General features: G+C 39.9%; 1 protein-coding gene and 1 pseudogene across 1 annotated transcript; one reads left to right on the top strand and one right to left on the bottom strand.

The window, feature by feature from the left end:
• Positions 1–38,358: 38,358 nt before the first annotated feature.
• Positions 38,359–136,241, bottom strand: LOC137292854 (B-cell receptor CD22-like). The gene is made up of 17 exons (XM_067823867.1): positions 136,100–136,241; positions 134,419–134,501; positions 131,098–131,433; positions 128,932–129,213; positions 125,657–125,920; positions 90,020–90,289; positions 83,770–84,048; positions 75,950–76,219; positions 69,066–69,344; positions 49,533–49,814; positions 48,676–48,981; positions 42,254–42,562; positions 41,446–41,578; positions 41,024–41,067; positions 40,592–40,690; positions 39,799–39,894; positions 38,359–38,989 (listed from the first exon to the last, which is right to left on the bottom strand). Exons 1-17 carry the CDS (start codon positions 136,129–136,131, stop codon positions 38,967–38,969), a joined length of 3,387 nt encoding a protein of 1,128 aa, XP_067679968.1. The 5' UTR covers positions 136,132–136,241; the 3' UTR covers positions 38,359–38,966.
• On the top strand, positions 69,529–73,421 carry LOC137258000 (uncharacterized; annotated as a pseudogene).
• Positions 136,242–144,179: the final 7,938 nt, after the last annotated feature.

The following is a 144,179-nucleotide window of genomic DNA, read 5'->3' as shown; positions in this document are numbered from 1 at the left end:
GCAGAAGATGTTTATGTTAAAGAGGAGCGGGTATTGGCGAGAGCCAGTGGACAACTGTGACATGATTATGAATATGTGTTAAAAGACAGATACGAGCATATTAAATCACAACTTTTTGTAATATGTTGTAAAGGATAAAAAAAACGAAAAATGCATTCGCACGCGCCACTGTATTCTAAAAAGCATAAATCCAACAAAAAGCCTATAGCCTCCGAGTATGCAAACGCTTAAATTTATAAGTACACATGACAGACAAAATGCAATAATATCTACCTAAATAACACTTAACAGAGCATTAACGTTTCCTCAAAGCGCAGCATTCTTTTTCTATACAGTCTCAACATACACACTGTATCACAAGCGTTCGGTCCGGCTTTGCGTGCAAGTTCCGTCAGAAGCATCTTTCATCTCTCAAATGGATCTTGAAGTGTATTTAAATCCATAGATTGGTGTCATATCTACCTGATTGAGACTATGTAGAGAATGGAGAGCGAAAATGGCTTCACTTTTAGGCACCAGGTTTCTTTACATGTTGCACTTGATAACATTATGAAGTTGCATTTAGGTGGATATGATACCACCCTAAGGATTTAAATACATTTCTACATATATGAGTTAGGTTGAAGTTGCTTTGGAGAGCTCGGACCAAGCCGAACCGAAAGCTTGTGATAGTGTGCCTTTATTGAGAATGTCAAGAAAATAGGGTTGACTTCAAGCAACGTGCCTGCTTCAAATACTACGTTTTGAGACTCAACAAAGAGGTATTTAGGTAGATAGAATAGTCATCTGTCATTGTAAGCACAAAACACTACACGTGTGTTAGGTTTAAGCTGTGTTTGAGAGGTCGGGCCAAGTCGGGCCGAACAGAGACTTAACACTTTGGATTGAGGCTATGTTGAGAATGGAGAGCGAAAAGGGCTTCACTTTAAGGGGCCAGTTTTCTTTACATGTTGCACTTGATAACATTATGAAGTTGTATTTAGGTGGATTTGAAGCCGGTCTATGGATTTAATTACAGCTGAAGATGCATGTTCTAGGTTTAAGCTGGTTTTGAGAGCTCTGACCAAGCCGGGCCGAACTATTGTGGTTAAGATGATGTTTAGAGTGTGCGGAAGAGTTCATATCTTGCATGCTTTAAATACTATGAATAGTGAATTTATGGGATGGTATTAATTGGATGTAGACGTAGAAAACATTCTCGTGCCGATAGAAACCTGTGTCCGAATGAAGTCAAGTATTAATGCGTTTTAAATCATGTTTCGTTTATCGATTCCACTTTTAGACGTAACCTCGGTCATCCAGCTCGCAGGAAACTCGTCTTCATGAGTTTTAGCCGATTTATTCGTAGTAAACTGTATATGGCACGCGTTTGTGGCTTAAAATTCATTATTATTGTCAAGGATGTATGTTGCATTAATCATTTGTAGACATGGTGCTCATTAATGGGTTCACTATATATATATATTTATGCCATCCCATGCAATACTGACTCGAGTGATAGCTGATAATGAGGTGGAGACTAAGATTTTAGGGGCTAATGTTAGCCAAATTTGGTATTATGGCTATGCTATAACATTTTCCTTTTTCGTGTGACACTTGCATAGTTTGTAAGGAGAATATGTTTTTCTTATACTATATGATATTTCCAGCCATTTCACAATCCAAAAATACTATCAGAATCAGTATGACAGAGTTCCGCTTATTCTGCCTGAGAGTTTCATAAGAGTGAGTGAGTGAGTTAGTATTTAACGTCACATCGGCAGTATTGCAGCCATATCGTGACGAGAACGATTAATTATAAAAATACAAATGAATTACTAGCACGGACATTGTAAAACCCTGTCAACGAAGGACAGTAAAACTGACTAGAATATCACAGAATAGAATATAAAACTAGTCAATAGACCTAAAACAATGTATCTATAGAGGACAGCACAATATAAAAATGAGCTATAGCTTGCCAACAACTGAAGGTAGATCACCATACTAAGGACCATGGGGACTTACAGTACATTTGCTTCCTGCATGGAACCTAGCAGGATTTACATCACCCCTTCACCTCTTAGCAATTTAGACAAATCTAGCCATAAAGTAAAAACACACTTATTCTACGATTAAAAAGCTGGAAAACTGAAATTTACGTCAAATGTTTTTGGACTTACGTACTCTCTCAGGAGGACAATTATTTTACGGTACTTCAACCCCCTTTGAGGGTACAGCCACTAACGATTTGAGTTACTAATTTAATCTTCCAATTTTAAAATGTTGATCTATTTACAGTTTGGTTAACAAATTTAATTCCTTTAAAAATGCAATAATTAAATTAGGACTAACACTGTTAAAAAGATCCTTCATAGTAAGTGAATTAAAATACTGATCCCTTGTGATGGAATACTCAACATCTTGCTTGACTGTGATTCTTTCATCACAAGGGATGCAGAACGGAGGATCCTCACCTTTCAAAAGGTGTTCATGTGTATATCGTGTATGACCAATACGACATCGCCGCATGATGACCTCTTCAAATCTGGACTGACAACCCAAGTAGGTGTAACCAATATAGGGTTTTATTGCATGTAATTTATTTATGCCCACTTGGGTGTCCCACTTCTTCTGCATCAGATCACGGATGTAAGTTCTAATGCTGGCTTTATAATCAGAGTATGGAATAAGAAGTGGTGTCACAGATTTGTTGAGTGCTGCCTTGGCAGCAAGATCGGCCATTGCGTTACCGGAAATACCTACGTGGCTGGGTAACCAACAAAAGACGATGTCGTATTGGCCAGTGGCAAGAGTATTATACAATTCAATAATTTCTATTAAAAGTGGATGTTTACAAGAGATATTTTTAATAGCCTGAAGGCAAGAAAGAGAGTCGGAATAGATTATATATTTTTTACGTTTAGGGTGTCTTTGAATATATTTGAGAGCTGTTAATATGGCGTTAACTTCTGCTGTAAAAATAGAACTATTATCGGGTAATCGAGAAGATATTGTTCTGGATCCAATGACAGTGGCACAAGCAACTACGCCACCGCCCTTGGACCCATCTGTAAATAAGGATTTATAATTGCTATATTTATGTTTCAGTTGATTATATTCTTGTTTATACTGTAATTCATTCGTTTCTGATTTTTTAAAAGTCGTCAATGTTAGGTCAACTTGTGGCCTAACCAACTGCCAAGGAGGAGAAGAAAGAATACGGGAAGGAGCTATGTTTTCCAGCTCAATGCTGGCAGCAGAAATAAGTGGTTTTATTCTTAAACCAAGAGGCGGAACAAGAGAAGATTTCTTTTTGTGTAAATCCTCATACAGGGGATTGAAAACACAGTTATACGCGGGGTTGGACTCATTTGAATATAGTTTTGTTACATACTGTAAAGCTAATTTTATACGTCGCTGCTCAAGAGATGGTTCGTCAGCCTCGACATACAGGCTGTCAACAGGTGAAGTTCTAAATGAGCCAAGACAAAGTCTTAACCTTGATGATGGACTGAATCTAATAGTTTTAAGTTGCTTTTGCAGGCTCCACCATAGACGATGGAGCCATAATCGAGTTTCGAACGCACGAGAGATCGATATAGATGGAGAAGGGTAGCTTGATCCCCTCCCCATTTTGAATTTGAAACCACTTTCAACAAGTCAAGTGCTTTCAGGCATTTAGTCTTAAGTGATTTAATATGCGGTAAAAACGTTAAGTGTGAGTCAAAAATGAGACCCAAGAACTTAGCTTCCTTCACAACTTTAATTGGTGTGCCATCTAGAGATAGTTCAGGGTCTTTATGTGGTTTATATTTACGACAAAAATGTATACAGTTAGTTTTCGATTTAGAAAATTTGAAGCCGTTTTCAAGACACCATTCATCAATTTTGTTTAAACACAACTGTAGTTCTCGTTCAATGGTATGCATATTTTTACCACGACAAGAAATATCAAAATCATCCACAAATAACGATCCATCAATTGAATCGTTTAAAACTTTTGATAAACTGTTTATCTTTATACTAAAAAGTGTGACAGACAAAATACTGCCTTGTGGAACACCCTGATCCTGATTGTAATGATCAGACAGGGTAGAACCCACTCGGACTTGAAATTGTCTGTTATTTAAAAATTTGCCTATGAATTCAGGCAAACGACCTCGCAAACCGAAATCATGTAAATCTCTCAGAATGCCATACTTCCAGGTTGTGTCATATGCCTTCTCAAGATCAAAAACGATAGACACAGCATGTTGTTTATTGATTAGTGCATTTTTCACAATTGATTCTAAACGCACTAAGTGATCGACAGTACTTCTGTTTTTGTAAACCACATTGTATATCAGTTATAAGGTTATTTGTTTCCAAGTACCAAACATGTCGATTATTTATCATGCGTTCCATGGTCTTGTAAACACAGCTAGTTAATGAAATCGGACGATAATTAGATGGATCCGTATGATCACGTCCAGATTTAGGTATGGGTACTACTATGGTATCACGCCATGAAGAAGGAAATTTCCCGGAAGTCCAAATATCATCAAATATTGATAAGAGCGTCTCTAAACAGGATTCTGGTAAGTGCTTCAGAAGCTGATAATGTATGTTATCAGCTCCTGTAGCAGTGTCATGAGCTTGATCAAGAGCAGTATGGAGTTCATGAATAGAAAACGTTTCATTATAATCTTCCCCGTTATCAGAATTGAAATTAATAGTTTTCTTTTCTTGTTGTTTTTGATACTGCTGGAATTTAGGTAAGTAATTAGAGGAGGAAGAGTGTTTAGCAAGGGTTTCGCCCAGTCTATTTGCAATATCTGATTTATCCGTAAGTAACTGATCTCCATGTTTAAGATGATGGACAGTAGATTTAGTACCTTTACCTTTAATTTTTTGGACCATGTTCCATACCTTGGACATGGGTGTCCGAGAATTTATTTTAGATACATAATTTTGCCAAGATTGGCGTTTGTTCTGTTTAAACGTACGCCGCGCTTTAGCATTTAAAATTTTAAATTTATTTAAATTATGCACCATTGGATGGCGACGGAAATAATGTTCTGCTTTTTTCCTTGCCTTCCTAGCTTGTTTGCAGTCATCGTTGAACCATGTTTTTCGAATATGTGGAACTGCAGAGGACTTTGGTATACACTCATCAGCTATGGAGTTCAATTCATCAGAAAAACATTTAATAGCATCGGGAACGTCAATAAACGTTCGGGTTTAAGTTTTTCAGAACACAGTGTTTCATATAAAGCCCAGGTAGCCTTTTTAAAATTCCGCCTTGATGATGGAGGAACATCAGATGGAGTAACAGCTTTTAATATAGTAGGAAAATGGTCACTTCCACAGAGGTCATCGTGGACTGACCATTCGAATTCATTAAGTAGTTCTGAATTTGTGAGTGACAAGTCGAGAGCAGAATAAGTCCCTGTTCCAGGGTGGAAATATGTGTTGGAACCATCATTATAAATACATAACTCATTGTCAGAACAAAAGTCCTCCAACAATTTACCTTTAGTGTTTGTATTTACACTACCCCAGAGTGGGTTGTGCCCATTTAAATCTCCCATTATAATACAGGGTTTCGGGAGTTGGTCATATAGAGCTTGAAGATCGGTTTTGGCAAACGCCGAAGACGGCGAAATATAAAGAGAGCAGAGCGTAAACGCTACATGTAAAGTAATTCTTACTGCAACAGCCTGCATATTAGTAACAAGCGAAACAGGGCTTTGAATAACATTTTGTCTGACAAGAATGGATGATCCGCCAGTGGCTCTATCACCCGGAGGCGAAAAACAATGATATGCATTAAAATGACGAAGGTCAAATTTATCTGTTTGTTTTAAATATGTCTCTTGGAGACATATCGCTGAAGGTGTAAAATCTTGGACTAATAGCTGTAATTCATGTAAATTTGTCCTCAATCCTCTGCAGTTCCACTGTACAATGTTTTTGGAATAAACTATCTTTTGGGAGGATTTATTGGGGATCTACCCCGCACTCGTTTGGAGGGCGACAAGCTATGTGCCCTAGAAACGTTTCAGAAACGTCCATGTCTTCAAGAGACCCGTATTTATTAAACAATTGAACTTTATTTTGTGACCCCTTGGGAGCTCTGCCACTTTGTTGTTTTGAAGCATCAGGCTTTGGCTTCGGTTTACTTTTCACCGTTTGTCGACTATCAGCTGTTGATTGAGACTTTGAATGTGACTGAGATGCTGATGATTTGTGATCAGAAGACGACTTTGAGGTACTAGGAAGTGATTCCTCAGTCTGTGATGATATAGCAGTGCACAAAGGCTGTGGAGAATCACAATTGACCCAAGTCAAGGTAGTTTGGCAGCCTGTGGTTGATGTTGTTTTAGAGCTAGAACCCGATGATGTTTTTGCTATTGTAGCATAACTTTCTGGAAGATCAGATCTTTTTACCAGTTTTTTGGCCTCAGAGAAAGATATATTTTGTGTAAATTTGATTTCATTTATCTCCATTTGTTCTTTCCAAATTGGACACTGTTTAGAAAATGAAGAATGGTCACCTGAGCAGTTGGTGCATTTGTTAAAGTCACTGTCACAATCTTCTGTTGTGTGTGTCCTCTCACCACAGTGAGCACACACAACAGACAATGTGCAAGTACTAACACCATGACCAAACTTCTGGCATTTAAAACACCTTAATGGATTGGGTATATAGGTGTCTACATTGATGTGATAATAGCCTGCCTTTACAGATCTGGGAGCTGTTGGAGAGGAAAATGAAAAGAGGTAGGTATTAGTCTGAATGGTCTCCTGGTTTTTACGTGTTGTAAAACGCTTAACGTATGTGACCCCTTGATCTTTCATTTCTGAAACAATATCAAATTCAGACATGTCGGCAAATAATCCATCTCTACCCCTGATGATTCCTTTGCTTGTGTTAAGTGTCCTATGTGGAGATACTGATACTGGAATGCCGACGAATGTGGTGGTAGACATCAGGTTAGTAGTTTGTTGTCTTCTGTTGCATTCAACGAGCAACGCACCTGAACGCAAGCGTCTGATATTTTTGACGTCACCAGCAATTCCTTGTATGCCTTTCTGTATCGCAAAAGGGTTCAACTTCAGTCTGCTGTTATCTTGAGTCTCAATCACGACAAAACGTGGCCAGTAATCAATGGAAGTGGACAGTCTTTGGTCGTTATCATCTGGATCATTGTCAAGTGGACGTTTTTTCTTTGTAATGGGGATTTGAGAAGCCATGGTTATGGTTGAATAGTTCATCATCCGAGCTCCTCACCCACCACGGAGTATCACAAGGACAATGCTAAAAACAAGCGGGTCTCCGGCTTGCGGCACCAAGGATACTCGGATGATATACTCCAGCAGAAAAATTAAAAGATTAATGATTCCACCAGATTGGCCCATGAGCCACCGCCTTCTGGGATACGACTCTAGGCAATAATAAACAGTAACGTTTTCAAATTCTGTTTCGATATTCGCCAAGGCTAGAAAATATAAACATACAATTCTCAAATTGTTGTGCAACACAACAGAGTTATGGCACAGGGCTTGGCGTGACCAGCCGATTGATAGAAACGGGCCGATTCTACCACCCGTCTAGGTGAAGTAAGGGCCAAAGTGGTGTGTTGGGCAATGGAACGCAGTTAAAAGCCCCAGTGTCCTCAACCACCAGGATCCCGTCCTCCACCGACACGGGACGCAACCCACGGCAAACGGGTTGGTGGACCAAATATCCCCCCGGGTCCACTACGGGGGTGTTGGCGAGCTCTTGGCGTTACCCAGCACCCACCACGAGGAGGTGGCTCGCCACGGGTGCCAGTTTCAAAAGAAAGGTCTAAATATATATGATATTTTAGACTCTGGTATACTGCCCAGGTAATATTACTTTGCCACCTGCATAGTAACCTATGTGGTCTCCGCGCACATGTATTAGTGGGACCGACATAGATTCCATAGATAGATACGTTGATTCCAGCTTCACAGTGTGAGTGTTTGACAATAAGTGACAGCTCTGAAGATGATGAAATTGTAAGCACGGCACTGGAAACTGCCGACTAAACGGATCTTCTTCAGCAACATTACAGCGATAAAGAGGGAAGTGGGAAGCATAGTGATCATGAAAGATTTTCTGTACCGTTGTCGTATTTTGAAATTGCACTTGAACTTAATTACTCTGTGTCGTTTTGTATGTGCCGTACGCAAAAGCGATGGATCTGAACATAATCCAAAAGCTCTCCGACAGTTAGTGCTGTTATTGAACATGCATTTGACGAAATGTGGTCGGGATTTGAAATTCTTGTCGGATAACATTTTTCTCGAACTGTGAAATATATTGGACAGTGTAATGAAAGAAGGATCGAAACGTGGTATTGGAATTCGTACCAAAAAGGCCAAGGTTATTTCCTATGAACAAGAGAAAACTATGTGAGATATGGGCATCTTGGGAGTTTCGTCACCACAGATTACTTTGGATAGAATGCTGTACCTCATTGGATTAAATTTTGCACTCAGAAGCGGCGATGAGCACACGAATCTTCCACTTGAAAAATTCGAAATTGACAATGATGACACTGGCGAATTTCATCTTTATTCTGACTAGTAAGTGCTACCAAAGAGTGTTCGTGCATACACAAGTGACGATAGTAACAAGTGCGTAGTTGAGATATTCAGAAAGTACTGTAGTCTGCGTCCTACCATCTCCCGTGTCATGTATTTGCGACTGCTGGTGAAGCCCAGAGATGATCAGTGGTACAGTCAGCAGGATGTTGGAAAACACACTCTGCAGCAGACAGTTGGCAAGATGTCTAAACAAGCAGGCTTTGAGGGTAAGTTTTACCTTTTTTAACTTTTCATTAAACTTTTGAATGTGGTGGTGTTTGGTTTGACAGTATGGCGTGACCATATTTCTGATTGAGGCTGTCCTTGTACTGTAGCGTAAACTGACAAGCCTGTATGACTGTTCAAAGAGGCGATATTGACAACAAAAAGCGTTGAACATATAGTCATATTCCTTACTTTTTAAGACTAGCAATAATGTAAATTGTCTTATTGCTGGTTTTTATAGCAATCACTCACTCAGAGTCACATGCGCCACTCTACTCTTTCAGTCAGGCATTGATGAACAACTAATCGCCAGACCAACGGAACATGGCACCCGTGGTGAGCCACCTCCTCGTGGTGGGTGCTGGGTAATGCCAAGAGCTCGCCGACACCCCCGTAGTGGACCCGGGGGGATATTTGGTCCACCAACCCGTTTGCCGTGGGTTGCGGCCCTGTGTCGGTGGAGGACGGGAGTCTGGGGGTTGAGAGCACTGGGGACCTGTGACCGCGTTCCCTTTGCTCAACACACCCCTTCGACCCTTACTTCACCTAGACGGGAGGTTGAATGGGCCCGGTTCAACCAATCGGCTGGTCATGCCAAGCCCTGTGTATGGACTGTTTACATGTCAATGCACAAATCGTATTTGGAATTGTTTGATTTCGGACTTGGACTCATTATTACAGTGCAATGATTTGGAATTGGAAAAATGTTAATATGTATTTAAACTTTGCCTAGAGTCTTATGCCTGAAGGCGGTGGCTCATGGGCCAATCTGGTGGATTAGTTATTTATAATTCTTCCGCTAGAGTATATCATCTGAGTATCCTTGGTGCTGCAAGTCGGAGGCCCACTTGTTTTTAGCATTGTCCTTGTGATACTCCATGGTGGGTGGGGAGCTCAGATGATGAACCATACTAAATTACCCATGGCTTACACAACCCCCCTAAAAAGAAACAAACGTCACCTTGACTATGATGATGATGATGAACCTCGACCGTCCAGCTCAATCGAATATTGGCCACGATTTCTCGTTATGGAAACTCTTGACAAATCACCTATTAAATTAAATCCTTTTGCAGTATCAAAAGGTATACATGGTATTGCGGGTGAGGTCAGAAATGTCAGGCGATTACGATCAGGCTCTCTCCTTATAGAGTGTAATCGGAAACAACAATCCACCAACCTGATGTCTACCGAGTTGTTCGCTGGAGTTCCTGTCTCAATTTCCCCTCACAGGACTCTGAATACGAGCAAAGGGATTGTCAGAGACAGAGATCGACTGTTTTCTGATATGTCAGAACTTGATATAGCGGCAGAAATGAAAGAGCAAGGAGTGATTTTTGTCAAAAGATTTACAACACGAATAAACTCTGAAACAAAACCTACTAATACTTATCTTTTCCATTTTTCTTCACCAACCATTCCGAAATCAGTTAGAGCAGGATATTGCAATCTCAGTGTTGATACCTATATTCCCAATCCACTGAGATGTTTCAAATGTCAAAAGTATGGACACGGTGTCACTACATGTACTAACTCGGTAACATGCGCTCATTGCAGTGAGAAAACTCATGTTACTGAGGATTGCAATAACAACATTAAAAAATGTGCAAACTGCTCTGGGATACATTCATCTTTCTCAAAACAATGTCCCATCTGGATTCAACAAATGGAAATAAACAAAATTAAGTTCACGCAAAATGTTAGTTTTGCTGATGCCAAGAAACTTGTTCTTTCCCCAACAGACCAGACCACTTCTTATGCCTCAGTTACGAGAATACCCTCTGCCGCCAGTCACAAAGCAACTGTATCCACTTCGTCAATGGAGTGCCAGACTGATCTGACATGGGTGGATACAGAGAAACCTGAAATATACACACCCAACCAGTCGACCCAGACCGCTAAATCACTTCCAAAAACACTTGCTCCATTTCAGTCACGGTCATCTTCTCAAGAACAATCGTCCTTATCATCACAGCCTATGCCTAAGCCTCAATCAAAAGATAATGGGAAAGTTATTACCAAAAATAAAATCAAAACCAAAAATGACATACAAAAATGTCAAAGTAGCAGAACCTCCAAAGGTTCAAATGACACCATCAAACTTTTTAATAAGTTTGGATCCTTAGAGGACATGGATGTGTCCGAAAACATCCAATGTAGGGCACATAGCTTATCGCCCTCAAGGAAATCAAGGGGTAGATCCCCAATAAATCCCCCCAAGAAATAGTTTCTTCATATATTATTCAGTGGAACTGCAGGGGCCTAATGACTAATCTTAATGAACTTCACCTATTAGTCCAAGACTTTACACCATCAGCATTCTGCTTGCAAGAAACGTATCTAAAGCAGACAAATACTTTTAACTTACGTCAATATAATGCATATCATCACTTTTCCCCACCTGGTGATAGAGCCACTGGAGGATCTTCAATCCTTGTAAGACATGATGTTATTCATAGTCCTGTAAAACTCAAAACTAATCTTCAAGCCGTTGCAGTGCGAATGACTTTGAACATTACGCTTACTTTATGTTCATTGTACATTCCGCCTTCATCAACTCTTATGCAGGCTGATCTACAAACTCTCTACGATCAATTACCCAAACCATGTATACTCATGGGTGATTTAAATGGGCACAACCCACTTTGGGGTGGTGTAATCACGAACACTAAAGGTCAGCTTCTGGAGGATTTCATTTCAAATAATAATTTATGTATACATAATGATGGTACCAATACATATTTACATCCTGGCACAGGAACATATACAGCTCTTGATTTGTCATTAACTGACTCCAACTTACTAAATGAATTCGAATGGTCAGTCCACAATGACCTCTGTGGAAGTGATCATTTTCCTACTATACTGAAATCTGTAACACCATCTGATGTTCCTCCATCATCAAGATGGAATTTTAAAAAGGCTGACTGGCCTTTATATGAAACGTTGTGTGCTGCCAGGCTTCAACCTGAATATTTTATTGATGTTCCTGACGCTATCAAAAGGTTTTCTGATGAACTAAAATCTATAGCTGATGAATGTATACCAAAGTCCTCTGCACTTCCACACATAAGAAAACCATGGTTCAACGATGAGTGCAAACAAGTTAGGAAGGCAAGGAAAAAGGCAGAACATTATTTCCGTCGCCATCCCATGGTGCATAATTTAAATAAATTTAAAATTTTAAATGCTAAAGCACGGCGTACTTTTAAACAAAATAGACGCCAATCTTGGCAAAATTATGTATCCAAAATAAATTCTCGGACACCCATGTCCAAGGTATGGAACATGATCCAGAAAATCAAAGGTAAAGGTACTAAATCTACTGTCCATCATCTTAAAGATGGAGATCAATTGCTTACTGATAAATCAGATATTGCTAATAAACTAGGTGAAACCCTTGCTAAACATTCTTCCTCTTCAAATTATGTACCAAAATTCCAGCAATATCAAAAACAACAAGAAAAGAAAACTATTAATTTCAATTCAGATAATGGGGAAGATTATAATGAAACGTTTTCTATTCATGAACTCCATACTGCTCTTGATCAAGCTCATGACACTGCTACAGGAGCTGATAACATACATTATCAACTCCTGAAGCACTTACCAGAATCCTGCCTAGAAACTCTTCTCAATATTTTTGATGATATTTGGACATCGGGTAACTTTCCTCCCTCATGGCGTGACGCCATAGTAGTACCAATACCTAAACCTGGACGTGATCATACCGATCCATCTAATTATCGTCCGATTTCGTTAACTAGCTGTGTTTGCAAGACCATGGAACGCATGATAAATAATCGCCTTGTTTGGTACTTGGAAACAAATAACCTTATAACTGATATACAGTGTGGTTTCCGTAAAAACAGAAGTACTGTTGATCACTTAGTGCGTTTAGAATCATTTGTTAAAAATGCTCTAATTAATAAAGAACATGCTGTGTCTATCTTTTTTGATCTCGAAAAAGCATATGACACAACCTGGAAATATGGTATTTTAAGAGACTTACATGACTTTGGCTTGCGAGGTCGTTTACCTCAATTTATAGCCAACTTTTTAAATGACAGACAGTTTCAAGTTCGAGTGGGTTCTACCCTGTCCGATCATTACAATCAGGATCAGGGTGTTCCACAAGGCAGTATTTTGTCTGTCACACTTTTTAGCATAAAGATAAATAGTTTATCAAAAGTTTTAAACGATTCAATTGATGGATCGTTATTTGTGGATGATTTTAATATTTCTTGTCGTGGTAAAAATATGCATACTATTGAACGGCAACTGCAGCTTTGTTTAAACAAAATAAATAAATGGTGTCTTGAAAACGGTTTTAAATTTTCTAAATCCAAAACTAACTGTATACATTTTTGCAGAAAATATAAACCACATAAGGACCCTGAACTATCTCTAGATGGCACTCCCATCAAAGTTGTAAAGGAGGCCAAGTTCTTGGGCCTAATCTTTGACTCCCATTTAACATTTCTGCCTCATATCAAGTCCGTTAAAACTAAATGCCTGAAAGCGCTTGACTTGTTGAAAGTCGTTTCCAACTCAAAGTGGGGAGGGGATCAAGCAACCCTCTTACACCTATATTGATCACTCGTACGTTCGAAACTTGATTATGGCTCCATCGTATATGGTGGAGCCTGCAAAAGCAACCTTAAACTTCTTGATTCTGTCCACCATCAAGGCTTAAGACTTTGTCTTGGGTCTTTCAGAACTTCACCTATTGATAGTCTCTACGTTGAGGCCGATGAACCATCTCTTACTCAACGTCGTATAAAATTGTCTTTACAATACATTACTAAATTATATTCTAATGAATCTAACCCTGCCTTTAACTGTGTGTTCAATCCCCTTTATGAGGATTTGTATAACAAAAAATCTTCTCTTGTTCCACCTCTTGGGCACAGAATTAAACCATGTATTTCTTCGGCCGGCATTGAGGTGGAAAGTATATCGCCTTTCCGTCTTCTTTCTTCTCCTCCTTGGCAATTGGTTAGGCCACAAGTTGACCTAACATTAACTACATTTAAAAAATCAGAAACAAATGACTTACAATATAAACAAGAATATCATCAATTAAAACATAAATATAGTAATTACAAAACCTTATTTACAGATGGATCCAAGGACGGTGGAGCAGTGGCTTGTGCCACTGTCATTGGATCCAGAACAATATCTTCTAGATTACCAGATAATAGTTCTATTTTTACAGCTGAAGCTAACGCCATATTAACAGCTCTCAAATATATTCAAAGACACCCTAAACGTAAACAATATATAATCTATTCAGATTCTCTTTCTTGCCTTCAGGCTATTAAAAACATTTCTTGCAAACATCCACTTTTAATTGAAATTATTGAATTGTATAATACTCTTGCTACTGGCCAATACGACATCGTCTTCTGTTGGTTACCCAGCCATGTAGGGATCTCTGGTAACACATTGGCTGACCTTGCTGCTAAGGCAGCACTCAACAAATCTGTGACACCACTTCTTATTCCCTACACTGATTATAAAGCTACCATTAGATCTTATATCCGTGATCTGATGCAGAAGAAGTGGGACACCCAAGTGGGTATCAATAAATTACATGAGATAAAACCTTACATTGGTTATACCCACTTGGGTTGTCAGTCCAGATTTGAAGAGGTTATTTTAAGACGATGTCGTATTGGCCACACACGATATACGCATGCATATTTGCTTAAAGGTGAAGATCCTCCGTTTTGTATCCCTTGTGATGAGAGAGTCACGGTCAAACATATTCTGCTTGACTGTGTTGAATTCTCCATCACAAGGGATAAATTTTTCAATGTCAAAACTGTCAAGGACCTTTTTAACACTGTTAGTTGTCATTTAATCATTGGTTTTTTAAAAGAAATTGATTTTTTGGTTGAATTTTGAAATTATGTTGTGTAAATAGATGTATTTTAATGATTGGTAGTTTGAATTAGTAACTTGAATTGTTGGTGGCTGTACCCTCAAAGGGGGTTGAAGTATTGTAAAATTATTGTCCTCCTGAGAGGGTACATAAGTCCACAAACATTCACAGTAAATTTAAGTCTACCAGGATTTTAATCGTAGTATTCACGTTCTTTTAATTTGGGCTAACTTTTCGTACAATCGCCAGCAGCTGAAGGAATGGTGTAAATCCAACTAGGGACCATGCAGGTAGCAAAGGTACTGTAAGTCCCCATGGTTCCTAGTGTGGTGATCTACCTTCTGTTGTTGGCGATCTATAGTCTGTTTTTATATTGTATTGTCTAAATAGTGCTATTAGTTTTAACTTTCCATGCTAGTTTTAATTGAATTTGTGATATTCTAGTTGTTTTACTGTCCTTCGTCGACAGGTTTTTACAATGTTGATATGTTCTTTTTCATTGTTGAATGTTCTCGTCACGATATGGCTGAGATATTGCCGATGTGACGCTAAATATTAACTCACTCACTCACCCAACGGAACATCGGAGTACGGCCGAGTACAAGAGAGTTAGTACAGCTCAGGAGAAAGAAGTGAGCAACGTGATCCAAGTTGGCGGTGAACTCCTTAAAAGACGACGAACTGTTGACGCCAATGTCGACGTAGCTACAATTACCACGCCCGCAGTCTCGCAAAGTGTGACGCAAAGTGTCGCGATTTCAGTGTCTGTTGCCATTAAAAAGTAATAAAAAGTAATTATAGTCGAAGCTGTCCTTTTCATTTGAAAAAGTAGTTCCGTCCGGGTTGTAACCGCCAAATCGGATGGTTATAGTATGGTCGAAGACAAAGGAAGCATTCTCTAAATGGATTTACGTCATGCCGCTGGACTGGTTAAGTATAATTTTTGGTACAAAAATGGCTGTTGTGTGAATTGTGTGCTTTGTATGATCAGGGATTCTCTACAGCAGGGATAGACCGGTCGCTTTCTTTCTCTACCATTTGCATTGATCAGGTTTGGCCACCGCACACACTTACTTGGTTCGTTCCCAGCGCAACTTCAGTTGTGTTTAACAGTACTTCAGGAAGTTTGTTTTCAGTTGGAGACAATCGGCAACTATCGGAATCATTCTCGGTAATTTCTCTCTCAATTTCTAAATGATCCTCTTAATTTAAAACTGAATGAAAGAAAGAAAGAAAGAAATGATACATCCCGGCCATCCGGCCACCCGTCCATAAAAGAACACAAAAGGTTTGCTAGTACACACGTGTTAGCATCAGCTCTCAGTTTATTTTAAAATCTACTTTGAGATGTTTTTTTAACATAAGTAATTTAGCCTTCGGGTATCATTCTCCGTGTGTGGAATTGCATGAACATTGACAGATGTTAACTGACACTGTCACACACACCTCAAATACAGACAGTTTAAGACTATTACAAAGCGTTGAAAGACTTTTCCAGTTTTGTCAAATGCTAAAGTCAACAAGAAAGAAAAATGTTTTAGGATTTTCCGACTCACGCATCACAGGTATCAATGGTGGATCAGAACAAATCAGCTTTTCACCTGATGGTATATTCCCCGCATATAAATCAATTAAAGACGTATGTGAAAGACTCATACGTCGCCCTGTAGTATGGCTTATCAGATCAGATCGGCGATATGTCATATTTTTCACAAACATCAAATACACTCTATAATTATTTTTTAAATGCTAAAGCTGTCACTATAACCTGCAAAGACCTTTGAGCTAAAGGTATATTTTCCGCCTGAAAATTAAGCGAATAGGAGAAAGACGTTTTTCAAAGATAGAATATAGTCTTAATTTGCTGTGTACTGAGAATGGAGGCCAGTGAGCTACAACATGCAACTTCAAACTACAACTCTCCAGTACTAATAGTGCCACATCAGCCATACGGGCAAATCTTGACCCTTGACCACACACACACACACACACACACACACACACGCCACACCATCCCACCACAGCCCCTCACCCGCACCCCCATCCCAGCACCCCGTCTTCTATTTTTACTGGTATGATAAGCAACAAACACCCTCTTTTTTATTTTGATAGTGAATCTTATAGTACAAGGATAAGGAACTTACACTGAGGCTCCATGTTGTACACCTGACTCCACTCTGACTCTAGACCCCGACTTTCTCTCGCTCTACATCTGTAGCTGTGACTGTCCCGAGAACTCATTGTGAAGGTGTAGGGGGAACCAGGGGAAGTAACTGTGATATCAGCGTTGTCACGCTGCCAAGTGTAGGTCAAAGTCAGCCCATGTTCAGCTGGGACAGTGGTAGAGGTGGCGCTACAGGTCAGTGTGACCTGTCTCCCAAACACAGGGGCAGATGGTCCATTAACAGTTGGTTTGGTGGGTTGACCTACAAACAGAAACATTATAGCTTTTTTGGTCTGACATGAGTGAAGATATTTCCTAGTATGATTATCACTTTACTACTCACTCATGTAGGTGGGCAAGTTAATTCTAAAAGGAAAGGAAGGAACTACTGGATGCGTTTGGTAGTGAAACGTCCGTGAACATTCACATATAGTTCTGTTCAATATTTAATCTAGCAACTGAAAGAAGAGAAGCAGGACAGACAAAAAATTAATATCAGTCTTGTAACATATGACGGAACAGTCAGAAAAACTAGTGTCACATACATGTAACACGTACATGTGCAAATCCATACGAACCGACATGTGTTATTCAAAACATTTTTGGTTGGTGTTAAACGTCGCTTTGAAGAGTCGCATCACTGTTTTAATAATAATTCCTGCACAGACCATCCTGCTTTGTAGAACACGTAAAGCGATCGCTAGAACTGAAACAGGTTTGTAAAAAGGATCACTTCCGAAAACAAAATATCGACAGTTTGTTTTCATAACAAATTAGATCCTTAAATAATGACTAATTCATGCAAGTTCTTATACAGATTATTGCATGCTCGTTTACATAGATCTGCAATCATGTCGTTTGGGTGAGTGAGTGAGTTAATATTTAACGTCACATCGGCAATATCTCAGCCATATCGTGACGAGAACGTTAAATACTGAAATGAAATATATGGATACTATAAAAACCTGTCAACGACGGACAGTAAAACAACGAGAATATCACAACTGGGATTAAAACTAGTGTGGAATGTTAAAACTAATATCACTATTCCGACAATACAACATAAAATCAGGCTATAGATTGCCAACAACTGAAGGTAGATCACCATACTAGGGGCCATGGGGACTTACAGTACCTTTGCTGCCTGCATGGACCCTAGTTGGATTTACATCATCCCCTCAGCTGTCAGCAATTTAGTCACATCTAGCCAAAAATTAAAAATACACATATACTACGATTAAGAACAGTGGAAAGTTTAAATTTACTGTGAATGCTTTTGGACTTACGTACCCTCTCAGGAGGACAATAATTTTACAATACTTCAACCCCCTTCGAGGGTACAGCCACCAACAATTCAAGTTACTAATCCAAACTTCCAGTAATTAAAATACATCTATTTACACAACATAACATTCAAAATTCAACCAAAAATTCAATCTCTTTTAAAAAACCAATAATTAAATATGAATTAACGCTAGTAAAAAGATCCTTCATTGTTTTAACTGTAAAATACTTCTCCCTTGTGATGGAGAATTCAACACAGTCAAGCAGGATATGCTTGACCGTGGTTCTCTCATCACAAGGGATGCAAAACGGAGGATCCTCACCTTTCAACAGGTATGAATGGGTATATCTAGTGTGGCCAATACGACATCGTCTTAAAATAACCTCTTCAAATCTGGACTGACAACCCAAGTGGGTATAACCAATGTAAGGTTTTATCTCATGTAATTTATTTATACCCAATTGGGTGTCCCACTTCTTCTGCATCAGATCACGGATATAAGATCTAATGTTAGCTTTATAATCAGTGTATGGAATAAGAAGTGGTGTCACAGATTTGTTGAGTGCCGCCTTGGCAGCAAGATCGGCCATTGCGTTACCAGAAATGCCCACGTGGCTGGGTAACCAACAGAAGACGATGTCGTATTGGCCAGTAGCAAGAGTATTATACAATTCAATAATTTCAATTAAAAGTGGATGTTTGCAAGAATTATTTTTAATAGCCTGAAGGCAAGAAAGAGAATCTGAATAGATTATATATTGTTTACGTTTAGGATGTCTTTGAACATATTTGAGAGCTGTTAATATGGCGTTAGCTTCTGCTGTAAAAATAGAACTATTCTCTGGTAATCTAGACGATATTGTTCTGGATCCAATGACAGTGGCACAAGCCACTGCTCCACCGTCCTTGGATCCATCTGTAAATAAGGATTTATAATTGCTATATTTATGTTTCAATTGATTATATTCTTGTTTATATTGTAAGTCATTAGTTTCTGATTTTTTAAATGTAGTTAATGTTAGGTCAACTTGTGGCCTAACCAATTGCCAAGGAGGAGAAGAAAGAAGACGGGAAGGTGATATACCTTCCAGCTCAATACCGGCCGAAGAAATAAATGGTTTAATTCTGTGCCCAAGAGGTGGAACAGGAGAACATTTTTTGTTATACAAATCCTCATAAAGGGGATTGAACACACAGTTAAAGGCAGGGTTAGATTCATTCGAATATAATTTAGTAATATATTGTAAAGACAGTTTTATACGACGTTGAGTAAGAGATGGTTCATCGGCCTCAACGTAGAGACTATCAATAGGTGAAGTTCTGAAAGACCCAAGACAAAGTCTTAAGCCTTGATGGTGGACGGAGTCAAGAAGTTTAAGATTGCTTTTGCAGGCTCCACCATATACGATGGAGCCATAATCAAGTTTCGAACGCACGAGTGATCGATATAGATGTAAGAGGGTTGCTTGATCCCCTCCCCACTTTGAGTTGGAAACAACTTTCAAAAGTCAAGAGCCTTCAGGCATTTAGTTTTAAGGGACTTAATATGAGGCAGAAATGTTAAGTGGGAGTCAAAGATTAGGCCCAAGAACTTGGCCTCTTTTACAACTTTGATGGGAGTGCCATCTAGAGATAGTTCAGGGTCTTTATGTGGCTTATATTTTCTGCAAAAATGTATACAATTAGTTTTGGATTTAGAAAATTTAAAGCCGTTTTCAAGACACCATTTATTTATTTTGTTTAAACACAACTGCAGTTGCCGTTCAATAGTATGCATGTTTTTCCCAAGACAAGAAATATTGAAATCATCCACAAATAACGATCCATCTATTGAATCGTTTAAAACTTTTGATAAACTATTTATCTTTATGCTAAAAAGTGTGACAGACAGAATACTGCCTTGTGGAACACCCTGATCCTGATTGTAATGATCAGACAGGGTAGAACCCACTCGAACTTGAAACTGTCTGTCATTTAAAAAGTTGGCTATAAATTGAGGTAAACGACCTCGCAAGCCAAAGTCATGTAAATCTCTTAAAATACCATATTTCCAGGTTGTGTCATATGCTTTTTCTAGATCAAAAAAGATAGACACAGCATGTTGTTTATTAATTAGAGCATTTTTAACAAATGATTCTAAACGCACTAAGTGATCAACAGTACTTCTGTTTTTCCGGAAACCACACTGTATATCAGTTATAAGGTTATTAGTTTCCAAGTACCAAACAAGTCGATTATTTATCAGGCGTTCCATGGTCTTGCAAACACAGCTTGTTAATTAAATCGGACGATAATTGGATGAATCGGTATGATCACGTCCAGGTTTAGGTATTGGTACTACTATGGCGTCACGCCATGAAGGAGGAAAGTTACCCGATGTCCAAATACCATCAAAAATATTTAGGAGAGTTTCCTGACAGGGTTCTGGTAAATGTTTCAGGAGTTGATAATGTATGTTATCAGCTCCTGTAGCAGTGTCATGAGCTTGATCAAGTGCAGTATGGAGTTCATGAATAGAAAACGTTTCATTATAATCTTCCCCATTATCGGAATTGAAATTAATAGTTTTCTTTTCTTGTTGTTTTTGATATTGCTGGAATTTTGGTACATAATTTGAAGAGGAAGAATGTTTAGCAAGGGTTTCACCCAGTTTATTAGCAATATCTGATTTATCAGTAAGCAATTGATCTCCATGTTTAAGATGATGGACTGTAGATTTAGTACCTTTACCTTTAATTTTCTGGACCATGTTCCACACCTTGGACATGGGTGTCCGAGAATTTATTTTAGATACATAATTTTGCCATGATTGGCGTTTGTTCTGTTTAAAAGTACGCCGTGCTTTAGCATTTAAGATTTTAAATTTATTTAAATTATGCACCATAGGATGGCGACGGAAATAATGTTCTGCCTTTTTCCTTGCCTTCCTAGCTTGTTTGCACTCATCGTTGAACCATGGTTTTCTTATGTGTGGAACTGCAGAGGAATTTGGTATACACTCATCAGCTATAGAGTTCAATTCATCAGAAAAGCATTTAATAGCATCAGGAACGTCAATAAAACGTTCGGGTTTAAGTTTTTCAGCACACAGTGTTTCATATAAAGCCCAGTTAGCCTTTTTAAAATTTCGTCTTGATGATGGAGGAACATCGGATGGAGTTATAGCTTTTAATATAGTAGGAAAATGGTCACTTCCACAGAGGTCATCGTGGACTGACCATTCGAATTCATTTAGTAGTTCAGAATTTGTCAATGACAAGTCGAGAGCAGAATAAGTCCCTGTACCAGGATGTAAATATGTGCTGGAACCATCATTATAAATACATAAATCATTGTCAGAACAAAAGTCCTCCAACAATTTCCCTTTAGTGTTTATATTTACACTACCCCAGAGTGGGTTGTGCCCATTTAAATCTCCCATTATAATACAGGGTTTTGGGAGTTGGTCATATAGAGCTTGCAGATCAGTTTTGGCAAACGTCGAAGACGGCGAAATATAGAGCGAGCATAGTGTAAACGCTACATGTAAAGTAATTCTCACAGCAGCAGCCTGCATATTAGTATTTAGTGAAACAGGGCTTTGAATAACGTTTTGTCTGACTAGAACGGATGACCCACCAGTGGCTCTATCACCCGGAGGTGAAAAAGAATGATATGCATTAAAATGACGAAGGTCAAATGTATCTGTTTGTTTTAAATATGTCTCTTGGAGACATATGGCTGAAGGTGTGAAATCTTGGACTAATAGCTGTAATTCATGTAAATTAGTCCTCAGTCCTCTGCAGTTCCACTGTACAATATTATTAGAATAAACTATCTTTTGGGGGGATTTATTGGGGATCTACCCCGCACTCTTTTGGAGGGCGACAAGCTATGTGCCCTAGAATGGACGTTTTCAGAAACGTCCATGTCTTCAAGAGACCCATATTTGTTGAACAATTGAATTCTATTTTGTGACCCTTTAGGAGCTCTGCCACTTTGTTGTTTTGAGGCATCAGACTTAGGCTTAGATTTACTTTTAACAGTTTGCTGATTGTCAGCTGTCGATTTAGACTTCGAGAGTGACTGAGATGATGATGGTTTGTGATCAGAAGACGACTTTGAGGTACTAGGAAGTGATTCCTCAGTCTGAGATGATATAGCAGGATACAAAAGCTGTGGAGAATCGCAATTCACCCATGTCAAGGTAGTTTGGCAGCCTGTGGATGATTTTGTTCTTTTTGAGCTTGACTCAGATGATGTTTTTGCTACTTTAGCATAACTTTCTGGAAGATCAGATCTCTTTACCAGTTTTTTTGCCTCGGAAAAGGAGATATTTTGAGTAAACTTTATTCTATTTATCTCCATTTGCTCTTTCCAAATTGGACACTGTTTAGAAAATGACGAATGATCGCCTGAGCAGTTGGTGCATTTTTTATAGTCACTGTCACAATCTTCTGTTGTGTGTGTTTTCTCACCACAGTGAGCACACACAACAGACAATGTGCAAGTATTTACACCGTGTCCATATTTCTGACACTTAAAACACCTAAGCGGGTTGGGGATGTAAGTGTCAACACTGATATTACAATATCCTGCTCTTACTGATTTTGGAATACTTGGAGAAGAGAAGTGGAAGAGATATGTGTTAGTAGGTTTTGTTTCTGAGTTTATCCGAGTTGTAAATCTTTTAACAAAAGTCACCCCTTGATCTTTCATTTCTGATACGATGTCAAACTCAGTCATATCTGCAAACAATTGATCTCGGTCTCTAACAATGCCTTTGCTCGTGTTCAGAGTCTTGTGTGGAGTAACTGAAACCGGGACTCCAACAAAGAGCTCAGTTGACAACAGGTTGGTTGATTGCTGTTTCCTGCTACATTCTACAAGTAGGGAACCTGAACGCAGTCGTCTGATATTTCGTACCTCACCTGCTATGCCATGTATACCTTTAGATACCGCAAATGGGTTTAATTTGAAAGGTGATTTGTCAAGAGTCTCGATCACTAGAAATCGTGGCCAGTATTCAACGGACGGAATAGACGGTCGTAGTTCATCATCATCATTGTCAAGTTGACGCTTGTTTCTTTTAATGGGGGTTGTGTAAGCCATAGTTACTTTAATATGGTTCATCATCTGAGCTCCCCACCCACCACGGAGTATCACAAGGACAATGCTAAAAACAAGTGGGCCTCCGACTTGCAGCACCAAGGATACTCAGATGATATACTCCAGCAGAAGAATTATAAATAATTGATCTACCAGATTGGCCCATGAGCCACCGCCTTCGGGCATAAGACTCTAGGCAAAATTCATATTATCATATTTCACAATCCAAAACGTTAGAGATCAATAGTAGTGCCAAGAAAATTCGAACAATTCAAAATAATATTTGTGCAATGACACATACACAGTCCATGCACAGGGCTTGGCATGACCAGCCGATTGGTCGAACCGGGCCCATTCGACCACCCGTCTAGGCGAAGTCAGGGCCAAAGTGGTATATTGAGCAAGAGGAACACGGTTACAGGTCCCTATTGCCCTCAACCACCAGGATCCCCTCCTCCGCCGACACAGGGCTGCAACCCACGGCAAACGGGTTGGTGGACCAAATATCCCCCCGGGTCCACAACGGGGGTGTCGGCGAGCTCTTGGCGTTACCCAGCACCCACCACGAGGAGGTGGCTCACCACGGGTGCCTCATGTCGTTTGGATTGCGTTACATTCACTATTATTCTGTAAAGAGTCATCAGCAGTGAATATTTGTAGAAGATATGGTTCGGAGCTCAGACCCCAGTGGAAGCGGTATATTGCGGAAACCATCCTAAACACCACAAAACTGACTTGCGTTTCTGCATTAATAGTGACTAAACTTGCTATTCCAATAAAGTATGATTCCATAATCAGAAACATGCATATATCAGTTCAAAAGGCAAGGACTTCCTGCCCCAAATCACCCATCGCAGCTATTTGAACTCTGGCACAGCGGGATTATTCATCTGTTGGGTTGAAGTAATGGTTCCTGAAAACTGATGAACTGGTCTTGAATTTGACCTACACAAGGAACTAAAACATCCTTGCTACAAATGAGAAAAGCATGGAATACTTACAAGGAACTAAACGTGTGTGAAGAAACTATTTAGGCATTGAAATGTACGAACTATTTGCGGTAATTGTCTCATGCTCTGATTGCGAATCTGGGTTTCCAAACCCACCAACAGTCTAAACCTACATGGGAGTCCAAAATGTGAGCTACCCATCATTTCCACCACCCTAAACACTACAAAACCGACTTGTGTTTCATGTGCACCCACAACTATACCCTTGTTTTTTGCCGTATGACATGTATGCACTGAGTATCTTTTGGACATTAGTTCTGTGATAAAGATCTGAATGTGAAACCAGTCCAACTGCACAAAGTGGGTGTTCCGATTGCGCCCATTTCTGATTTGAGTAAAGTGGCAAGATTGTTCGTTTATTGTTGCAGTCAGCAGTATTTCAACTAGATGACAGCAGTGTATAAATAGTTTAGTCTGGACCAGTCAAAAGAGTGATCAACAGCATGAACATTGATCTAGGCAACAGGAATACGATAGCATACATCAACAAAGTTCAGCGAGCTTGGCGACCCGTTAACCGCCTTTGACAATATAATGTTGCAAATCGTGACCAGGACCAGGGTGTAGTTGTATCACAAGTAAATATGACGTTGCCTTATTGCTTCGAAAGCAACATATTGAAACAAGCACAGTTCATACTCCATCAGTTATATTTCATGCTGAACAGATTCAGCCAGCTTCATCCTCATTACAAATGAAACAATTTTCTTATGATAAATAGAGGCGTTTGACTGAAATATCTTCTGATGATCTGAAAGTGTTCACTCATACATAGGAAAGGAATATTATTAATACCATGACAACAAGTAATAATTCAAATCGTAATTAATCGTTGGTGATTTGTGAATCTAACGACAGATTACAGATGTAGGACTGACAAAAAAATGACTCTTAAGTTTCAGTCAGGTGAGAAATATATTTGCTACGTGGCAAACAGAAATGGATATCTTTATCAGGAGCAAACTGAGTACTTCCAGGCAGTTCACAGGTAGTTTAACTAAACAATGTTGTGTATCATCTTTGTTTCAATGCTTCACTATGAAATGATTACCATTTGCAATTGCCAATATTTGTGACAGTTACTTACAAGAGCTATGTTCGGTCTGTTGCGTAGCTATTATTCTTGTACATTGTTTTTCTTACCTAAAATAACCAGCTTCTGTCCACACTGAGGTATGATGTCAGTTAGTCCATTCCTCCCACAGGTGTAGTTCCCAGCATCAGACCTGACAACACTGAGGAGGTCAAAGGCCATGACCATGGGATCAACACTCAGATTCCCGATGTAGGTGACACGAGCTGTGTAGTTCCCTGTTACCTGGTGGTTATTGACTGTGTTGGCCAGTAGTACTGTAGCTCCAGCTGGACTGATGACATACAGGGCAGCGAATCCCCCTGGTACAGCAGGTATCTGCCACCTGAAGCTGGCTATCTCAGACTCCCTCACTAACACAGGACTTGACAGCTGGCACTGTACACCTGTGAGAAACAATGTCTTATGTGATGTACATGTGTGTAAATTACTTATTAATGGTTTTCATCACCGTATCAATTATTTATCACGTGACGCGTCAAGAGCATATTTGAGACACAAAATTACAAGAGGCACTAGACCTTCACATTAAAATTTGCAGGACAGATAATGACCAGAGGGAAATATATTTAAATATCCTATCTTATTCCGTAATTTGCCGATTTTGGTAGTTAACAGTTTCGCATCACGGACAAGAATAGATAATGTATTGTACCAGCCACATGACATTGTTAGCTGTATCTCTCTGGTAATTTGCGACTTACTATTCAAATAAAATAGCAAATATTCAGTATAAAGGTGTCGCAAGTATTAATGTTTCATACCTTTAATGAGATAAATAGTTTAATAGTGTAACAGTGACATCTGCCTGACATACGCATTAGTCGTTGAACGCCAGGAGCCATACACCATGACCAAGGCGCCCTACTGCTGTCATTTCCATTACCACGACTTTATTGAAGACAATCCAGGGTTCGACAAAGCGTACATGTATGGCAACTTGGCTCAGTCACTTTCAAGTTCGCTGAGAGTGGCCGATAGTTATTCGTGATATAGGCGCTGTGCGTCTATAATGCTCGGCGTTATTATTGAAGGATCAAGGTATTGATAACACTGGATTTTTTACAAACTTAACTACAGTTTCAGTGGTAGGGAGATAGGAAACTTTAAAAAGGTCGAGGAGAGCTTAATGCAGGAAGGGTGGAGTAGTTGGTTGGGGTCGTGCTGGGGGATTGAGATACCAGATAAGATATGATCTTTAGGGCAGTTAAACTGGGAATGTACACATCATATCATAACAATTTACAAATAATATCCAGCCCTGATGATCTTTGGGTGGTGATGCCACATGCATATTTTGAGACATTTAATACGGGTATCAGGTATCATACTCTTTTACACATCACAGCATACACTTTATGAAAGAAAGACATATGAGGTATCAAACAATAGACAAGACATATTCAACACACACGAAAAAGCGCAAAATATCAGCAGGCAGTCGTCATACCTGGCTGAGCGACCTAATTCCCATCTATAGTCTGATCTATTGTTTTCAACAGTTATTCCCGATTTTACTAGTAAACATGCTGTTCTTGATATCCTCTTGCGCATCCAGTTAGTCCGAAGGGTTATTTCAACATATGCTATTTGTAGTTGTGTAAATTTTAGGGATAAGAGTAATAGCCTAAAAACTGTTTGTTTGTTTCTTGTTGTTTCTTGTAGTGAGTGAGTGAGTGAGTGAGTGAGTGAGTTGAGTTGAGATTTAGGTTGCACTCAGCAATATTTCAGCTATATGACTGCGGTCTGTAAATAATCGAGTCTGGACTAGACAATCCAGTGACCAACAGCACGAGCATCGATCTGCACAATTGTCAACCAAGTCAGCGAGCCTGATTGTAACAGGGTGCAAAATACTGTATTTTCATGTTGGGATTGTTTTGGGTGTTTGTTTTAAAATATTAATTTCAAAATGTTAGGAAGCTCAGAAGCACCCATGGGGAGCCTCGCCACCTGCGTAAGGGTAGGTCACAGTTCATACCTTGTATAGACTACACTGATTGGCTTAAAGTTGATGAAAAACTTCTCATTAACTGCAAGGTAATGCCAATGATTTCATGCAAGGCAAGTGGTTCAATATTTTCCTTTTGACTGACAACTCACGTCAGGAGACACATGGTCTTGAGGAAATGTAAGGTTAGTTTTATGTGTTGTAAAGTATTTTATTAAGAATAAACTTGACAAAAATATTTCAATTGGTTGATGGTATTTTAAAGTATTGTTAAAGGCTATGGAATGTTTGAGATAAAATACTTTCCCATTTGATGCTGTATTTCTGTAAACGAATTTGTATTGTATTTAAGATGTATTTTTAATACAGTTTGGCACAGCATTTATAATGATACTGTTGTGTTTAGATGTCCTGAGTAGGCGTCTGAGGAGCATCCGACAATTACTTCAGCCCATAGCTGGTAATAATGTGTATTTTAATTGTTATATCTGTAATGCTATTTTCCAGTAATTTTAATAGCTGTCACTGGCCATGTGTGTATTCATGCAATTTCCTATAATGTTCTTTAAATGGTTAATTGTATTAATTTCATGTAAGGTGTAAACATTAAGTTGTATTTAAATGTAATGTTACAGGATTCATAGCTCTCTCTCTTGTGTGCGAATTATTCAGCTGTGAAAATAAGGAAAGCTGGCCCTCCTGTCATGTGTGGGACTAGCCCGCTTACATGACCACCCAATCCCGTCCAAGAAGTCCAAGAAGCATTGTCGCCTTTTTTGCAAGCACAGGTTGGCGGAAGGCCTATTCTACTCCGGGACCTTCGCAAGTCGCTGGCAATGATAAGGTGGTTGTGTTCTCCTGTTGGGGTACTCAGTAATAATACGTTTTTTGTATAGTCATGAACTGACACACCCGTGAAGACCTGGCTTAAATTTGGTCTCGAAAAATCCATGCCTGTCGTTAGAGGCGACTAATGTGATTGGGTGGTCAAACTCGCTGACTTGGTTGACACAAGTAATGGCATCCTAACTGCGAAGAGCGATACTCATGCTGTTGATCACTGGATTGTCTGGTCTAGACTCGATTATTTCCACATAGTTGGAATACAGCTGAGTGCAGCGTAAAACAGCAAACCATACCAAAACAATCACCTACACGTTTCAAGTTCAATTTTGAATTTTACGTAAATGTTAACTGTAAATCATGAAAAAACGTTTGCACAAAATTTGGATGTATGCACTAAATTCATGAGAAGTTGTGATCATAATCATTTTGTAATACATATACAATTGCACTAGCTTGTCCCTAAATAATGTTGCCCATAAGTGGAGTAAGTTTGAGTCCTTAAAGCATATTTACAAACTTGACACAATAGAAGTGAATAAATTAAACAATGTACAAATTAAATGTCATCCAGGATTTACATAATCCGGCATAGGATTTCCTCGAACATTTCAAAACACAATACACCTACCGTGAATGACAATTCCGATAACATAAATCATCAAACTCGTCTGCAAGGTGTCCATGATATATCTGGTTGGGTTGGTCATGCCTCTGAAATGTAAATACTTTCTTGTTGAATGACTAACGATATATTACGTCTGGTCACACCTCGGTTATTTACAGACGGCTGTTATATAGTAAATGGACTCTATGATGGGCTATTAAAAGGTTTTTAGCCTTAAATACATCTGATATGTGCATTATAAAAAAAATATTGCATGATGTTGAAGAATGGTTTATATCTTTCTGCTAGTTTCCGGTCACGTGATATTTAATCACACGTGCCCCTATTGAAACGGCAGAAATGGGTAAGCTTGAGAACAGAGAAGTATTGCAGTTTCAGTCCTCGAGGGCCACCCGGCGAAACATATTGAGTGATTGACAGCAGCACCCTTGCTGCATTAGACTCTTAGACTCAGTACTCGTTCTTCTGTCAATATCATACAATATATATCATATACATATATATATATATATATATATATATATATATATATATATATATATACTTTTGTCATGCATCAATTAAATATTTGTTTTCATAACGTCTTGATAATTCCTTTTAACGGTAGTGTAAAACCTCCCGTTTTATTATCGCCTGGCTATGAACTTCAAAGTGCGAGTGAGATGGAATATATAGTCACTTCGGCAAAATTTCAGCCACACCGTCACTACAACCATAGGACCTGATAGTTCTTGTGTAACCTACATGGTCCTAGATAGATTTACGTCAGTCCTTGTTGGAGTTTCTGCTCACTAAGGAAAGTAAAGAAATGATATATCTGTTGCAACATAGAGTTTCATCAGAATATTCCAAATCGCATTGCCAATGCTAAAAGTGTGAAGAGTGGTCATTGTCAAGAAATCGGTTGCACTCGTTATACGTCTTTACTTGTTCTTTATGAAACAAACCTTAGTTTGGGTAAATAGTATATGTGCAGATGTTGGTTATAGCTACAGTGGCAACTGATTAGTGTGCGGAGTCCATCATGGCTCAGAGAACCTACAGACACATAGACATTATCCTTGTCACTAGCGTCTGGGCTCCGCACACTAATCAGTTGCCACTGTAAGTGTCTGCGTGATCTGTATCTGGTAAATATTACTTTGGGAATACAGTAGTATAGCACAATAATATAGTAGCACAGCACAATAATATGTATAGTACAACTTATCTTTAGGTCGGTCATCTTTCACTCAAACAAACACCATGTATAAGTAGTCAGTGGGCCGCTGTTTACGTTTGAAAGTGGTTGGGTTTTCACTGGCATTTTGCCAAATTTGTTACAGCACTGTTCCTTAAACATGGGGGAAATGCGGACGACTATATATGTATGTTTTTAAAACACAGAACAAGAAAGATAACACCTGCAACAACCCTTAATTTATCAGTGTATACGAAACATATCGAGCACACCATCCTGCATTGACTGTAAGGGTCACTGACTGTCCCTGTTCACGGCTCTGGTTGGACGGCGCCCGGGGGTACCTAGATAACAGGTTCATGAACACGAAGACATCACTGACCTAGTTCCAACTGGAATAGTCTCCACATACATCCCATATCCAAGACGAATCTATCCTGCGCTTGAGGGTAACAGTTTGACTTTAACACAGTGCACTAACACAAACACACATTACACTTCCTCATTGCGATATCAGGTAGGACAGGCTATGTTTAGACATATTTATGGAAGCCCAGTAGAGGCACATTTGCTTTATGCTGATAGGTCACATCTCTCGTGTTATGCATTGTGTCAACAAATGATAGTGCATCCATGAACTCTTCAGTTTAGACTTATAATCATAATTTCGTTATCATGACATCACACTAACACCATTCAACGCGTGTCAGGTGAAACGCTGATCAGATATCATTGTGGTTTTATGTATGCATTGCTTTATTCTAAGAAGGAATAAAAAATGTTGGTATGCTAGAATGTTTCTTCGATTATGGGCAGACAGATCCACCTTGACTTTTCAAGACTTTATGTTTATGAAATAAAGCACGAGGACACTTTCGTGGAACTCGTTACGGTTTGCAATAGCACATGTGTCCGGAAACGTCGTTTAATTCACAATAATGAAGTTGACATCATTAAATCAGGCTATTCTTATGCCATCGTTCATACGGATATCAAAGAGAGGCGGTGAGAAGAGCAGTGTCAGGTCAGTCCATTTTAATACCAAACTCAGCGGCTGGATCAAGTACAGTCGGCACCCTTCATCATTTGACATAGCATCGTTTTATGTGTCTCAAACTGTAATTGACACTGATGTCATATTAATCTGTGGAGAGCGAAATCTTTCGTAGGCATATTTACATCCTGGTATACGAGGATTATGTTTCCTTCAGAGCTGTATAAGTGAGTTAAATAATACTTTCGCCTGTATCGCTGCCTAGATTCTAGATACATGATTATCAGAACATAATCCAAATATGACTTGTTATGAAAAATAATATGTTTCACAGCTAAAGATTGAAATGCAACAGAGAGGGTTTGGGTGATCTTGGCACAGTCAGGATGATAAAGCTCATCATCAGGGTCCTTGCCCTTTCTACACACAGTGAATCGTACTTCTCCCAGGAAACACTGCGTGGTCGAACCCACCAAGAACTCTCCGGAGAACACTCTCACCTACATTTTTATCTTAATCTGTGAAACATAATAATAACATGTGCATTTATATTGCGCCAAACTCCACTGACGAGGTGAATGCTCATAGTGTCAAAAGCCAAAGGAGGCTTATTATTGCCCTTGATAACCCAGGCTGCCTGTTTGGCGCTGAAAGGTTTTAGTTTAACATACATGACTAATCCCAACGGGTAGCCATTTTCTGCTGAGTGAACAGAGGCAATTATGAACAAACACACTCCCCTAAGGTAACACCTCATTTGCCATATGCTTCGTTTTTGGGCAGGACTGAAGTCCTACAAACTCTCAGGAGTCAGGCTATCCGTCAACCATCACTTTATGAGGCTATATTTATATTGGATATCGAAATAACAAGTTGTGAAGTGTCTGCTACTTGGGTTGTCAACTCCGGGATAGTGTCTAGACCACTTTGTTTTGAATTTAGCAATACTTTCAAGCATTTTCATAGCATCCAGGTTCAATTATTTAGAGACATTTGCATTTAATTGTTGCTGTTTGCGACGTTAAATCACAAGCGAACAAATATTACGCTGGTGTCACAGGTGTATAAATTTCTCGTTTCATACATTATCCAATTCTTGTGTGTAGACATCCTGCAACAGACATGACATCTGCTCGTGTTAGTTAATGTGAGTATTTGTATAAATCATAAATACTCCTTCTCTGATCTTGTTGCTAAATGTGTGCCTGAAGGTATCTGATACTACAGGTGTAATAAGACGGAGTTAAATAGCACGGATGTCATTTATATCTGAGGTTTTACAGGGTGGATTCTGACACCGTTTAACACTGTTTACCTTTGTTTACAAATACATATAATTATGGAGAGTGTTCCTTTTTCGCATATATAAGGAATAAAAGGGGTAAAAATCATGATAAGCAAGCATGTGCCATTTACGATGTAGCAGGGAGCCTATATAGAGGGGGAGAAGAAACTCCGAGATAAGCCGCTGAACATATGTCTCGGGTCATTATGTAACCAGTGTAATCACAATGGTGGCAGTGTAGTATTTAAGATTGAGCCCGGTATATTTTCAACAGGTGATTAAGTTCGCTGAGTGTTGTAACAACTGAAAGCCTACATGTAGAAGATAGGTTAACTATTTTGTCACTTCAGTTTAAGTAAAAATATTGGTATTAGTATCCGTATTTGGACAGTAGATTTGCAGAAAGTTTCAAGTCGGTATGTTATAGCTCACTGGCTTCTATTCTCGATTCACCTCGAAGATAGACTAAATTGTACCGATAAAAACTTCTTTCACACATTCGTTTAATTTTTAGAAGGAAAACATACCTTTAGGTGAAAGGTATTTGCAAGTAATAGTGACAATTTTATGACTTGAAAAATTGTGTGTAATTAAGTTGTGTGAAAAATATGACATTTCGCCAATCCGTTCTGATCCGCCGTTGTTTGAGTATTCCTAGTTACTTCCTCAAAAACATCTTTCACTTACACCTTTAATTCATATGAGGGGAATACACTATCAGGTGGCATGTGTTTGCAAGTAACAGTGGTGGTTTCATAATCTAAAACAAAATGTTAGGGAGTGTGAAAAATAGGACACATTGTCGATCTGATCTGATTTGCCATTGATGCTTGAGGGTTATAGTTCCATAACTTCTTTCTTTCTTGTTGATCTTATTATTTGACGAAACTGGAAAGCTGTTTTAGAACGCTCTGTGACAGTTATACACTTTATTTTTGAGGGCAGTGTGACAGTGTCAGTAAACATTTTGTTAATGTCCATTCCATTCCACACATGCAATGAGATATCTGAATTAATTATTATTGTGAACAAAAATGTCTCAAGGTAGATTTCTTAAAAGGACAGCTGATGTTAACATTCTCGCGATACTTTTGCGTTCTTTAACATGTTTTGGGAGGGAAGGCCGCGGTGTATCATTTATTCCTTCATTCATTCACATATGCACTTCTTTCTTTCATTCTTTTCCTTTCCTTCCTTCCTTCATTCATTCTTTCATTCACATAATTCTTCCTGTTAATTCTTACTGTAATTCATTCATTCATTTATTTATTGTAAAATTCCGACTCATGCAATAAACTGGCTGAAGTTCTGAAGTTGCGCTGTGAATGAGCCAAGTCACTGTGTGCGTTGGAGCATGACGAGGCACACGTTAATTAGTACAAATGGTAAAGAAAACAAGCGAGTGACCTATCCTTGTTGTAGAGTATTCCTGATCAAACAGATCATCTTTCTGTACACATAATGAGCCTTCAGCGTATCAGCAAATGAACCAGCCAATCGGAAGCCGTCGTCACACTTGAGTGCACGCCAACCCGCAATGACTGGCTCACGAGGGCTTCGTTTCAAGGGAAGTAAGCCCAACGTACATAATATTGGATGTAGATTTTCTCATAGAATAAAGTGGAAAGTTTGAGAAACATCAATACATCAATATGTTATGATTTCTCAATCGATTCTATGTTATGGTGCCAATGTTATGTTGGTCTCCATAAACATAAAGAATTTGCCACAAATTGTTCACCCCAGGAGACGCTTTCTTCGCTATCCACTCCATCTCTTGTCATCACTATAGACACTACACTGATGGCCGCCTCTGACAGATAAGACTTTAGGGATTGCCTTGAAACTTGTGAGTGAATTAGCTGTGAACAGCATCATCTGAAACAATCGCACGCACGCACGTACGCTCACGGACATGCACTGAGCGACCCAATAACAACATTTTCTTCAAGTGCAGTAAACATGTAGCTTTATTCACCTCCCTGTGAATAAGCCGGGTTAGAATCAGTCTTCCGTAACCCATGCATGCCGTAAGAGGCAACAAACGGGATAAAAAGGTCAGACTGACTTGGTTAATACATATCGTCATGTCCCAATTGGTTACATCGTTGCTCATGTTGTTGAGCACTGTATTGCCTGGTCCACATTCGATTACTAACACTTCACCAGCATGTAGATCAGCCTGGTTCCCTGGGTCTGATGCGCCTGCGCTAACGCTCCGACACTGACCCAGGCAACCACTGCCGCATGGCGGCGTTCACTGCAAGGAGACGCGCCATACATTTACTATAGAAAAATCCGAGGACGGGTGGTTAGAAGTTTTTCACAGCATTTTCATCGATACTATGACAAGGTGTACGTCACCAGAACAACGACCATCTGTACTTTCAGTGTTGGAAAACGTTATTTAAGCAGTTTCGAGACACGAAAATCGTCGTTACATAGGCGATATGTAAACAATGACACACCTCCTACTTTCATCACCGACATGTGCTTTGATATTTCGTGTCAGCTCGCTATTACCACGAAATCGTACACCATATATATGGTCTCTGCGTACACATAAAACATAGATCTGAACGACCACACTGATTGGAAATAGTTAGCATCTTCATTTTGGGGGAATTTGATGGCGTGTAATTCGTTGATTTGGCCCTATTTTCTCCTGTTATGTGTTTTGGAAACATACTGAAATTCCAGTCATTGTAACTAGAAAATGGTTCTTACGTTACATTATTATAAGTAATAATAATTAGATCTAACACTTTTGAAACACATAAATGATTCACTCAACAATGTTTTTGCATTTATTATTTGTATCTGTATTTGTATTCATTTGGTATATTATTGGTATTCATTTGGTATATATCATTTCAATATAACACTGGGCTACATCATAGTTGCATTGATCTTCAAAAGGTTAACAGTACTCATGGTATGGCAATATCTGGGTGATTCTACTGGGAAGTTGATTAGATATTGGAGCATTATATATAAGGTTGAATAGACCCAATTCCCCAACCCATATATAGCTGCAGTTTTGTATACAATATGAAAACAGATACATCATGAAATATTCTTAACTGTGTGTGTATTAGATTGTTTTGAAAGAGCCCATTTATAAAAGGAAAGTGTGCTTGTCTAAAAGACACTGATACACAACACTCCAAGATAGGGCTCATGTTTGTTGAAGACATGTTAAAGAAACAGTCATTGATATTTCATAATGTGTCCATTTCCTATTACATAAAACACTGTAGCTATATCTGGGGTTGGAGAGGGGTGGGGAGAAGGATACATTCAATTCTAATACCTCTTGTTATTGAAATCACAATAAACAGTTTAATACAGACAATGCTGGATTGCATGACACAAGCATGTCAGTGAAGCAATCTATTACAATTCCTTTGGCTTTTTAACATAAATATAGACATGAGTTATATACAGCATCAGAGGTCTGTCTGTCAAAGTTTTCAGATAAAAGATGTTGGTTAGTTTGTTGTTTAAGGCTGCACTCAGCTCTAAAAAATGTTATAATGCAGGACTGTACATATCATTGTTTAAGATACATACAAAATTCTAATGGTTGAGTAGTGGTCACATACAAGCAATACATGCATATGAAACTCATATTCAACAAAATATCTTCCCCTTAATATACAAAATTTACAGTCATTAAGCGTTTGGGACATTTGTGTATCTTCCAAAATCGACTACACCTGAAAAGAACTGTGGGTGGTCTAAAGTGTATAGGGATAGGGAACGTAAGATTCTTTTCCACATTTAACAGTGATTTAAAATGCTGTTAATAGAGGAATCAGACAAACTATTGATAGAACTGCATCGTTGTTGTAGGTTTTAAAATGATCTTTGTTTCGAAAAGTGAATAATTATCTTCACACCTTGACAGAGAGACAGTTTGCGTTCATCCAGTTACAGTAGTCTCCACCAATACCTTATAGCCCTTGTGGTGTGCACAAGCTTTTTAACTTGAAGAGGGGTTCTGCCACATTCTCCTCAAACAATAGCATTGTTTGCAATTTTGAGAAACCTTTCACACATTGTTGCAGTACATCTTCAATAATTTTACAGCATCTGTACATCTTCAATAATTTTACAGCATGAGGTCCCCTATACTTCTGCACACTTACACACCATAGGAACAATCATAGCATTAAATATCATATGAATCTTGAGGTTATTTTATTTTCAACTTTCTTTTGACATGTGTACAATGCCATAATATCCTTTTCACTGTGTGCACCAAGAGTAGTTAGTGCTTTAGTACAAATAAGTTTAGGTTTTAACATACTACATACATACTACGTACATACTACATATCTACATCAAGACATAATTTCTAGATACACACTGTAAAATTAAGATGTAAAAAAATATAATCACAATAATGAACTGGTTAACAAGTACTGAGCAAATTACTCAAAATTCAAAAGCAAAACCACTGATGATGAGTTAATTTATGTATGCATGCACTGATGTAAAGTATAATAAAGTAAAGCAAAAAGTGAAGAGCAGGCTTTAACTTTTTTATTTTATTTATTAAATGATATCTGTCTCAATAATTGCTCATGTCAGATGATTTGTATCAGATGTACTCTGAGAACACCAGTGTTATCATGCTCAAAATAATCAAAGTACACTGATGCTGGCTTCAAGCCACAAAAAATACAGTTCTCATGATAGGTTTCATAGGTAAAAATCACCCTTAATTCAACAGTTCAGAAACATTGGAATGTTTATCTATCTTATAAGTTCTTCCCTTATATGTATGCCAATGTATTAGCATACTAATCATACCATTATTTTTGTGTATTCAGTTTAGGAATATAAAGTACCAAATTCATGTTTTGAGCTGTATATGTGTGTGTATTTTTGTAGATTGATAATTTGATTCACTATGTTTATTATAATCATAAACATTTCTCAATGATACTGGCATATACGTTAACTGTTTCATTTTCTTTTGTAGAGGCTAAATATCAGAATGCCAAACCCTACCTGTCATTAACCTCATTCATATCAATCTAAGCGCTTTACCTTGTAATTTCACAAGGCCGTCGAAAAATATATCCGCTAAACCTACCCTGACGCGATGGATGACACGGGACGTAAAAATGGGCGATATTTTCGTCATCAAACGTGCTAAAATGAAGATGCTAACTATTTCCAATCAGTGTGGTCGTTCAGATCTATGTTTTATGTGTACGCAGAGACCATATATATGGTCTCTGGTGTACGATTTCGTGGTAATAGCGAGCTGACACGAAATATCAAAGCACATGTCGGTGATGAAAGTAGGAGGTGTGTCATTGTTTACATATCGCCTATGTAACGACGATTTTCGTGTCTCGAAACTGCTTAAATAACGTTTTCCAACACTGAAAGTACAGATGGTCGTTGTTCTGGTGACGTACACCTTGCCATAGTATCGATGAAAATGCTATGAAAAACTTCTAACCACCCGTCCTCGGATTTTTCTATAGTAAATGTATGGCGTGTCTCCTTGCAGTGAACGCCGCCATGCGGCAGTGGTTGCCTGGGTCAGTGTCGGAGCGTTAGCGCAGGCGCATCAGACCCAGGGAACCAGGCTGCATGTAGATGTAATCTATCAGTTCTAAGCTGGATCTTCTCTGGTTCACACAGACCGAATAAAGATGGGTGCAGTGCCAAACAACAAAAACAAATACGCAGTCAGTACAGTCAAACTTTGATACCATGCAAGTGCAAACACAATCAATTGGTTGTGCACATGTCAAAATATCCATAGACTGGATCTCCATTTTACGAATATTCCAAAATGAGCAATGTCACACATCCACCACCATACGACCCGTGAAGGTCCCGGGGTAGAATAGGCTCATGTTGTTGGTCACTGGATTGTCTGGTCCAAACTCGACTGTTTACAGACCGCCGCCATATAGCTGGGATATTGCTGAGTGTGGCGTAAAACTAAACTCACTCACTCACTCCACCAACACACAGTGGGCGTTGTCCCTATGAACTATTCCTGAAATCCCACAGGGTTGTATAGTAATTGTGTCATGTATGATGTGCTAATGTATACTGGGTTTTGCCAAGGTTATGTGCCACATTACAATTAAAGTGAATAATTTAGAGTTAAAACAACTTTAGAAGAAGGAAAGAAAATCTTTAATATAAAAAAGCACCCGAATAACGCACCTGTTCAGCACTTAGGCACTCAGATATAACAATCAAATGAGCCATATGAGTATATTAGCTGTGCTCTGGAAATCTCACTTAGCATCGGAATCAATTGGTTGACTAAAAAATTAAAAGGAAATAAAATTATACAAAAAACTATAATGAATACATAATAAAAGTGACCAGCAAAACGTACTAGTATATAGTGTTCAGTGTTATGCAAGCATCTGATGCGTGTTGCATAATGAGTGAAGAATCGAATACTAAAGTAGTGATGTTACTGAAAAGTATCTCTCTTTTTACACCACCACCAACAACAACAACAAAATATGTCTTTTTTTTCAGATCAAACATTACACATAGCATGATTGTAGCAATAATTCTGTGAGCAATACCAGTGTTGACATAAGAATCAGTACAGAAAGGTGTGACTGAAAAAGAGGACATTCGATCATGTTTACAAATGATCACTGATAGGCAAGATCTCATGGTTCAGTTTGATCACAGAAAGCAAGATAAGACTATTAAAAATATCCATTCTTTGTCAAATACATGGAGTGCTATTGGGCCTGGTCATGTGTTCATGTAGGTAGCATCTGAAACGAAACAGAAACTGGTGATGAATCGTGTCTGAATATATTTAGCAGGTAACAATTATTCTTATCCATTAGATTTCACTGTAAAATTCAAATCATGATAAAGATGTAGCGTGAGGTAATCACAAGGCCACAAGAAATATATGATCCTCGCTTCTTCCAGCTTCTTTTCGTAAACTAAAACATATTTTAAAACTGTTCAAGACAGGACTGCCAGTTGATGTGATTTCAACTTCTCATTCATTCTTAAAGACTCGCACAACATCTGAATAAAGAGACTGCTGATTACGAATTCTGATTATATATACTGTTCTGGAATAATTGATAGTTACGCCAATGGTGGCAAATTTACCTGTGGGTCAGACTGATCTGCTTGAAGATGATTGTCTTCCTTATCAAATTCGAACTTACCTTTACATTCTAGACAGAAAATAACTTCATTTTTCATGCCAAAGGAATTAACCATGTCTCTGGCATTTTAATTTTTTCCCAACCGACCCTATGCTCACTTAAAAGTCCATATCTTGAAAACTATTTGACTGAGTTTAGTCAAATTTTGCAAGCATGTAGGTAGCAGTATATGCAATAGCGGTTTCATTTTTTAAATTGGGCCCTTTGGAAGGACTTCGTCCGAAAAACCGCTATTGTATATATTACTACACATGACAAGATTCAGCGCCATATTTTGCACAATGTCCGCTTCTGACTCGACTATGTACAGACCATCACCATGAAAGGAGTTTTTGTTAAAATTTAATCTCATCATCATCAGTATATCATATTGTGATCTTGATAATTAGAACATTTACCTTTGCCAGTATTTCCATACATGGCTAATTTGATAGCTTCATAGTGTTGTTGATCTTTCCTTTCAAGACCTTCATACTCATTCGTTGAATCTGTTCCTACAAGAAAATAGCTTAGTCAACACAGAGGCTGGTTTAGTTTGACTGCAGAAATGAGTGAGTTCCTATTCTATCTGACAAAACTATTGGTTTACTGTCCCTCGGCAAATTGAACCTACCTGAACCAATTTTTCTACTGGTCAACACATAATATTTTGTGCATCTTTTATTTCCCATGACCGAACACTTCACTGGAAACATTAAATAGTGAATCAACCAGACATTGAATTATTGGATCGTGCCTTGACACATCACAACATACATATTTTGGGCAGTTTCAATGTCAGGCATTGTTTGAGGATATGAGAAAGGTACATCAAAAGTGTAAAGACAGAAGCATCATACATTCAGCTGGGTTGTGTTTTGCTAGGGGGCAAAGAGCAGTGCCATTTTCTTATGAGTACTTCTAAAGTGAGGGCACAACAATTCTGAGTGTTTTTAAATCATCAATGATATATTCTACAAGCATTACATCACACATTTTGGGCATGACTAATTCAATTGATAACTCTCTACTAGCTGCAAAAGCAGTCCAGTGAAAACAGGCTTCAGCATGGAAACCAGGGGTATACATAGTCCACATTGATGTACATGTAATATATAATGACACAGGCAGGACTGTATCCCTGTAAATGTGTGATATATGTGACCAACATATATCAGGCTCGCTAATATTAGTCTTTGTCAGGAAGAATACCTGTTGAGGCAGCAACTCCAGCATTTTCATAAGTCTTCAAATAGGTGTAAGTCTGTTTGTCATTCTCCCTGTCTTGTAGGCCACTGTATAGGTTGACATCTTTGTGAAAAAACACAATGAAAAAGGAGTAACAACTGAGGTAAAATGATATATGATATATGATATGACATTTGAAGGATGAATATAAATCATAATGTAAAACTGATCAAGATGAAAGAGACTGACTGTTTTACCATGTAAATGTTCCCTCTGCCACATGAATGTTATTGTGACAATGCTTTACTTCAACAAAAACTTGATATCATGTTTTATAGCAATATATTATGGTGTTTATTATGAGACGTACTAGCGAGATTTGAAATATGTGTGATGATATCATCTACTTCTACATCATGATACCTGCTTTGAATCAATTGTTGGTACATTACTTACCTCCTGCTTCCACATGTTCCCTCTGAGTGGCATGGCCCTTAGGTCTATTAGAAAGATAAATGACGTTTGAATCATAAATATCTGGATGTACTGAACCCCAGTTGTTCTCTTATTATAATAAGCAGTAACGTTAAACTAAAGGTGAAACACTTACCTATTCTGTAAAACGTTTGAGCCTGTTGATGGAATGAAGATAACTTGTCAAGACAATACATATTGTATTATATATTGATATATCATAGAGATTTAGTTTGTTTAAAAAATGTAACATCAATTAATAGAAATAATCATACGGGACAATTATGGTGAGTTTTCTAATAGAATGCAATTGATTTCAGTTCCCCATTTGCGCAGAATTAACACCCATATACAAATAGAGACATAAAACAAATAGTTAACCAATTACAATAATAGAAGTGTACATGCCTGGTTTCAGGAGCACACATCTGAATCCTTTTCTATGCATGATGACAACAACAACAACAATAACTGCCAGAACAAGCAGCCCAAAAGTAACCCCTGCAATCAGTCCGCCTTGTGGAGAGGTTAAACCACCTGCAGGAAGATAATCATGGAGTAGTGTCACAACTTCCTATGTTAGTGTTGGCTTTACTATGGACCAGGCAAGCCTCAAGTAGTTTATGTAATAGATGAAACTAAATCAGGGACACCAGACACAGAGCTTCACACACTGACCCAAATCTTAAGCATGATGAGCCAATGCTTTAACCATTAGGCTACCCTACAGTTTATCTAATGTTTGAAAATTGCGACAGGTCATTTCCACCCCTCATTCAAATTAACAAGAGAAAGTGCATAGCTAACTTTAAAAACAGTATTTCGTGAGTGCATATGTATTTAGGTTGTAAATGACATCAAGGATTAGAAACTGATGTGAGTTTGATTATTTTACATTCATTCCTAAGAACTTTACATATATTTCCTAGAGAAAGGGTGAGGTCCCAGTTGCATTGTTCCAGTTACATTCCACTGTGTCACTTCACATTTTAGTTGCAGATTGAATTACAAATTTTGGTGTTATGAATGTGACAGCACAAGGAAGTCAGTATCAAATCAAGATCACATCTACATGTGACAAGTTGGTGTGCAAACACTGAAGCAACAGGTTCAACCAGTACTTTTCAAAATGATCTGCCTTTCATTTTTGACTGAGTGTTCCAGATCCATACTATTAACATTTCACAACAGTTGAGCCACAGCGACGCTTACCAGTAGCTTTCACCTCTTTTCCAGTCAGTCCTCGCACACTGTTTGTACCAAAACTTCTTCCATTGACGTTCTCTGCCGTCACTCTGACATAATAAACAGTCTGTGGCTGGAGACCTGTGATATTTGTCTGATGTTCCTCCAGTCCATTCTCTACATACTTTCCAGCTTCTTTCCAAGATGTATCATCTGTGCTGTATTCTACGATGAATGTTTGAGTATCACCACCATTGAAGCCTTTGATCCAAGACACTTGAAGGGAAGATGGACCAAGAGGAATGACTGTGACATTTGTTGGTGGACCTGGTGGACCTAAATGTTTATGATTTATTTCATTTGTATGTGGTTGTCCAATATTCAGTTGAAAAAAATATTGTTTTCAAACTGTTACAAAATATACAGCTGCATTTGTGAAATGGGTGAGATGAGGTAAGCTGAAATGGTGTTAAAAGTCGTGCTTAAGAATATTTCGCATGTGAGCGTATGTGTGGTTGCTTGTACTAACCCTGACTTAAGCTGGTTAAGTTAGGGCACTAATAGCCTACTCAGGCACATTATACTCACTCCGGGCCGAGCAAGCTTGTTGTGCCTATTAATGTTAAGCGCAAGAAAGGGAACAAAGAGTATGATATTTTATCATGTCTTTTAGTATGATGTGACGGGGTTCAAACCCACAATAAAAATGTGATTGCCAAATAGTCAGATCCTCCGACACTGCATCGTCCATTTTCCAAAACAACCATCCCAGAACAAGAAATGACAAAAACGATAAAAAGTAAAGAAAAAAGTGAAGAAGGGCGACCGTCAAACTTCTTCAACATCTATCTCCTACGAAGGAGATATCAAGACCTAGGTTCGACACATTATCTGCTGTGTAGGACTTCCCGTCTCCTATGTAGGACTCGGTATTTCCTATGTACCACTTCCTATCTCCTATGTAGGACTTATTATCTCCTACGCAGGACATTAAAAACTATAAAATAGAATAACTGTTTCTTCCTTCATTCATTATTATCTCCTACGTAGGAGATACTAAGTCCTACATAGGAAATATTAAGTCCTATGTGGGAGATATTAAGTACTACGTAGGAAAAACTACATCCTACGGTTGATATACCATGACCTGCATAGGAGACATTAAGTCCTATGTAGGCGATACTATGTCATTATACTATCTCCTCCTAGCTTCTGTACTATTCAGTTACACAGTTACATTACAAAATACAATATAGATTAACAGTTTCTTCTTTCATTCATATTTAAAGAACAGACAATTTATAAGCACAATCCAAATTCATCCAAACAGTAATCATGTCACCTGTTTACTTTGATATAGATTATCAAGAATTATAGGTCAATAAAAGTAAATAAGTATGGAAAGTCAATTAAAAGTAACTATTCAACGTTTAGAAGAGGTCATGTCAGAAAAAAACTTAAAACAGATCCTGTAGCAGAGCTACTGCCAAGGCATTCCTCGTCTATGGCTGTTTTGGGCATTTCCAAATACCTGAGTAGCCCTGATAGAGTAAAGTGTCAAAGGTTAGCGGTAAACTGTCACTAGACAATCGTGTCAATTTAAATAAAGTTACAGAACAAAATGTTCATGATGCAATGTGCGTTTTGTGCTTGGATGACTATTCAGCCAATATTACTACTGGAGCCGCTGGATCATCATGGCCAGTGTGTACAATCCGAGCAAAACATGATACCTTTTTGGAAATATGGTCATGTAGATTACACAGACATCCTTCACCACCCACCAAATGTTAAAAAGGTAAAGGAAGAGCATTTCTTTTGCTTAGGTATTACTACATAATACGTCTGTTCACTTTTAGTAGACACTGGGTGTACAGTTTTGATGTTATTGTGGTCATGTAGATTACATCCTGAAAAAGATTATTACAAATAAATTACAAATGGGTCACATTTCATGAGAACAGGTTTTTCACAACAACAATCTGTTCCATCCAGTCACATGAAATCACCCATACCTGTTGCACCTCTATCCTGACGGTTTGTCAAACCAGTTGCCAGATATGAATCAGTGTCAGGGCAATGTGATCCCCAGAAAGTGTCCATCACTTCATTCACCAGAGATACATGTATGTAGAAAGTATGAGGATCCAGGAGTGCAGACGTTGGTTTTCCGAGTTGCTTCATTACCTTAGGTACACTTTTCAGGCAATGTCGGGACTGAATATGCTGATCATGTATCAAAACTGTTACAGCCAGATTAAGGTGAGATATGCTATGAGTAATGCACTACTTAGTTATCAAAACATTAAGTGGTGATGTTCATGAAATGAGGTCATAACAGAAAAAAAGACAGTTCATAATAACAATGTCATAAACTCAAAGAAAATGCAATCATTCATGCTTGTTATGTAAACCTGAAATATTATCAAAACATGTTAGTGATAAAGGGCATGAAATAAGGTCATGAATTCATAAAGAAAATGTCACAAGGTTAAGATAAAATATGATCAAAACATAAATACTTTACAAATTCTTACACATGAGCATTTATCAAGCAACAGCTACATTTGTACAAACTATCGACTTCACCGTGAGTCAAAAAACATAAAATAACTCCCCAGAGATTTTAAGCTTTTGCTAAGAAACTGGCTTCATCTATGTGTCTTAAGGTAATGATGAGAAGATAACTAATTGTTTGTGGTAGATCATGTGGTGACATGTTGGTTAATTGGATAAACTCTTTAGACAAGCTCACTGTTTGGACAGTTAGGCGAGTCATCAATAAGTAACTAATTCAAGTCTGGAAAATGTGCCTAGTAAAGTGTCCAACTCCTATTACATGCTAAACTAGCGTCCAAAAGAAACGCCACCAAATATTTGTTTTCTGGTCTACAACAAAACTTAAGCTAAAAATGGTAACGCTAAATGTTTTATTGGAAAGTCAATCATTCAGCAAAAGTTTTTCATGGATAACCAGAAGAAAAATGACTCAACCCAGGATGTAAGGTCACATGAATGACACTAAGGTGCATTATTCAATATCCAACATTTGATCACCAATGCAGAACAGACTGGGAGCTCTTACAACTTTCTGGGCTGCACATATTGGTCAATGCAAGGTGTGCCCATCTCCAGCTCTGATGCAGGCCAAAATCTGGCATTGAACTGAGTAGCTCAGTAGCTCTTCTAAGGTCTTGATTAGGGATCTGACGTCATTCCTGTAGCAGAGCTACTGCCAAGGCATTCCTCGTCTATGGCTGTTTTGGGCATTTCCAAATACATTGTACTAGTTATTACCAAAGCTGCTCAATTGGGGACAGATATAACCAAAACATTTAGACTTAAAAAGTTTATAAAACATTGATAAATATGTAAGGAGAAATTGAAGTCAAGTTAGGTAGGGTCAATGTACTGGGAAAGTGCATTGACCAAGTAACCGAATTTTTATGGATTCACTTTTCTGTGGGGAAATGGTAATTTCTCTGAACTGACATAAACTAGGACCTTGTGATTCTACATGATTAGGCAGATGGACATTCGGATTTTAGTGGTCAGTTGTCAATAAAAGGGACACGCAGAGGATCGGAAATAATTTAAGTATCTTCTGGCGCCAGCCAGTCTGAAATATTATTTGATATTTTGTCAGATATGTCAATGTTTGGTTGATGAATGGCTAAAAGTTGATTAACGAATATATTTTATACTGGAAGAATTTGATGGTACCGATAAAGTCTCGGAAAGGGACTAATGAAAGTAACTAATTATTAAGATTGGGTATGAGTTATTTTTATATGACGTAGGACATTATTTCGGGGGGAGGAGCCTAAATTGTCACGACTTCTATTTTGTTAGTTGTCCGGTGAGTGGTGCACGATTCTGGGCCCCACCGTTGACTTGAGAAGTTCTCTCCGTATATTGCTCAGATGAACTTACAGTATCAGAAGTTGTGCAAGAAACCAACAAGTTCTTCCAGGATATTGTAAACTAATGTTGTGCTTAGACCAGAAACTAGGAAATATTTGAGGACCTTTGTTTGTGAAAAACTATTCCAAAAACAAAAGGACTTGAACGCCAAACTGGACTTATCCTTGAGTATACCATCTAGCTACATCATCCCCAATCAAAGAGTGGAGGAAATACAGATTGCCTAGGGAGAAGGGTATAACACCCCGACACCCTCAGGGAACACAGATCTTAAAGGGCTGGAACTTGCTTTTGTCACCAAAGTTCACTCTCTGCCAGTTTTGCTGCTGCAAGCATGGCACAGTCCTGGTACATCTCAATCTGGCACATCAGTGTTGCCTCGTCAGTGTCATGCCATTGAAAGGTTAATTGCCAAAGAGGCCATGAATACGGTCCAGTCATCTAGTCACACTGTCTGCTGACTGGATGAAGAATATTGTTGGCGGTTGACGGCATTACAGTGACTGATTGGTTCTTCAAGCACAACATCTGCAAGTACCAGTCGTCCTGTTGGGTAGACACCTTCAGTTTGTCACTCTTTGGCCTGTCTCCAGTACTGCCAGTCTGTCATAGGCATGTGACAAGTCTTTGCAGCACTTCATGGTCCTAGCCACATGCTCTTGTGTCTGTTCCATCTGTAGCATACTGATTGCTCTCTCCCTCTGCTCTGGTGTTAAACGAAGCATGTTCCTGGTTGCCAGTCAATCAAAATGATGTAAGAGAATAAACCTGGTGAAGGAATTGTGAGGCTTCAACGCTGTCCGTAACTTTCAAGGGAAGGACATGCCAAATTTGGAAACAGACATAATTGTAAATGTACTGGATTTAGGACATTGAATGAAAGACATACTAAAGTTTGGGCCAGTGATTTAGCATTTAATGGTTCACAGGGGTCCTTGATTATATATTATGGCCACATGATATGTTCTGTAGGTGCCCATATGTAAGTAACTTCGGTCAGTTTTCTGACCATGCTCCAATCTATGTTGAAATGTCAGCATGGTGTCCACAAAATGTTGAAATCAACAACTGTGGGCACCAGAGTAAAGATCAGACGGACACAAGAGCCATGTCTTCATGAAACACAGAATATCTACAGCAAAGCCATAAAATCACAGCAGTGAAGGGTCAACCAAATTAATTTACTCACTAATTAGATGACTAATATAATAGCACCGTACCTTAAAGTAAAAGGATCAATGAAAGAACCTGTAAACACTGGCACTTACATGCTGAAGGTAAGAACCTTGCTCAACGTAAAAGAAATATCCCTTAACAGTTTTATTCTAAATTTGTAATGTGGTCAATAATAGACATTCTATTGGATGCCTTCTGAGAACATTTATAAGGAGGTGACTTCTTCCGAGCAGGACAATATTTTTCAATCTACAGCCACTGACAGTGACATGATTTATGAGGAGCCGGACTCAGCTATACATATAACGGTTACTGTATCAAGAATCAAGAAATAACGCATCAAAAACTGAATCAAGAAAAACCCCATGGACCAGACTCTTGCTTCTACTGTATAAAGTTTGTGCTTGTGTACAAAAAGTGACTCAAACTATTGCAGAATCAGCCTTATGTGTGTGTGTGTCTTTTGGTTTTTGGGGGATTTGTTTTAATTTTGTTTGTTTGTTTGTTTGTTTTGTTTTCTGGTTTTGTTTTTAACTTTTGTCATGGTAAGTGAAAATAATATATTAACTGACACGCAGTTTGGTCTCTGTTCGGACCTAAGCACAGTTGACCGTCATTTGCTCCTAAGGTTTAAGAATCCGATCGGAGTATTTCAAAGTGAATTGTTATCACCTGTTGCCTTTTCTTTATACACCAATGATTTTGAAGTGTATTTTCAGGATATCCACCTACCACATGAATATAAGCAGCTGGGTCTATTTTCACCTGTGTATGCTGATTATCTTGTAAGATTTTCTGAAAGCAACGATGCACTTGAAATTTTGGTAAACTCTTGATCAGGTTATTCTTTAACAGAATGTTAAACAGTTGTGTAATCTTGGTAGACAGTTCTTTAATTCATGCAATATACAAATAAATTGTATCTAACATTGTGTGCATTCTCACACTACCATAATCATCAAATCCAGTCTTCTGAATCCACGTATTAATTTGTAGTATCATGAACGGCTTCCTAAACCCCTCAGTACACCTCTAAGCGCACATTACTCTAGGCGTTTGTGTTAACTTACAACAGGATCATTCTTTTACAGTTAGCATCAAGTGTGATGGAATACTCCACTATCTGGTATCTTACAACAGGACACTTCTCTGACCTTTAGGATCAAGAGTGATGGAATACTCCACTCTCTGATGACTTACAACAGGATAATTATCTGACCTTCAGGATCAAATGTGATGAAATACTCCACTATCTGATACCTTACAACAGGATAATTCTCTAACCTTTAGCATCAAGTGTGACGGAATACTCCACTGTCTGATAACTTACAACAGGATAATTCTCTGACCTTTAGGATCAAGTGTGATGGAATACTCCACTGGCTGCCCCACTCCATTGTTGACATACACCTGGTATTCTCCGAAGTCTTCCTGCTGCACGTTTGTCAGGGCCAGAGTGGACATCATTGTCAGGTCTGAGATGTGGGTCAAGCTGGTAGAGGAGGTGAGGTTCCTCTGGGAGGTGATGTTGGTGCTGCTCCAGGTGATTTTCGGACTGGGATATGACAGGATATGAACTGACAGACTAACGTCACTGTTGGTGGCTGAAGCATATCTGTCCTGTACAGGGTAGGATTCATCGTATCTTGGTGAACCTGTAATATAGTATAGCTCAGTAAGTGAATTGGATGAGTTTAGTTTTATGCATATTTATGCAATATTCCATTTGTATGCCAGTGGTCTGTAAATGATCAAGTCTGGACCAGACAATCCAGTGATCAACAGCACGAACAGCAACATTACTTAGCAAACAGACAGAGATGGATTAAACAATGCAATGAAAGCACAGCTGTTTGATATTTCTGGTGGTCGTACATGCTGTTAACTTGAAACAATGTACAGCAAATGTCAGTTGGCATGTTGAACAATGTATCTGCAGAATAGAAAGAACAATACTCCAACTTATATATACATTGCCACTGATGTCACTATATCAACATCAAGAGGTAGAACTATATTTTCGTATGTCTTTAATTAAGTTTTTGATGTTTCATTTTTATTTGTCTAACATTATATTGGGTTATGCTTTGAGTGTTGCCGAAGCTTCTCATTTTCATGTTCATCAACATCCTCATTGTGAGCTGCATCAATAAAATAAATGGAAGATACAAGACAGACTGAATGACTGACATTGTAAGATTCTTACAGCGAATAAGCAGTTCCACTACTCTCCTCCGTTCACCAGATCCAATGTTGTTGTCAGCTGTACAAGAGTAGTTCCCCCTTTGTCTACATTCTGCATGTGGCCATCCTTTCTGGTCTGACTCAGAGTTGTCTGCCCTTGATATCTCAACACTTCCATTATACAATACAATGGATGACCTTGGATTGCCACCGACCTGACAAGTTATGGTCACGGGGTCACGTTCATTGACTGTCACTCTGTTCTGTTTAGAGTTGATGGAGAAAGAGGTGATGTTGGCTGAGTCTGAAACAGTGGGACATTGAGTGTCAGCTGTTACTCTTTTCTGTTTAGTGTTAATGGAGAAAAGACGTCTTGTTGGCTGGACACTAAATGCCGGCTGTCACTCCAAACAAATGTATAAACCACAGCATTATTGTGGAAAAACATTCTTCAATAACAAAACAGTATGCATTATAATGGCATCATATCTTGTTTGGAGTGGACATATGTACAACAGAAGCTTATATGCCTCAAACTACTTTAATAAAGAAATGCTAAGGAAATTGAGTAAGTGAATTTACTTTTACGCTGCACTCAGCAATATTCCAACCATATGGTGGCAGTCTGTAAATAATCGAATCTGGACCAGACAATCCAGTGACCGACAACCTGAGCATAGATCTCCACACTTGGGAACCGATGACATGTATCAACCAAGTCAGTGAGCCTGACCGACCGATCATGTTAATTGGCTAAGGAAATTGACACTCAACGGTGAACTACCAGAAGATTAGTGTGAAACATAAATGTTTGGGAGATATGGTGGTATTTATTTGATAGCTTGTCCTTCTCATGCAGATTTATTTATTGATGTTTGTATACACATTTCATCCAAAGGTTTAGACAAATATATAACATTAGACACATGCTGCTGACAACACAGATATCATTATTGTGTGCAAAGAACAGATCTTCTGGCCTACATTGAATTATCCCAGGATCATGGAAACAAACAAACTATGTGGCTACCGAAGTTCTCTTCTCAGTGATTCAGTTAAAGTTTATGTTGCTCTAAACAGAACATCAGTTATATCCTGTGCATCTCCATCATTTGGGGAAACAGGCAGGTCTTTGATATTTAGTATATCAAATTCAAGGACCAGCATGTGATTTCTAACATTCCATAATAACTCAACCTGGTTGAGTGAAATGTATAATACTGAATCCATGGCTCTAAATGACATGAAGATATTTGTATAGAGACATCATCACAGTGACCTAGATCAGGTTTGCCATTATGGGCACATCAAACATATACTGACAAGCAAAAGAAAGTACACAAGTGTAATTTTTGCTGCAATCCCAAATATGCATCCTAACCAGTAAAATTATTGAAGAACACTGATTGTATAGAACGCAACCATCATGTGTCTTTTGTCAAAATGAGACCCAAAACATTTGAACATGTTTTGCACGAAGTTTTGCAAAATTGTGATTATTGTTCCATGCAAAAGCAATTTTTGTACAGAGGGCATAAAGACTCGTAAAGACTGAACAATCATTTGACAAAAATCTCATGAGAAAATTCCAATACTGACGTCGGCGCCACGAGAATGGACAACAGGAATGTCACAAATGGGCTGATAATTTAATTACTGACAAATCTCAGATTACAAATAAAATTGGTGAAACACTTGACAAAAATTCTTCATTGACAAATTATGTCCCTGAGTTATATACAGCTCTTGAGCAAGCTAATGACACTGCAGCAGGTGATATTCGTTATCAGCTGCTGAAACGTTTCCTGAACCATGTCTGGTCACACTTTTAGATATATTCGACAAAATATGGACGTCCTCCTTCTTGGCGTAATGCCATTGTAGTCCCAATACCAAAACCTGCCAGGGATCATACAGATCCGTAGAATTACAGACCGATATCTCTCACTAGCTGTGTCTGTAAAACCATGGAACGTATGGTGAATAACCAATTATCTTGAAACCAATAACCTTACCACAAATATTCAATGTGGTTTCAGGAAAAATCGTAGTACCATTGATCATTTGGTACGTTTAGAATCCTTCGTTAAAATGCAACAGTAAATACGCAACACATTGTATCAATTTTCTTTGATCTTGAGAAAGCTTATGATAGGACCTAGAAGCATTAGAGGATTTACATGACTTCGGATTGTTTGCCTCTTTTCATACCACAGTTTCTAAAAGACAGACAGTTTCAAGTCCAAGTGGGTTCGACCCTGTCATCATTACAATCAGGATCAGAGTGTCCCTCAAGGTAGTATCACTGTATATAGTATTAAGATCAACAGTTTATCCAACGTTTTAAATGATTCAATTGATGGATCATTACTTGTGGATGATTTTAATAGTCGTGGTAAAAATATGCACACTATTGAAAGACAACTACAGTTGTGTTTAAACAAAATAAATAAATACTGTGAAAACGGCATTACATTTTCTAAATCAAAAACTAAATGCATACATTTTTGGAGAAAATAAGCTGCATAAGGACCCTGAAGTATCTTTAAATGGCACTCCCATCAAAGTTGTAAAGGAGGCGAAGTTCTTGGGTTTACTTTTCGGTTCTAATTTAACCTTCCTACCACACATTAAATCCCTTAAAGCTAAATGCCTGAAGGCACTAGATCTGTTGAAAGTTGTTTCCAACTCAAAGTGGGGAGGGGATCAAGCTACCGTCCTTCACTTATACAGATCATTGGTACGATCTAACTTGATCATGCTCCACTGTATGTAATGGAGCCTGTAAAGCAACCTTAAACTTCTTGATTCTGTCCACCACCAAGGCCTAAGACTTGTCTTGGGTCCTTCAGAATCTCATCTGTTGCCAATCTCTGTGTTGAGGCTGATGAACCACAACGTTGCATAAATTGTCTTTACAATACACTACTAAATTATATGCTAATGAATCTAATCCTGCCTATAACTGTGTGTTCAATCCCATTCATGGGGATTTATGAAACAAGAAACCTTCTCTAGTTCCGCCACTCGGGCCCAGAAATAAACCATTTATTTCTCCTGTCAGCATTGAGCTGGAAAATATAGCTCATTTCGGTCTTCTCTCTTCTCCCTCTTGACAATTGGTTAGGCCACAAGCTGACCTAACATTAAATACTTTTAAAAAATCAGAAACGAATGAATCACAGTATAAACAAGTATAAACAAGTGGACCTAACATTAACCACATTTAAAAAATCAGAAACTCATGCAATACAATATAAACAAGGATATAAACAATCAAAACATAATTATAGCAATTATAAATCCTTATTTACAGATGGATCCAAGGACGGTGGCGCAGTTGCTTGTGCCACTGTCACTGGATCCAGAACAATATCTTCTAGATTACCAGATAATAGTTCTATTTTTAACAGCACTTAAATATACTGAACATCATTGAAAACGCACCACCTGTAAATTTTGAAATAAGGCAATAGAATCTTTTGGAAATGGAAAATTAATGGGGGGAATTTTGATAATAACACACTAGATCGTAAATAACGCTCTACAGTAAAAAACGGATCGTTCGAACACATCATTGAACAAATCACATGAAAACAACAAAATTCATGCACATCACACACGAAGGGCACAAATTGCATGCAGAAAGCATGCTGTTCAGGGGTATAAATGACCTTCGGCACAAAACCGTTCTCATTTTCGCAGTACTTTCGTAAGTAAAGTTTTTTCGCCATGCCAAGATTGTCACCAGAGGAACGAGAACAGGCCTTGGGTATGTTGCAGGTCGGCGCTTCAAGCAGAAACATTGCACGACGATTTGGATGTCATCATTCGACCATTCTGAGGCTTGCTAACAGATACCAACAAACAGGAACCAGCAGGGACCGGCAACGCCCAGGTCAGGCACGTGTTACCACCCCTCGTCAAGATCGAGACATTGTACGGCGCCATATTCGGGATCGAACCTTGCCCGCTGCCAGAACCGCCAACGCTGTCCAGGGTCGACGTGGTTTGATCAGCGCTTCCACCGTCCGACGCCGTCTCCGTGCGGCAGGGTTACCTTGTCGACGCCATTACGTTGGACCCATCCTGACTGACAGGCATCGCCGTGAACGCCGACAATGGGCTGAACAGCATCGTGTGTGGTTGTTACGACGTTGGCATGGTGTGGTGTTCTCTGACGAGTCGCGTTTTCACTTGCGAAATGCTGACGGGCGTCTACGGGTATGGCGTCGACGGGGTGAACGTTATCATCAGGATTGTGTTGTGCAAACCGATCGGTGGGGTGAAGGCAGCATTATGGTGTGGGAAGGGATAAGTTATCACCACAGAACCGCTCTGATTGTTTGTCGTGTCAGAGTGAATGCCGTTTACTACCGTGACAACATTCTTCAAAACAACGTCGTTCCCTTCTTTCACCAGCATCAAGATCTGCACACATTTCAACATGACAATGCACGAGCCCACACTGCACGTGTTTCGATACAGTATCTGGCTAACAACATTCCTCTACTTCATTGGCCTGCATTGTCACCAGATTTGTCACCCATCGAACACTTGTGGGATTACATCGGCCAACGCCTCGCACGTCGTCCGCAGATCAACAACCTTGGGGAACTCGACAATGCCTTGCAGCAAGAGTGGAATGCAGTGCCTCAGGACTTCAGAGACTTATCCGTTCAATGAGGAGACGTTGCACAGCTTGTGTTGCTGCTAACGGGGGTCATACACGCTACTGACTTTCCATTTTGACCCCATCTTTATTTCATTGTCAGCTGCATTAAATCTTCACTGTTTTGCTTGATTGTTTTTTGCTTCTTTTCTTTATCAAACATTGGTCTACACAAATATGTAAATTTTACACAGATTGCTCACTTCTGCTCTTAGAAATCCACAATTTTAGGGGTGGTGCGTTTTCAATGATGTTCAGTATATATTCAAAGACACCCTAAACATAAACAGTATATAATCTTTTCAGACTCTCTTGCCTTCAGGCTATAAAAAATATTTCTTGCAAACATCCAGTTCTAACTGAAATCACTGAATTGTATAATGATCTTGCTACTGGCCAATAACACATCGTCTTCTGTTGGTTACCAAGCCACATAGGCATTTCTGGGAACACAATGGCTGATCTTGCTGCCAAAGCAGCACTCAACAAATCAGCGACACCACTTCTTATTCCATACTTTGATTACAAAGCTAGCATTAGAACTTACAACCGTGATCTGATGCAGAAAAAGTGGGACACCCAAGTAGGTACAAATAAATTACATAAAATAAAACCGTATATTGGTTACACCTAATTGCGCTGTCAGTCCAGATTTGAGGAGCTCATTTTACGACGATGTTGTATTGGCCATACAAGATATTCTCGTACATTTCTGATAAAAGGATCCTCCGTTTTGTATCCCTTGTGATGAGAGAGTCACAGTTAATCATATTCTGCTTGACTGTGTTGAATTCTGCATCACAAGGGATAAATATTTCAATGTCATATCTGTTAAGGGTATTTTTACCACCGTTAGTTCTCATTTAATTATTGGTTTTTTAAAGAAATTGATTTCATAACTGAATTTTGATTATTATGTTCTGTAGATAGTTGCACTTTAATTATTGGTAGTTTAGAGTAGTAACTTGAATTGCTACTGGCTGTACCCTCAAAGGGTGTTGAAGTATTGTAAAATTGTCCTCCTACAGTCGCCAGCAGCTGAAGGGATGGTCTAAATCCAACTAGGGTCCATGCAGATAGCAAAGGTACTGTAAGTCTCCATGGTCCCTATTGTCGTGATCTACCGTCAATTGTTGGCGGTCTATAGCCTGTCTTATATTGTATTGTCTAAATAGCGATATTAGTTTTAACTTTCCATGCTAGTTTTAATTCAAATTGTGAAATTCTAGTTGATTTACTGTCCTTCATTGACAGATTTCTACAATATGCATATTTTTCATTTAAATGTTAAATGTGCTCGTCATGATATAGTCGAGATATTGCCGATGTGACGTTAGATATCAACTCACACACTCACAAATGGGTACTTCCAACAGCCATATTGCAAGGACATTGGGTTCCACATGACAAACCATAATTTTGCTGTCTCACTGTGTCAGTATGACAGGCCAGACATCCCAGAAGTGGATGTCCCAGAGTCACAACACCCCATTAGAGTCGCTATAAGCGGGTTATTCGCCTATGAAATCGGATGGTGATCGACGGTGATGTCATCCGCTTTGTGGAATGACCTTGACTTTCCTGAATTGTACATACCGTCTGCACTGGCCACCACTACGTCACTGTTTGTTACAATGTCATTTTGTTCACAAAACATGTGTATTGCAGTGTGTTTCAACATTAATTTTCCCTTTCTTCAACAGGTTTTGTTATTTATATCATATTTTTAAGAAACACAACCTGTGTACTTTCTTTTGCTCGTCAGTTTACTTGGTGGCATCTGACCATTGTAAAACAATGTAAGTTACTGACTAACTTTCGCAATAGTACCGCTCTGCCGATTTTAACTTCAGCAATTGATTACTCTCTGCAATATGTGCAGCATTATCTGAAGATTTAGGTGTTTGTCTCAAGAGTTTTACATTACTTCTGTACGTCAGTTCTTGTTTAGACATGGCGTGCGTATTGTGATGAAGCCCTGTATTGAGGTGTCTGTGTTTGTCACGGACAATTCATGTCAAGATTTACTGTCGACATTCAAATTTAACTTCTTTTTTTTTCTCATGTAATTGAGCCCATAATAACTAGTTTTCAGGCATTATGGTCTAACTTATGTTGACTGGTTTATTTAGGAAGGGATACAGTATTTCCTTCTATAAAACTCAGTGGAAGACTGTTGGTATCATCTTTATTTGAACTATATCTTCATTACTAATTACTCCAGGACAATTAAAATCATAGGTGAAGGTAGCCAGTAGTGTCTGCTATCACCTGTTCAGTTATCGAATCGGCACCCGTTGCGAGCCACCTCCTCGTGGTTTGTGCTGGGTAACGCCAAGAGCTCGCCGACACCGCCGTAGTGGACCCGGGGGATATCTGGTCCACCAACCCGTTTGCTGTGGGTTGCGGCACTGTGTCGGTGGAGGAGGGGATCCTTGTGGTTGAGGGCAATGGGAGCAGGACCAGTGTTCCTATTGCTCAACACACCACTTCGGGCCTGACTTCACCTAGATGGGTGGTTGAATGGGCCCGGTTCAACCAATCGGCTGGTCATGCCAAGCCTTGTACATGGATTTTATGTCAGTGCACAGAAGTTGATTTGGAATTGTTTACAATTTAGTCTTGACTCCCTTTGTTCATAGAATATTATTTGACTTGAATTTTGATTACATGAAATTTGCCTAGAGTCTTATGCCCAGAAGGCGGTGTGTCATGGGCCAATCTGGTGGAACTGTTAATATTTTTTATGTTTCTGCTGGAATATATCATCCAAGTATCCTTGGTGCTGTAAGCTGGAGGCCCACTTGCTTTAGCATTGTCCTTGCGATACTCCATGGTGGGTGGGGAGCTCGGATGATGAACCAATATACCAATAATCATGGATTATCAAACCCTAACAAAAAAAAAACAAACGTCAACTGGAAAATGATGATCAACATCGACCCTCTATACAAATTGGTCACTGGCAACGTTTTTTGATTATTGAGACCCTTGACGAGACTCCTCTGAAATTAAATCCCTTTGCAATTTCAAAAGGTATCTCTGGCATTGCAGGTGAGGTAAAACATATCAACTGCTTGACATCAGGTTCACTGCTGATTGAATGTAGCAGAAAACAACAAGCTACCAACCTGTTATCAACTGATATGTTTGTCGGAGTCCCGGAAGTAGTTTCTGCACACAGAACACTGAATAAAAGCAAAGGTATAGTTCGAGACCGTGAGCGTCTTCTAGCAGACATGACTGAGCTCGATATAATGTCCGAGATGAAAGATCAAGGAGTATCTTTCGTCAAACGTTTCACAACATGGAAAAATAATAAGACTGTCCAAACCAACACATATCTGTTTTCATTTTCAGCTCCAACACCTCCAAAGTCAATCAGAGCAGGTTACGCAATCTGAATGTTGAGTTATATAGTCCAAATCCTCTGCGCTGCTTTAAGTGTCAAAAGTAGGGACATGGTGTTAATACTTGCACATTTTCTGTTACATGTGCTCACTGTGCTGAGAATACACATGTAAACGAAGATTGTGACAGTATTCACAAAAAATGTGCAAACTGTTCAGGAAATCATTCGTTCTTTTCGAAAGAATGTCCCATTTGGAAAAGGCAAATGGAAATTGACAAAATCAAATTTCCATTGGAAATGGTGTTCCAATAAGTTCATTTTCCTGGATACAGGCTGATTGACATCCAAGCTGTAGTAAAGATAGAACAAGTACATATGGATAACTGTGAGCTTCTTTAATTCTAGAGTACAACGTTTGGATACAGGTTCTTGTGTTGCTTTTAAATAATTAATCAGAATTTTCTGCTGAAGGTTTGAATGAAAAGGAAATCCCATCGAAATCAAGGTTTCTGTTTGTGTCCTCTTTGCTGCTTGATATTTAATTAATGTTACATCTCTTGGTGATGAATTTATATGTTACCTGCCAACTTGCATGGCATGGTCAGATTATGTGATTTGTGTTGCAGAAAAAGGCTGAACTCTTCAGGAAGTCTTCATGAACATTTCAGGGGGTCTTCATGAACTCTTCAGGAACTCTTCATGAAATAGATGTCTCATTTAATGCTCATGAATTCTTCATGAAGTTTTCATGAAGTCTTCATGAAAAATTCATGAAGAATTCATGATCTTTTCGACAGGGACCAAAGAGGTCAGATAATAAAATCAAATTGTTTAACAAGTTATCACTTGAGGAAATGGATGTATCGGATCACATCCATCCCAGGGCACATAGCTTGTCGCCCTCAAAGAAAGCGCAGGGTAGATCCCCAATCAACCCACCCAAACGATAATGTCTTCCAGAACTGTAGTACAGTGGAACTGTAGAGGATTAGAGACAAATTTTAATGAGTTACATCTTTTAGTTCAAGACCTGGTACCATCAGTATTTTGTCTGCAGGAAACTCATTTGAAACAGACAGATAATTTTAATCTCCGTCAGTTCGATGCATATCACTCTTTCTCACCTCCAGGTGACAGGGCCACTGGCGGATCTTCAATCCTCGTTAAGGAAAATGTTATTCATAGCCCGCTGACACTTAAAACTAATCTTCAAGCCGTTGCAGTGAGACTCACTCTTCATATTGCATTTACAATATGTACGCTGTATATTCCGCCTTCTCACTCTCTTAACTTGCCTGATCTTCAAGCTCTCTACGATCAACTTCCGAAACCTTGCATTATAACGGGTGATCTCAATGGCCATAATCCCTTCTGGGGTGGTACACCCCATTGCTTGTCGTAAGAGGCGACTAAATTGGGCAACCTGTTTGCCGTGGGTTGCGTCCCGTGTCGGTGGAGGACGGGATCCTGGTGGTTGAGGGCATTTTGACTTTTAACTGTGTTCCATTGCCCAACACACCACTCTGGCCCTTACTTCACCTAGACGGGTGGTTGAATGGGCCCGATTCAACCAATCGGCTGGTCATGCCAAGCCCTGTGCATGGACTGTATATGTGTCATTGCACAAATTTGATTTGGAATCGTTTTGAATTTCGGCTTTGGCACTACTTGTGATCTTTGTGAATTGATTGTGAATTCTATTATGAACTTTGCCTAGAGTCTTATGCCAGAAGGCGATGGCTCATGGGCCAATCTGGTAGTTTAATTATTTATAATTCTCCTACTGGAGTATATCATCTGGGTATCCTTGGTGCTACAAGCTGGAGGCCCGCTTGCTTTAGCATTGTCCTTGTGATATTCCATGGTGGGTCGGGAGCTCGGATGATGAACCATATGACACCAATCATGGCTTATGAAATACCCCCCCAAAAAAACCAAACGTCACACTTGAAATTGATCCCGTTGATACTTCTCATAGATCGTCTGTATCGATTGAGTATTGGAAACGTTTCCTCGTTATTGAGACTACTGACAAGAAACCATTGAAGTTGAACCCTTTCGCAGTATCTAAGGGCATTCAAGGTATTGCTGGGGATGTTAAGAATATTAGACGCTTACGTTCGGGTGCACTGCCAATTGAGTGTGGCAAGAAACAGCAAGCAACCAATCTGATGAGCATTGAATCTTTTGTGGGTATTCCGGTCACGGTCTCCGCTCACAAGACTTTGAACACAAGTAAAGGTATCATCAGAGATCGTGATCGGTTGTTTGCTGAAATTGATATAGCATGCGAAATGAAGGATCAAGGCGTTCTGTATGTGAAGCGCTTTTCAACCAGAAAAAACAATGAAACATTCCAAACGAATATATATCTGTTTTGTTTTTCATTGCTGAATGCTCCCAAATCAGTAAAGGCGGGTTACTGCAATATCCAAGTTGAAACCTACATCCCCAACCCGCTCAGGTGTTTTAAATGCCAGAAATATGGACACGGTGTATCTACCTGCACATTGTCTGTTGTGTGTGCTCACTGTGGTGAGAAGACACACACAACAGAAGATTGTGACAGTGACTTTAAAAATGCACTAACTGCTCAGGCGACCATTCATCTTCGTCAAAACAGTGTCCAATATGGAAAGAGCAAATGGCGATAAACAAAATAAAGTTCACCCAAAATATCTCTTATTCTGAGGCAAGGAAACTGGTGAAGAGATCTGACCTTCTTGAAAGTTATGCTACAGTAGCAAAATCATCATCTGAATCCAGCTCTAAAATAACAAAATCATCCACAGGATGCCAAACTACCTTGACTTGGGTCAGTTCCGACTCCCCACAGGTTTTATACCCTGCTATATCATCCCAGACTGAGGAATCACTTCCTACTACATCAAGATCCTCTGATCATAAGTCATCTTCACAGTCATGCTCTGAGTCTCATTCAACAGCTGATAGACAACAAATTGTTAAAACTAAACCCAAACCTAAGTCTGATGCTTCAAAACAACAAAGTGGCAGAGCTCCTAAGGGGTCACAAAATAAAATTCAATTGTACAATAAATATGGGTCTCTTGAAGATGTGGCCGTTTCTGAAAACGTCCATTCTAGGGCACATGGCTTGTCGCCCTCCAAAAGAGTGCGGGGTAGATCCCCAATAAATCCACCCAAAAGATAGTTTATTCCAATAATATTGTACAGTGGAACGGCAGAGGAATGAGGACTAACTTACATGAATTTACATGAATTACACCTCCGGGTAATAGGGCCACTGGCGGATTATCCATTCTAGTCAAACAAAACGTTATTCAAAGCCCTGTTTCGCTTAATACTAATATGCAGGCTGTTGCTGTGAGAATTACTTTACATGTAGCATTTACGCTATGCTCTCTTTATATTTCACCTTCTCTGGATTTTGCCAAAACAGATCTTCAAGCTCTATATGATCAGCTCCCGAAGCCCTGTATTATAATGGGAGATTTAAATGGGCACAACCCACTCTGGGGTAGTGTAAATACAATCACTAAAGGTAAATTGTTGGAGGGGTTTTGTTCTGACAATGATTTATGTATTTATAATGATGGTTCCAACACATATTTACACCTGGGACAGGGACCTATTCTGCTCTTGACTTGTCACTCACAAATTCAGAACTACTAAATGAATTCGAATGGTCAGTCCACGATGACCTGTGTGGAAGTGACCATTTTCCTACTATATTAAAAGCTGTAACTCCATCCGATGTTCCTCCATCATTAAGACGAAATTTTAAAAAGGCTAACTGGGCTTTATATGTGTGCTGAAAAACTTAAACCTGAACGTTTTATTGACGTTCCTGATGCCATCAAATGTTTTTCTGATGAATTGAATTCCATAGCTGATGAGTGTATACCAGAGTCCTCTGTAGTTCCACATATTCGAAAACCATGGTTCAGCGATGAATGCAAACAAGCTAGGAAGGCAAGGAAAAAAGCAGAACATTATTTCCGTCGCCATCCTATGGTGCATAATTTAAATAAATTTAAGATTTTAAATGCTAAAGCATGGCGTACTTTTAAACAGAACAAACGCCAATCTTGGCAAAATTATGTATCCAAAATAAATTCTCGGACACCTTTGTCCAAGGTATGGAACATGATCCAGAAAATTAAAGGTAAAGGTACTAAATCTACTGTCCATCATCTTAAACATGGAGATCAATTACATACTGATAAGTCAGATATTGCGAATAAACTGGGCGAAACTCTCGCTAAACATTCTTCCTCTTCGAATTATACACCTAAATTTCAGCAACATCAAAAACAACACGAAAAGAAAATGATTAATTTCAATTCTGATAACGGGGAAGATTATAATGAAACGTTTTCTATTCATGAACTCCATACTGCTCTTGATCAAGCTCATGACACTGCTACAGGAGCTGATAACATCAACTCCTGAAACATTTACCAGAATCCTGTCTGGAAACTCTCATAAGTATTTTTGATGATATTTGGACATCGAGTAACTGTCCTCCTTCATGGCGTGATGCCATAGTGGTACCAATACCTAAACCTGGACGTGATCATACAGATCCATCCAATTATCTTCCGATTTCACTAACTAGCTGTGTTTGCAAGACCATGGAACGCATGATAAATAATCGACTTGTTTGGTACTTGGAAACACATAATCTCATAACAGATATACAGTGTGGTTTCCGTAAAACAGAAGTACTGTCGACCACTTAGTGCGACTGGAATCATTTGTTAAAAACGCACTAATTAATAAACAACAGGCTGTGTCTATCTTTTTTGATCTTGAAAAAGCATATGACACCACCTGGAAATATGGCATTTTGAGAGATTTACATGACTTTGGCTTGCCAGGTCGTTTGCCTGACTTTATTGCCAACTTTTTAAATAACAGACAATTCCAGGTCCGTGTGGGTTCTACCCTGTCTGATCATTACAAGGCAGTATTCTGTCTGTCACTCTTTTTAGCATCAAGATCAACAGTTTATCAAAAGTTATAAACGATTCAATTGATGGATCGTTATTTGTGGATGATTTTAATATTTCTTGTCGTGGTAAAAATATGCATACCATTGAACGGCAACTACAGTTGTGTTTAAACAAGATTAATAAATGGTGTCTTGAAAACTGCTTTATATTTTCCAAATCGAAAACTAACTGCATACATTTGTGTCGTAAATACAAACCCCATAAAGACCCTGAACTGTTTCTAGATGGGACGCCCATTAAAGTTGTGAAGGAAGCCAAGTTCTTGGGTCTAATCTTTGATTCACATTTAACTTTTTTACCACATATTAAATCACTTAAAACTAAATGCCTGAAAGCACTTGACTTGTTGAAAGTTGTTTCAAATTCAAAATGGGGAGGGGATCAAGCTACCCTTCCCCATCTCTATCGATCACTCGTTCGTTCTAAACTTGATTATGGCTCAATCGTTTACGGTGGAGCCTGCAAAAGCAATTTTAAACTTCTTGATCCTGTCCATCAAGGTCTGAGACTTTGTCTTGGATCTTTTAGATCTTCACCTATTGACAGTCTCTATGTTGAGGCTGATGAACCTTCTCTTGAGGCTGATGAACCTTCTCTTGAGCAGCGCCGTATAAAGTTAGCTTTACAATACATTACTAAATTATACTCTAATCATTCTAACCCTGCATATAACTGTGTTTTCAATCCCCTTTATGAGGATTTATACAACAAAAAGTCTTCTCTTGTCCCTCCTCTAGGACACAGAATTAAACCTTTTCTTTCTACTGCTGGGATTCAGCTGGGAAACATAGCTCCCTCCCGTCTTCTTTCTTCTCCTCCTTGGCAGTTGGTCAGGCCTCAAGTAGACCTAACACTGACCACTTTTAAAAAATCAGAGACTAATGAATTACAACATAAGCAAGAATATAATCAATCAAAACATAAACATAACAATTACAAATCCTTATTTACAGATGGGTCCAAGGATGGTGGCGCTGTGGCTTGTGCCACTGTCATTGGATCCAGAACAATATCTTCTAGATTACCAGACAATAGTTCTATTTTTACAGCTGAAGCTAACGCCATATTAACAGCACTTAAATATATTCAAAGACACCCTAAACGTAAACAATATATAATCTATTCCGACTCTCTTTCTTGTCTTCAGGCGATTAAACATTTTTCATGTAAACATCCACTTTTAATTGATATTATTGAATTGTATAATAATCTTGCTACTGGCCAATACGACATCGTCTTTTGTTGGTTACCCAGCCACGTAGGCATTTCTGGTAACACAATGGCCGATTTTGCCGCCAAGGCAGCACTCAACAAATCTGTGACACCACTTTTTATTCCATACTCTGATTTCAAAGCGAGCATTAGAACCTACATCCGTGATCTGATGCAGAAGAAGTGGGACACCCAAGTAGGTATAAATAAATTGCATGAAATAAAACCGTATAATGGTTACACCTACTTGGGCTGTCAGTCCAGATTTGAAGAGGTTATTTTAAGACGATGTCGTATTGGTCATACATGATATACACATGCGTACCTATTGAAAGGTGAGTATCCTCCGTTTTGTATCCCTTGTGATGAGAGAGTCACGGTCAAGCATATCCTGCTTGACTGTGTTGAATTCTCCATCACAAGGGATAAGTATTATACAGTTAAAACAATTAAGGATCTTTTTACCAGCGTTACATCTCATTTAATTATTGTTTTTTTAAAAGACATTGATTTTTTGGTTGAATTTTGAAAACTTGTTGTGTAAATAGACGTATTTTAATTATTGGAAGTTTGGATTAGTAACTTGAATTGTTGGTGGCTGTACCCTCAAAGGGGGTTGAAGTATAGTAAGATTATTGTCCTCCTGAGAGGGTACGTAAGTCCCTAAACATTTCCTGTACGTTTAGACTTCCACTGGTTTTAATCGTAGCATATGTGTATTTTTAATTTTGGGCTAGATGTGTCTAAATTGTTAACAGCTGAGGGGATGATGTAAATCCAACTAGGGTTCATGCAGGTAGCAAAGGCACTGTAAGTCCCCATGATCCCTAGTATGGTGATCTACCTTCAGATGTTGGCAATCTATAGCCTGATTTTATATTGTATTGTCCGAATAGTGATATTATTTTTAACTTTCCATGCTAGTTTTAATTGAAATTGTGATATTCTAGTTGTTTTACTGTCCTTCGTTGACAGGTTTTTATACTATACATATATCTCATTTCAGAATTAAATGCTCTCGTCACGATATGGCTGAGACATTGCCGATGTGACGTTAAACATTAACTCACTCACTCTGGGGTGGTACAAATACTAACACTAAGGGTAAAACACTCGAAGATTTTATTTCCAATAATGATGTGTGTATATGCAATGATGGTTCAAGCACTTATCTGCATCCTGCAACTGGTACCTACTCTTCTCTGGATTTATCTCTTGCAGACTCTACTGCACTCAATGAGTTTGAATGGTCAGTCCACAATGACCTTTGCTGAAGTGATCACTTCCCAACGATACTATCAGATATATTTCCAACTGATTCGCCTTTTACACAAGATGGAATTTTTCCAAAGCAGATTGGTCCTTATTTCAAACTTTAAGCACATCTAAACTACGATCCGAATGTTTTTTTGGATATGGCTGATCCTATTCACGCGTTTTCCGACGTTTTAACTGAAATTGCTGATGAGTGCTTACCAAGGTCCTCTACAGCTTCACATGTACGGAAGCCATGGTTTAATGCAGACTGCAAAAATGCTAGAAAAGCGAGGAAAAAGGCAGAGAAATATTTCCGTCATCACCCAACTGTTCACAATTTAAATAAATTTAAAATATTAAATGCGAAGGCACGTCGTACCTTCCAGCAAAACAAACGGCAATCTTGGAGAAACTATATTTCCAAAATAAATTCACGCACGCCTATGCCTACGGTGTGGAACATGATTCAGAGAATTAAAGGCAAAGGTTCAAAGTCGGCTTTTCAACATCTTAAAGACGGTGATAATTTAATAACTGACACACCTAAAATTGCCAATAAAATTGGCGAAACTCTTGCCAAAAACTCATCATCAACAAATTATGTTCCTGAGTTTCTGAGGTATCAGAAACAGCAGGAAAAAGCAAAACTTAATTTTGATTCCAATAACGGTGAAGATTATAATGAAGTGTTTTCATAACATGAGTTACATACAGCTCTTGAGCAAGCTCATGACACTGCAGCCGGTGATGACAACATACATTATCAGCTATTGAAACACTTGCCTGAACCATGTCTTACGGCACTTTTACCGGGATCATACAGATCCGTCGAATTACAGGCCGATATCTCTCACTAGCTGTGTCTGTAAAGCCATGGCACGTATGGTGAACAACAGATTAACTTGGTATCTTGAAACCAATAACCTGATCACTAATACACAGTGTGGTTTCAGGAAAAATCGTAGTACCGTTGATCATTTGGTACGTTTGGAATCCTTCGTTTAAAATGCTATAGTCAATAAACAGCATGCTGTATCGATTTTCTTTGATCTTGAGAAAGCTCATGATACGACCTGGAAGCATGACATTTTGAAGGATTTCATGATTTGGGGTTGAGAGGCCATTTGCCTCTTTTTATATCAGAGCTTTTAAAAGACAGGCAATTTCAAGTCCGAGTGGGTTCAACTCTGTCTGATCATTACAATCAGGATCAGGGTATCCCTCAAGGCAGTATTTTGTCTGTCACTTTACTTAGTATTAAAATCAACAGTTTATCCAAGGTTTTAAATGATTCAATTGATGGATCACTTTTTGTAGATGATTTTAATATCTCCTGTCGTGGTAAAAATATGCATACTATTGAACGGCAATTGCAGTTGTGTTTAAACAAAATAGATAAATGGTGTCTTGAAAACGGTTTTAAATTTTCTAAATCCAAAACTAATTGTATACACTTTTGGAGAAAATAAAAGCTGCATAAGGACCCTGAAGTATCTTTAAATGGCACTCCCATCAAAGTTGTAAAGGAGGCCAAGTTCTTGGGTTTAATTTTCGATTCTCATATAACCTTCTTACCGCACATTAAATCCCTTAAAGCTAAATGCCTGAAGGCACTAGATCTGTTGAAAGCTGTTTCCAACTCCAAGTGGGGAGGGAACCAAACTACCCTCTTACATCTATATCGATCACTCGTCCGTTCAAAACTCGATTATGGCTCCATCGTATATGGTGGAGCCTGCAAAAGCATCCTTAAACTTCTTGATTCTGTCCACCATCAGGGCTTAAGACTTTGTCTTGGGTTTTTCAGAACTTCACCTATTGACAGTCTTTACACTGAGGCCGATGAACCATACACAACGTCGTATTACACAACGTCGCATAAAATTATCCTTACAGTACGTTAGTAAATTACACTCTAATGAATCAAATCCTGCATATAACTGTATGTTCAATCCACTCTGAGGATTTGTACGACAGGAAGTTTTCTCTTGTTCCACCTCTAGGGCATAGAATTTGACCATTTCTTTCTTCAGCTGGCAATGAGCTGGAAAACATAGCTCCGTCCCATCTTCTTTCTTCTCCTCCTTGGTAGTTGGTTAGGCCACAAGCTGACCTAACATTAAATACTTTTAAAAAATCAGAAACGAATGAATCACAGTATAAACAAGACTATAATCAATTGAAACATAAATATAACAATTATAAATCCTTATTTACAGATGGGCCCAAGGACGGTGGCCCAGTTGCTTGTGCCACTGTCATTGGATCCAGAGCAATATCTTTTAGATTACCAGATAATAGTTCTACCCAGGGAATACACTGGCTCAACAAATCTGTGACTCCATTTCTTATTCCATACTCTGATTACAAAACTGCTATTAGATCTTATATTCGTGATCTGAAGCAAAAGAAGTGGGACACCCAGGTGTGTATCAATAAATTACATGAAATAAAACCTTACATTGGTTATACCCACTTGGGTTGTCAGTCCAGATTTGAAGAGGTCATACTACGACGATGTCGTATTGGTCATACAAGGTATACACATGCATATCTGTTGAAAGGTCCTCCATTTTGCATCCATTGTGATGAGAGAACCACGGTCAAGCATATCCTGCTTGACTGTGTTGAATTCTCCATCATAAGGGATAAATATTTCAATGTAAAAACACTTTCAGATTTTTTTAACCCAGTCAATACTCATTTAATTATTGGATTTTTAAAAGAAATTGATCTGTTCTGTAGATAGTTGTATTTCAATGGTTGGTACTATGGGTTAGGAACATTGATCATTAGTGGCCATACCCTCAAAAGGGGTTGAAGTATTGTAAAATTATTGTCCTCCTGAGAGGGTACGTAAGTCCCACAAGTAAATTTATACTTTCCAGGATTCTCAAGCGTAGTATTTGTGTTATTTAACTTTGGCTAAAATTTCTCACAATCACCAGCGGTTGTGGGGATGGTCTAAATCCAACCAGGGCCCATGCAGGTAGCAAAGGTACTGTAAGTCCCCATGGTCCCTAGTGTGGTGATCTACCTTCAGTTGTTGGCAATCTATAGCCTGTTTTTATAGTATGTTGTCCCTTCTAGATAAAATATTTTATAGATAAGTACTAGTTTTACATGTATATATGTGATATTCTAGTTATTTTACTGTCCTTTGTCGACAGATTTTTAATATATGCATACATTCCATTGAAATGCTAAATGTTCTCGTCGATATGGCTGAGATATTGCCGATGTGACGTTAAATATTAACTCACTCACTCACTCATTCACTCACTCAGTTATCAAATCATAAGATCAATTAATAGTTTTGCTCTGGATTAAAACCTGATGCTTGAGTAACACAATCACTGAGTTCCAAGTATCAATTTTAATAATTCTTGGTCAAGTCAGAGGTTGTCCCTTCGGACGTCCGCCAAGCACCTATAAATTCAGGAACCATTCTAGTTGGTGGCAGTTCCCATGGTGGACCCACACCAACTAGAATCCCTTGAGACGCTGGACACAGGGATATGCTGGTAAGTTCCTTGCATTCTTACCTTAAGTCTGGCATTCCACTTGTAACTTTTAGACTATTTGTCTTGACTGGGAGGGGTTGGTACTGATATTTTTTGGGTAGATGAAATGTTTCCTATCTACCAGAACAATGGTTATAATTGTTCATTGTTTTTACATATTACCTGTCTGATTTTGGTGATTCGTATCTTCATTTGTATAGTCCTAATAACAGGTATTGTTGCAGTTGGGTTGTGCTCTCTTTCATATATATTAATTTAATCAAAGTTCACAGGTGCGGTCAATATGGCACTCTTAGACGACTATATGTGGTTGAGCCAATGACCGTTAATGCAAGGGTCATTACTCTTGCCAGCACAGTAACAGTATACCTTTGTAAAAACAACTCTGTGGCTTCCTGTACATACTAGATAGTTTTTGAATGTCATTCGCCTGATGAAGGGGCAAGAATTAGCCCAGAAACGACATGTGTAAAGATTGGAGCTGATCATGAGTCAGATTGTGGTACACACATATGTCCAGTATTCTAACAATGATACTTACACTGTACATCCACTGTCATCTCCCTAGACTCAGACTGTGGCAAAGCAGTCCCCACACAAGGACTGAGGGTGTTGGTAGCTGTACACACATATGTCCCGGCCTGTGATCTCTGTATGTTACTGATGGTCAGAGTAGATCCAGGCTGAGAAGTAAAGCTGCTGTCATCTTTCTTTGTCCACGTCACGGCTGCTGCAGGGTTGGCATCCACAGAGCAGGATATATTGAGAGTCTGTGACTCCCTGACAGGTGTGGACTGGGGAACTGACACTGAAGGTTTGTCTGGAAGGAAACAGTGACATCAATAATCCACAGCACTTGAGGCACTAATGATGATCATTTAAATGTTCTATCATTAATTTAACATTTAGTTGTCGCAATATCGCATGTTTCCCCTCTTATATAACGAACATTCAACTGATCAAGAGCCATCTCGTACTCTTATTTCAAAGTCATTAATGAAGCAATGTCGGGACGAAAATCTCGCAAGAGGAAGACTCCCAATGATGTCAGCAAGGCTCCAAACGCCCCGGGGTCAAATAGATCTAGGTCAACAGGTTGGGAAGCCAACCACGACCACAGTGACAGAGCCGAAGCAGACACCTCGCAACCGAAGCAATATGGCGACGCCCATGTCACATCCGTCATCGGCAGGTATCAGCGGACCCATTCTAAGTAAACTTAGTCTCAGTGTATTTCTTTACACTCCACCACTGAGTCTAACAAAACCTAGTAGAAAGTCGCGTCAGGTAACCTTTGAGCAACCAATCACCGTCCAATCAAACACGAGATGGTTAAACAGATTTAACCAATCAGACAACGGCTACTATTTATGGATCGGAGGGACTTTCAAAATATTCAGGTCGCCGACACTTATCTCTCCATAGACAAAAATCAGCATATAACACAGTTATTTGACCTGCAGTATATATGCCTTGAGGTTTCTGTTGACATGATTACCATTAGCTCATATTTTCGCAAGATAACATCCTTGAATATTGTCAAAATCACTATTTTCAGCGACTGTTTACTCACCGTTGTCATGGCTGTACGTACGCCTTGTGCATCACCTGAAAGCGAGCGTACGCTAAATACCATTCGGAATCGTTCAGGTACGAAACTTTTCGAGACAAAAATTTCAAAAGGTATGTGCGAATGTGCACTTTCGCGATTTGGTAAACTGTGTTCTGATTGGTCAATCTCAAAGGTTACCGGACGCGACCTCCCATGAGGTTTTGTTAGAGTCAGTGGTGGAGTGTAATGAAAAGTAGTGAGGATAAGTTTACTTAGACTGTCAGCGGACCTAGCACCTCTCAACAGGGAACAGGTGAGGTTTTTCAGATAAATCAAACTAGCGAATCTCCCTCACAAATAGTTTTAGATTTACACAACCCCTCCTCTCTTACAACAACTTATGACACTGTCTCTGCCATGGCAGACGACATACACAACTCGGAGACTAGGATAGCCTTGGCGTCAGACAATGTTGGTTCCCTCGTTCCTCAAGATATCAGAGATAAAATCCACAACGGTGATTATATCGACCTGGCCATCTTACTCAAGGTTTTTGACAAGGAACAGAATGTAAACAATACAATCACAGTCAATTCAAGCGGCTAACTCGAAATGTCCCGCCAGACAAACGAAATGCACACGATTGAGGAGTGGACATCAGCATTCATCATATATATAGAAGTATTTTTCTTGAGAAATTCCCTAACATGCACCAAGCAATGTTGAAATATCTTCACACAATCAGAATGGCTGCAAACAGGGGACAAGGCTGGCAAACCTATGACAAACAGTTCAGGTTGCGCATGAGCAAATACACACTAACTGATTGGGGTACCATAAACCCAGAATTATGGCTACTCTACATGACCGTCACACCCCAAAACCCCAAGTTCCAAGGAAACTACTATGTGGACAAAGCACTGCCATTTGGTTCTAGCATAAGGTGTGCAATATTTGAGAAGTTTTCAAGTTTTATTCAATGGATAATCCAAAAGAAGCTCAACTCTAAAGGGGAAATTATGCATTATTTGGATGACTGTGTGGGGGGTCTGCGGAAGACAAATCGGAGTGCCAGCTACATTATTGACAACTTGTGAGGAGCTAGGAATTCCAATTGCACACAACAAACCTGTGAAACCAAACACCTTGATAACTTTTTTAGGCTTTCAGCCGGATAGAGTCAACATGCAGCTAACCATCCAGGCTGACAAAATACAAGATGCAAAACGTAAACTCAAATGGATTGTGTCAATGACCAAAGCAACACGGAAGGAAATTGAAAGCCTGCTGAGATCCCTAAATTTTCGATGTAGGGCAATCCCCATAGGGCGTGCCTTTTTACGGAGATCAATAGATGCTACCTGTGGAATCAAGAAACCGGTCATAAAATCCGAGTGACAAGAAGCATGAAGGAGGACCTGCAAATATGGCTAGCCTTTCTCGACAAACACAAAGGCATATCAATGTTTCCAGACCAGTGCTGTCCAGTCACTGACAACACTTTGCAATTACTCACAGATAGTGCAGAGGGAGAGCTTTGTGGATTTGGAGCATACTTCGGTGGTCGTTGGACAAATGGTCTTTGGCCGAAACATTGGCATGAGTTGGGTCTAACTAGGAACATAACCTTACTGGAATTGTTCCCAGTATATGTCGTGATACACATTTGGGCAGACGCACTCACAGACAAGAAATGTATTATTCATAACGACAATCAAGCAGTAGTTTCCGTTGTGAATAAGCAATCCACAAGATGCCGTGATACAATGCAGTTTGTGAGGAAGTTCGTTCTTCAGTGTTTAAAGATTAATTTGTTTGTCAAGGCAAAACATCATCCAGGAACCAAAAATGTTAATCTGAAGTGACAAGCATTTCAGCTCATTCAAGCATCAGTTTCAAGCAACACACTACAAGCATATTCTGCAGCGGTAAAGGCATTCGATGCTTTTCGACATGAATCTCAATTACCACAGATATGGCTGGCATACGTTGACCACATTCTCTGCTACATAGCCAGTATGAGTGCACAAAAACTTTCTAGCTCAACGATAGCATTGCATTTGTCTGCCATTGTCAGATACCACAAAATCAATAGCATGCCAGACCCAATGGACAACCTTTTAGTTAGAAAATGCATGCAAGGCTAAAGAAACACCAGTACAAGAACTGCAGACACTAGGTACCCGATTACCACTGACATATGAACAAGATTGCCACATGCTCTCCACGCATTCTGTTCATCAGAGTATGAAGCATTCTTATTTTCAGCAATATTTAACTTGGCATTCTTTGGGTTCCTGAGAGTAGGTGAGTTAGTTCTCACCACACCCCGCAACCATCACTGCTCACTGAAAATGGCAGGATGGGATGGATTCAGTTCACATTAGGATCCGCTACACCAAAACCGATCAACAAGGCAAAGGTACAACCTTGATCATACCAGCTAAATCTAACCACACAATATGCCCCGTGAGAGCACTAAGCACCTACATGACACTTTGTCGACTGTAACCTGACCAACTTTTCATTCATTTCAAAGGCGATCCGGTAACCAGGTACCAATTCTGCGCACTACTGAAAAAATCCCTACAGTTTCTCAATATAGATCACAACAACTACAACACGCACTCCTTCCGAACAAGCAACCTACGCAGCGCTCCAAGGAGTGCCACATGACTTGCTATGCCACTGGGGTAGGTGGAAATCTGCCGCATACACCACATATATACGCATTGATATGATTTGATTCTTTTAACAGAGATTTGGCTTGTCGGGTCAAGTCTAATCTACTGGGCTCAGCGCAGAGCAGCGGTCAGACCATTAGGACCAAATCTTGCCCTCAGTAAGTACGGATTTAACATTACGTGGTATGAAAGAAGGGGCATGAAGTGGAAGAATTTGATCTCATTTCTTCACCAAAGACTGCGAACCAGGGCTACACCAGCTTTTCTCTTATTACATTTGGGCTCCAATGACCTCACAGACACCCCAACCACAGAGCTGCTGCACATGGTTAAAGGTGACTTGAGCAAGATTAACCACATGATGCCACAAACCTGTATCTTATGGTCAGACATCCTAGAGAGGATCTCATGGCCAGGAGTACCAGATGGGCGTTTGATGGAGCAAAAACAAAAACATTTCAACAGATTTGGTAGAAAAGGTGTGCTTGAGCTGCAAGGACGAGTCATCGGCTACAACGAAATCAATTTCATCGACACAGGCTTGTTCAGGACAGACAGCGTACACTTGAGCGACATAGCCAATGATATTTTTCTGAACTCTCTACAAGGTGGACTTGAGCTGATCATTACCAGGCATGACACAGTTTCCTTTCAAAATTAGCTTTTAAGTGGGGCGTAGCTTCCTAGGGGGATGAGCTTGCTATAGACCAAGCTCAGTGGCGGAGGTCGTGACAGGCAAGTTTTCACAGCAAAATTGGACTGCAAGTTAACCTTTGCTGTGCAGCATCTCCTCCTCATGCAGTGCCTCATCCACAGAGGAAGGGACTCTGTGTGTGTGACAACACAGGATGGAATGGGCCTGGCCTCTCACGGCATGTTCAAACCCCGGCGGAGCAGCCAATCATTTCATCCTTTCCGGCCTTAACTGGTCGTGATGTACTGTTTTTCCGGCCCATTTGGTCATGATGCACATTTATCTGTATTGCGTCACGATCTGTAACAATCCTCGGACGCAAACTCTACAGTTCCATGTTGTCTGCTTTGCTACTTCTGCCCTATCTTGGTAATAAAGCTGCACCCATATTATCCCACATATCTACCTTCTGTTGTTTATTTTAACATTTACACTTAATTTAATTTGTGAAAACTTGTGTGAAGAAAAGTTATTTAAGTGAGAGGTTAAACTTTCTACCACTCACTTGTGGTATCCCATATTCTCCAACTAGAGTTACCTCCCTTCGCAATACCGCATTTTACCCCCTTTTACAAGGAACATTCAACTGATCAAGAGCCATCTCGTACTCTCATTTCAAAGTCCCACCCACCTCTCCCACACTTAACGCTATTATCCAATGTTCCAATTTTACTGTGTGTCACCATTCCACTGTATTAAGATGTAACTCACCATGTATTCACATATGTCTTAATGCATTATTCTTCCACATTGTTGTAACTGCATTAATAAATCTGTAACATCATATATATGTTTTTGCTTTGTTCATGTGCTCTGTGTTCTCCGTTGTTAGTTCTGTGTTGCAGTGCTCGAACCCAGATGTGCAAACCAGTGCAGCTTTTATGAGCGGAGGTCGTGGCAGGTGCAGCAAGTTTTCACAGCAAAATTGGACTGCAAGTTAACCTTTGATGAGCTATCTCCTCCTCATGTAGTGCCTCATCCACAGAGGAAGGGACTCTGTGTGTGTGACAACACAGGATGGAATGTACCTGGCCTCTCACGGCATGTTCAATCCCCGGAGGAGCAGCCAATCATTTCATCCTTTCTGGCTTCAACTGGTCGTGATGTACTGTTTTTCCGTGATGTACTCATCTTCCACAACTGCTGGTGAACTTCAATCACTCCTCTCTTACTCAGTTGTGTCAAACACGAGAGGGAAACTATGGTCTGAAAATAATCTTTTGCTTGCTTGTAAATGCATTTTCTTATCTTATACCATACACAGTAAGATATTTTTTCATAATTTAGGTTTTGCGGTTGTTTTGGACTTGACTCGTGGAAATTGGCTTTGACTTAAAAATTTGTTCACAAATATTTTTGGTATGAAAGATATTTGAAATATTAAGCTTGCTGTTTATTCAATGTAATTAAGACAGTAGTTGGTTTTGCACATGGTATTTGTGGACGTTTTCAAGTTTGTTTTGCTGCAATTTACATTGTCCAAAATACATGCCACTAAGCTGAAATTTATATTCTCCAAATATATGTTTAAAAGTGTAAATTTAGGGAACATGATATCATGTATAAATAATGTTCTTTCCATTGTGTTTCAGTCAATCTAATGTTTGAAACTAAATAAGACTCGGGAATAAGCAAGAATGTCATGCTGTCATCAACAACCCTCTCTGCTTTTTTCTAGTTTTGACTTCAAATGTATCAGAGCAGATAATAAGATCCCACAAAAATGAATGTTTTATACGGCTGCATGGTATTACCGGTATACCAGTGAACCACAATATGAAATTGTAAAAATTATGTATTACACTACATTTATGAACTCAAAAATGTTGTCAATTGTACATCTAAGTTACTATTTCCATCTTTTCATGCACGCATGCTATGTAGTCAAGTGAAATCACAGCTGTTGTCTCGATCTTTATGCTTGGACACAATGTTTTATACAAAAACAATTGCCCAAAGAATCCTTGTCACTGGTCACCATTTAGCACAGTAAGTTCCATAACTGCACACTGGCTACTCACATATCATTTTGAAGGTGTTAGAACATTGCAAAATGGGCAGATCTCAGAAACTGTTCTTTTACATTATTTTGCAGTATGTACTGCAAAATACAGGAGTGTATATCACAATATATGGCAAAACAAATTCAGTGCAATACATAGCCCTAATGTTTTAAAGAGAGGTCATGAGATGAGATGGCTTCCCCAACACACACGCATCCTTGTCTTTCAGCACTGTGTACTCATATTACTTACACTGCACCTCCACTGTGACAGCTGACACACTAGACGTCCCCACGGAGTTCCTCCCAGTACATGTATAGCTCCCCTAACACACACACATCCTTGTCTTTCAGTAGTGTAGTCATGTTACTTACACTGCACCTCCACTGTGACAGCTGACACACTAGATGTCCCCACGGAGTTCTTCCCAACACATGTATACCTTCCCCAACACACATCCTTGTCTTTCAGTAGGGTAGTCATGTTACTTACACTGCACCTCCACTGTGACAGCTGACACACTAGACGTCCCCACGGAGTTCCTCCCAGCACATGTGTAGCTTCCTCCACTGCTCCTGGAGACAGGACTCAGACTGTATTCTCTGCTTGTTGCTGATGAGATAGGAGAACCGTTGTGTGTCCAGATGTAAGACGTCACTGATGGGTTGGCCGCTGTCACTTGGCAGATCAGTTGAGCATTGGGCTGCCCTACATAGACTCTGTGTGGTTGACACGTGGGGCTCAGTGTTACCTCGGGGACATCTGAATGAACAAATACAATAGAAATATGATATTGTTACACAATTGTTGTTATGATTAGAATCATTGCCATGGGTTGGTCATCTAAACAGTATTAATATTAGATTCAAGTATACCTCTTTCAGATTGTCATTCCAATTGTGAAAAGAAAAAAAATCAGTTTGTTTTACTAACTGTTTTAATTTGTTTAGCTTAAATGAAGGACACTATATGCATGCCAAAACGTGTTCACAAGATGTCACTACATTGAATGCAAGTGATTGTTGTGATGATATCTCTTTCGGTTAACTAAAAGTTATTTGGCTGAAATCTGTAATTACACAAATGCTTTTTAGAAAGTGGTCCAATGTAGCATATGTTGTATTTGATCACTTTCTAAACAGCACTGTATAATCATGGCTTTTGTCGGTGGGAGCCGTGTCACTTAGCACTTATCTGAATACACAAGGACTGCAGTCAGTTGTGCCACTTCCATTCTTATGGAAGTTGCATTGGCTGAGCGGGTTAGGAGGCTGACTCTTTATGCTGGCAGTTTGGTGCCAGACTCTGAGCATTTGTGTTCAAATCCCTGAACAAAAGTACAAGAATCTGCACTTTACTAAAATTCATCATTATCAAGGGGAATTAGAGAGGGACTTGGATAAACCAAGCTTCTCAGGTGAAACACCTATTGGTGACACTTGACTATTGGACTCCTGTAGAATCTCCATTGCTCAGAGAAAGTGTCCTTCTCACCATTTACCCATGGCTGGGGCATGGTTGGATCAATACCAGGGCATGTCCACTCGCCGGTGGGCCTGCATATTGAACCTCTGGGGCCCATGCTGCTCCGAGATCTCCTGTAGTTTAGCCTGGAGCCGCAATTTGTCCAGTTACCGTGTGTTGCCACTAGGAGGCACTACAAGAGTCTAGTCTATGGAGAGGTTATGTACTGGCAGGAAAGACTTACGCACTCGGCTTTCCTTTCACCTTTTACGGCTAGCCAGCGGTATAGCAGTAGAGCGGAAGAGACGTTAAAGCAAAAGCAAAAAAGCCACTACCAACTACCACTACACACTAGACACATCACACAGACTTGTGCATACAACCCACCAACACACTGACACGAAAGAAAAGGCGCAGTTATTTGGAAATCACTATGCCAACAAGTGTTCCTCCATTGACACGGATTTCAACAAAAGTACCTTTTCTGATAGTGAACAACATATTGCTGACAACCTAGATTTGCTGTATTCTTCTGAGGCTGAGGAGGACCAACCTTTCACGAGACATGAAATGGACCTTGCCATAAAAGAACTGACACTAAAAGCTGCTGGTCCTGATAAAATTCACAACCAGATGCTGATGGACCTACCACCAAATGCAAAAGACATCATACTCAATCTGTTTAATGAGATTTGGGACTCTGGCACTTATCCATCAGCATGGAAGACTAGCCAAATAATTCCCCTTCTAAAACCAAACAAAGATAAACAAGTCATTAAATCATACCGTCCTATTGCCCTGACCTCCTGCCTAGGTAAACTCATGGAAAAGATGATCACCAGACGATTAACATGGAAATTGGAGACAGAAAAGATCTTTCACAAATCTCAGTGTGGCTTCCGCCCAAAATCAGGTACCATAGATGCACTCATGCAGCTAACTGAACAATGTCATCAAGGATTAAGCAGGAATGAATACACGGTTATAATCCTGATCGATCTAGAAGGTGCATTTGATAAGGTGTGGTGGGATGGAGTCACCTTAAAGGCAGCTGAACTGGGAATAAGTGGCAGACTTCTTAAATTCATCAGAAGCTTCCTCAGCGAAAGACACATCCAAACCAAAGTAGGTAATGAGTATTCAGACTTAATCAGCATCAACACTGGAACACCCTAGGGTTCAATAGTCAGCCCAATCCTTTTTAACATCATGATGCAGGATCTACCATCTGTAGTTTCAAAGCCACTGGGACAAGTCACATATGCTGATGATGGCTCCATATATATCACTCACAAAGATCTCAACCACATTGTGACGCATGCCAATGAATGTATGGAAGCAATTGGGCAACCAAGTGGAAATTAAAGATATCCCAAGAAAAGACAGAATACACAGTCATCACCAGAATACGAAAACATGTGTTGCCACTTGACAAACTTGGTATACAAATCTCTGGTCGGTCAATAGGCTACAACAAAAATCCGAAAATACTAGGGCTAACACTCGACCCTAAACTCACATGGAATGCCCATATTGACCGGTTTCATCATGACTGTCTAAAGAGACTGAACCTCATGAAGGTCATTTCATCAAAAGCTTGGGGGGCCGATTTTACCACCCTAAGAACATTCTATCTGACATATATCAGGAGTAAGATGTCATATGCCATGGAAATCTGGTCATCATGCTGCCCAACGAGAATGAAAAGACTTTCAACCTTACAAAATTGTGCTCTCCGTCTCATAGTTGGTGCTCTGAAAACCACGCCAGTTGGGTCACTTGAGATAGAAGCAAACATCCCCCCACTTCAGATCCATTCGGAATCAGTTATCCTGAACAGAAGGATTAAAAATCACTTCCTTCCAAAAGATTCTCCAGGGCATCTCAAGAAAAACAAAGCAAAGAACTCCTTCTATGCAAGATCCAGCAGGCTACTCAAGGAAAGAAACATCTATCTCCCTTCTAGGTCAGACCCCAACTTCTCTCCAACAGCAATCATGAATGATATACCACCATGGCAATGGAAACCTCCAACCATAGTAACATCAATTCCAGAACAAGCCAATAAGTCAGAAAACCCAGTCAAGTTGAAGATGCTAGCCTTGGAGTTAATCCAGACTAAATATTCAGAATACAGAAAGATCTACACTGACGGCTCCCTGGATCCAAACAATGGAAAAGCTGGGGCAGGCATATATCTCCAAGACGATGAGAGTAGTGTCATCATTCCACTCACCCCCTGCTCAATCCTCAGTGCAGAACTTACAGCAATAGAAAGAGCCTTGCTGGAAATTAAAGATCTTTCCAACTCCGGTCCTTACACCATCCTGACTGACTCTTTATCATCCCTGCACACTCTGTTGTCATACAAACCTACTGAGTACTACCATCAAACCAAAGCCATCAACAGTCTGCTACAAACCCTGAAAACTGTCATCTGCCTACAATGGATCCCAAGCCATGTAGGGATTATTGGGAACGAAAAGGCTGACGAACTTGCCAAGCAAGCATCTGAGTGTGGCCCTCTGCTAAAACCTATGTCATCTCTACCTAGTTTGAAATGCAGAGTGAAGGAAACCTCTAGTGATAAATGGTCAAATATCTGGCTCAATAACAGCAAAGGTCGAAAGTACTTTGAACTGCAGGAAAAACCCAACAGAATTTTCTACAAAAATATCAAAAGAACGGATCAAGTTACCATCTCTAGAATCCGACTGAACCACTTTCCCTGTCAGAGCTATCTAGACAAATATCATCTGGCAACTGACCCCATTTGCACATTTTGTAATCAAGAAGAGGAAGATCTTGAGCACATCTTATTCAGATGCCCCGAATATGATGAAATCAGGTCAACAGCCAACAACAATCTTAAAGAAGCCCTTGAAAACAGAAATAATGAATGGGCTCAATTCATCAATATAATCAAGAGGAGAAACGAGAGGGTACATGCAAGGGCCACGACGCCAGAGGCATGCTCCACTACCTACCTACTTTACTAAAATTGTAATCACAAATATAACATGTTACATTTATCCTCATGATCTGAATTACATAGTTAAATGTTGCCACTGATTGACCAGATTGCTAAACACCAGCAACAACTTCTGCAGTGCAATGTCTGATGGTTGTCAAAAGCAGTATGAGACTACTATAAACAAAACATCCTTCCATGAAGGATGACAGAGATCTGTTACTATGTAATGCCAACACAGACTACACGTGGGTCTAGTCCTTGTATCAAGAAGGTTAGAGTTGTTCTAGAAAGAGCTGTGCAGGTGATGAGTGACAATGGTATCAATAACCCTTTAAACTTCCTTCTTCTAAACAATATTTACAAATATTAAATACAAAGAGCTCTGACTTAACGGAGTGATAAAGTTTGTATATCTTCTGATCTTAGAATGGATGTCAGAGGTGGGATATGGAGTTGCCTTTTAGACTGTCATGGAAGCAGACCTTTTAGATTGTATTGGAAACACATTCTTTGCTATGACATCCCAACGTAGTACTAGATGCACTATGTGCCAGTTAAGACTTGTTCTATGGCGAAACCGCATTATCAGTGGTTCGAGTTGCGAGGGGAGCTAACTCTAAATACAGCTTGAAGCTATGACGTTTAGTTTTGTATCTGAGAAAAACATGGCGCTGGGAAGCGATGTACGATATAGTCCATCAGGTTCATCATTAAAAATGCCCAGGTTATTCTATATAGAGAACCATTTCCATCAATATGAATAGCATTACTGAGCTTCATGACTTTTCTGCATGTTTGTCAAATACTAGTATAACCGAATTCACCCACTAGCTTGTTACTGGGGTCTACATTGTATAGATAGAGGTATTTTCTTAGTAATCCTGCTCGAAATATAGCATCAAAGAGTACCCCATGTTGTTGAAGTAACTGATGTCTTAGCCAGGAAAGGTAGGCCATTCCATTGTCCTTACTTAACAGTTGGATATCAAGCAGTACTACATCGATGTCAACTATGATACTGCATGGACATGAAAACACATGTGGGCCCACTTATTTTTCATCCCTATAGCCCAATTAGTGGTGGGCCCACATTTTAAGAAGATAAATAAATCTGCATACTGTGATTATGCATCAAGCTCACCTTCTAAACTGAAGTTCTTAAAAGTGGACAGATATATCGGTCCACTGACGTGTTTTTCTTCAGAGATTTTTTAGGTGGGCCCACATTTTGAAAACCAACTAAATCTACTTTTCTAACCATTCAAACAATACAAAAATAACTCACTCTCATGATGAAAAAATGACATATTCATTCCAGGAACTATATTATACTATACATACTTTCAGCACCCTATGTTTGAAATGTTAATTTATGGGCACTTAGAAGCGTAACAACATGAATCCTTTAACAAGAACTGATGCTAGCTATAGTCACAAAAATTTGATGGCATTTCAGTACTGTCATACAAAATGTATGAAGCATACCCCATGAATTGCTTTGCAACGTGTAATATTTGGCAATAAGACGAAGCATGATTGTGAACATAGAACCATCTTTGTTGTTCCATCTAAACATGAACTGATCAAGATGAGAAGCCAGCTGTTCTTTTGGGACACCATGTATTGTCTTGAACTTTGCTTTTGCATTGCCCCCAAATCCTTCAATTGAATTGGTGTGGGCCCCAGTTTTTTAATCTACATAACCATCTTTGTGTTTAACAGTGTCATGTTCATACCCTGCATTTTGTAGACAAGTATATTTTTTAATTCATCTGTTCAGTTGTTCTGTTACATACATTAAAAAGAAGAAGCTGTTTACTTTGTTTGTCAATCAGACCAAAGATCCTTAATACCTTGAATAGAACCAATGTTGTATTTTCTTCTTCTCCCCCATTTACTCTCATTCATTTCCACAAACTCCATCAAGTACAATAGGGTCATCAAGGAGAGAACAAGACATTAAATCACAGCATAGATTATATCAGTTATAGACAGTATTCTAACTCACGGTCAACATTTTCAAAGTGATGTAACTTTGAATGTGATGGCAAAAAAGGTACAAGATCCTTAACAATGTACCAAGTTCCCAGAAACTTCCAAATCTTGCAGATTTACATTTCCTACATTTTGTGCAACGCCATACATGACCATCAGATTTGATCTTTCTGTCTTTTTGCCATGACATGGACATTTTACATGTTTCACAGTTCATTGTAGAGGCAAGCAGGTTATTTTCTTTCATAAGTTCAAAGGTCTTTTCAGTGTCATTGCATATTACACCCATCTGAATTAAATCACATTCACTGTTGTGGCTGTGTGTCAATACATGCAATGTCCAGTAAAATACATAAATGCCTCCAAAGCCAACCAACAACTGTATGATTTAGCATGAACACCAGTGCACAGTAGGGACTCTACCCACCAGAACAATCTTCCAACAAAGGTAAGTCCATCAAATCATCTCATCAATAGAATTTTAAATCCTCCATCGGAAACGATTGCAAAGTCATACATCATATAGGTATCGCCAAAGATGCGTTGAACTGCCTCATCTTCAAATGTCATAACTTGTAAAGATTCCTGAGTTGAAATATAGTTCACAGCAAGATTGTTCACAATATTGGTGCGATTAAACATGATAATAAGACTAATGTATGATTGTTTTTTCTTTGACCACCAAACCAGTAACTGTTTTTTTCTTCCTTCCTTGGCAGGCAAGCCATAAACAACTCTCCTCAGTTCATTCTAATATCCTGAGAGAAACACGTCAGTCACGAATAACACACACAAAAACAAGCCCCAAATTCATCATACTTCTCAACAGAAGCCACTGAGATATTTGGTCAGAAGGGTCCTGATGGTATAGTCAGTGGTGTTTTTAAGATACCTGAATGTTTGACGTATATAAAATTTAAAATCTCAGTCTGTTCATATAAAGCACTGAATTCATAGTGTTTCCTTTGTACCTTTCGTTGTGGAATGACGCCTTCTGTCGATATATGTAGTAACACAAATATCCAAATCATGTTCAGGAAAAGGTGGTTTACATCCATGAGAATGCAGATGGTCATTTACCTCCTCCTCCTCTTGAAAATTGGGAAATAGTTGTCTTTGGATGTGAATCCACAAAAGTTACAAAATCTGTTCTTGTCCTTGAAGGCTTTTACGGCAGGTTAAATTTACACAGCATTCTCGGAACTCATCTATGATCCATAATTATGAAGCTATTATATCATCGTGTAGACCTGTTGTTGTAAAAATGCGGCAGACATGGTAAAGCAATTACCATATGACCCTTATTTATGACGTCAAAGTTTATAATCTCAACCAATGGCATCCTACACAGCGTGAAAACCTTTCCACAAAAGGAAACAACTCATGAACATTAATGAGTCCACGGCCTAGTTTCGCGGGGTGCGCCCTAATGTCTTTTGGTGTTGTTTAACTATTTATTTCATACATTGTAAGTCAATACGCCACACTTATATTGAATTTTTGAGCATTTATTTGTGAGACATAATTTATTTGATGTTTACAAGCTACATTAGTTTCAAATGTGGGCCTACATTTGCCTGAACGAGGTAGAGAGAGAGTAATCTCCCTTGAACTACTGGTAATGGGTTTCACCTGTCCTACTGAAGTTAATGGCCTTATTTTATGCCATCCTTGCTGCTGGAGCTAATGCCAGAGGAAATGGGATCTTCTGAGTTCTGAAAGTCTTCATGGTGAAGAGGTTCATAAACCTTGCTGTTAAGATGTTGAAGGACAATGTCTTTCTTCTGCTGATCTGACAAAAACTTAGAACAATGAGCCCTTGAACCTTGGAAGGTTTAACTCATGACTAAATGTCCAGCATTCTAACAATAAAACTTACACTGTACATCCACTGTCATCTTCCTAGACTCAGACTGTGGCAAAGCAGTCCCCACACAAGGACTGAGGGTGTTGGTAGCTGTACACACATATGTCCCGGCCTGTGATCTCTGTATGTTACTGATGGTCAGAGTAGATCCAGGCTGAGAAGTAAAGCTGCTGTCATCTTTCTTTGTCCATGTCACAGCTGCTGCAGGGTTGGCATCCACAGAGCAGGATATGTTGAGAGTCTGTGACTCCCTGACAGGTGTGGACTGGGGAACTGACACTGAAGGTTTGTCTGGAAGGAAACAGTGACATCAATAATCCACAGCACTTGAGGCACTAATGATGATCATTTAAATGTTCTATCATTAATTTAACATTCAGTTGTCTTGAACAAGAATATGATCACAGAGGTTGAAGGAAGCTTGAGTCGTACAGTTCTTTGGCGGACTACATATGTTGAGACATCGAGTGATGACAGGATTAGTTTTTCTGGCAGTTTTTTACACTGAAGCATTCCTAAATTGTAGCTTGTTAGTTAACGATTGGTGGAGTACAAGGTACAGGCCTTGTACACTGTCACTAACAAATTAGTGACTTAGAGGATTTATGTCCTCTAAACAAAGTACACAGAAACAGTCACAATTCGGGGAAATCATGAATGTACTAATTAAATGTGACGTATTTAAGAATTGGGTACATAACCACAATCAAATCGTGAGAATGGTTTGCTGGACAACTAGCTAGGTCAGAGGTTGATGCACTCCCCAGACATTCAATTTACTCACAGCACATTTGTTAGGTATGGGATTGTGCATTTCAAACCATCCCAATAATAAAATACCATTAGACGATTTAGAAGTTTCCTTTGTATTTGTTTGTCGCTAGCATGGATGGTCTAAATCAAAAAGCCAGGTACCAGTTGGTTCCAGGAAAGTACACTTACCCCGCACTATTGTAGTGTATTTGACCAACAGCATATATCTTTTCTAAGATGCTAAATTTAAAGACACTTAATATAAAGCAGAAAACAAACAGACAAACAATGGATAAACAGTTTGAAGAGGGTTGACATTCAGGTGAAATATTTTCTCTTTATTAGTTTAGTTAAATTTCAGATTACAGTAAACCACATGGGGACAGTACAAACATCATGTAGCTGTTTACTCGTGAATGGACAGTGTTTGGTTGAAAACATTAAACATGGTAATGTTTCCTGCCCACCAAGAAATGTAGCGCTACGGAGTATGTTATGCTGTTTGAGACTTTCAAATGGTGCCATCTTAGAATTGTCCTTAAGAATATCTCTGGGTGCCCAATACCATTACTTAGTGCCTGAGGCTTAGGCTGAACCTGGAGATGAATGTTGTTTTGTGACAATTCACAAGTTGTATCGTGATTTTTACTGGCGAGACTACTGCAGTTATAACGGTTCATTTTTCTTGCTTCAAGCGCATGGTTTGGGATACAATCTAGCAACACCTGATTTACAGACCAGCTTGTAAGCAGAAGCAGGCTGACCTTTTCAAGAAAGAACATGATAATCCTTGAAAAAGAGCAACAGGCATAGATAGATTCTGTGCAGTCTCTGTTATTTAGACAATATAGCAGACTAGCTTTGCTGTAATTCCTGCTGTCAGCTGCCATGCTGTCAAGTTAGGTCATTCATTCAAAAGCTGTGATAACACTGTAACTGCAATGACACTTTCTTAGAATACAATTTGAAAAAAAACAACAAAAAAGCCATGACAAGTCTGTCTGTCTGTGTGTGTCTGATCATGAGTGTGTGGGTGTGTCTGTGTGTGTCTATCTGTGTGTGTGTGTGTGTGCTATTGACAGTGTGTGTGTCATGGGGTAGCTATTAATGTGCCAGAAGGAACTCAGTGCCATATCTCAGGCGTAAATCCAACTCCGGACATAAATGTGAATTGCGCCCAGATGCAAATCTACGCCCTAATGCACATCCTTTGCTTAAGCAGGCGTAGCTGATCAATGGCGGCTGTAGTTTACTGACACCGCAGACGACACTTGAACAGAAAGAGGATATTCAGAGACAGAACGAACCTGTTGGAAGTGTTTGACGATCTTGATCTTCATAGTCGATTCAGGTTTCAGAGAATTCAGGATTGTTCATTTATGACATCAACCGTGGTGTTTACCGCAGATCCACTTTATCTCCTGAGTTGCAAGTGCCCGTTGCCTTGCGCTTCTACGCTACAGGTTCATTTCAGAACGTTGTCGGTGATACCATCAATGTGCACCATTCGACAGTGAGTTGTTAGGAGGGTGTCCCTATCACTTCAGTGTAAAATGAACATTTGGACATTTTTTCCAGATGCCAATGAATTAACACGCATTAAAGATAGTTTCTTTAATCTGGCCGGTTTTCCGGGAGTGGTTGGTTGTGTTGATGTAAGAATCCAAGCTCCAAGAAAACAGGAATATAACTATATCAATTGTAAAGGTTATCATTCGATCAATGTCCATGCAGTGTGCAACTCAAAGTTGAGAGTTTTGAACTGCATAGTTAAGTGGCCGTGATCCGTCCATGATGCACGTATGTTGACCAAAAATCTCACGGACAAGAAGAATGATACAACTTCTCCCATGCCTTAAGGAGAAACTGTATAGAGAGATGTTTTGGTGTCATAAAATGCAGCTTTCACTGCCTCCACTCTGAGCTGAGATACCCACCCAAACGTTGCTGCTCTATCATCAGTGCAGTGTTCGTTCTGCACAACTTGGCCGTTGAGTATGCCCTTGCTGGTATTCCCCTGTGAAACTGAGGAGAGATCACACCATTCAGAGGTTCTTTGCTCAGTGATATGATATTTGTAAGTTGATACACCCCATCATGTTGACTTATTCATACGGTGTTAAGTGACATAATATTTTATTCACTATAGTGAAGAATAATCCTGTTGACAATACCCTATAATCCAAAAAGGACTCAAAGAGCTTTAAGCGATCCAATATTGTGTTCCTATTATCCCCTGCCATGAATTGGAAGATGGACTGAGTGCTGTCCGTCTGTCAGTAACCGTTCATATTTCTTTTCCAGACCATAGTTTTAAACTGGCTGAATATATGTCAATGAAGTTATTTCTAAACGTAATGTTGCATGATTTTTTTTATCTGAAACCTATTTTAACCATATTCATGTGGTGTCTACATGTATACTATGGTACATGAAATGCGTTATGAAATGTAAATATTTCACACACTGACATGCATGTCCATATGAAACTACATGTATGCGAATTTTAGTCATTTTGAAGGTTTGGATTGCTGTTCAGCATGATGGAGATAATATTCAGTGTGGATGTGGATTGCGATAAAAGCACATTGATATAACGACAAAAAATATAGACTATTCAAACGTTTTAATAAGTATCTTTGTTTTTCAATATGTCGAATAAATGATATCCAGCAAATTAGCTCTCAGAAAGTGTCTGAATAGGTATGCTGAAAACCTCTGATTCTAGTTGTCTCTCTAACAACTTAATTTCCAGTTTAAGTTTGACTGTCTCCTCCCTCCCCTCTTAGTTTCTGCAGTCGCCCTCTCAGTCTCTGCTTTAGCTCTTTCAATCTCCAGGGTCAGCAGCTGCCTGTAAAGATCATCACTGTCGCCTGTCGTCTTCCTCTTCACTGCTTGCACCGGACGAGATGCACAACTGTCAGTAAATTAAATGAAATATGACTAAAGGTGATTTCATTTTGCCATAATCATAAAATAAGACGGTAACAAAAATTTACAACATATGTGAGTGGGACGAACCCGTCTCCTCTACGTTAGAGGCAAAAGACTGGTACAATGGACAAATTGTCTCCCCTTGAGTCCCAGAGGAAAATTAAGGTATACATACAGACTCTAGCCATTTATAATCGAACACGAGATGCTATTACCATACATTTGCATGTTATGTCAGTGTAGCATAAATGGTTTCCATGAAATGAGTTTAGGTTGAATCTTTGTACACTTTCACATGCGATTGTCAAATCTTTTATGCTCTGTGCACATATTTTCAGTTCAGTATTTCGACCAACATTTGACTAATTACATGATATTTATCAACTTGCAAAATGAAACAGAAATTGTACTGCAGGCAAGATGATTTCTCATAAATGTTCAAATTTCTTCTTGGGTCCAACGATATTTAAATTCATGAAAATATTTCTGCCACAATAATTTACATGTAAATCACAAGTAAGACATCTACGCTGATTTCAATTACATGAAATGTAAGAATATGAAATCTTATGTCCATGGATAAACAAACAAGTTGTCCAGACAGCTTGTGCAAAAATGACCTACATCAAAATTTGGAAACCAATAGAAAATCTAGCCTAAATTTTAATCAGTGTCTGCATAATACATAAAAATTATTGATATGCATAGTAGCTTCACATACCATGACGCGTGAATGATTCGCATGGTGCCGTAGGCCTAGGGATGCCGAGTGATGTAGCAGCTCTGTTGGGCGAAGAAGCAGATAATGTTGATGGCACTGGGGACCCAGTAGATGTTTGAGAGAAGTCAAGCGTTGCTGTCTCAGGTCGGCCGATGTTTGAGAGAGGTCAATCGCTGCTGTGTCAGGTCGACCAATGTTTGAGAGAGGTCAAGCGCTGTTGTGTCAGGTTGGCCGGATTCAACACACTCCTCTATCCCGACAAGTGAGGACGACTGGGGCCCGATGATGTCCAGCACCCACGTTGTATATGTTGACTCCTTTGGTTGGGGTCCACCCCCAGTAGCAGGGTTCTTCATGGCACTGACGTCCCTCTTAGTTGGCAAAGTTAGATTTTCGTTGCTTACGGTAGTCGGCCATCATGGATCGATCAATGAGTGCCGCAAAGTTCTTTGGGGCGAAAGTTCGAAATCTAATTATAGCACACTTACGCCTAGAACCGTTATGCCAAGTCTAGCTACACCGTGATTAAGCCTTGATTGTGCATGCCACTAAAAAGGAAGGCGCCGCTGAGCTTGACGTAGCGCTTTACGCCTGACGTAAGCTACACCTGAGATATGCATACGACTACAGGTGGGCAGACCGCCATCCCTCCCCCTACAAGTCTTTTTACAGGTTATTTTGTGTACATCAAAGAACTGTCATAACACTCTTTTGAGCATCATATAATCTCACCGCTGCCCAGAAATGCATGCCTGAATTAACTCAATTAATCATGCTGAGATTGCAAACAACCCATCTGAGTGATGATCGAAACCAGAATAATACAGTCACATGTAATACTAACAACCATTCATACATAAAATAATGAATACTCAGAACTCTGTAATCTGAAGCCATATCGTGGAATACCTAATGATAATTAACAAAAGATTTAATTTGAAAAAAAAATGGATTCAATCCAGGTAACTCCAAAAGACAGGATAGACAAAATAAACAATAACATACAAACAATGAGTTCGTATGAGTGAAAATACCTAAATCCAGTAGAAGCTACCTCTAAACGAACACTCGCCAGGACTGAAGAAATAATTTGGCGGTATTACAAACACTTTAAAGTTTTGCATCTTTGGGGGTACTTGTGCGTAGAAGCATATAGCACAAGACTGGATACAGTGAAGTTGTTGGTTCATTGACTAGACAAGGATCACTGATATTACGTCAAAATCTTATCCTGATTGCCCTGTAACTTCTTGCTGATAATGGGAACATTTGATTCCCCCTCATATGTTCGAATCAGTTATATGCACTCAGTAAGAAAACTCCAAATCAGAATGTGAATTTTGTTTTTTACAGAGTAGATATATTGATACTTAAACTGAATGAAATAGTTGTCTTGCATATATACAGTTATGTGCAGAGAACATTATAGACAGATGCTACATATTTTTTTTAAATAAAGGCATAAAAAATGGTCAAAAGAAGCAGAAAAAATAATTTATACAAAATTGGAGATTACATAAATGGAGTCATTTGACCTTCAGAAAGCAGGAAATGGCACTAGGGGGCTCTTAATCTAAAAAAATTCCTGGGGGACCATGCCCATGATTTTTAGCGGTCTCGCAGCCGCCAACATGGACGGAGCCTTCACCCCCATTTAGGAAAGTATATGTATACCTTCCCCAACACACACACACAAATCCTTGTCTTTCAGTAGTGTAGTCATGTTACTTACACTGCACACCCACTGTGACAGCTGACACACTAGATGTCCCCATGCAGTTCCTCCCAGCACATGTATAGCTTCCCCAACACACACACATCCTTGTCTTTCAGTAATGTAGTCATGTTACTTACACTGCACCTCCAATGTGACAACTGACACACTAGACGTCCCCACGGAGTTCCTCCCAGCACATGTGTAGCTTCCTCCACTGCTCCTGGAGACAGGACTCAGACTGTACTCTCTGCTTGTTGCTGATGAGATAGGAGAACCGTTGTGTGTCCAGATGTAAGACGTCACTGATGGGTTGCTTGCCGTCACTTGACAGATCAGTTGAGCACTGGGCTGCCCTACATAGACTCTGTGTGGTTGACACGTGGGGCTCAGTGTTACCTCGGGGACATCTGAATGGACAAATAAATATTTGATACTATAAACAAACATCTCGTGACATCACTCACTGTAGTCTGATGACATCATTTCTGGTTTACAATAAGTATAACAGAGCAGGAATGCCTATGTTGTTGGCAAACACTGTAAGAAACACCTGTCGAAAGTATGTGACTTCAAACAGTTTATTCAATACTGCAGGCCATATGACCTGGGGTACAATTACAATTATTTTGTCACATGGATTTGATCTGAATAAACAAAGCTAATAATCAAGCATGGCGTACATTAAGTACATACCTCAAATTAAATGATAGTAATTTGATTTCTGTGGATTTAGTGAACAAGTAAGTTACATTTGTATGGCATACCAGAGGCTAACAGATCCATAAAATGTTCACAGTGGATGATAAAGTTGCACTGTTGTTTCTCCTTCCTCTATGCATTTAGATTGTCCCATGCTATTCTGAATTTACAGAATGTGCATACCCAAGACTTGTCTTGGACACAGGTAATATCTATTTCTGTGTGAAAATCAATCATTAATCCAGAGTGTAATGAAAGATAACTTCAGGTACAAATAGACAAATGCCACAAATAAAGATGTCCTGTAAGTTTTGTTTGAAAGTGCTGATAAGAAGATAGCTCTGCTTTGGGTATCTAAATGAGTCCATTTGTAATAGTTTTAACCAATATCTGATTACTCTCATTCTGATATACACAAATATAGTGGAGCATCTCGTTTCACCCTGTGTTGCACCGCTACTGCATGCATTGTGACATACAGAGAGGCTGTCATGCCTCTAGCTACTGAATAAGCTGCAAGAAGGCAGGTAGAATCTCCGAGGCTGTTTGTACTTGAAGATGCTCGCACATTGAGTGCTGCTGACAAACAGCTGCAGGTAGCTTGCAAAAGACGAAATTGTATAAAACACAACTTCCACCTAATGCGGAACATGGCAAGACATTGTTACAGCTACATCAAAAAAAATATTATCAACAATTCTGGTTTCATGAAATTACTTCCCACAAGGGGAAAACAAGTGCAAGAAACCTTTAGGACAGAAGTTCTCATGCATAAAGCTGCATACAACTGCATATTATTTGTACTGGCAGGTGTAATAACTATCAATTCCAGCCAATCACTACCTTGAACATACTTAGAACTAGCCCTTGCAAATATATTTTTTTAACATAAAGTTATTGCTGCACCCAAGAACACACACAAAAATAAAGTTCCCTTCAATATTTCAATAATGATAATGGCACAATACACAAATCATCTGTTTTGACTCAGAATGATATGTGTTAAAAGTATGAGGGTAGAGCAATGACCTGCCTACATGGCATAGATTATGAATAGATGGTACCGGGGCTTGCATCCTTCTTCAAATATAGTCCCAAATGTATTCTAGGGGTTCATGTCTGGTCTCAAGGCAGACTGGAGAGAGAGTCACTGTGGTATTCTCAATGAAAACTGCATGAGAACAATGTCGCCAAGCAATGTCAGGTGATACAAATGCTTGTAAGTTACCATGTGTTCGTGAGTTTGATATAGAGATTCATCATGTGTCCGAGTTAAATATCAAACGAGAACAAAGTTCAAGCATGATATTTAACTGGGACACTTCATAAGTCGCTATATCAAACTCACGAACCCATGGTAACAAATTTATCTTAATGAGCACTCTCACTAAATTCTTCAAATCTGGATTGAGAGAATCAAAAGGGCAGCCGATTGTGACAGTATAACTTGTGGATATATTGCAACTGTTGTTAAGTGATGGCATGAATGTCTGGAGAGTACTGACTCCATCTGGAATGTTGCAATACCAATCTGCGTCATCATTACAAATAATGCAATAATGGATTGCTGCTGGTAAAACGTAAACCTCCGAAAAGTTGACAACTTTGCAAGCTGCGAAACAGCCACAATACTGTCAGAAATAAAAAAAAAATTTGTCACCACATTTATCTCTACAATTTAATGTAGTTGATATGTGAAAGTGTGAAATATCTGTTAAACCAGCTAGGGCTTAACTACAGTTCCAGTGGTAGGGAGATAGGAAACGTAATAAAAGGACATTACTGAGGAGAGATTAGTGCAGAAATGAGCAATGCAGACTTATTTGGAACAGACCATAGCTATGTGAAAATTAGTGTGCAATAAAAATGTATAAAAAAGACACTTTTTTCAAATGCTCATTTTTACTTTAAACTTACCTTAATTATAAATAACAGCTCACACAGAAAATAATAACTTTCAAACTGAAACAATTAAGGACGTAGAGCCCATGGAGTCTCACTATCGCTATAAAAGATTTCTGTGGATTTAGTGAACAAGTAAGGTACATTTGTATGGCATACCAGAGGCTAACAGATCCATAAAATGTTCACAGTGGATGATAAAGTTGCACTGTTGTTTCTCCTTCCTCTATGCATTTAGATTGTTCCATGCTATTCTGAATTTACAGAATGTGCATACCCAAGACTTGTCTTGGACACAGGTAATATCTATTTCTGTGTGAAAATCAGTCATTAATCCAGAGTGTAATGAAAGATAACTTCAGGTACAAATAGACAAATGTCAATCCCGGATAAACATGTCCTGTAAGTTTTGTTTGAAAGTGCTGATAAGAAGATAGCTCTGCTTTGGGTATCTAAATGAGTCCATTTGTAATAGTTTTAACCAATATCTGATTACTCTCATTCTGATATACACAAATATAGTGGAGCATCTCGTTTCACCCTGTGTTGCACCGCTACTGCATGCATTGTGACACACAGTGAGGCTGTCATGCCTCTAGCCTCATGCCTTTTATCGCTATAAAAGAAACAGATAGGAGGGGTCATCTTAAAAGCAAAACCAGGACTGCAGATAATTGAGGTCGGGCTTGGGGATAGAGATATCAGTTAATACTTTACAATTGCTTAGGGAAGTTAAACAATGCAAATACATGGCATGTCATAACAATTTACAAATAATGTCCCGCCCTGTCAATCTTCGGGTAGTCATGCCACCTATATATTTTGAGACATTTAATACAATGCTTTTCTATGGGTGTTAGGTATTATATTCTTTTACAAATCTGAACAAAGACAGGTTAATCGAGAGATGTGACATATTCAACACACGTGAAAAAGAACAAAGTATCTTTGAGATGGCCCCTTGTGCCAGTAAGCAATGCATCCATTTCATGCGAAGTGAGGCGACAGTCCATTGTCATACCTGGCTGAGCGGCCTAATTGCCATCTATAGTCTGATTTATTGTTTTCAACTTAAAAAAAAATACCAAATCATTAAATTATTAAACTAATGTTTGATCGAAACGATGTGCCTAGCGTAACACTTCTAAAAAGGGTTGGAAAACCCGAGTTTGCTTAAAATAGAATGCAGCGTAACGTTCAGTGCTCGCGAGGCATTATAGCATTCGGATATCTGGAACTGGAACCGAGATATGTAAAATCAACCTCAGAGGAATGTCCTCCAAGGATGACTTTGCTTTTCTCCAACTACGCACCAACGATTCGTTTATGGAGAACTCGCATGCATCAGCACAGTTGTTTCCATTCACAGCAAAGGCAACCACCTTGAGCTTGAAACTAGCGTCGTATGCAATCGTTTTCTCTTTTAATGAGGTATGAAAAGTCAACGAATAACGAATAATTATACCCATTCCTTTTCTAGTCATGCAAATGCTCAGCCATTCTATAATCCCCAATGTGGAGACAATGGGAGACTATTTCCTGTATTGAATTACCATTTAACTGTAGAAGGGATGGCTATCAAACGCCGGTTGACATCATCAGTGGAAACTGAAAGTTAAACAGCTGGAAGAAACGGAAGATCTTATACCCCGTGCATAATGCGATCCCTCTTCCTGACCCCATCATTCGCATTATACGCGGGTATATATGGTAGACATCAGAGACACAAAGAAAATGTATTTCATCCTCCGGGATGTTATTGCTACACATTATTATGCTGAGGCATAAATTTCACCTTTACATCTTGCATGACAAAAAAGGGGTAGGTGATGATGTCTGAATGAACATGAATATTGTCTATATTCTTTAAAATGTACATTTGAAACATAACACCCAACATCTAATAAAGACTTAATGGTCTTTTAAGCTAAATGTTGTAGTAAGCCAAATGCAGTGATTCAATAGCTGTACTCAATATGCTTTGCCCTTTTCATCAATAAGCCCCAGTTTAAACATTGCATTTATAGTGATTAATAGTGCCAACATCATGACTAAACCACACAAATCAAAATATGTTGATGTATATCAAAGTTTTTACATACATACATACATACATACATACATACATACATACATACATACATACATACATACATACATACATACATACATACATACATACATACATACATACATACATACATACATCTACCAGATGATGGATACCTGTCTTCAGACATATAAAGTAATGAACACCAGTAATGTAGATATTTAACATATAATCATCACTTACACATTATTTACCACAATCTGCTAATATAGCATTGCTAGAAACGTTTACCTATACCATGAACATATTTACAGAAATTTGTATGAAAGTTGTAAATTTGCATAATAACCCCCACTTTTGCACCATAACGTATAACAGGCTTCACTTTGGTATCAAAGAGCTTATCAAGAATGTTAACAGGAATATTTGGATATATGTAGAATAACTTCTTAATAGAAAATAATTCCTTGTTTGATTTGTCTGATAGTGTCTCTGTACATATGGTGACAGACGTCGAGAGAACAATATTCCAAGATAGTTGTATTGAGGAGACGTTCTTAACTGTGCTCCTTCCTTTAGGAAACCAATATCCATAGTGACGTAATCAGCATCCATTTAAAAACCCAATATCTCTGATTAGGACAAACTTTATGGATGAGCTTCTTTAATCGGGTGAAGCGACGTTCAAGTATGAGACTGGTTAGAGGTGGGGGTGGGGGTGTGTGTTTGTGGCTAACACCGATTTCTGGTATGAACCTACGGGGTACTAGTAAATAATGAATAAATAGTAATGAGAAAACCCACCATACCTGAAAAACTGTAAAGGGTCCTACTTGAGAGGAAAAATAAATACATGAATAAATAAGTATGGGAGAAGAAAATAGCTGAGTAAATTTAACAATTGATTTAGTATTTTAATTTATTAGAGGAGTGTAGGGGTAGGGGATGTGGGGTGGGGGTGGGGTTTGTGGGAGAGGGAGAGTTGTAAGAGAAATGGTTCAGTATAGGGGGAGGGATTAGTTTTAGTAAGCAGTTAAGCAGCAAACGAAGTAGGGGGGCTTCGGAAGTACAGAAAAAGGAGTTAAAGGGGTGGGGGTAAGGAACCAAGAGAGCCGACAGGAGAGCTGTAATATTATGTTATGGGGAGGCGCTGTGTACAGGAGGAGCTATTGCGTTGGTGACCTTGACCTAGGTAGAGAGACAGATTTGTTTATATGTACGAAGTGAGGCGAGGCGAGGCGAGGGGTATTTGGCTGTTAGGGAGGCGCTGACGTCGGAGTAGACGACCTGCAGTTGTGTGTTGAGTGGATCGAGTTTATAGAGATGTGTTTGTTTTGGTGGTGTTTGTTTAGTTATTTCCCGTGTGGACCCGGGACAGAATGTGTCCATAGCACCCAATTGCTTGTCGTAAGAGGCGACTAAATTGGGCAACCTGTTTGCCGTGGGTTGCGTCCCGTGTCGGTGGAGGACGGGATCCTGGTGGAAATTCGGTCCTGGCACTACTGTTGATTTGTAACTTTTTTCATTCTGAATTATGATCGTATGAACTTTGCCTAGAGTCTTATGCCAGAAGGCGATGGCTCATGGGCCAATCTGGTGGGTTAGTTATTTTTAATTCTTCCGCTAGAGTACATCATCTGAGTATCCTTGGTGCTGCAAGTCGGAGACCCACTTGCATTCAGCATTGTCCTTGTGATACTCCGTGGTGGGTGGGGAGCTCAGATGATGAAATCTAACTAACTAAACATGGCTTACGAAACCCCTCAAAAAAAGAGCAAACGTCAACTTGATACTGATCCCATTTAAACTGACCACAGACTGCCCAACTCAATTGATTACTGGCCACGTTTTCTTGTTGTTGAGACTATTGACAAGACCCCTTTAAAGTTGAATCCTTTTGCCGTAGCTAAAGGTACACAAGGCATCGCTGGTGATGTTAAACACATTAGGCGATTACGTTCCGGTGCCCTTCTGGTTGAGTGTGCAAAAAGACAGCGAGCCACCAATCTTATGAGTACTAAATCTTTTGTCGGTATTCCAGTTACGATCTCGGCTCACAAAACACTTAACACGAGCAAAGGAATTGTCAGGGACCGTGAACGTTTGTTTGCTGACATGTCAGAACTTGACATCGCCTCGGAGATGAAGGAACAAGGTGTCCTTTTTGTCAAACGTTTTACAACCCGTAGAAATGATGCTACCGTCAACACAAATACATATTTGTTTTCTTTCTCTTCTCCAAATGTTCCAAAATCATTGAAAGCAGGAAACTGTAACATCAACGTTGAAATGTACATTCCAAACCCTCTTCGATGTTTCAAATGCCAAAAGTTCGGCCATGGGGTTAATAACTGCACATTGTCTGTTGTTTGTGCTCACTGTGGTGAAACGACACATACAACGGAAGATTGTGACAGTAACGTTAAGAAATGTACGAACTCCACTGGTGTCCATTCATCGTTTTCCAAAGACTGTCCTGTCTGGAAGTATCACATGGAGATCAACAAACTAAAATTCACCCGAAACATTAGTTTTGCAGATGCCAAAAAACTGGTCCAAAGTTCTGAACCTCAAGAAAGCTATGCTTCCATTACTAAAACATCGTCGGAAGCAAGTACAAAATCAACCGCAAGCTGTCAAACTGACTTGACTTGGATAACATCAGAAGCTCCTCTGATTTTTTCACCTGCAATATCTACTCAAACGCCAGAGTCACTTTCGTCTCAAATCCAATCAGTAGCATCCTCTGATCATGAGTCTTCTCAATCAACTCCAAAATCTTCAGAAACTGTTAAAACTAAACCTAAAAGGCCAGATCCTATGAAAAAAAACTAAGTGGCAGAGCTCCTAAAGGGTCACAGAACAAAATACAATTTTTTAACAAATATGGGTCTCTCGAGGACATGGACGTTTCTAAAAACGTCCATTCTAGGGAACATAGCTTGTCGCCCTCTAAAAAAGTGCGGGGTAGATCCCCAATAAATCCCCCCAAAAGATAGTTTATTCTAATAATATTGTACAGTGGAACTGCAGAGGATTGAGGACTAATTTACATGAATTACAGCTATTAGTCCAAGATTTTACACCTTCAGCGTTATGTCTCCAAGAGACAAATTAAAAACAAACAGATATATTTGACCTTCGTCATTTTAATGCATATCATTGTTTTTCCCCTCCGGGTGATAAGGCCACTGGCAGATCATCCATTCTAGTCAGACAAAACGTTATTCAAAGCCCTGTTTCACTTAAAACCAATATGCAGGCTGGTGCAGGCCCTATATGACCAACTCCCGAAGCCCTGTATTATAATGGGAGATTTAAATGGACACAACCCACTCTGGGGTAGTGTAACTACAAACACTAAAGGTAAATGGTTGGAGGACTTTTGTTCTGACAATGATTTATGTATTTATAATGATGGTTCCAACACATATTTACACCCTGGTACGGGGACCTATTCTGCTCTCGACTTGTCACTCACAAATTCAGAACTACTAAATGAATTCGAATGGTCAGTCCACGATGACCTCTGTGGAAGTGACCATTTTCCTACTATATTAAAACCTGTAACTCCATCTGATGTTCCTCCATCATCAAGGCGGAATTTTGAAAAGGCTAAATGGGCTTTATATGAAACACTGTGTGCTGAAAAGCTTAAACCTGAATGTTTTATTGACGTTCCAGATGCTATTAAATGCTTTTCTGATCAACTGAACTCTGTAGCTGATGAGTGTATACCAAATTCCTCTGTAGTTCCACACATAAGAAAACCATGGTTCAACGATGAGTGCAAAAAAGCTAGGAAGGCAAGGAAGAAGGCAGAATATTATTTCCGTCGCCATCCTATGGTGCATAATTTAAATAAATTTAAAATATTAGATGCTAAAGCACGGCGTACTTTTAAACAGAACAAACGCCAATCTTGGCAAACTTATGTATCCAAAATAAATTCTCGGACACCCATGTCCAAGGTATGGAACATGGTCCAGAAAATCAAAGGTAAAGGTACTAAATCTGCTGTCCATCATCTTAAACATGGAGATCAATTGCTTACTGACAAATCAGATATTGCTAATAAACTAGGTGAAACCCATGCTAAATATTCTTCCTCTTCAAATTATGTACCAAAATTCCAGCAATATCAAAAACAAGAAGAAAAGAAAACTATTAATTTCAATTCGGATAATGGGGAAGATTATAATGAAACGTTTTCTATTCATGAACTCCATACTGCTCTTGATCAAGCTAATGACACTGCTACAGGAGCTGATAACATACATTATCAACTCCTGAAGCACTTACCAGAATCCTGCCTAGAAACTCTTCTCAATATTTTTGATGATATTTGGACATCGGGTAATTTTCCTCCATCATGGCGTGACGCCATAGTAGTACCCATACCTAAACCTGGACGTGATCATACCGATCAATCCAATTATCGGCCGATTTCGTTAACTAGCTGTGTTTGCAAGACCATGGAACGCATGATAAATAATCGACTTGTTTGGAACTTGCAAACAAATAACCTTATAACTGAAATACGGTGTGGTTTCCGTAAAAACAGAAGTACTGTCGATCACTTAGTGCGTTTAGAATCATTTCTTAAAAATGCACTTATTAATAAACAACATGCTGTGTCCATCTTTTTTGATCTCGAAAAAGCATATGACACAACCTGGAAATATGGTATTTTAAAAGACTTACATGACTTTGGCTTGCGAGGTCGTTTACCTCAATTTATAGCCAACTCTTTAAATGACAGACAGTTTCAAGTTCGAGTGGGTTCTACCCTGTCTGATCATTACAATCAGGATCAGGGTGTTCCACAAGGCAGTATTTTGTCTGTCACACTTTTTAGCATAAAGATAAATAGTTTATCCAAAGTTTTAAACGATTCAATTGATGGATCGTTATTTGTGGATGATTTTAATATTTCTTTTCGTGGTAAAACTATGCATAGTATTGAACGGCAACTGCAGCTTTGTTTAAACAAAATAAATAAATGGTGTCTTGAAAACGGCTATACAATTTTCTAAATCCAAAACTAACTGTATACATTTTTGCAGAAAATATAAATCACATAAGGACCCTGAACTATCTCTAGATGGCACTCCCATCAAAGTTGTAAAGGAGGCCAAGTTCTTGAGCCTAATCTTTGACTCACATTTAACATTTCTGCCTCATATCAAGTCCCTTGAAACTAAATGCCTGAAAGCGCTTGACTTGTTGAAAGTTGTTTCCAACTCCAAGTGGGGAGGGGATCAAGCAACCCTCTTACACCTATATCGATCACTCGTACGTTCGAAACTCGATTATGGCTCCATCGTATATGGTGGAGCCTGCAAAAGCAACCTTAAACTTCTTGATTCTGTCCACCATCAAGGCTTAAGACTTTGTCTTGGGTCTTTCATAACGTCACCTATTGATAGTTTGTACGTTGAGGCCGATGAACCATCTCTTACACAACGTCGTATAAAATTGTCTTTACAATACATTACTAAATTATATTCTAATGAATCTAACCCTGCCTTTAACTCTGTGTTCAATCCCCTTTATGGGGATTTGTATAACAAAAAGCTTCTCTTGTTCAACCTCTTGGGCTCAGAATTAAACCATTTATTTCTTCTGCCGGCATTGAGCTGGAAAGTATATCTCCTTCCCGTCTTCTTTCTTCTCCTCCTTGGCAATTGGTTCGGCCACAAGTGGACCTAACATTAACATCATTTAAAAAATCAGAAACAAATGACTTACAATATAAACAAGAATATCATCAATTAATACATCAATATAGCAATTACAAACCCTTATTTACAGATGGATCCAAGGACGGTGGCGCAGTGGCACTGTCATTGGATCCAGAACAATATCTTCTAGATTACCAGATAATAGTTCTATTTTTACAGCTAAAGCTAACGCCATATTAACAGCTCTCAAATATATTCAAAGACACCCTAAACGTAAACAATATATAATCTATTCCGATTCTCTTTCTTGCCTTCAGGCTATTAAAAATATTTCTTGCAAACATCCACTTTTAATAGAAATTATTGAATTGTATAATGATCTTGCTACTGGCCAATACGACATCGTCTTCTGTTGGTTACCCAGCCATGTAGGCATTTCTGGTAACACAATGGCTGACCTTGCTGCTTTAGCAGCACTCAAGAAATCTGTGACACCACTTCTTGTTCCTTATAGTGATTACAAAGCCACCATAAGATCTTATATCCGTGATCTGATGCAAAAGACGTGGGACACCCAAGTGGGTATCAATAAATTACATGAGATAAAACCTTACATTGGTTATACCCACTTGGGTTGTCAGTCCAGATTTGAAGAGGTTATTTTACGACGATGTCGTATTGGCCACACTAGATATACTCATGTGTACCTTTTGAAAGGGGAGGATCCTCCGTTTTGTATCCCTTGTGATGAGAGAGTCACGGTCAACCATATTCTGCTTGACTGTTTTGAAATCTCCATCACGAGGGATAAATTTTTCAATGTCAAAACTATCAAGGACCTTTTTAACACTGTTAGTTGTCATTTAATCATTGGTTTTTTAAAAGAAATTGATTGTTTGGTGGAATTTTGAAAATTATGTTGTGTAAATAGATGCATTTTAATGATTGGTAGTTTGAATTAGTAACTTGAATTGTTGGTGGCTGTACCCTCAAAGGGGGTTGAAGTATTGTAAAATTATTGTCCTCCTGAGAGGGTAGTAAGTCCACAAACATTCACAGTAAATTTAAGTCTACCTGGATTTTAATCGTAGTATTCATGTTCTTTTAATTTCGGCTAACTTTTCATACAATCGCCAGCAGGGATGGTGTAAATCCAACTAGGGTCCATGCAGGTAGCAAAGGTACTGTAAGTCCCCATGGTTCCTAGTGTGGTGATCTACCTTCTGTTGTTGGCGATCTATAGTCTGTTTTTATATTGTATTGTCTAAATAGTGCTATTAGTTTTAACTTTCCATGCTAGTTTTAATTGAATTTGTGATATTCTAGTTGTTTTACTGTCCTTCATTGACGGGTTTTTACAATGTTTATATGCTCTTTTTCATTGTTGAATGTTCTCGTCACGATATGGCTGAGATATTGCCGATGTGACGTTAAACATTAACTCACTCACTCACTGTTTAATTATTGTTTAGATTTTTTCAATAAGGTTTCATTGTTGAATAAAAGTGGGGTTAAGAGAATTTAACAGGAGTGTTGTGATATGGTGTGATTTACTGGGAACAGCCTTGTGTAGGTTTGTAATATTTGATGACTAAATGGCAATCAGTAACAACATGGGTAATAGTTTCACGTCATTTGCATTGGGAACAGAACGCGTCAAAGTGTCTATTTTGTTTGTATAGATCATGATTAAGGTTTATGACGCCTGAAATGAGCCGATAAATGCAGTTATCTATGATTTTTTATTGGAAACGTTTGGAGTTGATTTAATTGGTGGTGTGATTATGGATTATGTCAGAGGTGAGGTTTACTTTGTTGTTTTGTGATATTTTTGATGATTTGTTTGAATTCTGCTTTGGAAGTGTGATGGTTTAGGGGGACTGAGGGATGGATAAGGGCGAGTTTTACTGTGGAATAAGCAATGCTATTGCCTAGGTTTTGTGCATGGCCATGTATCCATAGGAAGGTGATGGCTTTATTGGAGAAGCTTCAGTGGTGGATTTGTAGTACAGCATTGTGAATGATATCGTTTTGAAAGTTAGAGTGTTGTGTATTGTGTCTATCTTTAACAGCATTTAGTGAATCCGTTATTGTTAGGAAGTCTGATTGTTTTAGGTTGGGGATGATGTGTAGGGCAGATAGGATTGCAGTTAGTTCATTTGTGGTGGTTGTGATGTAGTTTCTATAGTGAAGGATGGTTGTGATGATGTATAATTGTTGTAAAAGAATGCCTAGGCCTGTGGTATTGTTGTTGGTAGCTGCATCTGTGAAAATGTGTGTGTGATGGGGGTACTTTTGTTTTATGTGGGTATGTATTAAATGTGATCTGGTGTCTATATCTGTGTTTCTATTAAGGTGTTGGGTGATGGAGGCTAGTGAGCTGTCCATGTTAGCTGTTGGTTTGTCATGGATGTAGGTTGAGATGGGAGGTGAGTTGGGTATATTGGGGTTGGAATGTAAGGTGTTTGTCAAGCTTAACTCCAAGGAATTTTGTTTCTTTTTTAATGCAGTTTCTTATTTATTTGTAGTTTGGGTGTATAATTTTTCATATGAATATGAATAGAATACCAACGTTTTGTGTTTTTAACTTTAACGTGGAAGGACCATTTTAGGGCCCATGTTTGGATATGGTTAAGAATTATTTGTATTCTAGCAGAGACTTGTTTTATTGATGCAGAAGAGGTCCAGAAAGAGATATCGTCAGCAAATTTGGCAGTTGAGATGTTATCTGTGTTTTGAGGGAAAACATCGTTAATCATGAAGTTGAACAGGGTTAGAGATAAATGTCTCTCATGGACATGAAACGATGGATTGCCATCGACAGTGTCACCACTTACACGTACGGACACCAGGGAATAATTAATTGAACACTCACGTGCATGCATGTATACATTCATGAAAAAAAATTATTACAGCCTGCAAGGGTACTGGAAAGGCACCCCAACGTTCTCCAAAGCCGCACAAGTCTCAGAAAACCAAACCAGGGCTCGAAAAGCAAGCCATTCCCGGTACATCCCGAGAAGAAGATTCGACGTTTCAACGTAGAATCGCGTTCACCATGCCGAAGTCCTGTTTCTCCCGCATGACAGGGTGAGACGCAAAACCTACTAGTTCGCCTTGAATATCGTCAGTCCCTACAAAGAAGCCAAACCGATGACGACCAAAGATTCAAACAAAGTTGCCAAAGCCTTGGAACGCATCTACAACTGCAGTCACTTAACCAGGTCCACCGTGTTGCAACTCGACCCGAATTCATGGGAACCATGCCGCAGCTGCTGCCCAAACACGACATCAGTGTGAGACGAGGCATGGTGGGAACTCACGGTAGTCAAGCCATTGTCGAGAGGTTCAATCACACCAAACGCCTCTTCCTGCATCAGTGTTCGATGTAAGAAACAAAAACACTGAATGGGTCACACACGTGCCGCGAGTGAAGGGCAAGAGACCCGTTGAAGAAATCTAAATAAAATCTGTCCATTTGTCATCAACGGCAGTCAGAATAAAATGGAAGAAAAACCATTAGCAGACCATGTCAGCTTTAAGTACTTACACCAGCCGAGCATATACAAGGGAGGCAGCAGAAACCGCACCACCGAACCGGTATGGTCCGTGAAAACGTACAATGTCCACAGGGTCAACATCAAAGAAGGCGAACCCTACTTGTACCGCTTGAAAAACAGACCTCCGAGAGCTTTCATCAGAGAGGGTTTGATGATCGTACCTTGCGACACGGTCCCTTACACATCACCCACCGTGCAATGCTCGTTCTCTTAGCGGTTCAAGTTAACACTGTCTGTATGTCGAAGCGTGTGACTCACCCTGACACCAATTGCTTCTGTTTTTCTCATTGTCAAGCCAAAAACATTGTCTTCAATCCTAACGACCAAACAAACTATCTCGAAAACTATTCAACGATTCTAGTAAAATTTTGCATGCACATCGGTAAGTAGGATACACAACGGGGCCATGGGATAAAAGGGGCTTCTCGAGGACTCCCCAGTAGATGCTTACAGTATCATGTTATTCCTCATAACTGGTTCTGCTGTATCATGCAACATATGCCGAGACGTCATTCTTCGTAACATTGGAAAATGTAGCAGTATGTTTGTACGTAGTATACTCTTAAAACTGAAACCATCATCACAGTAACCTTATATGAAGTAAATTAGTAGCCTAAACCTAAATATGTAATATTAATGTGCCTTAAATACCTGTGTTAACTTCGGCATGTGCACAAATCTACCAACTGATGGGTAAGCTTGTATAGTTTTACCTCTTCATTGTATAAAACTTCATGGGTGTTGCCACTTGGGCAGGCACAGGCTTGACCTGTGATTCGGATCAGTATTGTTCTCTAGGATCACATGGTCATTTTAGTCATGTACGGGCAAGCTTCAAACTTGTGGCTGATCAGTCAGGCTATTTCTCCTTTCTGCCTGGGAGCACACTTTTTCTCCACAAGAGCAATTTATCCTTAGCTGAAATAGATATCGAGGTCCACTGGCTGCCATGTCACAACTGTGGCAAACGTAAGACTGGTGCATCAGTTTAAAGCTGCTCTGATACTACTACAAAATCTCCATACTCTGACCATTAGACAGTATCAATGGCAAAATAGATGGAACAATAAGGTTTGATTCTCACTTATCAGGCAATTCACTAAAAGGGAACTGTCATCAAGACCTCATGACACTGTACACTCCCTCCAGAACTCACCGCTCCCATGATCAGTTTCTCCTGTCCGTACCTACTTATCAACTCAAATCGTTGGATGCCAAATCCTTTCAGTATGCAGTTAATACCCTTTGGAACTCTCTGCCTCTTGATCTAAAACTAGTACCAACTCTGCCACAGACTCAATTCCATGTCCAGGTGACCTGTGACTTGTCAGCACTTTGAGCATTGCCTTTGCGTGGTGGAAGTCAGCGCTACATAAATACTCTTATTACTTATTGCTCATACTATTTGATTACATATTATCTCTCGCGACATGATTAAGTTGTATTGCACGGCGCTACATTGGACACACACATTAAACACAGTAGTTTTATTAAAAGCCGAAGATGTACAATTTTATCATCTTGTCATAGTCACAGTCACTTAACAATCAAACCCATTTTGGTTGGTTTTGGGCACCCATGAAGAGCCACCTCCTCGTGGTGGGTGCTGGGTAACGCTAAGTGCTCTTCTCCCGTGTGGACCCGGGACAGAATGTGTCCACAGCACCCCATTGCTTGTCGTAAGAGGCGACTAAATTGGGCAACCTGTTTGCTGTGGGTTGCGTCCCGTGTCGGTGGAGGACGGGATCCTGGTAGTTGAGGGCAGTTGGGTTTTTAACTGCGATCCATTTCCCCAACACACCACTTCGGGCCTTACTTCACCTAGACGGGTGGTTGAATTGGCCCGATTCAACCAATCGGCTGGTCATGCCAAGCCCTGTGCATGGACTATGTATGTGTCAGTGCACAAATTTGATTTTGAATTGTTGTGAATTTTAGTCTTGGCACTACTTGTGATCTGTACCTTTTTCGATTGTGAATTATCCAAATTATGATTATATGAACTTTGCCTAGAGTCTTGTGCGAGAAGGCGATGGCTCATGGGCCAATCTGGTAGACTAATTATTTATAATTCTTCTACTGGAGTATATCATCCGGGTATCCTTGGTGCTGCAAGCTGGAGGCCCGCGTGCTTTAGCATTGTCCTTGTGATACTCCGTGGTGGGTGGGGAGCTCGGATGATGAACCATATGACACCAACCATGGCTTATGACATACCCCCCAAAAAAACAAAACGTCCACTTGAAATTGATCCTGTTGATACCGACCACAGACCGTCTCTATCGATTGAGTATTGGCCACGTTTTCTTGTTATTGAGACTCCCGACAAGACACCATTAAAGCTGAACCCTTTCGCAGTATCGAAGGGTATTCCAGGTATTGCTGGTGACGTTAAGAACATTAGACGCTTACGTTCGGGTGCGCTGTTAATTGAATGCGGAAAAAGACAGCAATCAACCAACTTGATGAATATTAAATCTTTTGTGGGCATTCCGGTCACGGTCTCTCCGCATAAAACCTTGAACACAAGTAAAGGTATCGTGAGAGATCGGGATCGATTGTTTGATGATATGTCGGACCTTGATATAGGATCTGAAATGAAGGATCAAGGTGTACTCTACGTCAAGCGCTTTTCAACCCGGAGAAACAACGAAACCATCAAAACCAATACATATCTGTTTACTTTTAACTCTCCAAATGCACCCAAATCAGTGAAGGTAGGCTACTGTAATATTCAGGTTGATACGTACATCCCCAACCCGCTCAGGTGTTTTAAATGCCAGAAATATGGACATGGTGTATCTACCTGCACATTGTCTGTTGTGTGTGCTCACTGTGGTGAGAAGACACACACAACAGAAGATTGTGATAGTGACTTTACAAAATGCACCAACTGCTCAGGCGACCATTCTTCTTCTTCGAAACAGTGTCCAATCTGGAGAGAGCAAATGGAAATAAACAGAATAAAGTATACCCAAAACATCTCTTTTTCTGAAGCAAAAAAAACTGGTGAAGAGATCTGACCTTACAGAAGGCTATGCTACAGTTGCAAAACCACTATCTGAGTCCAGATCTATAATAACAAAATCATCTACAGGCTGCCAAACTACCTTGACTTGGGTCAATTGCGCTTCTCCACAGCTTTTATCCCCTACTATGTCATCACAGACTGGGGAATCACTTCCCAGTACTTCAAAGTCTTCTTCTGATAACAGATCACCATCTCAGTCAAACACAAAGTCTTAGTCAACAGCTGATAGTCAGCAAACGGTAAAAAGTAAACCGAAGCCAAAGGCTGATGCTTCAAAACAACAAAGTGGCAGAGCTCCTAAAGGGTCACAGAACAAAATTCAGTTGTTCAATAAATATGGGTCTTTTGAAGACATGGACGTTTCTGAAAACGTCCATTCTAGGGCACATAGCTTGTCGCCCTCCAAAATAGTGCGGGGTAGATCCCCAATAAATCCCCCCAAAAGATAGTTTATTCCAAAAATATTGTACAGTGGAACTGCAGAGGATTGAGGACTAATTTACATGAATTACAGCTATTAGTCCAGGATTTTACACCTTCGGCGATATGTCTCCAAGAGACATATTTAAAACAAACAGATACATTTGACCTTCGTCATTTTAATGCATATCATACTTTTTCAACTCCCGGTGATAGAGCCACTGGCGGGTCATCCATTCTAGTCAGACAAAACGTTATTCAAAGCCCTGTTTCACTTAATACTAATATGCATGCTGTTGCTGTGAGAAGTACTTTACATGTAGCGTTTACGCTCTGCTCTCTTTATATTTCACCGTCTTTGACGTTTGCCAAAACCGACCTTCAAGCTCTATATGATCAGCTCCCGAAGCCCTGTATTATAATGGGAGATTTAAATGGGCACAACCCACTCTTGGGTAGTGTAAATACAAACACTAAAGGTAAATTGTTGGAGGAGTTTTGTTCTGACAATGATTTATGTATTTATAATGATGGTTCCAACACATATTTACACCCCGGTACAGGGACTTATTCTGCTCTTGACTTGTCACTCACAAATTCAGAACTACTAAATGAATTTGAATGGTCAGTCCACGATGACCTCTGTGGAAGTGATCATTTTCCTACTGTACTAAAATCTGTAACTCCAACTGATGTTCCTCCATCATCAAGGCGGAATTTTAAAAAGGCTAACTGGGCTTTATATGAAATAATGTGTGCTGAAAAACTTAAACCTGAACGTTTTATTGACGTTCTTGATGCTATTAAATGCTTTTCTGGTGAATTGAACTCTGTAGCTGATGAGTGTATACCAAAGTCCTCTGCAGTTCCCCATATTCGAAAACCATGGTTCAACGATGAGTGCAAACAAGCTAGGAAGGCAAGGAAAAAAGCAGAACATTATTTCCGTCGCCATCCTATGGTGCATAATTTAAATAAATTTAAAATTGTAAATGCTAAAGCACGGCGTACTTTTAAACAGAACAAACGCCAATCTTGGCAAAATTATGTATCTAAAATAAATTCTCGGACACCCATGTCCAAGGTGTCGAACATGGTCCAGAAAATTAAAGATAAAGGTACTAAATCTACTGTCCATCATCTTAAACATGGAGATCAATTGATTACTGATAAATCAGATATTGCTAATAAACTGGGTGAAACCCTTGATAAACATTCTTCCTCTTCAAATTATGTACCAAAATTCCAGCAATATCAAAAACAAGAAGAAAAGAAAACTATTAATTTCAATTCCGATGATGGGGAAGATTATAATGAAACGTTTTCTATTCATGAACTCCATACTGCACTTGATCAAGCTAATGATACTGCTACAGGAGCTGATAACATACATTATCAACTCCTGAAACATTTACCAGAATCCTGTCAGGAAACTCTCCTAAATATTTTTGATGGTATTTGGACATCGGGTAACTTTCCTCCTTCATGGCGTGACGCCATAGTAGTACCAATACCTAAACCTGGACGTGATCATACCGATCCATCTAATTATCGTCCGATTTCATTAACTAGCTGTGTTTGCAAGACCATGGAACGCATGATAAATAATCGACTTGTTTGGCACTTGGAAACAAATAATCTCATAACAGATATACAGTGTGGTTTCCGCAAAAACAGAAGTACTGTTGATCATTTAGTGCGTTTAGAATCATTTGTTAAAAATGCACTAATTAATAAACAACATGCTGTGTCTATCTTTTTTGATCTTGAAAAAGCATATGACACAACCTTGAAATATGGTATTTTAAGAGATTTACATGACTTTGGCTTGCGAGGTCGTTTACCTCAATTTATAGCCAACTTTTTAAATGATAGACAGTTTCAAGTTCGAGTGGGTGCTACCCTGTCTGATCATTACACTCAGGATCAGGGTGTTCCACAAGGCAGTATTCTGTCTGTCACACTTTTTAGCATAAAGATAAATAGTTTATCCAAAGTTTTAAAAGATTCAATAGATGGATCGTTATTTGTGGATGATTTTAATATTTTTTGTCGTGGGAAAAACATGCATACTATTGAAAGGCAACTGCAGTTGTGTTTAAACAAAATAAATAAATGGTGTCTTGAAAACGGCTTTAAATTTTCTAAATCGAAAACTAATTGTATACATATTTGCAGAAAATATAAGCCACATAAAGACCCTGAACTATCTCTAGATGGCACTCCCATCAACGTTGTAAAGGAGGCCAAGTTCTTGGGCCTAATCTTTGACTCCCACTTAACATTTCTGCCTCATATTAAGTCCCTTAAAACTAAATGCCTGAAGGCTCTTGACTTGTTGAAAGTTGTTTCCAACTCAAAGTGGGGAGGGGATCAAGCAACCCTCTTACATCTATATCGATCACTCGTGCGTTCGAAACTTGATTATGGCTCCATCGTATATGGTGGAGCCTGCAAAAGTAATCTTAAACGTCTTGACTCCGTCCACCATCAAGGCTTAAGACTTTGTCTTGGGTCTTTCAGAACGTCACCTATTGATAGTCTCTACGTTGAGGCCGATGAACCATCTCTTACTCAACGTCGTATAAAACTGTCTTTACAATATGTTACTAAATTATATTCTAATGAATCTAACCCTGCCTTTAACTGTGTCTTCAATCCCCTTTATGAGGATTTGTATAACAAAAAATCTTCTCTTGTTCCACCTCTTGGGCACAGAATTAAACCATTTATTTCTTCTGCCGGTATTGAGCTGGAAGGTATATCACCTTCCCGTCTTCTTTCTTCTCCTCCTTGGCAATTAGTTATTCCACAAGCTGACCTAACATTAACTACATTTAAAAAATCAGAAACTAATGACTTACAATATAAACAAGAATATCATCATTTAAAACATCAATATAGCAATTACAAACCCTTATTTACAGATGGATCCAAGGAAGGTGGCGCAGTGGCTTGTGCCACTGTCATTGGATCCAGAACAATATCTTCTAGATTACCAGATAATAGTTCTATTTTTACAGCTAAAGCTAACGCCATATTAACAGCTCTCAAATATATTCAAAGACACCCTAAACGTAAACAATATATGATCTATTCCGATTCTCTTTCTTGCCTTCAGGCTATTAAAAATATTTCTTGTAAACATCCACTTTTAATTGAAATTATTGAATTGTATAATACTCTTGCTACTGGCCAATACGACATTGTCTTCCGTTGGTTACCCAGCCACGTGGGCATTTCTGGTAACGCAATGGCCGATCTTGCTGCCATGGCGGCATTCAACAAATCTGTGAGACCACTTCTTATTCCATACACTGATTATAAAGCTAACATTAGATCTTATATCCGTGATCTGATGCAGAAGAAGTGGGACACCCAATTGGGTATAAATAAATTACATGAGATAAAGCCTTACATTGGTTATACCCACTTGGGTTGTCAGTCCAGATTTGAAGAGGTTATTTTACGACGATGTCGCATTGGCCACACTAGATATACTCATTCATACCTATTGAAAGGTGAGGATCCTCCGTTTTGCATCCCTTGTGATGAGAGAACCACGGTCAAGCATATCCTGCTTGACTGTGTTGAATTCTCCATCATAAGGGACAAATATTTCAATGTAAAAACAATTAAGGACCTTTTTAACATCGTAAGTTCTCATTTAATTCTTGGCTTTTTAAAAGAAATTGATTTCATCACTGAATTTTGATTATTATATTCTGTACATAGCTGCATTTTAATTCATGGTAGTTTAGATTAGTAACTTGAATTGTTAGTGGCTGTACCCTCAAAGGGGGTTGAAGTACCATAAAATTATTGTCCTCCTGAGAGGGTACGTAAGTCCCTACACATTGCCTGTACGTTTAAACTTCCAGTGTTTTTAATCGTAGCATATGTGTATGTTTAATATTTGGCTAGATGGGACTAAATTGCTAACAGCTGAGGGGATGATGTAAATCCAACTAGGGTCCATGCAGGTAGCAAAGGTACTGTAAGTCCCCATGGCCCCTAGTATGGTGATCTACCTTCAGTTGTTGGCGATCTATAGCCGGATTTTATATTGTATTGTCCGAATAGTGGTATTAGTTTTATCTTTCCACGCTAGTTGTAATTTAAATTGTGATATTCTAGTTCTTTTACTGCCCTTTGCCGACAGATTTGAAAATGACAGTCGGCTGCAAGGTTGAATCACTGTTACTGAATATGCAGATGTAGTATCACATATTGTTGGTGCATCTGTGAAATGGAGTATAATGGTTTATGTGCTATATTTTAAAGGTATCATGTGTCGATGTTACATGCATTGTTGGTGTACAAGTAAAATTGTTATGTCAGTGAGTATCATGTTTCATGTATCATGGTGTGTAAATATTATACTTAAACCCCTGGAACAGCCATGGAGGCTGAGTAGTATATACAATAGTGATTCTGGACCACTTTCATAAAACCCCTCTACAAAGCCTTATTTACTAAATGAGGCTTTGGTGGGCCCCTTAGCTCTTGCTACTATTACCCCTACTATAAAGCCGCTACGTCACGTTAACGTGACTTGGTCTGTGCCTATGTTACGTTTACCTCGATGAAACAGTTTAACGTGAACCGCCTATGATCTCTTTGGTGTTCGTAATAAAGGCTTGCTGGGCTTTTTGTATCCCTTGTTCTATGTACTTTTTTTTCTCGTCCTCGCTGATGGCAGACTTACGAGACTTAGATCGAATATCTTGTTTCATTCCGTTATATTTTGTGAGTTCAGAGAGGATTGAACTAAACTCCTCTTCTGAGATCTTACTATCAGTGAGTGCCGTGGAAATACGCTCACTCACTGTGTTCAGCTTTGCTTCGGCCAGAACCCTGATCTCGTCGTGTTTCAATGCCTTACGATGCAGTCTGTGTGATACTAACTTAAGCGCCAATCCTGCCAACCCTGCCACCCCAGCTGTTATTTCAAAACCTAGCACTATAGGTGCAGCCACAATGGTAGCCAACAACCCAACGCCTGCCGCCCCTAGTCCCATGCTGGTTGCCATAAGGGTAGTGTCAGCCCCGTCCACGATATTGAAAGCTCTATTGTACTTCTTACATAGTGCTTTCCGCGTGTCACGGTCTTGTTCTAGTTGGCGTTTCACGTCACATAACTGCCTCAAGCGGAACCCATCTACGGTTTCCAGCGTCTTAGCTACTTCCTCTACAACTGGGTACAGACCCATCTATAATATATATTTTGAAAAATATTTTAATTGGGTTTCAGTTAATAGTTTATCAATGCATTTGAGGCTTACAAGGTCTATACCACTAGTCAGGGTAATAGGTGAGAGGCTAATAGACTTTTCTGTTGTAATAAAAACCCCACGGAGGTTTATTAAGTGGTTTATAGGACCCGTGTTGGTATCCTGTTGTATAACAATACGACAATATTGACCTAAGTGTTCATCATCCCAGTGTATTACAACCCCGGGTAAAATTGGGGTTACTCTCGTGTTGTCGCCTACAAATATAAAGAAGACTTCTATGATGATTGTGTAAGGGGAGTATATCTCAATATTCCTCGAGAAATGTATATTAGTGCTAAATGTTAATTTACTGTTTGGCCTAAAAGGCCTTAACCCAATTTCTTTGTTACCCCAAACTATCGTGGTTACTACGTTACCCTCCGGAATAAAATCCCCGGGCCAGATACCGTTGTTCCTAATCTTAGTGACAGACCCATTTTCATCTATTGTGATATAAGGTGAGGTGACTGTTAAGTTGAGCAACCATTTAGGCTCTTTTAAATCTGATAACAACACCCGTCTGTACACGTTGTCTTTGAAGTGTAGGATATATAAGGTGTCTTCCTCACCAGGCTGATCGAACCCCTCCGTATCTCCTAGGTCGTTAAGCGTAGTGTTGGGATGATGACTGGACATTATAATACTATTACGATATAATTTCCAACTGGTTTTCTGATAATAGTTCAGGGGTGAACTTCATACCTATAAAGTGTATGTTGTCAGGCAGGAAGATCTTGGTTAGTGATATCTTGTTTTCCACGATCACGTTGACACCCTGCAGACTGGTGTTGGAACGCGTTTGCGACTGCGCACCCACCCGCACGTAAACGTTGCAACCTTGATACTGGTGTCGTTTCCCCCACCCTAGTTTGATTCCCTTCACGATCTCGACGTTATCCCCTGATGATTCCCCTAGGTAGACTTTGATGATCAGTGTTGAGTTTGCCCGTATACTCTCTAGTATTTTGTCCACGCCTTCGAATTCAGACACCAACTGTAATGTTACGTTTTGTATGTTCGGTTTACTCGATAGCATGTGGGCTGCTACATTGTTGATTGGGCTGATGACTACGCTACGTCTCTGAGTTGGGACGTAAGCCACGAGCAGGAGTCCCTTGTTCACGACTTTGTTTAGGTGGTTGTCTTTGTTATCCGTGAACACGTAGGGGGAGCAGAGCCTAATATCGATAATCCAGTCGTTATCGGGTAACAACACCCACTTGTCATCTTCGGTGAAGACGAGCATATATGGCTTGTTTCGGGCGACGGTAGTTCTCTCAACATCGTCTAAGTCGAACAGTTTACCACCGAACGATGGGTATATTACCCAGTTGTCATCACCGGTGTTGACAAGGGTGTACTTAGTGTTGACTGTTGCTCTTGTGGTATCTACTATATCACCTAGGGCTCCACCGGAGGGGACTTCAACGCGTTTGTAAATGTTGTTTTTCAGTTGCAAGGCGTACAATTTACCATCTACTCCGGGAGCGTCGAAACCGCACGTGTCTCCGAGGTCGGAGATCCCGATATTGACGCATTTTTTCACTCCGGGCCCTTGTGCGCTGGTCATTTTACGTGAAGCGTTAAGCTGAGGTATCCTATATTTACAGGATTATGATTTATATCTAACACCGATATGATCAGCTCAGGTATGTTGCCCTGGATTAATCTCTTATACTGCCGTGGTGAAAACGACTCGGTTCTACCGTCGTTGTATTTCTCAGTTTTCACCGGCACTGCTCTCAGTATAGTGGAAGGGTGACCTCCTTGAATGTTGTACGTTGTGCTCACCTGACCGAGATGAATGTACAGCTCTCGGTACGGTACTAGATCGGGTAACTTCGTGCCTGTGACGGTTGTTGTTGGTTTTATCTCGTCAGGAGACATACCGAGTGTCCTCGCTAATGGTCGACCGAGCCTCAAGGGGTTTCTTCCGTTGTTGATTAACACCACTGTGCCGTTTGAGTCGTTCATCTTGAGTTCGGCTCCCAGGGGTTTGAAGACCTCGTCGTTTAGAGAGCACACGCTGTAGTAGCCGTCAGTTATCTGACTGCGAGTTCCACTGACGAACAGCTTATTGTTGCTGACGTTGATGTTAGTCCATTGCGGTAGGTAGGTGATATCGCAGAGTGCGACTTCGAGTTGACCTGACGTGTTATCGATAGCGTGCGTCAGCTGAACGGCCTCACCGCTCGTTATTCCTGGAAGTGTTATGTACATATTATAATATATAATTTATATATTATAATATGGATTTAGCACACTTGAAAATCGTGGTGGTAGGTAGTACGGGGTTTAAAACGACCTTTATTAATATCTTTGAAAACTATGTCGTGTCTGTTAATAACGCGCAGGCGGTGGTAAACTGGAATCAAAACCCAATGCAGTTTTGGCAGAACCAACTCAACTTTGCTGTGTGGTGTGCGACGACAGGGTCGGGTGTGACACTAGACTACGGTATAGACGAACTGAGTAAGGCAGTCATTTTGTTTCATATTTATTATCAAACGAGACGAATATTGAAGGAAATAAGTGCTCCTCTTCCCCAAGATAAAGCGTGGAGTATGACGAATAACCCCTATGATAAACGCGCTTATGAACGTGTTTGTGGGGAGTTTGAGATTCCATCGAATAAAGACTTTCGCCTTCCTGGTGTGAACCATGGTCTCGGTATAGTTCTCGTGTACTTCTACAGGTCCGGAACATATCAGGCCGGTTCTAAAGATGGTTCATACAACCCACACCGTCATACATTTACAGGCCCCACAACGAATGAAAAGATCCATGTCAGCTGTATAAAGCAAACCAATCCTGATGCAGCCACAGCCTGGACTAAAATGATCTCAAAAACATCGAAAGGATTCACTCGTGCTGGTACAATACGCTTGAACGACTCGATTCGAACGTACGTGTGGGCGCTGTTGGGTGCGCAGTCGATGACGCGTTCCAACATCCTCGGTAAGGGAACTGCTTACGACGCTCAGAAACAGTTCGTTTCCAACGTTGAGGATGCTATCAATTCTCCAGTTGATCTCCCGAGGGCCATCGACCGTTACCAAAACGTGTTAGAATACGCCAGATCGAAAGTCAATTACGTGTTCGGCGTGGGGCTGTACATGGCTCCGAGTGATATGCAACTGAGAGTAAAAAAAGTTGTGGGTTATAACAACGAAATAGTTATAGCCACGGCGGATCAAAAGTTGGGTATCAACCCCGATATTAACACCTCCCATATCCCACACACCCAACCACGTGAAAAGGGTATAGTGGCGCCACCCCCGGAGCCTAGGGTTCAACCAACACCACATCCCTATATTCAGGCCTCCTATCAGCAGCATATTGATAATAAAACGGCTCTGGTGGCTGTTGGGGTAGCTTTGGGACTTATTTGGTTAAAGATTTCTTAGCCGCTACGTACACCAGACCCGCCACGGCGACGATGGCTGCCCACAGGTTTTGACTGAGCCACGTGGCAGTTTTAGCCAGAGCGCCCAACAACCACAAGACGATGCTACCCAGGATGCCGGGGAGGGCTTCGGCGGCTTTACCAGCCAGTTTAGCTAGGCGTTCCCCGAGTTTTTTTATCCAGTCTTTAACACCCCCACCGCCACTTGGGGTTCCGCCGCCGGCACTTGGGGGTGTGGGGGTTCCCCCCACCAGTGACACCACAAGAGTTGATATAATGAAACCCAATGCAGTTAGAATGCTGGCGATGGTGATCCCTTGCTCCCGGAACAATATCCGAATCCTGTCTGCTAACGTGGTGTCTCGGTGGAGGACTTGATCGATGGTTTCCCGCACACGGTTGGTCTGGGATCGAAGCTTTTCTTTGTAGCCGGACGCTGTCTCCAACCAGGTCTGCCTTTCATCTTCCAAATTACGTATTCGTTCCTCGATGGTGGCTTTCAGGGACTCGTCCTCAGTTTCACCGAGTTTATCCTTTTCACGGGCGATGTGGTCGTCTATCTCGCTCATTTTGGCCGTGCTTTTCCAGAGCTGACCACGAATGGTTCGCATCAACAGGTCCAACCCCCGCAGTTCCCGAAAGGTTTGTTCGAAACCCGGGAAGGGTTTGTTCTCGTAGTCGGCCAACACCTTTTTAATATCATAAGTCATGTTTTGATACGATGTGTCGTCCCTGATGTCTTGCAGACCTTAACGGGCCCTCGGAGGAAGCTTAGGTCGTGCGCCGCCGTGATCTATGAAACCTAGTTCATCGCGGATCAAGTCACTCCCATGTCGACTGCCCAGTGTTGATAAGGCAAGCGGTTTTCTCGTGAGTTTATTCATGAGATCGATCTCCGGGTGAGCCTTCAATCGCAGCGTGCCATTGCTATCGATGGTAAACCTGGAATAGTCCCTTCCCAACGGCTTGATGTTGTCTCTATTTTCAACTGCGTTGTAATAATCGTCGACAGACGACTGTAGAAGGTCAGTACTGAATGAGGTCTCCTGCTCACCCCCTGTATCATCCATAGTATGATCCCACATATCATCCATAGGTATGTCGTCCATTATTCATATTAAAAATATATTTCATTTATATAACAATGTATGGAAGAAAATTAGATCCTTTCAGAAGATTGAGAGAGCCACTAGGCGCCAGAGCCGTGCGTCAGTCGGTGACTATCACCAACAATCCCAGCAAGATAGACCAGAATCAAACTCTGCTGGTTAGATTTCCAAACCTTGGTGAGAATGACCTTATTGTACCAGGCACTGTTCGACTGGCGTTCAATATCACGTTGACCTCCGACAACGACAAACGCGAGCTAGTGCGGAACGTGGGTCGAACCATCATCAAGAAAACGACTATCAAGATCAGCGGTAACGAGGTGCTGAGTATCGACGACAGCGACGTGTTTCACTGCTACAGGGATCTCTGGAAAAGCGTGGGAGAACGAGTCAATGATGTGTACCAGGGCATCAGCAAATCAACTCGGTTGCGTATAGGGTATGTCTTCACGCCAGACCAGCAAGACAAACTAACGGACGGTGAAAAGGCCATCGCTCGAGCATACGGGAATCGATTCTGCGTGCCGCTCGACTTCGAGTTGCTCACGGGACACGCGCCGTTCTACCAGGCCGCGCTGGGTGATAGGCTCGAATACGAGCTCACGTTTAACGACTATAGCAAAGTAGTGCGTACGCCGAATGGTGATGAGGCCAGTTATGCCATAGACAACATCTCTCTGGAGTTCGACATGCGAGATAAGAGCGACACTGTGTGGAATATCAACCTGAATGTGCCGGCGCGATCGATGAAAGGTATCCTGGTCGTCCCCGTGGAGGATTACGATCCATTCCTGAGGGACAGCGAGAAGTTTTTCAACCCCGAGATTGAAAAGGTGGAAGTGACCATCGAGGGCGTGCCCAACCAGCTGTTCAGTCATGGTATGAGACCATACCAGCAGTGGGACGAGATAAAAAAGCTACCGAGCACACAAGATTACATAGCAAAAGACCTGGACCTCGGCTCCGTGCAGATCGGTGAATACCTGACCACCAAGTACGCCCTATGGTTGGACATGCGATCCACGGATGATGATAAACTGCACGGCAGCGGGCGTCGTATAGATAACGGCAGCGAAGGGATAACTATCCAGATTACTAAGAAGGCTCAACCCGCTGGTAAGTTGAAATTATATCTGTACGTTATTATGGACGCGCAACTTAATATAGACAATGGGAGATTCGTGCAAGCCATCTACTAGTGGGGGAGACCCCCACACCCCCGGGGGGTACCCACAACTACCCACTGACCCACACTGCGCTATCATATGCGGGCAGACTGGCTGTGGGAAGACCGTTTTCGTGTTGGATATGTTGGAGGGTTACTACAAGGATGTGTTCGATAACATCGTTATCATGTGCCCTACTCTGAGCATGAATAAAACGTACGCACGACCTTGGGTGATGACGGACCCGGACGTACACAAAATCGACCCTGGAACACGCCTGCAGGACTGGTTGAAAGCTCTTCACGAGAAATTTAAAGGGGAACCAACGCTGTTCATACTGGACGACTGCAGCGCTAATCGCGAGATAACAAAAAAGAGAGACATGCTATCGTACCTGGCCTTCTCCGGCTGGCATGCAAATCACAGCGTCTGGGTGCTAACGCAGAAGTTCAACTCGGTGTTGAAAGACCTCAGGGAGCAGACGCGATGGGTGGCCTTATTTCACTGCAAGGACAGGGATTCGTTCGAGGAGTGTTTGAGAGAGAACGATGTGATGAGTAAATTAGAACGGGAACGGGTGAAGAAACAGCTCGCTGAAACTAAACACGCTAAGCTCGTGCTCAAGACCGATCAACCAGTAGCATATATAGTATGCTAAAGCTAAGCAAAGCTAAGCAAAGCTAAGCAAAAGCTAAGCAAAGCTAAGCATATAGCTATGATATTTGAAGTATTTGTCGTGTGCAACTTAACCTTCATTTCTCTGTGTTTTGTCTGTATCGGGTATTATATAGTTAAAACTAAATCTTACTTATTATATTATAAGATGGAGTGTGAGGAATTGCTCGAACAGTTGGTACCTGGGTGTGTGGAGGATTCCCCCAAGCGTGAGAAATTGGTAGCGTTGGCTGTGGGGGGCAAAGCCAAACATTACTTTGGGGAGTACACTCCGGATAAAATTCACAAAATGTCGGCCGAAGAAATCGATAAGCTGTACGCTAGATACGAGTCCCGGCTCGGAGCAGAAATGACAAAGACAATAGGATCGGCTATGACCCAGATATACACCGGTATTGTGTCACACTTCCTTCCCATTCCACCAGAGCGCCGACTTTACCTGTGGGAAGACCTCGAGAAAGACCCTTTTATCGAACACACCGTGAGCTCTATCAGCTGCGGGCTGTACCACAAATATGGTATGTTGTTGGCTCCAGTGACGGCGGCGATTATCACAGCAAAGCATTGTCAATTTGAGAGAAAAAATAATAATACTAGTATAGATGGATGCTGCACAGGAGACCCCTGTGGGGGAAACCCCTCCCGAGGTGACGGTGGAGACACCAGTGAGGGAGACCCCCACAGTAACCAGGCAGAAGAATCCTAAGAGAGTAGCTGCCGGTAAAAAACGGTGGTGTAACCAACATAAAGTGGCCAACCCAACCCGACTGTTGTTGGCTGTAGGCGTAACTGCTGTCTTGGCTATCTCGTGGTTATATACACGTGAGGGAAACCCTCACCGTGAGGTACCACCAAACAGTGAGGTGGTAACCCCCAACAGTGGGTCCCCAACGGTCGACCCGCATGTCATGTTATAATTTAAATATTTTTATATCATATACATAATGTCTGAGGGGAAAACGTTCGTCAACGACGCATACCACGCCACAGTGGTCGCCAGTCTAGCTGTAGGGTACGCTCGGTTGACTAAAATGGTGCTTAAACAACCAACTATCAAGCTAGATTTTAACCTGCAGGATATGGGTATGCTCATAATGAACCTTGGTATGGCGATGGCTACAAAAGACATCTTAATAAAACAAGGGATAATACCTGAAAATATAATGAAATAAATATAGGATGGCCACGATAGCTATGATGGTCGGTGGGGCGTTAGTGAATGCCCTAGCATTTTCCGGGAGTAATTTCCTCTTCTCGAAACTACGAGATGACCACGCGGCTGAAATACAGGAAGAAAGGAAGCGACACGATCTCGCTGTTGAGAACTTACAAAAAGCACAGGCCGAGTACGCTAAAAAACGCCTCCAGAGGATCGATTTTATTAACGAACAACTCCAGCGTGAAAACCATGCCGTTCAAACATTCCACGATGTCGATGAAGCAATGAGAGAATACTACCTACTAACTGGTAAACAATTGGAACCACTCAATAAACCCACACTCGCTCAGTACTACACACCATCCAAGGGGCAAATGAATCGTGAACTGGGCTTCATAGTGTTGGGTATGGCAGCTACTGTGTTGGTTGCGAAGCAATTAAACTAAATACCCATATAAATATGCTAAACATGAGACCTGCTCCATACCGATGCGAATACATACTTATGGGGAAGACCGAGGCCTGTTGTAGGAAATGCAGGAATCAGGGATTCTGTTGTTTCCATATGGGGAGTCCTAACTACACATGTTCTGTGTGTGGTATCGGGGTTAAAGGGCACTACTGTCTATGTAAAGCTCACGGAGCGAACGTAGTTAGACATCAACTCATCTACGAGAATAAAAAAGGCTACATAAAAGAACGTAGGCGACTGCTCAAGATAGACTACAAATAAATGTCAACCAATTAGACATTGGTTCTCTTAGGTGTAAACATGTCTACTGTACGCGAGCTGAAGCGGGTCGCAAAACAGAGAGGTGTGATCGGGTATTCTCGAATGCGGAAGCCAGCATTGTTGAGATTACTAGGTTTAGAAGCCCCCCCTACGGTAATACAATTAAAAGCTCAAGCAAAACAGCTTGGACACACGGGTTATTCAAAACTGGGGAGAGCCGGGTTAACCGCATTGTTATCACATGCCCCCGTAGCAAAACCTCCCACTGTAAAACAACTGAAAGCCGAGGCACACGATTTGGGTTTAGGTGGGTACTCCCGTATGAGGAAATCACAGCTTGTAGAATTATTACGACAGAATAGAGCTATTGACCTGCAGTTCGTGAGCACTGAGCGCGCTGTAGGCAACTATTTGAGAGGTTGGCGCATGCACGTTGATAGAAACATAGACATTACAGATATCAAGCCTCTGATAGCTGATAAGGTCAACCAGGAACTAAATAATCTAGGAAGTATCAAGTTTCAGATCACAGTGAAAATGTCGCTCGATAAGGGGGGCCCCACAGGGGTCACTGAGTATGTTCAGCCTTACTTCCGAGGTCAACAAGAGGTCGTCACACATACAGAGACCATTGACGCATCAATCGATACCAGTTTTCAGCAGATACGAGAATACCTAGAACGCTACACACACTTGGGGTCCGGGTGGGCTGTAGATAAAATCGATAATGTCTATCTAGATATAGCTAACTACGTGCCGTTCAGAGGCGGGTCATACCTAGCCTTGCCTCCCTACTATAGGAACAAACATGCCATAGTAAACGTTAAGAATAGAGGAAACGATTGCCTGAGGGTAGCTATCAGGTCAGCCTTACTTCCAGCTGACACTCATTCAGACAGGCTTTCTAGCTATCCCCAAGACGATGGACTCAACTGGGATGGTATAGATGAACCCACCCCCATATCCCAGATCACTAAAGTAGAAAAACAGAATAATCTGGCTATAAATGTCTTTGTTCATGAAGGTAACACAATAATAGTACACAGGGTCAGCCCGGTGAAGGATCGCCAAGTTATCAATATATTCATGATCCAACGAGGTGAAAAGTATCACTACACGTGGATAAAACATCTCAGCCGGTTGTTGTGTGACCAATCGGCATACAGAGGAAAAAAACACTTCTGTGAACGATGCCTACACGGTTTCACACGAGCTGATTTATTAGAATCCCACCGGGAGGATTGCCAAGGTGTGGGGCAGACGGCCATACGAGTCGCCATGCCTAAGGAAGGTGACAATATCCTAAAATTTGACAACCACAAGAACCAAATGTCTGTGCCTTATATCATATACGCCGACTTCGAAGCCTTGGTTGTGGGTGGGGATTCCCCCACACCCGCTAGTGGTGAGAGTTTCACCCACAAGACACAAGAGCATAAAGCCTGCGGGTTTGGATACATTGTCGTCCGTTGTGACGGGGAAACGAAAGCTCCGGTAGTGTATAGGGGTCCTGACGCGGCTGAAAGGTTTCTAAAGTGTTTGCAGGAGGAAGAAAAAATTATTAGGAATGCATTGTATAGAATCGCTCCCATGCGTCTGACCCGAGTCGACAGGCTAGCCCACGCTAGTAGCACTAACTGTCACGTGTGTGACTCACCACTTAACGGTGATTCGGTGAGAGATCACTGCCACATAACTGGTAAGTATAGAGGCGCCGCTCACAGCGCGTGCAACCTCAAGCTTAAAATCAACCCTAAGACAATAAACATCCCCGTTGTCTTTCATAACTTGAGAGGGTACGACTCACACTTGATCATGCAGGCCATCGCGAAAATCGATGGTAATATAACTTGCATCCCCAACAACATGGAGAGATACATCTCCTTCAGCTTAAACGGACTTAGGTTCATTGACTCGTTTCAGTTCCTCCTGTCGTCACTCGACAGTCTGGTCAAGGCCAACAATACCTTCCCTATCACCGATCGATACACAGACGCCGAGACTAGACCCCTGCTTATGAGGAAGGGTGTGTACCCCTATGAGTACATGGATAGTTGGGCCAAGTTCACCGAGACCAGACTACCCCCTATTGACTGCTTTTATAGCAAGCTGAATGAGGAGTCCGTCTCACGAGATGATTACTCGCACGCGATTAACGTATGGAATAAACTGGGTTGTAAGAACCTGGGCGATTATCACGACCTGTACTTGAGGACAGATGTACTGCTGTTAGCCGACGTGTTTGAGACGTTTAGGCGGACGTGTTTCAAGCAGTATAAACTCGACCCCGCATGGTATTACACCAGCCCAGGTCTGTCGTGGGACGCCTTGCTTAAAAAGACCGGAGTTAATTTGGAATTGCTCACAGATTACGACATGCACCTATTCATTGAGAAAGGCTTGCGAGGTGGGATTTCCATGGCATCCAAACGATACGCGAAAGCAAACAATCAATACGTGAAAGGTTACGATCCTAACAAACCAACCAATCACATTCTCTACCTCGACGCAAGCAACCTGTACGGCTGGGCCATGAGCCAGTATCTACCTACAGGGGGATTCGAATGGGTACCCCACGTTGATGTTATGAGCATTGCACCAGATTCGAACAAAGGGTATATCCTCGAGGTTGAGTATCCCAAGGCATTACACACATCACACAACAGCTACCCCCTGGCCCCCGAACGTATGAGGGTTAACCCAGACTGGATGTCTGAGTACCAACATAACTTGTCAGGTGGTCGTGTGACAGACGTTGAAAAACTCGTGCCTAACTTAATGAATAAGACCAAGTACATCGTTCACTATCGCAACCTACAGCTGTACCTGTCGTTGGGTATGAGGCTGACCAAAATACACAGGGTGCTCATGTTCGACCAGAGCCCATGGATGGAGCCCTACATCAGAATGAACACAGACCTACGAAAAAAAGCCACCAGTGATTTTGAGAAAAATCTCTACAAGCTTATGAACAACTCGGTGTTTGGTAAGACTATGGAGAACCTGAGGAAACGCGTGACCGTGAAGCTGGTTCGGTCGAGTGAGGAAGACAAGCTCAGGAGATTGATAGCCAGTCCGGCATTCAACCATAGTAAGATATTCACAGACAACCTGGCTGCCCTACACATGAAGAAAAGCCACATAAAATTCAACCGGCCTGTTTACGTGGGGATGAGCATCCTCGATTTATCCAAACACCTGATGTACGACTTTTACTACAACGAGCTCAAGAAATAGTACGGCGACAGGTGTGAAGTGCTGTACACTGACACGGATTCCCTGCTGATGGAGATTCGAACCGAGGACGTGTACGAGGACATGAAAAAACACCTCGATTTATACGACACCAGCGACTACCCTAAGACCCATACCATGCACAGTACGGTAAATAAAAAGGTCCTAGGTAAGATGAAGGACGAGTGTGCTGGCACGCCCATAGCCGAGTACATAGGTTTGAGACCTAAGATGTACTCCATACTGAAAGCCGACAATAGTGAGATCCGGAAGGCTAAGGGGGTTAAGAAGTATGTGGTGAAACAACACATCAAACACGCCAGATTCAAGGAAGCCCTGTTCAAGACCCGTACCTTTAGGCATAAAATGAACACACTTAGAAGTGATGGACATAAGATATACGGACTGACTATAAACAAGACGTCCCTGTCGCCTATGGACACGAAACGTTGGATAGCTATTGATGGAATAAACACATACGCGTATGGACATGAAAAAATTTGAGTCTATTTACTACAGCCCGCGTGGGTACTGGAAAGGAGCTAGCGCAGTAGATAAGCTAGCTAAAATAGCGCGAGTACCCCCGGAGGAAGCCAAAGCGTGGCTTGAAAAACAAGCCCTGTGGCAGATCTATTTGCCGGCACCACGCTACGTGCCTAGAAGGAGGTTCGGTATTAACATACCTAATAGCGTTCACCAGGCAGACCTACTGTTCCTACCCCACGACAAGAGGTACAAGTATGCCTTAACCGTAGTGGACGTAGCCAGTCGTTACAAGGAAGCCGAACCCTTGACCACGAAAGATTTGGCCCAGGTAGCCAGAGGATTCGAACGCATATACAAACGCAGTCCGCTGACGTGGCCAACAGAGCTGCAAGTTGACCCCGGACGGGAGTTCATGGGTGCTGTGTCACAACTGCTAGCCAAACACGATACAAAGGTCAGGCGTGGCACGGCCGGAGCCCATCGCAGCCAAGCCATAGTTGAGAGATTTAATAGGACTTTGGCTGAGCGCTTGTTCGGCTATCAGTATGCTAGGGAGATGGCCACCCCTGGAAAACGATCGACTGAATGGGTCACGAGGTTACCCAAGGTGGTGTCGGCAATCAACCATGAAGTCACCCGTCTCACCGGTAAGAAACCGGCAGACGCTATCAAACTAAAATCAATAGTTGCAGAGTCGGCCGCTCCATTGCGTGGGAAGGAGAAACAGATACCAGATAGGGCCCTAGTGAGGTATCTATACCAGCCGGGGGAACACGAGGGTGATAACCGTAAGCGGGCCACCGATCCTATATGGTCAGTCAAAACTTACAACATAGATAAAGTGGATATGAAAGCCGACGAACCTAACTTGTACTACTTGAGGGATGGGCCGGGTAGAGGGTTTGTAAGAGAAGAATTATTGATCGTACCGTACGGCACAGTTTTACCTCCTACCAAGTCACGTAAACGTGACGTAGCGGTTTTATAGTAGGGGTAATAGTAGCAAGAGCTAAGGGGCCCACCAAAGCCTCATTTAGTAAATAAGGCTTTGTAGAGGGGTTTTATGAAAGTGGTCCAGAATCACTATTGTATATACTACTGGCTGAGTGGGTTTGATAACTGATAGGCAATAAAGGGCCTCCCTTGGCTAATACTGGGTATTGCACACAGAGCACTTTACTCACATGTGACATCCACTGAGACTCTAGAGCTGTCAACAGTCCCGTGTGTATTGGAAGTCTGACACTTGTAGGATCCTGTCTGTGACCTGTCAGCCACTGGGAGAGTCAGTGTAGCTCCATCACTGTGGGGTGTCCCATCCTTGAACCACTTGTAGGTACACGCTGGTTTGCAGGTGGCTGAACACAGGATACTTGGTACACTTTCTTGAGCTTCCTTTCTGGTGTAGGACAGAGTGGAGGGTTGTAGGGTCACTGCATAGGGGTCATCTGTCAGAAAGGAAGAACAGTGGAGCAGATTAATCCAATGTTTGCACAGTAATTGTATGAATGTTTCTTGGTGTCATTAAAACAATGCCGACTTGAAGCCAGAGATTTCAGGCAAGTCACCAAAGAGTCGAAGAAACGTCCATAGATCATAACACGACTTGTACCCAAGGGCGATGAAGACTGAGGCTGAGGTCTGATGATCATGCGCAGAAGAAAGCAATGGAAACCATCTGCAAGTTCTGACATTTTTCACACAGTCATTGTTACGATCTCTTTTAGGAACATTAAAGTCTGGGTAGTAGAGGGCGAATCTTTCAGGCAACGAGAACACCTAACGTTACTCGAAGCACCAACATAACATTCTCCATGGTGAACAAGGTAATGTACTCCCATTTTGATACGTTTTCTGCGCACCATAACAAACTGGACACACACACTTGTGGACAAGGTAACAGTGAACAAGATGTAACACGCATTCTTGAAGATGTTGGATCTTGTTTGAGAATTCCTCAAAGCAATGACATGGCCTTGATCAAAGCATGAAATTTCAAAGGCTGGCATCAAGCTTGAGGATCCATGGTATGATTATTCAATGAGACGTGTAAATGTGACTGATGAGATATTAAAGAACCAAGAACTTTCCTACATGGCCACCACACGGTGAGGAATGAGGGTACAGCTCGAGGGATCCTCGAGAGGCTGCCTAATGAAGCATGATTAATTAAGATGACTTCCAATTTCAGAAAACGTGCATACGTTGTGATAGTACCTTGTACTATGCACTTCCAACTGTCTCCCAACACCAACTGAATCATCTCTGTCACACTCTGATTTTGAAACACGTTATGGATACCATAAAATGTATATATCAACCTACTGTTTGAGACCAAAGCTGGCTTTGAAGGTGTAGTACATGGAGATTAACGTCAAGTATTAGGATCAGAACTTCACGATGATGCTCATTTTAATATGTTTACAAAGGGAAATTACAGTCTTGAAATGGCACAAGTGATGAGGTCACTCTAACTTGATAATCTACGCATTTAGCTATCAGACGGGGTATTAAATAATGTTCTGAAAAGTAGTGTTATCATTATATTATTGATTCTGCAATGTCCAGAAAGTACAGAATATAAAATACCTATCAGCATCATTATGATAGAGTTCCGCTTATTCTGCCTGACAGTTTCAGAAGAGAGTTCAAAAGAAAGACGAGATTTTAGACTCTGGTTGACTGCCAGAGTGTTTTTACTTCTGCTACCTGCATGGTACTCCATATGGATTTACGTCATTGCTCTGGACTGACTAAGTAGTTGCATCATTTTTGTACAAAAGTGGTTGTTGTGTGAATTATGTGCTGTGTATGGTCAGTGATTCTCTGTAACAGGGGTAAAGCACTCGTTTGCTTTCTCTACCATTTGTATTGATCCGCTTTTGCCTCGCCATGCGCCACTGCACACAGTGACTGGGTTCTTTCCCAGCGCAACTTCACCTGTGTTTAACAGTACTTCAGCAAGTTTAGTATATCAGTCGGAAACTATCGGAGTAATACTTCGAAATGTTTCCTCTGAATTTCTTCATTCTCTTCCTAATTTTACACTGGATGAATGAATGAAATAAAATAAAAGAACAAAAGAAAGAACTGATACACCCCGGCCTCCCCTCCACAAAAGACCATAAAAATTTGTCTAGAACACACGTGGTAGCACCAGCTGTCAGTTTATTTGTAAATCTGCTTTGAGACGTTTTCTTTTTAACATCAGTACTTTAGCCTCCAGCTGTCCTTCTGTGTGTTTGGAATTTCATGAACATAGAGAGATGTTTACTGACACTGTCACACACACCCCAAATGCAGACAGTTTAAAACTATCACAAAGCGTTGAAAGAGCTTTCCAGTTTTGTCAAATGCTAAGGTCAACAAGAAATAAAATGTTTTAGAACTACAGTACTCAGGCATCACAGGTATCAATGGCGGATCAGAACAAATCAGCGATATATTTTTCAGACACCTCAACAATTTTTATACAAAAGTTTTATATTATAAAACTATCACTATTACTTGCAGACACCTTTCACCTGATGGTATATTCCCCGAAGGTATATTAAAAAGCAAAGGTATATGTGAAAGAAAGGCATATGTTTACATTAACAACTACAAACACTCATACGCCACCCTGTAGTATGGCTTATCAGATTTGTTTACCTGATGGTATATTCCCCGAAGGTATATTAAAAAGCAAAGGTATATGTGAAAGAAAGGCATATGTTTACATTAACAACTACAAACACTCATACGCCACCCTGTAGTATGGCTTATCAGATTTGATCGGCGATATGTCATACTTTCCACACACCTCAAATACACCCTAACAATTACGTGTTTTCTAATAACACAGCTATCACTATAACTTGTAAACACCTTTGAACTAAAGATATATTTCCCTTCTAAAAATTAAGCGAACATGGTAAATAAGTTTTTATCGACAGGATATAGGCTTTCCTCGCTTACCGACAATGGAAGCCAGTGAGCTACAACATGCCGACTTGAAACGTTAGTACAACTCTCCTGTACTTATAGTGACACTAATAATGATTTTACTTAAAATAAGGACTAAGTGGCCTGCCTATTACATGTTTGATTTCAGTTGTGAGAAGACGCAGCGATTGTACTGAACTCTTGAAACTAAATCAGACTCAATCCTGAAAATTGATCCGAATCCATATTGGCTAAACTTGACCTGTGACGAGCAGAGGTATAACCTTCGCGGTCCCTAACCCAACCCGCACCTCCCCATTCACCCATCCCCGACCTCCCTCACACAGTCACTAGCACCACACACACACACACACACACACACACACACACACACACACACACACACACACACACACACACACACACACACGAACGCACGCACACACACATACACACACACACACACATGATAGCATCAAACACTCTCTTCTTTATTTTGATAGTGTCTCTTTTAATACAAAGAGGAGGAACTTACACTGTGGCTCCAAGTTGTACAGTTCACTCCACTCTGACTCCAGACCCCGACTTTCCCTCGCTCTACATCTGTAGCTGTGACTGTCCCGAGAACTCACTGTGAAGGTGTAGGGGGAACTAGGGGAGGTAACTGTGATGCTAGTGTTGTCACGCTGCCATGTGTAGGTCAAAGTCAGACTATGGTCAGTTGGGACAGTGGTAGAAGTGGCGCTACAGGTAAGTGTGACTTGTCTTCCAAGCACAGAGACAGATGGTCCATTAACAGCTGGTTTGGTGGGTTGACCTACAAACAGAAACACTATGATTTCCTTGGTCTGACATGGGTGAAGATCTTTCCGCATAAGGATTATCACTTGAGTACTGTCCCAAGTAGGTAGGGGAGTTAATTCTAACAGGAAACGAAGGAATTACTGGATGCGTCTGGGAGTGAAACGTCTGTGAACGTACATATACAGTTCTGTTCAATATTGATCTAACAAATGAAAGCAGATTTAATATCAGTCTTGTAACATACAGAGGGACGGTCAGCAAGAGAAAGCAGTGTCACATACATGTAACACCTACATGTGCTAAAGCATACGAACCTACATGTGTTATTCAAATATGTTTGGTTGGTGTTAAACGTTGCTTTGAAGAGTCGCATCACAGTTTTAATATTAATAATCCCTGCACAGACCATCCTGCTTTGTCGAGCACTTAAAGCGATCCCTAAAATTGAAGCAGGTCTGTAAAAGGACAACATTTCTTCAGAAAACAATACAAAATATACCGACAGTTTGTTTCCATAACACATTAGATCCTTAAATAGTGACTCGTTCACACGAGTTATTATACAGATTACAGCATGCACGTTTACATAGATCTGCAATCATGTCACCACAACTGTGTAGGGATTGTGTATCTTCACTATTATTCTGTAGTGAGTCATCAGCAATGAATATTTGTAGGAGATCGGAGCTTACACAAGGAAATGAAAAGATCCTTACCTGCTACAAATGGGAAAAGGGTGGAAGATTTGGTAGGAACTAAATGTGTGTGGAGAAATTATTTAGACATTGAAATGTACGAGCCATCTGCGCTAATTGTCTCATGCTCTAATTGCGAATCTGGGTTCCAAACCTACCAACAGTCTAACACAACACCATGGAAGTCTACCGTCAAAGTTTGAGCTACCCATCATTTCCACCATCCTAAACCCTACAAAACGTGCGTTTCATGTGCACCCACAACTGTAAGCTTGTGTATTCCCGTATGACATTTATGTACTGAGTCCGTTTTGGCTATTAGTTCTGTGACGAAGATCTGAATGTGGAAACAGTCCAACTGCACTAAGTGGGTGTTCCGATTGTGTACTTGATTTGAGTAAAGTTGGAAGATTGTTCGTTTATTGTTGCAGTCTGCAATATTTCAACTAAATGACGGCACTATATAAATAAATTAGCTTAATCTGGACCATGCATGAGCATTGCGCTAGGCAATAGGAATACGATAGCATACATCAACAAAGTTCAGCGAGCTTGGCGACCCGTTAACCGCCTTTGACAGTATAATGTTGCAAAACGTGACCAGGACCAGGGTGTAGTTGTATCACAAGTAAATATGACGTTGCCTTATTGCTTCGAAAGCAACATGTTGAAAGAAGCACACTTCATACTCCATCAGTTATATTTCATGCTGAACAGATTCAGCCAGCTTCATCCTCATTACAAATGAAACAATTTTTCTTATGATAAATAGAGGCGTTTGACTGAAATATCTTCTGATGATCTGAAAGTGTTCACTCGTACATAGGAAAGGAATAATATTAATACCATGACAATAAGTAATAATTAAAAATCGTAATTAATCATTGGTGATTTGTGAATCTAACTGGCAGATTACAGATGTAGGACTGACAAAAAAATGACTCAAACTTTTCAGTCAGGTGAGAAATATATTTGCTACGAGGCAAACAGAAATGTATATCTTTATCAGGAGCAAACTGAGTACTTCCAGTCAGTTCACAGGTAGTATATCTAAACAATGTTGTGTCTCATCTTTGTTTCAATGTTTCACAATGAAATGATTACTATTTCCAATTGTCAATGTTTGTGACAGTTACTAGTACTTACAAGAACCATTTGCGGTCTGTTGTGTAGCTATCATTCTTGTACATTGTTTTTCTTACCCAGAACAACCAGTTTCTGCCCACACTGAGGTATGATGTCAGTTAGTCCATTCCTACCACAGGTGTAGTCCCCAGCATCAGATCTGACAACACTGCGAAGGTCAAAGGCCATGACCTTGGGGTCAGCAGTTAGATTCCCGGTGTAGGTGACACGAGCAGTGTAGTTCCCTGTTACCTGGTGGCTATTGACTGTACTGGCCAGTAGTACTGCAGCTCCAGATGGACTGATGACATACAGGGCAGTGAATCCCCCTGGTACAGCAGGTATCTGCCATCTGAAGCTGGCTGTCTCAGATTCCCTCACTAACACAGGACTGGACAGCTGGCACTGTACACCTGTGAGAATCAATGTCTTATGTGATGTACATGTGTGTAAATTACTTATTAATGATTTTTTATCACCGTATTAATTATTTATCACGTGACGCTTCATGATCATATTTGAGACACAAAATTACAAGAGGTTCACTAGACCTTCACATTAAAGTTTGCAGGACAGATAATGACCAGAGCGAAATATATTTAAATATCCCATCTTTTTACATAATTCCCGGTTTTGGTAGTTAACAGTTTCGCATCACTGACAAGAATAGATAATGTATTGTACCAGCCACATGACATTGTTAGCTGTATCTCTCTGGTAATTTGCAATATACTATTCAAATAAAATAGTGAATATTCAGTATAACGGTGTCGCAAGAATTAATGTTTTATACCTTTAATGAGATAAATAGTTTAAGAGTGTAACAGTGACATCTGCCTGACATACGCATTAGTGGTTGAACATTCAGGTAACCATACACCATAACCCAGGTGCCCCGCTGCTGCCATTTCCATTACCACGACTGTATTCAAGACAATCCAGGGTTCGACAAAGCGTCAACATGGCTCAGTCACTTTCAAGTTCGCTGAGAGTGGTCGATAGTTATTCGTGATATAGGCGCTGTGCGTCTATAATGCTCGGCGTTATTATTGAAGGATCAAGGTATTGATAACACTGGGTGTTTTTACAAACTTCTTAACTACAGTTTCAGTGGTAGGGAGATAGGAAACTTTAAAAAGGCCGAGGAGAGCTTAATTCAGGACGGGTGCAGTAGATGGTTGGGGTCGTGCTGGGGGATTGAGATACCAGATAAGATATGATCTTTAGGGCAATTAAACTGGGAACGTACACATCATATCATAACAATTTACAAATAATATCCAGCCCTGATGATCTTTGGGTGGTGATGCCACCTGCATATTTTGAGACATTTAATACGGGTATCAGGTCTCATAATCTTTTACACATCACAGCATACACTTTATAAAAGAAAGACACATGAGGTATCAAACAATAGATAAGACATATTCAACACACATGAAAAAGCACAAAATATCTTTGAGATGGCCCCTTGTGCCAGCAGGCAGTCGTCATACCTGGCTGAGCGACCTAATTTCCATCTGTAGTCTGATCGATTGTAATAGCCTAAAACTGTTTGTTTGTTTCTTGCTGTTTCTTGTAGTGAGTGAGTGAGTGAGTGAGTGAGTGAGTGAGTATGTGAGTGAGTGAGTGAGTGAGTGAGTGAGTGAGTGAGTGAGTGAGTTGAGTTTTAGGATGCACTCAGCAATATTCCAGTTATACGACTGCGGTCTGTAAATAATCGAGTCTGGACCAGACAATCCAGGGACCAACAGCATGAGCATCTATCTGCGCAATTAGGAAACTATGACAAGTGTCAACCAAGTCAGCGAGCCTGACTGTATCATGGTGCAAAATACTGTATTTTCATGTTAGTATTGTTATGGGTGTTTGTTTTAAAACATTAATGTCAAAATGTTAGGAAGCTCAGGAGCACCCATGGGGAGCCTCGCCACCTGTGTAAGAGTAGGTCACAGTTCATGCCTTGTATAGACTGCACTGATTGGCTTAAAGTTGATGAAGAACTTTTCATTGGCTGCAAGGTTATGCCAATACTTTTCATGCAAGGCAAGTGTTTCAATATTTTCATGTTGGCTGCCAACTCACGTCAGGAGACACATGGTCTTGAGGAAATGTAAGATTAGTTTTATGTGTTGTATTTTATTAAGAATAAACATGACAAAAATATTTCAGTTGGTTGATGGTATTTTAAAGTATTGTTAAAGGCTATGGAATGTTTGAGATGAAATACTTTCCAATATGATGCTGTATTTCTGTAAACCCATTTGTATTGTATTTGAGATGTATTTTTGAAATACAGTTTGGCACAGCATTTATAATGATACTATTGTGTTTAGATGTCCTGGGTAGGCGTCTGAGGAGCATCCGACAATTACTTCAGCCCATAGCTGGTAATTATGTGTATTTTAATTGTTACATCTGCAATGCTATTTTCCAGTAATTTTAATAGCTGTCACTGGCCATGTGTGTATTCATGTAATTTCCTATAATGTTCTTTAAATGGTTAATTGTATTAATTTCATGTAAGATGTAAACATTTAGTTGTATTTAAATGTAATGTTACAGGATTGATAGCTCTCTCCCTTGTGTGGGAATGAGTCAGCTGTGAAAATAAAGAACTCCAAAGCACGCCCTCCTGTCATGTGTGGGACTAGCCCGGTTACATGACCACCCAATCCCGTAGGTCGCCAAGAAGCATTGTCGCCTTTTTTGGCAAGCATATATGCTGTTGGCTATTCTACTCCGGGCCCTTCGAGAGTCGCTGGCAATGAGAAGGTGGTTGTGTTCTCCTGTTGGGGTACTCAGTAATAATACGTTTTTTTTGTATAGTCATGAACTGACACACCCGTGAAGACCTGGCTTAAAGTTGGTCTTGAAAAATCCATGCCTGTCCTTTGAGGCGACTAATGTGATCGGGTGGTCAAACTCGCTGATTTGGTAGACACAAGTAATGGCATCCTAATTGCGTCGAGCGATGCTCATGCTGTTGATCACTGGATTGTCTGGTCTAGAAACGTTTATTTCCACATAGCTGGAATGCAGCTGAGTGCAGCGTAAAACAGCAAACCATACCAAAACAATCACTTAAACGTTTCACGTTCAATTTTGAATTTTACGTAAATGTTAACTGTAAATCATGAAAAACGTTTGCACGAGATCGGGATGTATGCACTAAATTCATGAGAAGTTGTGATCATAATCATTTTCTAAATACATATACAACTGCACAAGCTTGTCCCTAAATAATATCATATGGAGTAAGAATATAATAAAGAACACTTAATACTGAGTCATTAAAGCATATTTACAAACATGACACAATAGCAGTGAATAAATTAAACAATGCACATGATCCGGCATAGGATTTCATCGAACATTTCAAAGCACAATACACCTACCGTGAATGACAATTCCGATAACATAAATCATCAAACTCGTCTGCAAAGTGCCCATGCTATATCTGGTTGGGTTGGTCATGCCTCTGAAATGTAAATACTTTCTTGTTCAATGACTAACGATATATTATGTCTGGTCACACCTCGGTTATTTACAGACGGCTGTTATATAGTAAATGGACTGTATGATGGGCTATTAAAAAATTTTAGCCTTAAATACATCTGATATGTGCATTATAAAAACGTACTGTATGATGTTGATGAATGGTTTATATCTTTCTGATAGTTTCCGGTCACGTGATATTTAATCACACGTGCCCCTATTGAAACGGCAGAAATGGGTAAGCTTGAGAACCGAGCAGTCATACAGTTTCAGTCCTCGAGGGCCACCCGGCGAAACATATTGAGTGATTGACAACAGCACTCTTACTGTATTAGACTCTTAGGCTCAGTACTCATTCTTCTGTCAATATCATACAATATATACACTATATATATAATACTTTTGTCATGCACCAATTAGATATTTTTTTCATAACGTCTTGATAATTCCTTTTAACGGTAGTGTAAAACCTCCCGTTTTATTATCTCCTGGCTATTAACTTCAAAGTGCGAGTGAGATGGAATATATAGTCACTTCGGCAAAATTTCAGCCACACCGTCACTACAGCCATTGGACCTGATAGTTCTTGTGTAACCTACATGGTCCTAGATAGATTTACATCAGTCCCTGTTGGAGTTTCTCCTCACTAAGGAAACTAAAGAAATGATATATCTGTTGCAACATAGAGTTTCATCATTGCATTGCCAATGCAAGCTAAAAGTGTGAAGAGTGGTCATTGTCAAGAAATCGGTTGCACTTGTTATACGTCTTTACTTGTTCTTTATGAGACAAACCTTAGTGTGGGTAAATAATATATCAGCAGTTGTTGGTTATAGCTACCTGAATTTAGCTGCGTCTGTTTGTCCACCCCCTATCGAAGTGCTCAAACCAAACCAAACTCAATACACAATAGTTCAAATTACTTTGAAAGCACAGTTTAATCAAAACCAAAATCATAACATCCAATTATAAGAGTATGACAGAGCCATCATGGCTACTGTAACCGACTTCTTTCAGACCACCTACAGACACATAGACATTATCCTTGTCACTAGCGTCTGGACTCCGCACACTAATCAGTTGCCATTGTATGTGTCTGCGTGATCTGTATCTGGTGAATATTACTATGGGAATACAGTAGTATGGCACAATAATACAGTAGCATAGCACAATAATATGTATAGTACAACTTATCTTTAGGTCGGTAGCTTTTTAAACGCTTGACGGTTTCACCTGGCAAGTCATCTTTCACTCAACAAACACCCTGTATAAGTAGTCAGTGGGCCGCTGTTTACGTTTGAAAGTGGTTGGATTTTCGCTGGCATTTTGCCAAATGTGTTACAGCTCTATTCCTTAAACATGGGGGAAATGCGGACGACTATATATGTATGTTTTTAAAACACAGGACAAGAAAGATAACACCTGCAACAACCCTTAATTTATCAGTGTATACGAAACATATCGAGCACACCATCATGCATTGACTGTAAGGGTCACTGACTGTCCCTGTTCACGGCTCTGGTTGGACGGCGCCCGGGGGTACCTAGATAACAGGTTCATGAACACGAAGACATCACTCACCTAGTTCCAACTGGAATAGTCTTCACATACATGCCATATCCAAGACGAATCTATCCTGCGCTTGAGGGTAACAGTTTGACATTAACACAGTGCACTAACACAAACACACATTACACTTCCTCATTGCGATATCAGGTAGGACAGGCTATGTTTAGATATATTTATGGAAGCCCAGTAGAGGCACATTTGCTTTATGCTGATAGGTCACATCTCTCGTGTTATGCATTGCGTCGACAAATGATAAAACTCTTCAGTTTAGACTTATAATCATAATTTCGTTATCATGACATCACACTAACACCGTTCAACGCGTGTCAGGTGAAACGCTGATCAGATACCATTGTGGTTTTATGTATGCATTGCTTTATTCTAAGAAGGAATAAAAAATTGTTGGTATGCTAGAATGTTTCTTCGATTATGGGCAGACAGATCTACCTTGACTTTTCAAGACTTTATGTTTATGAACTAATATAAATAAAGCACGAGGACACTTTCGTGGAACTCGTTACGGTTTGCAATAGCACATGTGTCCGGAAACGTCGTTTAATTCACAATAATGAAGTTGACATCCTTAAATCAGCCTATTCTTATGCCATCATTGATACGGATATCAAAAAGAGGCAGTGAGAAGAGCAGTGTCATGCTGGATCAAGTACAATCGGCACCCTTCATCATTTGACTTAGCATCGTTTTGTGCGTCTCAAACTGTAATTGACACTGATGTCATATTAATCTGTGGAGAGCGAAATCTTTCGTAGGCATATTTACATCCTGGTATACGAGGATTATGTTACCTTCAGAGCTGTATAAGGGAGTTAAATAATACTTTCGCCTGTATCGCTGCCTAGATTCTAGATACATGATTATCAGAACATAATCCAAATATGATTTGTCATGAAAAATACTATGTTTCACAGATAAAGATTGAAATGCAACAGAGAGGGTTTGGGTGATCTTGGCACAGTCAGGATGATAAAGCTCATCATCAGCTCAGGGTCCTTGCCCCTTCTACACACAGTGAATGGTACTTCTCCCAGGAAACACTGCCTGGTCGAACCCACCAAGAACTTTCCGGAGAACACTCTCACCTACATTTCTATCTTAATCTGTGAAACATAATACTAACATGTGCATTTATATTGCGCCAAACTCCACTCACGAGTTGAATGCTCATAGTGTCAAAAGTCAAAGGAGGCATATTATTACCCTTGATAACCCAGGCTGCCTGTTTGGCGCTAAAAGGTTTTAGTCTAACATACATGACTAATCCCATAGGGTAGCCATTTTCTGCTGAGTGAACACAGGCAATTTTGACACTGAAGTCCTACAAACTCTCAGGAGTCAGACTATCCGTCAACCATCACTTTATGAAGACTCATGAGGCCATATTTATATTGGATATCGAAATAACAAGTTGTGAAGTGTCGGCTACTTGGGTTGTCAACTCCGGGATAGTGTCTAGACCACTTTGTTGTGAATTTAGCAATACTTTCAAGCATTTTCATAGCATCCAGGTTCAATTATTTAGAGACATTTGCATTTAATTGTTGCTGTTTGCGACGTTAACTCACAAGCGAACAAATATTACGCTGGTGTCACCGTTTTATAAATTTCTTGTTTCATACATTATCCAATTCTTGTGTGTAGACACAAGACATGACATCTACTCACGTTAGTTAATGTGAGTATTTGTATAAATCATAAATACTCCTCTGATCTTGTTGCTAAATGTGTGCCTGAAGGTATCTGATACTACAGGTGTAATAAAACGGAGTTAAATAGCACGGATGGGCAGTTTTCTGTCATTTTTATCTGAGGTTTTACAGGGTGGATTCTGACACCGTTTAACACTGTTTACCTTTGTTTACAAATACATATAATTATGGAGAGTGTTCCCTTTTCGCATATATAAGGAATAAAAGGGGTAAAAATCATGATAAGCAAGCATGTGCCATTTACGATGTAGTAGGGAGCCTATATAGAGGGGGAGAAGAAACTCCTCGATAAGCCGCTGAACATGTGTCTCGGGTCATTACGTAACCAGTGTAATCGCAATGGTGGCAGCGTAGTACTAGTATTTAAGATTGAGCCCGGTATATTTTCAACAGGTGATTAAGTTCGCTGAGTGTTGTAACAACTGAAAGCCTACATGTAGAAGATAGGTTAACTATTTTGTCACTTCAGTTTAAGTTAAATAATTGGTATTAGTGTCCGTATTAGGACAGCAGATTTGCAGAAAGTTTCAAGTCGGTATGTTATAGCTCACTGGCTTCTAGTCTCGATTCACCGCGAAGATAGTAGACTAAATCGTACCGATAAAAACTGCTTTCACACATTCGTTTAATTTTTAGAAGGAAAACATACCTTTAGTTGAAAGGTATTTGCAAGTAATAGTGACAATTTTATGACTTGGAAAATTGTGTGTAATTGAGTTGTGTGAAAAATATGACATTTCGCCAATCCGTTCTGATCCGCCATTAAAATGTTATACGCCGTTGTTTGAGTATTCCTAATTACTTCCTCAGAAACATCTTTCACTTACACCTTTAATTCATATAAGGGGAATACACTATCAGGTGGCATGTGTTGGCAAGTAACAGTGGTGGTTTCATAATCTAAAACAAAATGTTAGGGAGAGTGAAAAATATGATATATTGATTTGCCATTGATGCTCGAGGGTTATAGTTCCATAACTTCTTTCTTTATTGTTGATCTTCTTATTTCACAAAACTGGAAAGGTGTTTTAGAACGCTTTGTGACAGTTATACACTTTATTTTTTAGGGCAATGTGACAGTGTCAGTAAACATTTTGTTAATGCCCATTCCATTCCACACATGCAATAAGATGTCTGAATTAATTATTATTGTGAACAAAAATGTCTCAAAGTAGATTTCTTAAAAGGACAGCTGATGTTAACGTGTTCTCGCGATACTTTTGCGTTCTTTAACATGTTAAGGGAGGGAAAGGCCGCGGTGTATCATTTATTCTTTCATTCATTCACATATGCACTTCTTTCTTTCTTTTTCTTTCCTTCCTTCCTTCATTCATTCACATAATTCTTCCTGTTAATTCTTACTATAATTCATTCATTAATTTATTTATTGTAAAATTCCGACTCATGCAATAAACTGACTGAAGTTCTGAAGTTGTACTGTGAACGAGCCAAGTCACTGTGTGCGTTGGAACATGACGAGGCACACGTTAATTAGTACAAATGGTAAAGAAAGCAAGCGAGTGACCAATCCTTGTTGTAGAGTATCCCTGATCAAACAGATCATCTTTCTGTACACACAATGAGCCTTCAGCGTATCAGCAAATGAACCAGAAAATTGGAAGCAGTCGTCACACCTGAGTGCACGCCAACCCGCTATGACTGGCTCACGAGGGCTTCGTTTCGGGGGAAGTAAGCCCAACGTACATAATATTGGATGTAGATTATCTCATAGAATAAAGTGGAAAGTTTGAGAAACATCAATACATCAATATGTTATGATTTATCAATCGATTCTATGTTATGGTGCCAATGTTATGTTGGTCTCCATAAACATAAAGAATTTGCCACAAATTGTTCACCCCAGGAGACGCTTTCTTCGCTATCCACTCTATCGCTTGTCATCACTATAGACACTACACTAATGACCGCCTCTTACAGATAACACTTTAGGGATTGCCTTGAAACTTGTGAGTGAATTAGCTGTGAACAGCATCATCTGAAACAATCGCACGCACGCACGCACGTACGCGCACGAACATGCACTGAGCGACCCAATAACAGCATTTTCTTCAAGTACAGTAAACATGTAGCTTTATTCACCTCCCTGTGAATATCCGGGTTAGAATCAGTCTTCCGTAACCCATGCGTGCCGTAGGAGGCAACAAACGGGATCAAATGGTCAGACTGACTTGGTTAATACATATCGTCATGTCCCAATTGGTTACATCGTTGCTCATGCTGTTGAGCACTGTATTGCCTGGTCCACATTCGATTACTAACACATCACCAGCATGTAGATGTAATCTATCAGTTCTAAGCCGGACCTTCTCTGGTTCACACAGACGGAATAATGATGGGTGCAGTGCCAAACTGTGGCAAACAACAAAAACAAAATATGCAGTCAGTACAGTCAAACTTTAATATCATGCAAGTACAAACACAATCAATTGGTAGTGCACATGTCAAAATATCCACAGACTGGATCTGCATTTTACGAATATTCCAAAATGAGCAATGTCACACATCTACCAACATACACTGGGTGTTGTTGCAATGGAATATACCTGAAATCCCACAGGGTTGTATGATACTTGTGTCATGTATGATGTGCTAATGTATACTGGGCTTTTCCAAGGTTATGTGCCACATTACAATTAACGTGAATAGATTATGGTTAGGACGTCTTTAGAAGGAGGAAACAAAATGTTTTATATAAAAAGCACCCGAATAGCAAAACGCACCTCTTCAGCATTTATGCACTCAGATATAACAATCGAATGAGCCATATGAGTATAATGGCTATGGTCACTTAGCACTGGAGTCAATTGGTTGACTAAAAATTAAAAAAAATGATACAAAAAACTATATTCAATACATAATAAAAATATGAACAGCAAAATCAAGTTTCATATGCATCTGAGTCAAGACATTCATCAAAAAGATTTCAGCAATGGACAATGAGCCTTGCATGCATGAGACATAAAACCATTTTAGTGTTATACAAGCATGTGATGCATGAATACAGTGGAGAATCGAATACTAAAATAGTGCTGTTACTGAAAAGTATCTCTCTCTTTACAAAAACAAAACATGTGCACTCTCTTTTTTCAAATCAAACATACGAAACCATAACACAAAGCATGGTTGCAGCAATAAGTCTGTGAGGAATACCAGTACCTCATATTAGATACCCGCATTTGAATTTGTTCATAAAGGTTTCACTGAAAAACAGAACATTCATTCATGTTCACAACTTACGGTCACTGATGGGCGAGATCCCATGGTTCAGTTCGATCACAGAAAGCAAGATAAAACATAATTCGGCTATTAAAAATATCCATTCTTTTGTCAAATCCATTGAGTGCTATTGGACCTCGTCATGTGTTCATATAGGTGACATCTGAAATGAAACAGAAACTGGTGATGAATTGTGTTTGGCTATATTTGGCAGGTAATAATCATTCTTATCCATTAGATTTCACTGTAAAGTTCAAATCATGATAAAGATGTAGCGCTAGGTAATCACAAGGCCACAAGAAATATATGATCATCGCTTCTTCCAGCTTCTTTTTGTAAACTAAAACATATTTTTGAAACTGTTCAAGACAGGACTGCCAATTGATGTGATTTCAACTCATCATTCATTGTTAAAGACTCGCACATCATCTGAGTAAAGAGACTGGTGATTACGAATTCTGATTATATATGCTGTTGCGGAATATCTGATAGTTACACCAGTGGTGGCAAATTTACCTGTGGGTCAGACTGATCTCTTTGAGGTTGATTGTCTTCCTTATCAAATTCTACTTATCTTTATGATCTTGACAGTAAATAACTTCTTTTTTATGCCAAATGGATTAACTATGTCATAAGTCTTTCACTTAAAAGTCCATATCTTGAAAACTATACCACCGAGTTCAGCCACATTTTGCATGCATGTACATAGCAGTATATACAATAGCGGTTTCATTTTTTAAATTGGACCCTTGGGAAGGACTTAGTCCGAAAAAACGCTATTGTATATATTACTACACATGACAAGATTCAACGCCATATTTTGCACAATGTCCGCTTCTGACTCGACTATGTACAGACCATCAGCATGCCAGGAGTTTTTGTTAAAATTTAATCTCATCATCATCATCAGTATATCATATTGTGATCTTGATAATTAGAACATTTACCTTTGCCAGTATTTCCATACATGGCTAATTTGATAGCTTCATAGTGTTGTTGATCTTTCCTTTCAAGACCTTCATACTCATTCGTTGAATCTGTTCCTACAAGAAAATAGCTTAGTCAACACAGAGGCTGGTTTAGTTTAACTGCAGAAATGAGTTCCAATTCAATCTGACCAAACTATTGGTTTACTGTCCCTCGGCAAATTAAACCTAGCTGAACCAATGTTTCTACTGGTCAACACATAATATTTTGTGCATCTTTTATTTCCCCTGACCGAACACTTCACTGGTATCATTAAATAGTGAATCAACCAGACAGTGAATTATTGAATCATGTCTTGACACATCATAACATACATATTTTGGGCAGTTTCAATGTCAGGCATTGTTTGAGGATATGAGAAAGGTACATTAAAAGTATAAAGACAGAAGCATCATACATTTAGCTGGGTTGTGTTTTGCTAGGGGCAAAGAGCAGTGCCATTTTCTTATGAGTATTTCTAAAGTGAGGGCACAAAAAGTCTCTGTGTTTTTAAATCATCACTGATATATTCTACAAGCATTACGTCACACATTTTGGGCATGACTAATTCAAATTGATAACTCTCAATCAACTAGCCGCAAAAGCAGTCCAGTGAAAATAGGCTTCAGCATGGAAACCGGGGTATACATAGTCCACATTGATGTACATGTAATATATAATGACACAGGCAGGACTGTACCCCTGTAAATGTGTGATACATGTAACCAACATATATCGGGCTCGCTAATATTAGTCTTTGTCAGAAACAATACCTGTTGAGGCAGCAACTCCAGCATTTTCATAAGTCTTCAAATCGGTGTAAGTCTGTTTGTCATTCTCCCTGTCTTGTAGGCCACTGTATAGGTTGACATCTTTGTGAAAAAACACAATGGAAAAGGAGTAACAACTGAGGTGAAATGATATATGATATATGATATGACATTTGAAGGATGAATTTAAATCATAATGTAAAACTGATCAAGATGAAAGAGACTGACTGTTTTACCATGTAAATGTTCCCTCTGCCACATGAATGTTATTGTGACAATGCTTTACCTCAACAAAAACTTGATACCATGTTTCATAGCAATATATTACTGTGTTTCTTATGAGACGTACTGGCGAGATTTGAAATATGTGTGATCATATCATCTACTTCTACATCATGATACCTGCTTTGAATCAATTGTTGGTACATTACTTACCTCCTGCTTCCACATGTTCCCTCTGAGTGGCATGGCCCTCAGGTCTATTAGAAAGATAAATAACGTTTGAATCATAAATATCTGGATGTACTAAACCCCAGTTGTTCTCTTATAAAAATAAACAGTAACGTTAAACTAAAGATGAAACACTTACCTATTCTGTAAAACTTTTGAGCCTGTTGATGGAATGAAGATAACTTGTCAAGACAATACATATTGTATTATATATTGATATATCATAGAGATTTAGTTTGTCTCAAAAATGTAACATCAATTAATAGAAACAATCATACGGGACAATTATGGTGACTTTTTGAATAGAATGCAATTGATTTCAGTTCCCCATTTGCGCAGAATTAACACCCATATACAAATAGAGACAGAGAGCAAATAGACAACGATTTGCAATAATAGAAGTGTACATGCCTGGTTTCTATGCATGATGACAACAACAACAACAATAACTGCCAGAACAAGCAGCCCAACAGTAACCCCTGCAATCAGTCCGCCTTGTGGAGAAGTTAAACCACCTGCAGGAAGATAATGATGGAGTAGTGGCACAACTTCCTATATTAGTGTTGGCTTTACTATGGACTAGGCAATTCTCAAGGAGTTATATTAAAGAAAAACTAAATCAGGGACACCAGACATAGAGCTTCACACATCGACCCCAATCTTAAGCATGGTGAGCCAATGCTTTAACCATTAGGCTACCCTATAGTTTATCCAATGTTTGAAAATTAGACCTTTGCGTCAGGTAATTTTCACCCCTCATTCAAAATAACAAAAGTGCATAGATAACTTTGGAAACAGTATTTAGTGAGTGCATACGTATTTAGGTTGTAAATTGCATCAGGGATTAGAATTTGATGTGAGTTGAGTTATTTTTCATTCATTTTTCAGAACTTTTCATATATTTCCTAAAGAAAGGGTGAGGTCCTACTTGCATTGTTTCAG

Source organism: Haliotis asinina, chromosome 1 (assembly GCF_037392515.1).
Source record: "Haliotis asinina isolate JCU_RB_2024 chromosome 1, JCU_Hal_asi_v2, whole genome shotgun sequence".
In the NCBI taxonomy this organism is placed as follows: Eukaryota; Metazoa; Mollusca; class Gastropoda; order Lepetellida; family Haliotidae; genus Haliotis; species Haliotis asinina.
Note: the sequence above shows the minus strand (reverse complement) of the source record. Positions and strands in the feature narration are given on the sequence as shown.

Bases quoted from the DNA above. Each gene is read 5' to 3' on its own strand.
- LOC137292854 (XM_067823867.1), bottom strand. From the start codon at position 136,131: ATGTATGTGAAGACTATTCCAGTTGGAACTAG. The intron at 76,220-83,769 runs GTAAGTTTTATT...TTGTTCATTCAG, and splicing joins GATGACAGTGGATGTACAGT to ATGTCCCCGAGGTAACACTG. The intron at 38,990-39,798 runs GTAAATGTTCTA...GTTTCGTTTCAG, and splicing joins GTATGGAAATACTGGCAAAG to ATGCTACCTACATGAACACA.